We start from the raw sequence: 117,500 nt of genomic DNA, 5'->3' as shown, positions 1-117,500 counted from the left end.
ATTTTTTTCATTGTGTTCCTGAGCCTTCAGAGTATCAAGGTGAAAAAAATATGGTCCTATCTCATTATTATTAACAATTTTTTGCTACTGTTCTCAATCCGAAGCCACTTTGATTAAACACCAGCATGCAATTAAATAGGGTAACTATGTTACACGGATTATCTCAACTTTCTTATTTACATATGAACAGTATACGACATATTATTATGCTGTGTGTGTTTTTAATTTCTAAAATGTGTATATTTTCGCAAACTAATGTACATTCCTCTATTATGTAGGTTGTAACATTGTGGATTGAATTGTTCCATAGGGGAAAGTGTGCACGTATACGTAATTATTTCATACAGAATTCAACACAGAGGATTTTGGACTTAAAAAGATCAATGTGAAGTATGTAACTGTGCAGGTATTTAGCAGAAGAAAAATGACAGAAGAAGACACACATGGGATTGCGAATCATATTGCGGGAAAGAAGTAAGCAAGTAGGCTATTGATGATGAAAAACAAGTTTGGTATGCTTTGGTATGCAGAAGATTTTAATTTTTAAATTCCAATTCATTGTTTACCGTAATTAAAAACTTAAAAAAATTGCAGTTTATAACTTCCCTACCCTCGATATAAGTAAATATAAGGATTTTGTTTGATTTGGCTTGAAGGGGTAGACGCATTCAATAACTAAATTCAATGCTGATTTTTTTCTTACCTTGAGTTCTTTCTTCTGGTTTGAAAGCAACTGCCATGAAAAAAATATTAAAAGTCTGATAGTTGTACACTTACAAAGTAGTTAATATTAAGAAATTTAAACCTTTTTTTCTAGAATCGCTTTTACAATTACTATAATAGTAGCAAGAAGTGGATTTTTAAAAGAGTTTAATGTTTACGTTCTCGTATACCAAGTGTAGAGAAAGCATTGTAATCGTAGAAAAAAAATCGTAATTGAGATTTTGACAAAGCTGGAAAAAATTTAATCGGAAAAATGTAGTTTTGTAATTGTGTCCGTATGACTCTCTCTCTCTCTCTCTCTCTCTCTCTCGCTGGGCGTGTGTGTTTGTGTTTGTGTGTGTGTGTGTGTGTGTGTACGCATGTGAACACGATAACTTCAACACCATTACAGTTATGTTGAGGAAATTTTCAAGTATCATAATTATATTTCCTTTGTATTTATCAACTACTGGGGGATTTAGGGCAACCAAAAGCAGTGCTTTTTTACTTCCGATTTCTCATAAGCCATTACTTTGGTTACCAGTTAAGTTAAGTGGACGAAATTTTACATGTAAGTATTAGATTGTATGCGCATGTCTATAAACTTTTGAACGATTTTCGTTTACAAAAAGTGGTATTTTACTGTATTTTTTGTGGAACACGCTAACTTGAGTACTGTTTTAATTAAGATGACGAATTTTTATATATAAGTATAAGATCTTATTTCGTGAGTACTTTGAAATTGTGTATGAACTCTAATAACCGGAATGGGTACTTAACTTAATTTCCGGCATAAAAAATGCCAATAATTTTAGCACTGTTTCAGATAAGTAGATTAGATTCTATTTATTTGTATTAGAATCTAGATCTTATTCTCTTGATACTATTAAATTTCAAAAAATTTCCGGTGACCGAAGGTAGTACCTGAAGCCATTTCCAATTTATCAAAAAAAAAGGTAATGAATATTTCGTTTGTAATCCTCCGCTCTATTTTTATAAGCTTCTATTTAACTTTCTTCCTGTGTTGTCAGTCTGTCTATCGTCAGTCTGTCGTTATAATTCAAAACTGGAGAGAGAAATTTAGGCACTACTAACTGATAGATTCGTCTTAAAATTGGCACGCGGTCATTTATTAAATTTATTTAAAAATAGTATTTCCCAAATTGTATTGTGTAAGTGGATCCACTACAAAACATAATTTAAAAAAATCATATGTGATAGAAAGTATGAAAAACAAACAGACCTCGATTGAATAAAACAAATAAACTACATGATAATTAGTGAAATACATTGTAGGTACAAAAATGAAATGCTACATTTTTTCTATAACAAGGAAGATACATTTTACAAACATTAGTAGAAATATAGCTTAAATTCTAAAACAATATACATACTTGCAAATATGTGTAGTGAGCTGATTAAAACACATGAACTGAGTGTGTCCATGTAAGGAAATACCAAAACCATAAGAAGAACAATTGCAATAGGCTCAGACATTCCCATGAAAGCAAACTGTAAAAAATAGTTCCATTATGACAAATCTAAAAAACGTTAAAAATGTATACATTTTTAAAAATAAAATACAAACGCAACTAGATTTACAACACCGCTAGACAACGCCCTCACCTCGACAAATACAATCACAATATCAAATAACTTGCATATATATTTTATATCCGTAACAACGGAATGCCTTTCTTCAGTTTTGACAATTTAATCTTATGACATTTTTATTTACACTACGCCGACGAAGCTAGGGTCTGTTTTAATATTCTATAATTGATTAGGATTTATATAAAAACGGAATAATGAGCTACCAAATCCATAATATTATCTAAAAAAGGGGTCTACGAAAAATTCCCTAAAGACGCTTGCCCGAATGCCGTTTGCCCGAAGGCCGATTTCCCGAATGGACGCTTGCCCGAATGCGACAACTGCCCGAATGGGCAAGTGTCGCATTGGGACAATCAAATTTGTTTTTATGCTTAGAACTGTGTTGGTTATCAAACTTGAATTGATTAAGAATGTCTATTTGTATATATAGTTTTTTATTTAATATTTACATTTTCGGGAAAACGGTTTTCAGGAAAGTGGCTTTCTGTCATTTGTCGCATTTGTGCAAGTAAGTGTCCATTCGGGCATTTGTCGCATTCGGGCAAGTGTCTATTCGGGAAGCTACTTCGGAATCTTACTTAAATCAAACATGCAAAAGATCTAGTTGGAAAAAGTGACGTTTAAAGGACTCAAACCCTGGAGCTGAACTCGAGATTTTCGGGTAAATACATTCCCTATAATATTTATAGATATACAATTCGTGATAGTTATTTGCTTAAATTAATTTTTACTTACTATTAAATATCCTATTTTGCTAAACTTTGGCATGCAATGCTTTCTTTTAAAAAGTAAGGACCATAACGCTTGTATTGTGAAAGCCCAATATGGTGTGGAAATAACAATGTAAATCAAGAATGCTGCTGTTTCCCTTCGGTTCTGAAATACATTTATGTCAATTGAAGTCCAATTTTAGTTAATCATCTATTTATTTCTTATAATATTTAGAGCACATAACTACATTTTTAGCTAAGCCAATCCTCATAACTAGAATTCAAACAGCAAAATTAATATTTGAAGTACCTCATTTAATTGAGTCGATGTAGTAATGTTGGAAGAATTATTCTGCAAGTACTGAGATAGGAAAACCAGTGATATTTTGTTGTAAACAAATATTGGTAGCGCCGATGCAGTAAGAACTAATGTAACCAGGTACTTTATCACAGTAAGTACAACTTCTTTGGTAGTTGAAGAAGACTCTAGTGAAAAAAAAACAACAACCAATAACTTGAATTTTTGTTTTTGTGTGGTTCGATCAACTTCGTGCAAAATGTAAGAAATTACTGTTCAATAGCTCCAAATATGCTAATCGTTTTTATTCTTACCAGGCAGATTATTTTGTTTACAAAAACCAAATTTTTGGATTTGGTTAAGTTTTAACTTGTCAACATACATTGGACTTTTAAAATTATAATTTCTTATATATTATATTTTAAATTATAAACAGAACACACAATTCTTTATATAAAAATTCTTTATGTAAAAAATGAATAAAAAGCCTTACCTCTTGTCGGAGGCATTCCTGTTCCTACGAAAGTAAGATATAATGGTTTTTAAGAGTAATTATAAAATACTTTTTATTCGTAAACAAAAAAGAAAGCAAATTTTGTTTCACATACAGTATTAGGATGTTTAATTAAACAATATTTGTAATTTAATATACTACTAATTTGATACACATTATTATTTTATGTAATATTGATGAAGTATATGACTATTAAATGTTTACAGATTTACAGTAAAATTGTATGATAATAAAATGTGTTATATAAAGCTTAAAAAACATCACCTCCGGCCTGAGCCATTGCTGGTCATCCCTAGGAGAGAAATACATTCTTGTTTACATTTTCAATAACATAGTTGTTAATATTTAGAAATGAGAAGATGATTGTACTGACATAAGTGTAGTGCTTATGCTACTAATTACATTAAAGAAATCAATTAGGTAAAACTAAATGTTTATAACTGTTAGACTAAACTATGCGTTTATATCTAGATATTTTGCCGTGATATATTTTTACTGGTATTTTTTTACGTGTCACTATATATATATATATATATATATATATATATATATATATATATATATATATATATATATATATATATATATATATATATATATATATATATATATATATATATATATATATATATATATATACTAGGTGCATCCCGTGCTCCGCCACGGTAAATCTTTTTTAAATGTACCAACTTGGGAACAGAACAAAACTAAACACAACACAAACGAACGCAAAAAAAAAGAAAAAAACGAAAAACAAACACAACACAACATAAACACATCTTAATCACATATATATATATATATATATATATATATATATATATATATATATATATATATATATATATATATACAAATATAGATACATACTGCTACTCAATCAATCTCACACAAGTAATATGTAATGTATTTTGTATATTTTATTTCTAAATTAGTTTAATATAAAAGTAGTAGCATTTAGGTTTTCTTAACGATTCAAACCTTTATATTTACCAACATCAAGCTTGAATAAAACGATTAGAAAAAACAACAAGAAAAAACAATCGACCGCACAACATTTGAATCGTAATTGTCAAAATAAATTCTTACAATTGCTGCTTGCGATTTAAGCTTTGCAATACAGATTGAGTACGATGTTTAGTTTCAGCGCCATGTAATCCACCCTTTAATCTATTATACTTTATATTGACTCTAACGCTATCTCACTCGATTAGTTTTATCAATATAGATCAGTGATTCTCAACTTATTTCACCCTAGCTAATATCCAAGCTAAGATATTGTTTAATTATTATGCAGTTCCTCAACATATGTATAATATATTTGATACTAAATAATTAAACTTTTGACTAAATAAATCCGTGAATAATTAGGACATCGTTGAGCGAATATCATTAATATTTGTTATCAAAACTTACAATTGGAAAGTAAAGTTAAAATACAAAATAATTGAAATGAAATTAGTTCAACATTTATATTATTTTAATTATGAATGGCTATTGATTATTAAAATATATTGATAACTTCGCTTGTAAGTCTTGGTATCTCTCATTTAAAATTAGAAATCTTGTCAGCCAGAAAGAGATATACATTTTTCGAACTAAATAATTGTCAACATGATTTAACAATAATAATAATAAAAAAATAAAAAAATGTTTTTCTTGGCCTTGCTTCAAAATTAAAAATTATCAAGAGTAACGATAATGAAAAAAATTATAATAATTTTACTTATAATAGAATCAAATTATGCACCGGTAGGCATAGGCTATTAATATTATTATATTAATATATATATATATATATATATATATATATATATATATATATATATATATATATATCGGTTACGGGTTCAAAAATAGTGATAACAAACTGGACACTTCTTTAAAAAAATCAAAATTTAACGTAGTCTATATTTTTCTTTAAGCTAGCCTACACATTGTAGTCTATACTTGTTCATAATTTGTTCATAAATTTAAATGCACTAAATTTGACTTCAGCTGAATATGACAAAAGATAAGGATGGTTGTTTCACTCATTTAATTGCATTTTGCTATATGATTGAAGTAAAGTAGTACTATTGTTCATTTTATAAGCCCTCTATTTAAAAAAAAACCCAATTAACAGACTAAATTATATTGAGTTTTACTGCTGTTCAAAATATTTAGTTTTTCTTAAAGATATTGGTTAAAAAATCGAAATTGCCATACCCGTGTCCCCTGCCAGATTTATTTTCGTAGCTGAAAAAATCCAAGAAGACGCATTAACATAATTATAGAGCCTAGGCAGACATATATATATATATATATATATATATATATATATATATATATATATATATATATATATATATATATATATATATATATATATATATATATATATCTTCACACACAAATAATAAAAGTAAAAGTTCCCCTTTCAAACCTGACGGTCTATAGGGCTGGTAAGTAGGTCACCAACTAGTTCTACGGCTCAATAAAACCTGCATGAGCCATAGAACTGGTTGGTGACCTAATTACCAGCTCTACAGGGCAAGTGAAATAGCGTTCACTTGTTTCTGTGACCTTGGCACAGAGGCGTAGTGACCCTTGCCGGCGCCCGGGGACAAACTTTCGATTTGCACCCCCCTCAAACTTTCGATTACTTTTTCCAACCCAATTTGGCGCCCCCTAAGGTCGGCGCCCGTGGAAATATGTGCCTCCTCCCCCCCCCATCGCTACGCCTCTGCCTCGGCATATAAAAAGATAGTGTGGTCAGCTCTATGTCAACAAATAATAATATTCCTTAAATATAATAATGAAAATGTTAAGTAATGTAGAAAGTAGCGTAGTCAGTCCTCTGAATTTTTGCTATATTTTTTGCCTCATGCAGAGTTTCTTTCAGGCACCTCTTCGAAGACGGGTGGGGCCCTGAAAAGTCCACCGTCGTCCCCCTCTCCCCCAGAAATTTATCTCAGTGGTGTTGGGGGAGGAGGTATATAAAATAACAAGCAAAATTAAAACATTGAAAATAAACTTTTAAAAGCTACATTTTGAGGAAGCTGATTTTAAAACAAGACAGTAAAAATTACAATGACTAAAGACATAGTAAAGTACAGAGAAAGCTCAGATAACAAAACCTGGTTCTAACCGAGATTTCCCACTTCACAACGGTAATATATCGCCGAGATGCCAATGAAGACTTCACGTGACCAGCGTTTTTTAAAGTCAACCTCTAGCGGTTCAGTATATAACTAGGTTCTTTGATGATAAAATAGTCCATAGGTGTCGCACAATTTTAGTATAAAATGATATTAAAATTTGCGATATTTTTTTTTAAAGTCATAATTCATAATAAACCGGGAGTGATCTCCCTTAAACTTTCTCGAATATTCTTATATAAAATAACAGGGGATGGGAATTCGGGCTATAGACATGATTTTTACACAATTTTAAATACTTAAAGTTTTAAAAATAGAATAAGATCTCGTAGACAAGAGAATTGCACACCAAGTGAACGCCAAATAAGAAAGTGCATAATAGTGCGCAATATTATCTATAATCTATAATATATCTATAATATGAGCGGGCAAGTAGTGTGTCAGTCCTTCCTTCCTTCCTTCCTTCCTTCTGTCATCGCTATAGATTTTGGAACCATAAAAGTAAACATCGCACCATGCTGTGCTTTTTAGTACACCGCAGTGTCTTATTATAAGCATGAGAGTAAGGTTTGTTTATATAACCGCATAGAGCTATTTTATAATTGCCACTGTTTTTACTATTTTGCATAAGGTAAAGAAAAAAATAAAAAATTCATAAAAAACGTTTTAATAACAAGCTTTTATGTAATGATGCACTAAAAAGTAGAAAATAAATTATAGACTACTATTTAAATAACTATAAAGAAAAGCGTGGGTCACTTTAGTATCTATTGGATACCTTTACTAATGTTATGGAAGACACCCACGCTTTTCTTTATAGTTATTTAAATAGTAGTCTATAATTTATTTTCTACTTTTTAGTGCATCACTACATAAAAGCTTGTTATTAAAACGTTTTTTATGAATTTTTTTTTCAGTACTTTACATGTTTTATTTACAATAGAGTTACATGACTAAAAACCATTGCGCGCCTACTGAACATCACGTTCAGTAGGCGCGCAATGGTTTTTGAACGCAGCCATTACGTGGTCGTGATGGCGCAGCTATTGATGACGCGTGTGGTGTGGTTGGCTAGACATGCCTACTAATTCGGTCCAAATTTTAATTAATTCATAAAAAATCAATTAGGTATCCAATTAAGTCAAATTTAGTTTCAGATTGCATTGTCTTCATGTCTTGACCCACGTGCCAACTGTGAATCGTGTCGGTCAAGTAGAACTGTCCGAATTTTCACTCCTGCGTTTCCGTCTAGACTGACGACTGACGACTTACGACAGACAGAGGAAGTGAGTTAAATAAAAGCTTGTAAAAATACACGCACATTGCTAAAACATATTAAAGTGATCAATGTCAAATATCATTTTCGTTTATACTCCTAGAAAAATGGATACATTTTCATAAAAGTAGGTCGAAAAAACTAATTAATTCAACTTTTTTTTGGGTAATTTTTGCAAGGAAGGTAATTTGAAAATATATTTACTCATCAAAAATTTAAGTTAATCTTTTTTAGCGCAATGTCCATACGGACAATTGCGATTATTAACTCATTGGGTGCGCAATGTTTTTAGTTATGAAACTCTATTGTAAATTTTTAAAATTTAAAGTACTGGAAAAAAAAATATGCGTGAATTGATAAAGTAATATATGGTAGGTAAACACGGATATTTTAAATATTGCCTATTATTTATTGTATATTATTTATTATTATTCAATCTTTTGGTTTGCGGACAAGCTGGGGTTTTATAGGAGAGGCGTAGCGAGGGGGGGGGGGGGGGGGGGTGGGGCATATGTCCCCGGGTGCCGACCTTAGGGGGCGCCAAAGTGGGTTGGAAAAAATTTGCGTGGGGGGGGGGGGACGGAAATCGAAAGTTTTAGGGCGGGGGGGGGGGTGCAAATCGAAAGTTTGAGGGGGTGCAAATCAAAAGTTTGAGCGGGGAGGGGGGGGGGAATTTCAAATCAAAAGTGGTGCAAATCGAAAGTCTGAGGGGGATGCAAATCAAAAGTTTAAGGGGGTGGGGTGGAAATTGAAATTTTAAGGGGAGGGGGTGCAAATCGTAAGTTTGAGGGAGGGTCAAATCGAAAGTTTGTCCCTGGGCGCCGGAAAGGGTCGCTACGCCTCTGTTTTGTAGTCATTCACTGTGTCAGACGCGTCCGCCGGGACTCGGAAAGGGCGCGATTTGGCGCTACGGGCTAGACTGAGCAGTATGCCTTTATGATTGCATTTAAATTGTGTTTATGTTAAGAGTGTTGTGTTCGTTTTTTCGTTTTTTTTTTTTTGCGTTCGTTTGTGTTGTGTTTAGTTTTGTTCTGTTCCCAAGTTGGTATATTTAAAAAAGATTTACCGTGGCGTAGCACGGGATACAGCTAGTCTATAATATAAGCGAGCTGAGCGTGTGTCAGTCCTTCTGTCAGCGCTATAGATTTTGAAACCAATAAAATAAGCATCGCACCATACTGTGCTTTTCAGTGCACCGCAGTGTCTTATTATAAGTAATGGAGTAGGGTTTGTTTATATAACGGCATAGAGATATTTTATAATTGCCATCGTTTTTACTTTTTTGCATAACGTAAAGAAAATATTAAATACATATTAAAAAGGTCAATGTCAAATATCATTTTCGTTTATATTCCATAAAAAATGGATACATTTTCATAAAAGTAGGTCGAAAAAACTAATTAATTCAACTTTTTGTTGTTGAAATGTTTGCAAGGGAGGTAATTTGAAAATATATTTAACTCATCAATAATTTTTTTTTATTGCTATCGCATTGATTATTATATGTTAAGGTTCATAATTAAAAGAGAAAAATGTTAAGATTATTTATATTATTTATTATTATGTTCTAATTAGTCTATAATTTCTCAAAAAGCACTATCTGTTTGCTTTTGTTTTTCGGTGTTATGAAAACAGATGTTGGAATTAGACTTTTTGAGAATAATGGAAAGGCTCTCTCTGTGCGCAGACGCCGGGGAAAACGTGTTTTTAATATTCAACTCACTCTCAATAATTTAAGTTAATTTTTTTTATTACTACAACATTGATTATTATATGTTGACGTTCATAAGTAATATAGAAAAATGTTAAGATTATTGACATTATTTTCTAATTAGACTATGACCTCTTAAAATCACTATTTTTTGTTTTTGTTTTTCGGTGTTAACAGATGGTTAAATTTTAGAATTATAGTATAGAGAATGCTGGAAAGGCTCTCTCTGGGCGCGGACGCCTAGGAAAAGCGTGTTGTTCGGTGGTGATTCTATTGTGGTTGTGTTGTGGTTGTGTTGTGTTATGGTGTGGTTGTGTTGTGGTTGTATCGTGGTTGTGTTGTGGTTGTGTTGTGGTTGTTGTGGTTGTGTTGTGGTTGTGTTGTGGTTGTGTTGTGGTTGTGGTTGTGTTGTGGTTGTGTTGTGGTTGAGTTGTGGTTGTGGTTGTGTTGTTTTGTGGTTGTGTTTTGTTTCTGTTTCTGTTTGTGTTGTGTTTTTGTTTGTTTTGTTCTGTTCCAAAGTTGGTACATTTAAAAAAGATTTACCGTGGCGGAGCACGGGATGCAGCTAGTTAGTACTTTAAAAATTTACATTAGTTTTTTGAGAAATCGGAAGTAGCGTAAATTACTACTTCCGGTCAACGGAAATTACTCAAAATTTAACAGAAGGTAGAGAATTAGATCTTTTACTTACATGTGAAATTTCATTTATCTATCTGAAATAGTACTCAATTTGTAGGAAAAGTACCACTTCCGGTTATCGGAAATCGCTCAAAAGCTGATACGGATCTACCATTTTGATAAAATACTTATATATGAAATTTCATCAACCTAGCTGTAACGGTACTCAAGTTATCGTGTTTACACACACACAGACAGACAGACACACAGACATACGGACAAGATTGCAAAATTATGTTTTTCCGTATCAGTGAGATGTAAAACGGCGAGATTTGTAAAAATCTCGATTTTTTTTGCACGATTACAAGACTTTCTCTATACTCCGTATGTAAGAGAAAATAAAAATGACAATACAATAGTCTTTATATAAAGCGTAGCCTAAATGAAAAATCTTGTGTCTATTAAACGATTATGTCTAGATAAAGTTATAACTTAAAAAGAAAACCAGAGTAATATTTCTATAACTGATAGGAACATACTGCTACTTCAATAAAAAGAAACAATTTTTTAAGAAAATAAAAATAGATTATCAGCAGTTACTACACTACACCCAGGTATCAGCGATCACTATTTCAGAGAAAGTGGGCGGTGTCCTGAGATTAGATGGCCTGGTAGCTCCATCTGCCCGTTGATGATTTTTATTCTTTTATGAGCTGAAATGGTTTATAATCTGTACTGCTCGGAACCAGCTGCAACCATCACGAGATGAATAAAGGTATCTATTTAAAAAACTTTTGCCCAAATATATTAAATTCTAGGAAAATAGCTTTATCTCCAAAGTATAACTCTACCGCTTTCTTGAATTGCTAATTCCCTGCTAGTTAATTTTTTTAAATGAATCTAACTGCTGTTCATGCAACTGAACTACTGTTAATCTAACTTACTCAATTAGTCTTAATCAAGCTAACGGGACTTCTTAAAATCAAAGTAATAGAGTACTTGCAAACATGTGACCTAAATCATAATACGCACGTCCTCCGCCACGGTGGTGAACACCGCCAGTAAACAATCAGCTGTTGCCAAGTGTTGCGCAACGCTGGGCGTGTCGCAAAGTGTGTTCATCATAAATTATTAGCCTCGAACCCGCAGAACAGGAACAATACGTAAAAAAATTTTTTTAGGAATTGAAGATCCTTTTACTTGTGTTGACATAAAATGCAGTAATATAATATAGACAATTTACATCTATTTAGTATAGATTCTAGATTCTCTAGTTCAGTACCAGAACTAGAAGCAATATATCTACTAGATCTACGCTACAGTAACAAACGTGATACCACTTAACCCTTACAAAAAATCCAATAAGACTGCTAAACTTATTCTGAGGTAACAACCACTGCTGTTCTTAGATCTCAGCCAATCTGGGTAGCATGTTATGCACTTTATGACCCTCATGGTCCAGCAGGGAAGTGATCAGACACTTACCGATGCTTCCCTTTAAAATTTCTTTCCCAGTCCCCACCTGTTTCTAGCCCATCATAGAAGTTCATATCTTTGTAGGTAACATGGATTACTGTTCTCAGCCCAGCAGGGATGGTATGTTATGTCATTAATGGCCATCATGGTCGAGCAGGGTGGAGACCATAGAGGACTCAGTACAGTACCACTAACCTCCCCTCAAACTTATTACCTCCATGCTACTCCACACCCAGCCCCCACTTGTTTCTAACCCTTCATACTGCTCTTAGATCTCAGCCAACCAGAGATAGCACCACTTATGTAATTTATTACCCTCAGGGCCCAGCAGGGAAACAAAAGGGAAATCAGTAACATTGATCTGCTTCTAAATTTAACTAAACTCAGTCCAGTATCAGATACATAGTACTGTCATTAGAAAAATAGTAGGTAGGCCTAAGTAATTTATTAAAGCCTTCTACAACAAAAATATCAACTACTTTTAAAACTTAAGTGGAATATTCTATATGTAAGTCTAATTATACAATCTATCTCAATTATCTGATTTTTTTCGATTGCTAAATAAAATTATTAGAATCTAGAGCTAAATTCTAGATCTTAGAGTCAATTAAATTGTCTAGTTTTAGGCATATTTTTTATTTATTAATTATTGGTATATTATGAATCGAATATAGGTCTAAATTTTGTAATTAAATTTAAATTTATTTTGTAATTAAATTTAATTAATTTTGTAATTAAATTTAAATTTAATTTTAATAAGTAGATTTTATATTCTATTTTTACCTAGCGTAGCCAGTCACTCTAAATCTAGAATCGGTTTCTTTTACAACATGATTAGATTTAGAGCTAGATTCTAGATCTAAGTATTAAATAAATACTCCAATTAAATTGTACTTTTACTTTTGACTTTGGTCTATTGCTATTAATATTAATGAAGGCCGAGCTTATTTGTTTTATTAACAGTTGTCTTTTGTTAATTAAAATGAAGTTTACTGAACGATCCGTGACGTCATATGCAAGGACTCGATTGTTTATCCAGGCAACTGACCTAATATAAATCCAACTAATTGTGCGTCGATTAATCCAGCTCACAGGCCTAATGTTAAGGGGATATACGCATAAAAAATCACCAAAACCTTGATTTTTTAATCAAAATATTTTTGGATACTTTGAAATACCATTTTTCTGACCCCATTAAGTAATTTTTTTTTCAAATCTTACAAGCTCTCTGTGACAAGTTTTTTTATCCGTCATCATATTGTATTTGGCATATCCGGACAGCTGAATTTCTCTTGTATTTGATAATCTCATTTTCCATCATCTCTGAAACACCCCAAGCTTACAATCTGCTTTACAAATAAACACAGACATGGTATTTTCGAGACCTAATTTTGTTAAATTTTGCTGTTTTTCTCAGTTTGCAATTTTTAACACTAAAAAGCCTACTACATTTTTATGTATTAAACAATGCCCACCTTATTTTTAGTAAACGTTATTCATGCACAAATAACACCTTTGTCACGAGGGAATTGTTATGGCTTTCATAAAAAAAAGTTTATGGTAAATAATATGCAACTTTTGAAATTTTGGCGTACTAAAAAGGATGCGATTTTTCTGACCTTGTAGAACTATTAGTTCTACCAACAAGTTGTCGTGACAAAAGTTTTTATACTGAAATATAAGCCGTGTAAATTTGATTGATATAAGTACATAATAATATATTTATAAAATTTCGCCTACCAAACTTAAATTATAATGTTCACAATAAAATAGACTAAATTACCATTTTTGTTTTCCGAAATTAGAGAAAAATTTGACAGGAACATGCGCATACATGCGCATACAATGTAATACTTACATGTGAAATTTGAACGGTTCTCAAGTTTTTGCCTTTGAGATACTGAAAGTATAGAAAGTACCATGTCTTGTTACCGGAAGTCCGGTAGTTTTGTTCTGAAATTCGATACAGTACCTATTAATGAAATTTCGTCAACATAACTGAAACGTTGTTCCCATACACACAGAAGGACAAACATAATAAACTGCAAAACTAAATTTTCCCTACCAAGGGAGGTGTAAACGTCGAGATTTGTTAATTTATAGATTTCGATTTTTCACACCATTACAATACTTTCTCTATACGTCGTATATGAGAAAAGTAAAAATGGACATAATATGAAACCAATGAATGACAAAAAAAAGAAGAGATCGTTTTATACAAATGAACAAGCAACAACTTAACGAATATTCAAGACGAAATATGCAGTAGCAAAAGTTCACCAAACATTTGAAATCTATGTAGGCCAAAGTATTTTAAGCTAAGTTTTCTCGAAAAGTAAAACTGATAATTTGGCTGCATAGCGATATGCAATAAACTAGGTTGAGCATAATTATGGTACTGAGATAAGTTGTCTGCCCCAGATTGTAAGACATCTAGCAGATAAGCAAGTTTAGAGGTCCGAAATCCGACCAAAAAATATTATGTTTTTCAACCACCTAGATGGTGATTTTGTGAAAAAAAAACAAATCTTCCATAGCATTAAATGTTCTAAAGTATGTAATAAAGCGTGTTGCATAATACGATTTCATTACTTATTGGTCTTTTAAAATCAGTTTTATAGGTGTACCCCTAAATTTCATTTAAAACGTTTTATTTTTTTAAATAAGATAAACTAAAGAAATACATAGCTATATAAAGGAATTTATTCAAAATTAATAATGTAAATTATGTAATATGTAAAAAAAAATCTTATAAATAAAACGAACACGCGAAAACATAACACACATCATGCTTTAGTGTTTTTATATAGGCCTACTTTTGACCGATGATATATATATATATATATATATATATATATATATATATATATATATATATATATATATATATATATATATATATATATATATATATATATATATATATGAATATATATATATATATGAATATATATATATATATATATATATATATTTATATATATATATATATATATATATATATATATATATATATATATATATATATATATATATATATATATATGTATGTATGTATGTGTATGCGTATGCGTATGTGTATGTGGATGAATTGGTTCTATCAAAATATACTTAGTAATTCAATACCCTAATTGCGAGTTTAATTTGAATAGCTGGTGATAGGTGTGGTATTTACCACTGATCACAGAGCCGATAATTTGATTTGTTCTTTAATCGATGTTTGCAGACGAAGAGATGCCTAGAAGAAACTCTGGTTAAGATTATCTGACTAGAGTAGATAAGATAAACATTATCTGAATACGGGAACAAGGGAGGTAAGGTTACAATTATCTTAGGATAGACAAGGGAGGTAATGTTAAGATTATCTGAATAGACAGGGTAGGTAAGGTTAAAGGAAGCTGGGGAGGTTAGGTTATAGGGAAAGGGTTATGTTACATACGTTTTTATTTATTTTGTTACCTCCCTTTTATGCGTGTTACAAAACCAAGTCATTCCCAACTATAAATGTTTGTAATTTTTGTACATTTTTTGATACTATTTCTTTATATAATATTAACATTCCGAATCAACAAACGATAAAATGTTAAAGCTGGCTCGTTTACTCTTGAAGAAAGGAGATTCAGAATGGTAGAAAGAGATACCCACCTCAACCCCCCCCCCAACACACACACACACACACTCCCCCCCCCCCACTCAACCGGACTGGCGGATAGGTAGCGTGCCCTCATTGCCAAGTGTCAATTTTATGTCATGGAAAGTTTTGGAATGATAGATCAGTATGTGATTACAGAGACAATTCTCCCACGGTCGTTTCTATTTCTGTCCATGGATGGCTACAATGTGAACTTTTGACTCCGCAGCACACTAAACTAAGCAGTGAAGAGAAACCTAGTTTGCACACCTTATTTTAATCTAGTTCTTATGCCATTTTATTTTTTCCCTTTGATTTTTATATATGCAATTGATGTTCATTGTTCATGTCTTTGATGCTGTGTAAAATCTATCAAATATATTATTATTACTGATTTAAATGTTTAAAACAATTGAATTAATTAAAAAAAATCTACCCCTCCTCTCTCCCCCTCTATCCACTTTACCCTCAGACATGATAACCCCACAATCCCTTTAACTGTTCCAACGACCCCACCACCCACCGCAACATCAATATCCAGAACTTATTTAAAGTTCTAAATCTTGTCTCTTTCCTCTCATCTTTCACACAGCAACCTTTTGAAAACTCAATGCGACCACTACAACACCCTTTCAACTAGTCAACTTAAGTTGTTTCCCTACATATAAAATGCTTCACTGTCCCATTGACCCTCTGAAAAATTTCCTTTCCTCTCCCCACCCAGACTTCTGACACTTTCATTTGACCTTCACCCCTTTTACTGTCATCCTTTGCAATTTTTTTATAATCAAATACATGACATCATGTAAATATTCATTATGTACATTTGCAAAACCTTTCGTTTTCATTTGATGTTCAAAATTATGTTAAAAATTTGATGTTGATGTACTTGTTTAATTGCAAATAAAAGTATTAAAAAAAGAGAAAGAAAAAAAAAAAAAAAAAAAAAAAAACCAAAAACAAAACAAAACAGACTATTAGTGGTCACTTAAAAAAAAACAAACAAAAAAACAACAAACAAAACAACATTAGAACAATAACACACAGCATGATTGAAATACTTCGCGCTAATATGAAAACCTACACGAAAGTCTGTGACCTATTAGAAAATCTTTGCCTACCAGAATAACTGTGATATAAAGTCAGTGACCTACTAGAAAGTGTGACCTTTACTCTATGACCATCCAGAAAGTCTATGACCTACCAGAAAGTCTATGACCTACCAGAAAGTCTGTGACCTACCAGAAAGTCTATGACCTACCAGAAAGTCTATGACCGACCAGAAAGCCTATGACCTACCAGAAAGTCTATGACCGACCAGAAAGCCTATGACCTACCAGAAAGTCTATGACCGACCAGAAAGTCTATGACCTACCAGAAAGTCTATGACCGACCAGAAAGTCTATGACCTACCAGAAAGTGTGACCTAAAGTCTATGACCTACCAGAAAGTCTATGACCGACCAGAAAGTCTATGACCTACCAGAAAGTGTGACCTAAAGTCTATGACCTACCAGAAAGTCTATGACCTACCAGAAAGTGTGACCTAAAGTCTATGACCTACCAGAAAGTCGTTGTGTGGTCGTGTAGAATGACGTCGTCGACCCTAAAGTGCTATTTAAAACAAGTTCGTCAACGTCACCGTCTGGGATGTCACTGACGATTTCTCTGGCGGTGCCCACAATCACACAACACATCAACACATCAACACATCAACACATCAACACATCAACACATCAACACATCAACGCATCAACGCCCAGTAGAAAAACGTCAACAGTTGGCCGACCTGCAATGTGTTGGTCGACCTTAGTTGCTCACGAGAATAATTTAACAGTTCACCAACCAGCTAATTAACATAAACATGAGAACACTAGGCGTAACACACAGCAGGACTAGCCTTATGTGGCACCTTATGTGGTACCACACCTAATCCTTTAATCTACCCCACGCAGACAGCAGGACTAGCCTTATGTGGCACCTTATGTGGTACCACACCTAATCCTTTAATCTACCCCACGCAGACAGCAGGACTAGCCTTATGTGGCACCTTATGTGGTACCACACCTAATCCTTTAATCTACCCCACGCAGACAGCAGGACTAGCCTTATGTGGCACCACACCTAATCTTTTAATCTACCCCAAGCATAAAAAAGTACGACTCACCAGGATCTGCGACTTCTGTGACGTCAACAAACATACCAGCGTATAGAGCACACTGGGCACAAGCGGGATGGCCAAGGGCACTACGACGGACGTCTCTCAGGCGTACACAAGGCCACCTGGAATACATTGTTTACACTTACGGTACCAGCTACAAACACTGTAACTTTAAGTACCAGCTACATTTATTCAAGACCAATTAATATATAATCAGAGGTGAAACGATTAAATTTTATAGATTTTACGCCTGTAAAACTTGAAACAGGTTTGACTTAGGAAATTATTTTTTAATAATAAAAGGGCAAAGGTCAAGGCATTATAGTCAGTCAATCGTATGGTTCATCAGTCATCCAGTTAGTCATTAGACACTCAGTCATTTGGTAGTCAAGTCGGTTAATTGGAAATTCATTAAGGTCAGTTAAAAGGATCTGGTGGCTACAAAAGATGCGATTGGAGTTTTATGAATACTGCTTAAATAGTTTTTTATATAGTCTATTTGATATAAAGTTGGATAAGCCACGATATTTGTGTTCGTTTTTAATTAGTTGTAGCTCTTGTGAGCTGTGTGATTTTATATGTAAGAAGTACAAACAGCTGCCGGCTTTTTTGTGACAAATAAATGCCGGCAAATTGCCGTGAAAAAAAAAATTGCCTGTTGACGAAAACCAAGGTGCAGGTTGTTGTTCTGGCGATAACATGGTACTGTCCATGTAACCACGATAACATGGTACTGTCCATCTAACCAAGATAAGATGGTACTGTCCATCTAACCACGATAACATGGTACTGTCCATCTAACCACGATAACACGGTACTGTCCATGTAACCACGATAACAAGGTACTGTCCATCTAACCACGATAACATAGTACTGTCCTTCTAACCACGATAACAAGGTACTGTCCATCTAACCACGATAACATGGTACTGTCCTTCTAACCACGATAACAAAGTACTGTCCATCTAACCAAGATAACATGGTACTGTCCTTCTAACCACGTAACATGGTACTGTCCTTCTAACCACGATATTATGGTACTGTCCACCTAAACACGATAATAAGTTACTGTCGTTCTAACCACGATAACACGGTACTGTCCATCTAACCACGATAACATGGTACTGTCCATGTAACCACGATATCATGGTACTGTCCATATAACCACGATAACATGGTACTGTCCATCTAATCACGATAACATGGTACTGTCCTCTAACTAATAACATAGTACTGTCCTTCTAACCACGATAACATGGTACTGACCTTCTAACACAGATAACACAGTACTGTCCTTCTAACCACGATAACATAGTACTGTCCTTCTAACCACTTACCATAGTACTGTCCTTCTAACCACGATAACAAGGTACTGTCGTTCTAACCACGATATTATGGTACTGTCCATCTAACCAAGATAACATGGTACTGTCCATCTAACCACGATAACATGGTACTGTCCATCTAACCACGATAACATGGCACTGTCCATGTAACCACGATAACATGGTACTGTCCATCTAACCAAGATAACATGGTACTGTCCATCTAACTAATAAAATGGGACTGTCAATCTAACCACGATAACATGGTACTGTCCATCTAACGAAGATAATATGATATCGCCATCTAACTAATAACATGGTACTGTCCATCTAACCACGATAACATGGTACTGTCCATCTAACCACGATAACATGGTACTGTCCATCTAACTTATAACATGGTACTGTCCATCTAACCACGATAACACGGTACTGTCCATCTAACCACGATAACATGGTACTGTCCATCTAACCAAGATAACATAGTACTGTCCTTCTAACCACGATAACATGGTACTGTCAATCTAACCAAGATAACATGGTACTGTCCTTCTAACCACGATAACATGGTACTGTCCTTCTAACCACGATAACAAAGTACTGTCCATCTAACCAAGATAACATAGTACTGTCCTTCTAACCACGATAACAAGGTACTGTCCATCTAACTACGATAACATGGTACTGTCCTTCTAACCACGATAACATAGTACTGTCCATCTAACCACGATAACATGGTACTGTCCATCTAACCAAGATAACATAGTACTGTCCTTCTAACCACGATAACATGGTACTGTCCATCTAACATTGTACTGCCCATCTAACCAAGATAACATGGTACTGTCCTTCTAACCACGATAACAAAGTACTGTCCATCTAACCAAGATAACATAGTACTGTCCTTCTAACCACGATAACAAGGTACTGTCCATCTAACTACGATAACATGGTACTGTCCTTCTAACCACGATAACATAGTACTGTCCATCTAACCACGATAACATGGTACTGTCCATCTAACCAAGATAACATAGTACTGTCCTTCTAACCACGATAACATGGTACTGTCCATCTAACATTGTACTGCCCATCTAACCAAGATAACATGGTACTGTCCTTCTAACCACGATAACAAGGTACTGTCCATCTAACTACGATAACATGGTACTGTCCTTCTAACCACGATAACATAGTACTGTCCATCTAACCACGATAACATGGTACTGTCCATCTAACCAAGATAACATAGTACTGTCCTTCTAACCACGATAACATGGTACTGTCCATCTAACATTGTACTGCCCATCTAACCAAGATAACATGGTACTGTCCTTCTAACCACGATAACATGGTAATGTCCATCTAACTAATAACATGGTACTTTCCATCTAACCACGATAACACGGTAATGTCCATCTAACTAATAACAGGACTGTCAATCTAACCACGATAATACGGTACCATCCATGTAACCACGATATTATGGTACCGTCCATGTAACTACCATTACAGGACCAGAAGCAGTTAAACGTGAACCAGCAACAGCCATAGTTAAACTTGGACCAGCAACAGCCGTAGTTAAACGTGAACCAGCAACAGCCGTAGTTAAACGTGAACCAGCAACAGCCGTAGTTAAACGTGGAGCAGCAACAGCCGTAGTTAAACTTGAACCAGCAACAGCCGTAGTTAAACGTGGAGCAGCGATTGAACAATGGGAGCCGCCAAAAGTCGCATTTAAATCAGGGAGCCGGCAAAACCGTGACTGAACTATGAAGCCGGCAAACCCGTGACTTATTACGAAGCGGCAACGGCCGTGCTTGAAGTCCGCCCTTAGTGAACTTCGAACTTTAACCCGTTTAATCGATTTACTATCATTCATACTTGTGCTGTATATAGGTGTCGTGCTTCGTGCGGGCCCATACCACGTCAGAACATTTTACGCCTGAGTTCACAAGACCAAATTTTTACCGTAGTCCTACTAAAAAACTGGACAGTAGTATTATGGTATAACTTGAGACGTCAAAGCCATATTTATTTCTATGAAAATTTTCCACTGAGTATTCGAGTAAAATATACATTTATTATTTAGCAATATATCATTGCAGTATTATTTAACTTTAAGGTATAGTAAAATAAAATTAAAATGATGGAGCAATCTGGAACATCTTGGCATTTAACAGCGTTCAGACGACAACTTAAGAAATTATCTATTCTGCTGACATATTTTTCAAACCAAACATTCTGTAAACCTATTAGTTAAAAGCAGTTTAATTTTCAGTTTTTTATATTCATTCGCCAAATTTAGTTATTCGATTCGACTCTCTCTGTGCATAATTTCGGTTTTGAAATTTGTATCGATTTTTATTTCGTGTGTACCAAGCTTTTCACTCTTAGTTTTCTTGAAACATCTAAAAATAGCTTCTTCATGAAAGCAAATCAAAATGGCTGAGGAAGACACTTCGAAATATTTTAGAGGTAAATGGGTAAATCGTTTCTATTTTTTTTTATTTAAAAAAATAACAAAACAATATAATACAAAACTAACAGATCTGCTAGTGAAATTATTTGATTCTATTAGGCTCGCACTATGTATGTGTTATTCTAGTGCGAATAGAGCTAAATGAATCGTTGCAAGTGCTATGTCAAGTTGGCGCAGGTATTACATCAAAGTAACTGTTTCATATTGATTAAATATTTTAGGTTAACTATTTATGATGTCACCGGGTATTACTTCTAACATTACTATAAATTTGAAACGGTTTGATTTGATTACATTGAATTTTAGCTATAAAGTAATAGAATAAATTATTTATTATAGTATTCTTATTAAGATTAAGGGGAGTACCAAAAGTAATTAAATTTACATAGTATGAATTGTTTTGAATTTTTTATTAAATAAAAGAATATTTCAATCGTCCTAAATGTTTAAATAAAATAAAATAACATTTTTATCGACCTAAATGTTTGAATTAAAAAAAAGAGTATTTCTATATAAATTTCGCCCTAAATATTTGAGTTTAATCAAAATGCCATCACCTTATCCAGGTGTCCATGAGGTAGAAACTATAGAACCGGGAGACTTTGAAGCCAATACGACAGCCACGAACAGCAACTGCAGGAAAAATCCTGGACATACAAATTTTATTCCCGTCAAAGATTTTTCTATGGCTCATCTCCCGGCGGAGTGTAAAGACGATGACGTGTTTCAATTGATCAAAGTGTTGTCCGACATGACAGTCAGGATAAAGGTCAAATGTGTCAGTGCCGAACGACCAGATTTCATACCTGGAACCAGTGACCCGTATCCGTTATCAGAGCATAAAGGGTCAACCACTATGGGTACAGGAACAGGGAAGCTGGACGACCTGACGATGTACAGGGAACAAGCAAAAAGTACATTAGACATATACTGCCCGTGTTCAGGGTGTGTTGGGTCTAATAAAAAAACCAATCATTGGGGGAAATTTGAGGTGATCACGGCAAGACACGTCGTGTACGATGACGTAGAGGCTGCAAAAACGACGTGTACCTTTTGGCATGATGATAAGCAAAGCTCCACTGTAGAGCTCAAATTGTGGAAAATTGATCAGCCCAGTACGAACGAGGATTGGGTGCGTCTGTATATTCCAGTGTGTGACGTTAATCTCCTGGAGAAACTCAAATCTTTGCTGGCACGCCATTTGGATCTATGGCAGACCGTCAATGACAAATACGAGAAAAAGGAAAATAATATCACGTTTATCGTATCTCATCCACATGGTAATTTCAAGAAAATTTCGATCGGAAAATGGACCGTTAAAAAATATGTTGAATACGGAAACACAAAATATGCTTACACCACGCCCACATGTCCAGGCAGCAGCGGCGCTTACATTTACAGATTGGGCAGTTTGTTGACATTACACACTCACAGTGGGAGTAACAAATGGGGCAATTACTGCGGCGTTGATTGTAATTAGATGGACACTAATGACCTCACACACTCTGGGAGTAACGAATGGGGTAATTACTGCGGCGTTGATTGTAATTAGATGGACACTAGTTAGACCTTACACACATTTCCAGTTTGTCTACACAGACATCTATACATTTATGTAAACACACAAATACACATATTAAAACACACACACAATTCAAAAGGTGACAACTGCAAAAATTGTTTCTAAATATAACAACAGGTGACGTTCAAAATGTTAAAAACATCTGCACTTACCTGCACTATCTATCTATATCTATCTATCTATCTATCTATATATATATATATATATATATATATATATATATATATATATATATATATATATATATATATATATATATATATATATATATATATATATATAGTACTGTTTTAATTTATTAGTTGAGTGCAGTTTTTGTGCTTTGTAGTTATAGAAGTATTTATTAATACTTCGTCAACAATGTGTGTTGTTAGATCCTGCAAATTATTTTTTCAAACTTTTTTTAGATGATTTTATTAGCAGTTTAAATTAAAGTGTGATTTTAAGCTAAAAGAACAGGATTAAAAGTGTACATGACTTTTAGAAATGCCACTTAATTTACTTCATTTGATGTAAATTGATATTGTATAATTTATCATTTCCTGCACTCATTTTTCTTATGTTTCGTTTAACGTACTATTATATTTAATTCACGATTGTTAAATTAGTTTTAAGTGTCAATAAAGCAAGAGTTACCTCCATTTTCTCATCTTTTCTTATTTCACATACATGTCGAAATGTCACTTCCCGTGCATCGTGTTATACACATTTAGAAATTTACTACACTACCTGTCATCCTTTGGATAAGTGTTGGTTTCGGCGGTCATCCATAAATGACATCACGTCAGTCACTTATCGTCATAAAAAACCCAGACCCCCCCATTCAAAAAGATGTCACACTTCAAACGTTTTTCTCTTTTAAAAACACCGATTTCGGCTGAGCATGGGTCTGACCACACTATCCCTTCATATGCTGAGGTCTCAAAAACAGGTCAATTCTACTTCACCTGCCCAGTGTCCCCACAACTCAGACATGTTTTTGCTTCACCTGCCCTGTATCCCACCAAGTTCCGATAGGCAACTTTATCATTTACTTCTAAAAACTTTTTTTTTTAACTTTGCTCTGTTTTGTCTCGAACCCGTGCCACCCCCAAGCTATCTGGGCTCGTAAGATCAGTCATATATTTATTTCTATATTTTATTTTTAGTCTGCGTAAGAAACTTTATTTACGCGAATAGGCTATCGTATTATTTCAAATTAAATTTTTTTACCAAATTAGCCAATTAAAAAACCAAACAAACAAAGATTTATATAAAATAATTAAGGCCTTAAATAAATTAGTGTATAGATTCTAGATCAAGATCAAGCTAGATCTAGATTCTAGGTGTAGAATTTACGTTTTAAGTCTAGATTACGTTATTTCTAGTTTTTCCGTAACTCTAGATCTAGATATCTAGATTCAAGATCTAGGACCTAGATATGGATAAATCCCAAGTATTCTCGAATTAGATGATGCTTGAAGCTAAAAAGCAAAGATTCATATAAAATATTTAAGGACTAACATAGTTTAATAAAGAAACTCAATAATTTATTGTGATTTTATAATGGTTTAATTTTAAACTAATTAATTTCGGTTGGACATAGATTCTACATTTTAGATCTAGGATTGACTTTGTCTTAGTCCGACAGCTGTTCTCAAGATCTAGGGAAAATGTATACTCAAATTAGAAACTCTGTTGAAAATTGTTAATAGTGTTGATAAAAATAGCAAACGGACGTATCGTAAAAGCTTTTGAATGGGCAACAAAATCTTCGATGAAAGCCGCCATTATTGTTATAAAAAGTAAATAAATAATGTGACGTCACTATAAGTAAAGTCATTGTTCGGAACTTTAATAATTAATGTGGTTAATCTACCAATGAATATATCAATAACTTAATTAAAGTGTTTAAATTATTTTGTGATTAACGGTTTGGTCAAAAAGAACATTGTTCTCTACCTAATTGCGTATTTTACAGCTCTACACATAGTGCAGATTTTCTCCAATACCAAAAAAATAAAATAAAAAATAAATAACAAACAAAAAAAAAAAACAAATAAATATACAAACACGTAAACAAACTTGAGTTTTAGTAGTATACTAGACTACCCATTATCTAGTTAGATAACTGTTGGTTTCGGGGGGTCATCCATAAATGACATCACGTCTGTCAGCACTTATCATCCCAAAATAACCAGACCCCACATTCAAAAAGACGTTTTTTATATAAAAAAAAACTCTACTAAACTCTACTTCACCTGCCCAGTGCCCCGCTAAGTCTCAGACATGTTTGTATTTAAAAAAACAAACGATTCCGGCCGGGCATGGCTCTGACCACAATATCCCTTCATATGCTGAGAACATAGAAACAGGTGAACTCTACTTTACCTGCCCTGTGCCCCGCGAGGTCCTGATAGTCAACCTTATCATTCACATATAGGCCTTAAAAAAATAATTGAAAACATTGTTGTAAAAAGAAAATCAATCTTTTTACTATTACTAAATTCATTGTTCTAAACTTTTAGAATTAGTGTGGTTAATCTACCAATGAATATATCAATAAATTAATTAACGGCTTTAAATTAGTTTGTAATTAACAGTGTGTTTAAGAAAGAACAATATTTACCACCCAAAATCCTATTTTACAATTCTACACATAATGCAGATTCTCCCCAATAACAAATAAAAAAAAAAAAAAAAAAAAAAACAAAAAAAAAAATGAGTTATCAAACGTCACTATTCAGTCAAAGTTTAGCCATTGTTCTAAAACTTTAAAATTAAAGTGGTTAATCTACCTATGAATAAATCAATAAATTAATTAACGTCTTTAAATAAATGTGTGATTAACAGTTTGTCTGCAATCAAACATTATTCTCTACCTACACACTATTTTACAGCCCCCCCCCCCCCCCCATATAGAGCAGTTTCCTTACAGTACCAAATCAGACAAACAAACAAATATTCAAACATGTAAACAAAGTTGAGTTTTAGTAGTTGATGATAGATAGATAGTTAGATAAACAAAAACGCAATTTTTTGTGAAAACACAATTATCAAAGCCTGAAGGTTTTTAAGAAATAAGGAAAGGACGAAACGCGCTTTCCGGAGACTAGATATCGCTTAAACTTGATAGGAAATTATTTTACTTTTGACTTAGTTTTTAGACTCCCCATGACCTCTCCCAACTCTCCACAAAACATTGTACCACCATTTAATTAAATATTTAAATTTTCAGGTTTAGAAAAATTGAAATTATTCGTTTTGAATAAAGTCTATATAAGTAAGCCATTTTAAAAGCTTTTATTTAACTCACTGTCTCTGTCTAGATCGAAACGGCCAAGCGAAATTACAGACACTTCTAACTGACATATAGGGTTCGTAATTGGTACGTGGGTCAAGACATGAAGACAATGCATCATAACATTCAATTTGACTTATATGGTCGCCTGATTAATTTGTTATGAATTAATTAAAAATTTGACCAAATTAATAGGCAGTCCTATCCAACTACTCCACACGCGTCATCAAATTCAGTATGTGCGCAATGGTTTTTAGTCATGTAACTCTATTGTAAATAAAACATGTAAAGTACTAACAAAAATTTCATAAAAAACAATTAAATAACAAACTTTTATGTAGTAATGCACAAAATAGTAGAAAATAAATTACAGACTACTATTTAAATAACTATGAAGAAGAGCGTGTGTCTCTTCCTAAACATTAGTAAAGGTATCCAATTGATACTAAAGTGACCCACGCTTTTAGTTATTTAAATAGTAGTCTATCATTTATTTTCTACTTTTTAGTGTATTAGTATATAAAAGCTTGTTATTAAAACGTTTTTTATTAAAAAAATTTTAATAGTAAAAATACATCTCTGAAAGAAATATTTTTATTGTAATCTTTATCGGTCATAACAAGCCAATGTCGGAAACTGTAGTTACAATTCAAAATTGAACATGGTAAACGGACAATTTCAATTGCATGTCAGAAGGAGGGGGGGGGGGGGGGAAGTTCTTTAATAATGTTTCTTTATTACGTTTTAAAACAATATTTTTTTTATTACTCTCATTAATCAACACAATAGACGTGAAAAGTTCAATAGAAATCGGTCCGGTAAAGGTGGTAGAAATTTCGCTCACAATAAACACATACACACACAACGCACACACGCACTAACACATATTTAATTATGTGTGGGTGTGTGTGAAACAAATAATTAGTATTTTACATCCAAGACCTAAAGTCTCATATGTCTATCTGTTTTGACGATTCCCGTGGTTGGAACTTCCTGAGCCACTTCTGCTGGGCCACAAAGACCAGGAAGGTCTCGCGGTATCTGGAGCTCATCCTGTAGTAAACGATAACGTTGACGCTCGAGCTGATGCACTCGAGCATGTAGGCGAAGCTCAGACACAGGATGGTCAGGTCAAACTTGCTGCCTCTGATGCTCAGCTCCGGTTCCAGACTGACCACTGACAGCACCGCGGACTGAGGCAGCAGACAGACGATGAAGATAATGGAGACCACCATTAAGGATAGAACAGTTTTTTTCTCCCTGTTGGAAATGCCCTCGCATTTGACAGATCTGGTGTTAGTGACGGAGCTTCGCCACGCAGACCTGGCTTTAAGCTTCCATGTGATGACCACGTTACTGAGGATGATGATGAAGAACGTGAAATACGGTACGAACATATCCGTGATTAAATACGAAATACCAAAAACATTGTATGGGTTTTCCCGAAAAACCATCGCGAGTTTTGTAGAGTTTGAATCAGGGAAGAAAACCCAATCTAAGTAGGCCACATAGTAAACGGGCAGCATGTCCAGAAGGGTGACGACAAAAATGACGCACAGGAAATAAATGGTGAATTTCCTGGTTATGAGCTGCTTGACCTTGAGAGGGATGAGCACGCACAGGCATCTTTCAAAAGCTGCGAAAGCCGTGATGAACCCACACACCCGCACACAATAGTTGTGCGGGTAGAAGACGACCATGTGCACGACCTCCAGGTGGACGATGGGCAGATCTGACGTCAGGAACCAGGGATTTGCCACCACAGCTAACACCTGGCTGGCGAACAAAGCGCCGAGGTCACAGATAGCTAAAGCAATGAGAGTGATGTTGATGCTGTCGTCGAATCCTTGTTTAGAGAAGATGATGATGTTGATGACGTTTCCGATGATACCGAAGATGCTAATTAACATGACGAGGATTAAACAATTAATGGTAAGAAATATCTCGGTGATTAAGGACATGGGCGGGTGTACTTTTCGTCATAAATCCACTAAATCATCGATTTCCCACTTTTACTTCATCTATACAGAAAAACCATCGTTGAATCTAAAAATGACATTGTTATGACCCTAAAAACAGTATTTATTTATAAAAAACCGGGTTCAAAGTAGTGTGTACAGGGTCATTTGTTATTTTTTTGGTAAAAATAGCCATTTTTCGACCTAGAAAAGTACTATTAGGCTTCACGGAAACCTAATGTGTTTCATATCAATGGAAAGGCCGTGACCTCCTTTCTTTATTTGTTCTAAAATTAAAGGACCAATCAAAATACTTATTTTAATGTGATTATTTTTCTACGTCATAAAGTTGTTTATTTTATTCAGTCGGGTTTTTCCGGTATGCAAATTTTTGACCTCAATTTTTTCATTGGCGTTCGACGGCGGAAGCTAGTTAGCGATTGGTCGTTTTGCTTCGTAAGTAAACATTCCCTTAGTTTCAGCGCGTTGCTAAGTTTGATCTAGTTTTGTATCTCTAAGCTTCTGTGAAATACTTACATTATTTTAACTTATAATTATTTCAATTAAATATACTATTAACAGTTTAGATTAGTTTGTGTGAATTATCATAAGCAGTGAGACGATTTAATTTGTTTCTCTTTCGATAATGGGTAGAACAAAACACTCGCTAAAAATAGATACACACAAACATCTAACTAATTTACTAAAGCAAGGGCACGTCCGAATGCAACTGATTGCAGCTACCTCTACTCAATCTAGCACTATTCAGACAAGCACTGGTGCAGATGTAATATGCACATTTACTAAGAAACTGCGACAATGTAAGACACAGTTTTTACAGACAGAAGAAAGCACTGTTACATCTAGTACTGGTAGTGCTAATTGTAAACCACAGCCATGCAGAATTATTGTCGAATGTGATTTGCTTCTTGATGTTATCAATACATTTCCTCGCCCACTGTGATGTAGTGGCTGCTATTAATGAAAACAGTGTAAAGGGTTTGCTTCAAGCATGGTGTGGCAGTAATAAAAATGTTGTAAACCGTAAGTATACAACTGCAAAAGAATCCAGAACAAGGCCATTCACAATAAACAAAGACATCGTCTTATCATAATTGGCTTTAGCAGTGGCGTAGGCAGGGGGGGGGGGTAGGGGGGGTCATAACCCCCCCCCCCCCCATAGACCCCTCGGTATATATAATCGAAAGTTTGAGGGGGGGGGGGGGGGCAAATCGAAAGTTTGAGGGGGGGTGCAAATGGAAAGTTTGTCCCCGGGTAAAAATTGGAACCCCCCCCCCCTTGAGACGATCCTGGCTACGCCACTGGGCTTTACACATGAGACCATGCAAAATATACTGCTGTTTCTGCGATAGCATAATTCAATTTTGGGCCCAGGCATGTTATGGCATTGCTGTCAAAAGAAGGAAACCATAGTCGAAGACTCAATGAAGGACGCCAAAAAAGACGCGTTGACAACAGCTTTTCTACAGCTCTAGGTAAAACAAAGAGCGCCAGAAAAAAAGAAAACTAACAGCTGAACAAGCTCAGAAGGAATATATTCAGCAGCACCATACTTCAGGCTATGAATGTGGTCGATTTTAGTGACATACAGCTGTAAATTTTCATTTTTTGCAACTTTTTGTTGGTTTTTTGCGTTTTTCTCAATTTGATGTTTTTTTGTACAATTGTTGAAATAACTTTGTTAATAATTATCAGAACTGAACTAAATTTGCTCCAGTTACTCTGTATATATGTTCAAATAAAACGTATTGAACACTTTTGGAATTTTTGTAAAGATTTTTTTTTTATTGTTTAAATAGTGAAAAAATTGGACGAAATAATGACATTTTTACAGTGATGTATCGAAAAAAAAAGTAAAAAAAAACCTATCCTCTTTTTTTAAAATGTAATCAATAAGAAGTCTTAAACACATGTGTCTGCAGATTATATTAAGTTTTCATGAAATTTGTACAAACCATTTTTGAGTTATTTTCATTTAAAAATCGTCAATAAAATCCAATATGGCCGCCGTCACCATGGCAACGGAGGATTTAAAAAATTAAAAAAAATATTTTTATGCTTAACTCTTTGAGTTATAACTATTAGCCAAGTATTACATCTTTAGACTTGGAAATAAAGAAGTTGGTACTCATCACCCGCCCATGCCCTTAAGGGGCTAACTCCAGTATACCACAACATCGTGACCCCACACCTATTGTTTGTATTTCAGATGCTGTTGATGATGGGGATGGTGATGGTTGAATTCTGAAGAAAACAGTATAAGATCCAACGAAAGTAAAAAATCTAACAGACACCTAGAGTATAGTTTTAGAAAAATTAGTTATGACCAATCATATTTATTAAAAACTAATAGTTTAACATGTTTGGACTTTACTGTATAAGTTCAAGAGAAGGATCATGGTGGATGGACAACACAAAGTCTCTTTATCTAATGGTCTGATGGGTGCCCATTCTAGATGCATTTATTCTCTCTTGTGATGAATTAATTAAAATTGTGAGCCAAACAACTTTTAGTAAATCTAACATTTTGTTGACAATAAATTAAAATTATAAACCGTAAGAAAACATTAAAGCAGCATTAGTGACTAATTTCTGAGTTCAATGACTGTCACTGCATTCGAGCAAGGAGGCCTGTTTATAAATTTTGTTTTTCTAACCTTCTCTGTGTTGGGTGTGTGGGTATATATTTATTAAGCTTTACTTATCTGTCTCACATTTAAAAGTTAGACGTACTATAAATCGATTTTAGCTGTTTAAACAATCTGTGAATTTTTCAGTGTACGAAAAAGTTGTAGAGCCGAATTTATGTTCACATGAGCATTGCATACATTCAAGTATCCAACTTGCTCAGAACGTTAGCTCTTTTATTTAATCACAATACTCACGGTCAATGGGGCAAGTGAAGTAGAGTTATTATGTTGCAGTGACCACGGAATATGAAGAGTTTGTATCGTCATTCTTACACTAGCTCAGATTGACTTAGTGTATCTCGAACCCGTACCACCTGCATGTAACTATTACACTATCAACTCAGCTAATTAGGCACGTTAGCTAAGCAAACAAAGATTTATATAAAATAATCAAGTTCTGAAATAGTTTGGTATAGAAACTCATTATTGTCGTACGTCTTGATAAGTAGATCTAAATCAAATTTGAATGAAGTAGTTCATTTCTTTATATTTAAAATTGGAAGATGTTCTTTTCTTCATGTGACGTCATTGTTTCTTACGTTCTTGTCACGACAATAAACGGGTTAGTTAGAAATCGGATTTATATTCGAATATGCCTTTATTTTTATTTTCTTTCTTTGAATAAAATTTAGATTAGACATTTATACCGTCCACCATATTATTTTCAACAAAAGTCCGTATCTTTAAGTTCTCCATATATCGCTGAAAAGGCTGACAACGTTGCCAAAATATTGCAGACAGAGAGAGAGAAGTGCGAACATGGGCTTTTTATTACAAGCTTTTATTTAACTTACTTCCTCGTCAGTCTGTCGTCAGTCTTTATCGACACGGCCGTGAGAAATTGCAGGCACTTCTAACTGACGGTTACGGTTCATAATTGGAACGTGGTTCAAGACATAAAGACAATGCATCGTGACATTAAATTTGACTTAATTGGATGCCTAATACATTTTTTATGAATTAATTAAAATTTTGAACGAATTAGTAGGCAGTTCTTTTCACACGCGTCATCACTGCAAAAGCGCATCATCACTTTCATTATGCGCGCAATGGTTTTTAGTCATGTAACTCTATTGTAAATAAAAACATGTAAAGTACTAAAACAAATTTTACAAAAAACGTTTTAACAACAAGCTTTTATGTACTAATCTACTAAAAAGTAGAAAATAAATTATATACAAGTATTTAAATAGCTACAAAGAAAAGGGTGGGTCTCTTCCTAAACATTAGTCAAGGTATCCAATAGATACTAAAGTAACCCACGCTTTTCTTTATAGTTACTTAAATAGTAGTCTATAATTTATTTTCTACTTTTTAGTGCATAATTACATAAAACCTTGTCATTAAAACGTTTTTTATGAAAACATTTTAAAAGCTTTTATTTAACGTAGTTCCTCCGTCGTCAGTCGTCAGTCTGTCTAGATCGAAACGGCCGAGCGAAATTGCAGACACTTCTGACAGATACGGTTCGTAATTGGTACGTGGTTCAAGACATGAAGACACTGCATCATGACATTCAATTTGACTTCATTGGCCGCCTGATTAATATTTTATGAATTAATTAAGAATTTGACCAAATTAGTAGGCAGCCCTATCCAACTACTCCACAAGCGTCATCACGTTCAGTAGCGCGTTATCACGTTCAATGGGTGCGCAATGGTGTTTAGTCATGTAACGCTAGTGTAAATAAAACATGTAAAGTACTAAAAAAATTTCATAAAAAACGTTTTAATAACAAGCTTTTATGTAATACTAGACTTACCCGTCATCCAATGGATGACTGTGGGTTTCGGGGGTCATCCATAAATGACATCACGTCTGTCACTTATCATCACAAAATAACCAGACCCCACATTCAAAAAAGACGTTTTTTATCTTTTAAAAACACCGATTTCGGCTGAGCATGGGTCTGACCACACTATCCCTTCATATACTGACGTCACAGGTAACCTACTCAACTCTACTTCACTTGCCCAGTGTTCCGCCAAGTCTTAGACAACATGTTTTTTTCGTTTAAAAAAACGATTCCGGCCGAGCATGTCTCTGACCCCACTATCCCTTCATATGCTTAGGACAAAGATACAGATGAACTCTACTTCACCTGCCCTGTATCCCGCCAAGTCCAGATAGGCAACTTTATCATTCACATCTAAAAAATTCAATTTTTTTAAATATTGACGTGATTTGTCTAGAACCCTTCCAACCCTTATGAAAGCCTATTACACTAACAACTTATCTATCTAGACTCGTGACGTCACTGATGTTTTTTTTGTGCTATATTATAATACGTCGAGTCTCCTTATGCAACTTGATTTACGCGCATAGGCCCTATCTCTAGATCTAGATCTAAGTCTAGTAACTTTCAAATTAAATTTTATCTTAAATTAGCCAATTCCATAGCTAAACAAACAAAGATTATATAAAATAATAAAGGTCTGAAATAGTTTAGTATGTAGAAACTCATTATTATCTAAATCTAGATAGAATTATCTAGATTCTACAACTGAATTGCTTAAGTCTAGTTTTTGCGTAGCTCTTGCTAGATCTAGATTAGGCCTATTCTAGATCTAGATAGATAAATCACAGATTTATATCAAGTATTTAAGGACTAAAGTTGTTTAATAAAGAAACTCAAAAATGTATTATGATTTTAAAATGGATTGTATCTTTAACTAATTTATCTTTGGTTTGACATAGATTCTAGATCTAGATCTATAAACAACTTTCTTGGCCACCTGATATTTAGATCTATAAATAATTTAGATCTGTTAATAACATTCTTAGATAGATTGTAGAGCTTGAGAAATTTATTGTAAAACTAAATGAAAAAGACAGTTGAAAATTGATATAAGTTTTGGAACGTAATAAATACAGCAAACGGACGTATTGTTAAAGTTATACGCCGACAGAAAATTAGCTTTGGAACGCGTTAAACATTGGAATGGGAACACAATCTTCTTCGATTGTTGATGTAAAAAGTAAAAAAATCATTTGACGTCACTATTCAGTCAAAGTAAAGCCACTGTTTGAAACTTTTAAAATTACTGTGGTTATTTTACCAATGAATAAATCAATAAAATAATTAACGTCTTGAATAAATTTGTGATTAACAGTCTGTCTGAAAACAAAAATTGTTTTCTACACAATTACTATTTTACAGCACTACACATAGCGCAGATTCTCTACAGTAGTCATTCGGACAAACAAACAAATAAATATTCAAACATGTAAACAAGTTGAGTTTTAGTAGTATATAGATAAGTGGTTCCCAACCTTTTTTCGAGTGGCGACCCCCTTTTATAAAAAGTAAGTGACCCGCGACCCCAATAGAATTAAAAAGCCGAAATTAGTATGGAAATTAATAAGCACTAAAATAAGATTTTCTAGTAGACTTTCAATATGAACTACTCTTGATAATTGTTTTAATAGCATGAGTAAAATTACATACTATTTACTAAACCTTCGTGGTTAAGTTTTTAATTTAATTTTGTTTTGTTAACGTCAACCTATGTCATTATAATTATCTTAATTTTGTTATTAATCGAAGTAGTGTTGAAAATATATTCTCGAAAAGTCAATCAATTTTACGTTTAGGTATGAATGGTGAATACTACACCAAAATTGTGTCTGCAGTTTTTCAGCTTACTCGGAATCATTCTGCAGATCAAAGAATTCATCTTGTAATTCATCGGGAATGCTGGCAACATCAAGGGAAGAAGAGCATGGTTAATGCGTAAATGAAGATTCTTCTTTTTTTTTCAGCTCAGTGAAATAGCGATGCAGTTCGTTTTCAAAAGATTCAAGATGCCCAGAAATCGCTTCTTTCACAATTTTAATTATCTCACAATCAGATTCATCTACCACAAAGCAGAGTTTCTCATATTTACAATATTTCCAAGATTTATTTTCTTTACCGATTTTGCAGCTTTGATAAAAATGCCCCGAGATTATCATGGAAAGTTATAATATTCGTTAATTTTCCCTGAAGCTGCAGGTTAAGCTTATCTTGATGTTCGAACACATCTTCTAGGTAAGATACTCTCTCCAACTACTCTATGTCGTTTTAAGTTTACCAAACAGTCTTGTTTCCTTTGCACTTCCAAGAACAATTTGATTTCAGATTTCAATTCAAAAACACAATTTACATTTCGTTTGGCAGCACCCGTACTGTAGTGTAGTAGAGCAGAACCTCGTGTTCTATATAATTGTTTTTGCTCAGTTCTTTGAAGGCTCCAAATTGTATATAATTTACGACTTATACTAGCAATGGACTCTTGATGTCAATTGGTTAGGGCAGTGGTTAGGGAGCTAAATCTTTTCTGTTTTCTGAAAGCCCAATTTTGAGCTAAACATAGATGGCGCACCATCCGTACAAACCCCACAGCCGTTCTAACCCATTTTAATCATCCAGTTTCAAAAAGGTATTTATTTTCTCCGTGCTATCTTCACAAAAGAGCAACTCTTCTTTGCTATCATCCGCATGAATATAGACACAGACCAGCAACTGCGAACACGAACTCACGTCTGTTGATTTATCAACTTGAAAAGCAAACAATGGTGAAAGCTTAATTTCAATAAAAATGTGTTATTTAACATTTACGTACATGCAGCGTTTGATTAGATTTTCTCCTATTGTTTTTAGCGCAATTTCCTTACAGGAATTGCGATTATTAACTCGTCATTTCATGATGGATGGATGGATGGATGGATGGATGTGTGTCCGCAATGGATGGATGTGTGTCCGCAGCTTTAAGTCGTATCTCCTCCTCAACGAAGCAATATCGAGGACTAGTTCCAAAAGCAAATATGTTAAGCAAGTTCCGAGGATGATTGTGGGCCTAAAAAATTCCCGGAATTCCTTCCTGGATTTCCCGGAAAAGCCAAAAAAAAAACCCTCGAAAAAATGCAGTTTTTTTGCTCATATCGCGGAAACCAGACCACTTAGCGACTTGAAACATGTACCAATTGATTTCTGCCATAATTTAGAACAATATTGCCGAAGAAAGTTTTCAAAAATATCCTTTCGTTCGGTCACAAAAAAATATTTACTACTTTTTTAAACTGAGCATCGTGTAGGCCTAGGATGATATTTACTACTTTTTTTTTTAAAACTGAGCATCGTGTAGGCCTACACGTTAAAATAAAACTATTTCCGTTGATTTAGGTTAACATAGTTGTCTTTTTTTAGCGCAAAAAAATTTCTTTCGTTCGGTCACAAAAATTAAAAATTGTTATGGATAACATAAGGAAATTGCGCTTAAATTGTCACTAGACTTTTTATTAACTTGTTTTTTTTTTGCTTGGCATTTTCTATCGCGACTTCATTTGATGCTTGCACTAATGCTGGTGAAAACTTCCTGTTCGATCAAGTCTCTGGCGTTTGCAACTAGCTTCTTACCGACGAAAGAACTCTATATATTTTTTGGTGTGTTCCGAATGACTCGTCTCAAATGACGTTTTAGTTTTGAAGATTTCATAGATTCGTGACTGAGAACAACTTTGTACAGTGCGCTTTGTTTCTTCTCTATTACATTTCCAGTGATGTTAATGAAGCAGAATTTCAAAAATTCTTCTAAATATTTATGTTTTGTTTCAAATTACTGAGGATTAGTATACCAGTTGGCGACCCCCTAGAAAGACTTTCGCGACCCCCAGGTTGGGAACCCGTGATATAGATAGATAGATAGCACTAAAAAGGAGAAAATAAATTAAAGACTACTATTTAAATAACTATAAAGAAAAGCGTGGGTCTCTTCCTAAATATTAGTAAAGGTATCCAATAGATACTAAAGTGACCCACGCTTTTCTTTATAGTTACTTTTCTTTATAGTTATTTAAATAGTCTATAATTTATTTTCTCCTTTTTAGTGCATTATTACATAAAATCTTGTTAATTAAAAAGTTTTATATGAATATTTTTATATATTAGGATTCATCTTACTAAAATGTTGTCACAAAATGTAATTTAAAAACTCCAAAACTCTGACGTCATAACATCAAAATTGTCCGACTTATCCCCACCTACAAGCACACACACACAGAGCTAACACTAGTAAATATTATAAAACAGATAAACTTGATCGATTAGAATACACGAATTTTAAACCGAGTTCAATTCAATGGAACGTCTTAGAGTCCACCCAGCTCTGATAGGTACCAACCCCACGTTAGGGAAAGTAGTGGCCGCTGGACATAGCGCTGACCACAAGACACCTTTATATACCGAGATAAAAAAAAACACTTGAGCTCTGCTTCATATATCAAATGAATGGCTAAATCTAATGAGGGATCTTAACCTAATTAGACGACACCTGCAAAGGTTTGTACTAAAATTGATATTTGTAAAATTTTGTGCAAAGTGCACAAGAGAATACACTGGGATCAAATGTCGTAATACATAAGGTAAACAGTCAACGAAACCTCAATTACTTTTTAGCGCAATTTCCATTCTGGAGAATTGCGTTTATTAACTCGTCTTTTCTGGGAATGGATGAATGGATGAATGGATGGATGGATGTGTGTCCGCAGCTTTAAGTCGTATCTCCTCCTCATCGAAGCAATATCGAGGACTAGTTCCAAAAGCAAATATGTTAAGCAAGTTACCAGGATGAACATAGGCCAAAAAAATTCCGGGTTTCTTTCATGGATTTCCCGGAAAAGCCAAAAAACCTCGAACAAATGCAGTTTTTGCTCCATATCTCAGCAACCAGACCACTTAGCGACTTGAAACATGTACCAATCGATTCCTGCCATAATTTAAACCAATATTGCCGAAGAAAGTTTTCAAAAATATCCTTTCGTTCGGTCACAAAATTTTTTTTAATATATTTTAAACTGAGCGTCTTGTAGGCCTAGTTTTAATTTAAACTGAGCGTCTTGTAGGCCTAGTTTTAATTTAAACTGAGCATCGTGTCGGTTTTTAGCGCAAAGCGCTGAGGTTCGAAAGGATTTTTTTTTATTACTTGTTTACTTATTAATTCAAACGTTATTTTTGTACCCTATTAATTTATTTATAATTTATATGAGAGTGATTGGGAGTTACAATTACAAGGTTTTGTTTCACGAGGCCTAATCATTTTTTTCACATTTTTTATCCAACAACACCACACGCGTCATCACGTTCAATAGCTGCACCATCACGTTCAATGGCTGCGTCATAACGTTCAGTAGGTAGGCGCGCAATGGTTTTTATTCATGTAACTCTATTGTAAATAAAACATGTAAAATACTGAAAAAAAAATTAATAAAAAACGTTTTAATAACTAACCAATGGTTTTACTAACCCTGCTCTTGATTTACGCTACGACAGAGCTATTTTTAGATAACATAAGGAAATTGCGCTTAAATGTCACTAGACTTTTTAATTAACTTGTTTCTATATCTTTTTAAAACATCCCCAAGACTAGAGCTTAACTATGAGTTTAATTAACAAAAGATCAGCTAAGAAAATAAATATCAGGATGAAGTAAACACATAAAGGGAATAGGTATAAGTGAAGCACCTTATAAACAGTGCTTATGGAAAGACACTGTGTTTTCTGGACATACATCATATACAAAGCCATGCTGGGCTAAGTATTAAGACTGTTGCTAAAAATAGTATCAATATGGCCAGCAACAATTCATCTTAATAATAAAACAGTCTAGTAATTTCAATAAACTATTATATAGAGGCTATAGTATGAATATGAATAAATAATTAAATACATGGGTGTAAATGTGTGTGTATATATATATATATATATATATATATATATATATATATATATATATATATATATATATATATATATATATATATATATATATATATATATATATATATATATATATATATATATATATATATATATATATATATATATATATATATATATATAGTAAACATATTTATATATTTATGTGTGTTTGAATTAGTAAAATGCAGAAGTAGATTAAACAAAGAGACCTATATTTTGTAGACCGTAGCTGTTCCTGCTTTGATCAAATTCCCCTTCATTAAGCTTGAGCGGAGATCCAACACTTTAAAACAAGAAAACATCGTACATCAATAGTCACTCTCTAAAAGATGTGGCTTTATTTTTAAATGTAGCAAGTTTTTTAATGTTACGACGATGTGTAGAACGAAACAATAAATAAAATCGGAATTCGTTTTGAAAGAAAAACCTTACAACAATTTATCTGAAATATACGTATTGAATATACATTTTAACCAATCCTGTATATTATTCATGTTACCTATATTCATACCTTTTATAACTTTTCTTTATCTAAACATATAATAATTGCGCTTCGGGGATGTTTTTAAATTGAGAAATCAGTCTTCAGTAAATACACACGGCTTAAAAAAATTCAATTAATTTTATAAAGAAAATTTAATTTATCAATTTTCCCCCATGAAAATAACTATTCGTTGTTTTACAATAATTCAAATTAAAACCTCTGAACCAACCGTTGTAATGTCATGCCTGCACGTGCGGCTAGCCCGCGGTGGTGGCAGCCATCTCATGAGGTAGTCGTGTCAGGGTTAAATTAGCTTGATCACTTCAACGATTGATCTTTAGGTCGATCACCAGTCACTAGATTGTTAAGATGATCGCTGCAATGATTGGATTGGTTGAAAAGTTTTTCCCCAGGCGGGCGGTAACCAATCTAATTCCTAATTTCACCTCAAACCACTCCGGTTGAATTGTTGATTTTAAGGGTTAAGCCATTTTTACAACTTGCCCTCATCAACCAGGAAGTTTGTTGATCGTTGGAAGACAATTTATTTACCATCCATAGCTAGGGGCAAAACTTCTAGTTGATCAGTCTCTAAGTAGTATGAAATAAAAAAAAATATGGCCATTCTATAATGAAAAGAAATTCGATATAAAAAAATTCAGAAAAATATGTTATATTCCTTTGCAATGCAGTCTTCATTTTTTGGTCAATTGTGATATATAAACATTTCTTCAGAAATGTTTAAATACTTGTATTTATTTTAAAATAGAGATGTTCTTCCTGAAAGTGTATTATATAGGCCTGTAATTTATATTCGAATGAACCAAGTGCACAAAGTAAACTAGCCATTTAAACACAGTTAACATATTCCAACAAAAGTCAGTTGTAATATAACTGACCTCACAACTACATGAACTTAATGTAAATATTAACATCAAACTGACAGAGGACCTTGCTATACTAATACAACAAAGCTCTACCACTAAACGAATAGAGAGTAACCCTGAGTCTATTGGTACATCTACTGTTTGCGCGTGTTTACAAACGCCCTTTAGTTCAATCCAAATATTGATATACTGCTTGTCTCGGTCGGGAGTTTATTTATTTATGTATAGCAGCACCGATCTAGAAAATATCGAATACTTTAGAAGGGTCATGTAATCGGTATCGATGTTATGTTTTCTAAAAAATATGATAATCGTAAAGTGATAGAAAGAAGCATTGAACGATTTTTTTTTGTTCATGAGTGGAATTATTTTTTTGAAAATAATTATATAATAAAATTCAATACATTATTTATTGTATAATGTATTACTTTCCCGGCCCGTCTTCAGCATGAATTTGTGATGTTATTCAAATCTGCCATGGAAGTAACATAGTGAAGGTCTTGTCTACGGTAGGATTTAGTATCGTGTGGAGTTGCGGGTTCGAGTCCCTCTTCGCTAATGCTGCTCTGTCTTTACAAGGCCTATATTATCTACCTGCTTGTAACGTTGAAATAACATCTTTACTTTATCGTATATACGAAGTATAGAGAAAGTAAAAGTATTGTAATCGAGCACAAAAATAACATGAAATTTTGACAGTTTTCACCGTTTTACTCCTCAGTCCTTCATCACATCCGGAGTATAGAGGACTTATTTTAATCAGGCAAAAAATTATAAATACAAATATATAAACATTTTGGCGTTTTATGCGTTATCGAGTCGTAAAAACAGGACTTTGCAATTCTGTCCGTATGTCTGTGAGTCTGTGTGTCTGTCTGTGTGTAAACACGATAACTTGAGTACCGTTACAGCTAAGTTGATGAAATTTCATATATAAGTATTTTATCAAAATCGCAGTTCCTGATCAACTTTTGAGCGATTTCCGATAACCGGAAGTGGTACTTTTTCTACTTTGAATTTTTCAAAAGCCTATAAGTTGCGTATTTTAGATAGATGCATGAAACTTCACACTTATGTAAACATCTAATTCTCTACCTTCTGTCAAATTTTGAGTGATTTTCGTTGACCGGAAGTACTAATGTACGCTATTTCCGATTTCTCAAAAAAACGTATGTAAATTTATAAAGTACTAATAATATCCCGCACTTTTATACACATTTTATTAGGCGTTCATTTTATGTGGGACGGAGTGGTTTAGCGGTAGAGAGCTGGACTGCTAACCCGTTAGTCTCGAGTTCGAATCCGAGTTCAAGTCAGTAGTCCGTCCCTGAGTCCACCCAACTCTGATGGGCACCTAACTCACGTTAGGGAAAGTAAAGGCGGCTGGGCATAGTGCTGACCACACTATCTCTTCATATGCCGAGGTCACAGAAACAAGTGAACTCTACTTCACTTGCCCCATAGACCGTCAGGTTTGAAAAGGAAACTTTTCACTTGGTGTGTAATTCTTTTTTTTACGAGATTCGTTTTTATTATAAAAAGTTTAAGTAATTAAAAATGGATAACAAATATTGTCTATGTCCTGAGTTGTCATCCCTCGTAATTTTATATTAGAATATTCGAGAAAGTTTAGGGGAGGTCACTCACGGTTTATTTTTGTGTACGACGCTGCTATGAAATCTGCGATCAAAAGATGATGAAAAGACATAGATTGTTTTTGTTTGTTTGTTGACTTTTAGTAATGAATTTTAAAACATCAAGGTTTTAAGTTTCTATTGATGTAACATAGCTCAGGTTTGATGCAAACTCTGCTGCACCAACGTAGTATCTCTCGCTACAAATGTAACAACTATATTCTGCAACAGCAGCAAGTACTACATAGCCCGTTCTACTGTGTAGAAGAAACATCGGAGCCTTTCGTGAAACAAAAAAAAAATTGGGATGATGTTTTTAAGAAATTTATTTCGTTCACGATTAAAAGGAGACTTAATTTTCACAACAACGCAGACTCTAGTAGTAAACAAAGATAGATATCCAAACAGCTGGTTTTCTAAAGTATGTAAAACATGTAAGTTTGACAGCTGTTGCCATTTAGGTTTTAGAAAAACATTTGAGTGAACATTTTGTTTTCTTGAGAGTTTTAAACTCATAAAAAAATTAAATCTCGCATCTTATTCCTTTGGGACCAATGAAGAGCAAAAAGCTACAGCCACACATCTCCACCGGAATTTGTTTGGGCAGCTCTTTATTTGCGCCCAGGTAAACCCAGCAGCCCTTGCCTCTCTTTCCAATGTCCTTCTCCAGGTTTGGCTTGGCCGCCTACTTTACTCTTCCCCTGGATACTCACTGTAGAAAATAAACCCGATGACGTATATCTCAACGCTAGCAGTCACTGCCACACTGGCAGTACAGACCAGAGTCTTATTTGTTTAAATATTAGTTCGTGTAAAGTAAAACTAGTACGACTTAAATACTTCCAGAGTCGGTACAGTTTTCAGGGCGAGTGTTGTATTAAATTGAGAAGGTTTTGAGTTAACACTCTACAATATGATAATCATCCTATTCTACCTTCAGTACCACAGTGATGGTGTCAACATAACGGTCATCTCTTTAACAATTGTACTGATTCTAAAACTCGGGGTCAACTCAGGGATTCGCCAGACTGGCGATGAATTCACCCTCAGAGTGTCGGCTGGTCGTGTGCTAAAGCACTCACACAAGTATATCGCTAGAGGGGTTCATGTCGTCACATGCTTCATGGCGTTCATAATGTTGAGCGTGACCTGTTCAATGAGGTGGAACGAAGAGATTTATCGGAGCTGAACTCTGGAAACCTACGATTTGTGTGATACTTATTCTATGATAATCGTTGATTTAAAGTGTTTCATCATCAGCTTCATAGGCCATACGAAATGTGTGGCCCATGATAACACACACAAATGATAAAACACAAGGAAAATAAAATCTTTCACAGTCAAACAATAAACTAAATTTTCCATGATCCTGAGGTATTACGGAACAAGTAGGAAATTTTCAAAACGAAATGCCACAAAAAAAAAAATGACCTTATAAGTATATGTTTTTCTTTATCAATATATTTCTAAAATCTATATACTACTAAAAGCGATAAGTTAGTATATTTATTTGTTTATTCCGTTAGATAAGAGCATCTGCAATATGTGTTGAACTATCAATTACGTATTTATGTGTAGAATAATGTTTTTTTTTACAAACTGTTTTTTTTTTAATTTTTTTATAATTTATGATTTGAAGCCCTTTAAATACATTTATCATTTTTGACACATGAAAGTAAGTACTGAACAACTAAGAACATAGTGCAAAAACACTAGACACTTGATTGGTCTTAATTCGTTAGTGTTAGTTTGACTTTTGCTTTAATACTTAATTCATTTATCATTTACATGAGGTTCGAGCTCAGAAAATATAAGGAACTAATGTGTTTTTTTTATTTAAAAAAGACAAAAACATGTAAGCTGAGGTGTGACTTATTTTTAGTTTTGTACGATAAATTTACATATCGGGAATTGCCGGGACATGGAGCACGTGCACTGAGTTTGGCAGGTGAAATAGAGTTCCCCTGTTTCTTTGAGTTCAGCATAAGTAGGGAAAGTGAGGCTAGAACCATGATCAGCCGAAATCGGTATTTCTAAAAGACAAAAAACATGTCTGAGATGCAACGTCTTTTTGAATGTGGGGTTTGGCTTTTTGTGAAGATGTGCGCCAGTAGTTAGGGGAGAGGAAAGATAAAAATCGTCAAATAAACGTGACGTTATATATGGATGATCCCGAAACCTACAGTTATCAAGGGATAACGGGTAGTCTAGTATAATAAAAATTACAAAACGCTGAAGTTGTTTGAGATAAAGGTAAGGAAAAAACTCGCTTTGCGGATTCCAGAAATTTCTTTTGGTAAACGATTTACAATTAACAAACAAATATAGGAAACGACTATGTAAAAGGACTACTGTTTGAAAAGGAATACTGTTTAAGCTGAGTATTTATTATTTTACTCTACATGTTATTATGCATGCTATTTATAATTTTATTATTTTATAATTTATGAAAACTATTTTCATTTAACCACAAATTCAGCTTTAGTTATAAGCACATATTCACCCTCACCTACCAAACCTAATAAAAAAACCTTTCTAAAATTTCAGTTCCTTTTTTTTAATTTTTTTTAGACTCTACAAAAAAAGTTCTAAAGTGAATATGGTAAACAGACACTGTTAATAACGTTTCACAAGGAAAAAAATCTTTAATATTATTTCTTTATTTTTTTAAAAACATTTTCTATTAATTTTTACTTTCTCGTATATACGAAGTATAGAGAAAGTATTGTAATCGTGCACAAAAATCACTTGAAATTTTAACAATTTTCACCGTATTACACCTCAGTCCTTCATCACATCCGAAGTATAGAGGACTTATTTTAATCGGGCAAAAATTATCAATCCAGATTTATCAAAATTAAGAGGTTTTATGCGTAATCCAGTCTAAAAAACTGGGCTTTGCAATTCTGTCCGTATGTCTGTGTGTCTGTCTGTCTGTCCGTGTGTAAACACGATAACTTGAGTACCGTTACAGCTAGGTTGATGAAATTTCATATATAAGTATTTTATCAAAATCGTAGATCCGTATCAACTTTTGAGCGATTTCCGATAACCGGAAGTGGTACTTTTTCTACTTTGAATTTTTCAAAAGCCTATAACTTGAGTACTATTTCAGATAGATAAATGAAATTTTACGTGTAAGTAAAAGATCTAATTCTCTACCTTCTGTTAAATTTTGAGTAATTTCCATTGACCGGAAGTAGTAATTTACGCTACTTCCGATTTCTCAAAAAACTAATGTAAATTTTTAAAGTACTAATAATATTGCGCACTATTATGCACTTTTTTATTTGGCGTTCACTCGGTGTGCAATTCTTTTGTCTACGAGATTTTATTCTATTTTTAAAACTTTAAGTATTTAAAATGGATTAAAAATCATGTCTATAGTCCGAGTTCCCATCCCCTGTTGTTTTATATAAGAATATTCGAGAAAGTTTAAGGGAGAACACTCCCGGTTTATTTAAAATATTACTAGACTACTCGTTATCTAGTTAGATAACTGTGGGTTTCGGGGGTCATCTATAAATGATTCACGTCTGTCACTTATCATCACAAAGTAACCAGACCCCACATTAAAAAAGACGTAAATTGAAAAAAGAAATAAAACATTGACATGATGTGTCTCGAAACCGTGCTACCCGCATGGAAGTCAACTACACCATCACTTTAGCTATATAGGCTTATGTGGTCATGCCACTGTTTATGCTTCATATAAATAGTTTGACTCTATTTAAGAAAATTGATTTACGCGAATAGGCCCTAGGTCTAGTATCTTTTAAATTAATTTTTTTCTTAAATTAACCAATTCCATACCTAAACAAACAAAGATTTATATAAATTAATGAAGGTCTCAAATAGGAACTCATTATTATCTAGATCTAGATCTAGATAGAGTTATCAAGATTCTACGACTGGTTTGGTTTAGCCGAGTTTTTGCCGTAACTCTAGATTTAGAACCTAGATCTAGATAGATAAATCACTTGTATTCTTGAATTAGATGATCAGTGAAGCTAAAAAGCAAAGATTTATATCAAATATTTAAGGACTAAAATAGTTTAATAGAGGAACTCAATAATGTATTCTGATTTTAAAAGTCTTTTAAATAATTATAATTTTTGTTTGACCTAGAATATTTAGATTCTAGATCTAGATGTCTAGTGAAATTTATTGTATACTAAAATAAAAAGAACTGTTGAAAAATGATATTAATGTTGGGACGTAATAAAAATAGCAAACGGACAGGACATATCGCTAAATCTGTAGCCGACATAAAATTAGCTCTATAGTGCTTTATACGTCTGAATAGAGGAAACAAAATCTTCGATGGAAGCAGCCATTGTTGATGTGAAAAGTAAATAAATCATGTGACGTCACTATTCACATTAAGTAAAGTCATTGTTCTGAACTTTTATAATTAATGTGGTTAATCTACCAATGGATAAATCAATTAATTAATTAACGTCTTTAAATAAATTTGTGATTAACAGTCTGTCTAAAAACAAAAATTGTTCTCTACCTAATTACTACTTTACAGCTCTACACATAGTGAAGATTCTCTCCTGTAACACTACGGACAACAAAAAAAAAATCTAACATGCAATCAAATTTGAGCTTTAATAGTATACTAGACTACCCGTCATCCCTTGGTTAACTTTGGGTTTCGGGGGTCATCCATAAAAAAAACATCACGTCTGTCACTTATCGTCACAAAAAACCACACCCCACATTCAAAAAGATGTTTTTCATCTTTTAAAAACACCGATTACGGACTATCCCTTCATACAATGACGTCACAGGTGACCTACTCAACTCTACTTCACCTGCCCAGTTTCCCGCCAAGTCTCAGACAACATGTTTTTATCGTTAAAAAAAACGATTCCGGCCGGGCATGTCTCTGACCACACTATCCCATCATATGCTTAGGACAAAGAAACAGATGCCCTTTACTTCACCTTCCCTGTATCCCGCCAAGTTCAGATAGGCAACTTTATCATTCACAACTACAACCCGTGCCACCCGCATGAAAGCCTATTACAATAACAACTTAGATATTTAGACTCGTGACGTTACTGATGTTTTTTTTTATTGGTAAAGTTTAATACTTTGAGTCTCTTTATGCAACTTGATTTACGGGTATAGGCCCTATCTAGTACTAGATCTAAATCTAGTAGTAGTAACTTTCAAATTAAATTTTATCTTAAATTAGCCAATTACATAGCTAAACAAACAAAGATTTATACAATATAATGAAGGTCTGAAATTATCTAGATCTAGATTCTACGACTCGTTTGCTTAAGTCTTACGTCTAGTTTTTGCGTAACACTTGCTAGATCTAGATTACACCTATTCTAGATAGATCTAGATCTAGATAGATAAATCACAAAGATTTATATTAAGTATTTAAGGACTAAAAAATGTATTATGCTTTAGAGATAGATTGTATTTTTTTCTAATTAATCTTTGGTTTGTATATAATTAATCTTTGCTTTGACTCGGATTCTAGATATAGAATGATCTATAAATAACTTTCTTGGCCACCTGATATTTAGATCTATAAACAAATAGATAACTTTCTTGGACATATTGAAGAGCTAGAGAAATTTATTGTAAAACTAAATGAAAAAGACAGTTGAAAATTTTTATAAGGGGTGGAACGTAATAAAAAGAGCAAACGGACGTATTGTTAAAGTCATAGCCGAAAGAAAATTAGCTTTAGAACGCGTTAAACTTTTGAATGGGCCACAAAGTCTATGATGAAAGCCGCCATTTTACTGTACTAAAAACTAAACAAATCAGGTGACGTCACTATTCAGTCAAAGTAAAGCCATTGTTCTACACTTTTATTATTAATGTGGTTAATCTACCTATGAATAAATCAGTAAATTGATTAACGTCTTTAAATAAACTTGTGATTAACAGTCTGTCTGAAAACAAACATTGTTTTCTACCTACATACAATTTAGAGCTCTCCACATAGAGCAGATTCTTTCCATTACCCAATCAGACAAACAAAAAACAAACAAACAATAAAAACCAAAAAAATAGAAATTCAAACATGTAAACAAACTTGAGTTTTAGTTGTAGTCTATGTATAGATATATAGATATATAGATAGATAGAATAGTTTCTTGACCGATAAAAAAAATGGGTCTAGTATAGGTCGTCGAAATTTTTCTCACAATAAACACGCATACACACATATATAGAAACAAGCACACACAGATTTTTTTTATATATTTGAAGGTTTGTGTATACAGAAAAGATAAAATCTGAAATAAATGTTTTGTAATTTACTTCCAAGATCCAATCTCTCATATGTCCACCTGTTTTGTCGATTCCCGTGGCTGGAACTTCCTGAGCCACTTCTGCTGGGCCACAAAGACCAGGAAGGTCTCGCGGTATCTGGAGCTCATCCTGTAGTAAACGATGACGTTGACGCTCGAGCTGATGCACTCGAGCATGTAGGCGAAGCTCAGGCACAGGATGGTCAGGTCAAACTTGCTGCCCCTGATGCTTAGCTCCGGTTCCAGACTGACCGCTGACAGTATTGCAGACTGAGGCAGCAGACAGACGATGAAGATAATGGAAACCACCATCAAGGATAGAACAGTTTTTTTTTCTCTGTTGGAAATGCCCTCGCCTTTGACAGATCTGGTGTTAGTGACGGAGCTTCGCCACGCAGACCTGGCTTTAAGCTTCCATGTGATGACTACGTTACTGAGGATGATGATGAAGAACGTGAAATACGGTACGAACATGTCCGTGATTAAATACGAAATACCAAAAACATTGTACGGGTTTTCCCGAAAAACCATCGCGAGTTTTGTAGAGTTTGAATCAGGGAAGAAAACCCAATCTAAGTAGGTCACATAGTAAATTGGCAGCATGTCTAGAAGGGTGACGACAAAAATGACGCACAGGAAATAAATGGTAAATTTCCTGGTTATGACCTGCTTGACTTTGAGAGGGATGAGCACGCACAGACATCTTTCAAAAGCCGCGAAAGCCGTGATGAACCCGCACACCCGCACACAATAGTTGTGCGGGTAGAAGACTACCATGTTCACGACCTCCATGTGGACGATGGGCAGATCTGACGTCAGAAACCAGGGATTAACGACCACCGCTAGCACCTGGCTGGCGAACAGAGCGCCGAGGTCACAGATAGCTAAAGCAGTGAGAGTAATGTTGATGCTGTCGTCGAATCCTTGTTTGGAGAAGATGATTATGTTGATGACGTTTCCGATGATACCAAAGATGCTAATTAGGATGACGAGGATCAAACAATTAATGGTCAGGAATATCTCGGTGATTAATGGTCCTAATCCTGTATACCACAACATCGTGACCGCAGAGATATTTCTGGTATTTCAGATGGGTTGTAAGGATGGATGGTGTCGTGCTGGTGATGATGGGGATATGGTGATTGTTGAATTCTGATGAAGAGAAGTCTACTACTCAACGAATCCAAAGTATTAAAAAGAAAAGACACCTAGAAATAAGTTATATATATATATATATATATATATATATATATATATATATATATATATATATATATATATATATATATATATATATATATATATATTCTTTTGGCCGCTCAACGACGCCGCATGCGCTAAAAGTTTGACTGGCGATCGCATCCGGCAAAATGCTCTAGGGAAAATTTCGGCCAGGCTGTAGGCCCTCTCTGAGGGCTGCAAAGTGATCGCGACAGACCGACAGCTTATGATATAAAAAAAACATGTGCTAGCCGACTCCACCACACCACCCTTTGATATGTTTTGAGTTTGTAGACCAATGCCCATAAATAAAGGAAAAAAAACGGTGCGCTTTTCGGGAAAACTTCTGAAAACCATTATAAACCAGAAACGAGATTTTACTATGTTGCCATTGTAATTTACATGAAAAAAAGAGGGTAATTTAGTTTTTGAGTACATTTGGCTAACTTTTTGCATGAAGCTCGAAAATTGAGTCGGACATTTGGATAAACTGTCAGACTAAATGCCGTCGCAGAATGCTAAAACGTGAACGGGGGTAACATTCTCCATATATTAGCTATATATCGAATATTTTTTTGTTCTGACGATTTCACTACTCTCTGAGTGACTATATTGTCTCTCTTAAGAAATTGAGTAAAATATTGTGGCAAACAAATTTTAGGGGGTAAGCGGCCTGTAAAAAAAAAACCTTTTTAATACTCCTTAGAAAGCAACTATTTGAATGGGCCACAAAATATTGTATTGAAGCCGCCATTTTCTTGCACTAAAAAGTAAACAAATCATGTGACGTAACTATTCAGTGAAATTAAAGCCATTCTTTTAAACTTTTATAATTAATAAAGTTAATGTACCAATGAATAAATCAATAAATTAATTAACATCTTTAAATAAATTTGTGATTAACAGTCTGTCTGAAAACAAAAATTGTTCTCTATCTACATACTATTTTACAGCTCTAAACATAGTGCAGATTCTCTCCAGTAGCCAATCAGACAAGCAAACAAATAAATATTCAAACATGTAAACAAACTTGAGTTTTAGTAGTATAAAGATGTGTAATTTTAGTTTACGGCCGATTTTGTGTTTACTGGAGCATTGAATACATTCAAGTATCCAACAGGTTCAGAACGTTGGCTCTTTCGATTCTAGCTAATTTCTTTAACAATACTCACGGTCTATGGGGCAAGTGAAGTAGAGTTATCCTGTTTCCGTGATCTTGGAATCTGAAGAAAAAGTACGATCAGAACTTTATTATTATTCAAACACTCACCTGACTAAATATTGTCACAAAATGCGGGACATCTACTCCAAAACTATGACGTCATGATGTAAAATCATCACAGCCATTCCCCGACACAAACACAATCTTAGGAAATATTCTAAGAAAATTTAACTTGATTTATTAGATTACATTTGTTCAAATCCATGTTCAGGTCAGCAGAACGTCCCTGAGTACACTCAGTTCTGTTAGGTACCTAACTCACGTTAGGGAAAGTAAAGGCATCTGCAGCTGGGCATACCCCTTTATAGGTCGAGATCAAGAAACACATGAGCTCTACTTCATCTGCCCAATGGATAGCTAGGTCTTAAGGGGACATTAGCCTTATTAGAATACATAGGAAACATTTGTACTAAAATTGATATCTGTGAAATTTCCTAAGAGAAAAAAATGAAATCAAAGGTCGTAATACAGAAAGTAAACATGCATTTAGAACTCACTTTTTTTATAACAATTTAAAAATCTCCCCAAGTCTAAAGCTCAGCTATGAGATTAATTTACAAAAGATCAGATAAGAAAATTTCAGGATGCATTAAACACATAGGGGAGAATCAGAAGAAATGAAGCACCATATAAACAGTGCATATGGAAAGACATGGTATGTGTTTTCTAGACTTGCTATACATATTACCTCGACACACATCATATACAAAGCCATGCTAGGCTAAGTAATTGGACTGTTGGTAAAAATTTAATGAATATGGCCACCAACAATTTAGCCTAGTAATAAAACACCGTCCACTGAAATGTAAAGTACCCAATATACACATTCATTATATATATATATATATATATATATATATATATATATATATATATATATATATATATATATATATATATATATATATATATATATATATATATATATATATATATATACGAGAAAAAATGGCCCGTTGAGGAAGTATAACGGGCGCTAGGTTGATAGTGCTGTCTATTTTCTCTAAACTAAAACCAAAACCAAAATCACCACCTTAATTCAATTTAACCGGAAACGAAAAATGACTTTGAAAACGGATTATTATCCAGAATCGGTACTTTAATTTATACAAAATATAGTCATAGGCATATTCCTAAACCATGTACATAATCTCATTCATGACAAAAGTTGCATTTAGAGTTTCTTTCAGGCAACTCTACTTGGGAGGAGGGGGCTCAGCCCCCCCCCCCGCCCCCCCCCCCCCCCACACACACCCCAAAACATGTCTACCGTCCCATTCAACGAAATATAATTATATACTTTTTTCCAGTGTCCGTCCCTCCCAGAACATTCTATCCCCGCCCCCCAAAAAATTCAAGTACCCCCCACCCCTCGCAGGGGAGGAAAAAGTCTGAAAGAAACACTGGTCGCATTTGTAGATCATACAAACTAAATGAAGAACCTGGGCGGGGAAGAGAAAAAATCTGTGCACGCTAAACACTTTTTAGATTAGAAAAAGTTCCCCCCTCCGGGGAGGAAAAAGTCTGAAAGAAACACTGGTGTCGCGCTTAGCCACTACCCGAAGAATTGCATGAAAGAAACTGCAAGCAAACCACTTTTAAGATTAGACACATTAATTAGGCGGTAATTTTTATTATAGAGTATCGATGAAGAAATTTCTTTTGAGTTGGGGGGGGGGGGGCGGCTTAGACGTTCTTTCGCGAGGGTGGGGCTTCGCCTCTACCCGAAGAATTGTATGAAAGAAACTCTTCACGCAAATCACTTAGATTAGACAAAATTGCCTGTTTATTCAATTTTTACGGGAGAATCAATGACGTCATATTACTGTGTGCACTCTCCGGCTTGATATTATTTTCTACTATGTGCTGAATATGACGTCATATTTCGCTTCCGCTTTACTGTGCATGTTTTTAAGTTGCTTGTGTTTTCTCTATAGCGTTCTTGTCAGATAGATACATAGATAGATACACAGATAGATACACAGACAGCCAAACTATTATATACGAGAAAAATGGCCCGTTGAGGAAGGATACAACGGGCGCTAGGTTGATAGTGCTGTCTATTTTCTCGGTACTTTAATTTATACAAAATATAGTCATAGGCATATCCCTAAACCATGCGACAAAAGTCACATTTAGAGTTTCTTTCAGGCAACTCTACTTGGGAGGAGGGGGCTTAGCCCCCTTTCCCCCCACACACACCCCAAAACATGTCTACCGTCCCATTCAACGAAATATAATTATTTACTTTTTCCAGTGTCCGCCCCCTCCCAGAAAATTCTACCCCCGCCCCCGAAAATTTCAAGTACCCCCACCCCTCTCTGGGGAGGAATAAGTCTGAAAGAAACACTGGTCGCATTTGTAGATCATACAAACTAAAGGAAGAATCTGGGCGGGGCTTCGCCCCTACCGGAAGAGATGCTTGAAAAAAAAAACTTCACGTTTAACACTTTTTAGATTAGAATAAGTTCCCACCTCCGGGGAGGAAAAAGTCTGAAAGAAACACCGGTGTCGCTCTTAGCCACTACCCGAAGAGTTGCATTAAAGAAATTGCAAGAAAACCACTTTTTAGATTAGACACATTAATTAGGCGGTAATTTTTATTATAGAGTATCGATTAAGAAATTTCTTTTGAGTTGGGGAGGGGGGGGGGGCTCAGACGTTCTTACGCGGGGGTGGGGCTTCGCCCCTACCCGAAGAAATGTATGAAAGAAACTCTTCACGCAAACCACTTAGATTAGACAAAATTGCCTTTTTATTCAATGTTTACTCGAGAATCAATGACTTCGTATTACTGTGTGCACTCTCCGGCTTGATATTATTTTGTACTCTATGCTAAATGTGACGTCATATTCCGTTTTCGTTTCACTGTGAAAGTTTTTAAATTGCTTGTGTTTTTTCTAGAGCGTTTTTGTCAGACAGTTAGATAGATACATAGATAGATACATAGATAGATACATAGATAGAGAGACAGCGAAACTAATATTATATATATATATATATATATATATATATATATATATATATATATATATATATATATATATAGGAACTCTATTTGCTTTTATATTTAAAATATTTACCTGTATTACTAACCTATGAAAATAGAAGGAAGACAGATTAAACAAAGAGACCTATATTTTGTAGACCACACCTGTCCCTGCCTTGATTAAACTCTCCTTTAGTGCGCTAGAGCGTAGGTTTAACACTGAATTCATGTAACGCTAGAGCGTAGATTTAACACTGAATTCATGCAACGCTATAGCGTAGGTTTAACACTGAATTCATGTAACGCTAGAGCGTAGATTTAACACTGAATTCATGTAACGCTAGAGCGTTGATTTAACACTGAATTCATGTAACGCTAGAGCGTAGATTTAACACTGAAATCATGTAACGCTATAGCGTAGATTTAACACTAAATTCATGTAGTCAAAAAATGTACAATGTGCGTTAGTCAAGAGAGTGTGACGTTATAAATTTCAACTTGACAACGTGACCATTGATACCGATAGACCGTCCGGATGTGCCAAATACCCAACGACCAGTAGCAGTAGGATAAATGTAACTATGCGCATATGCTAAGCGCAAAAATAGTATGTCGCGTTTAAGCGACTGTGGGCGTTAAAGGTTTAATATTTACACTAAGGTCATGTAGTTGTGAGGTCAGTTGCATTAGGTCTGATTCTCTTTAAGTTTGATGTTTTTATATACACATTAATGTCATTTAGCGGTGAGGTTGAATACCACTGATCTTTGTCAGAATATGTTTACTGTGTTAGACTATACTTGATTTAACTACTAGTTACTTAGTGCAGTTTTAAACCTATACAATGCACTTTCAGCAAGAAAGTTTCTATGTCAAATGAGATACAAGCATCGTAACATTTTATAAATCACATTTGACAAAAAATATGACGGCCTAACTAAAGAATATAAAATATTTTTCTAAATTTTTTTTATATCGAATTTGTTTTACTACAATTTTCATCTCTTTAAATAAAAAAAAAAGGTATACACTAAATTAAAACCGATCAACTAGAAGTTTTGCTCCCAGGTATGGGTGGTACATAAATTACTTTTAACGATCAACAAACTTCCTGGCTGATGAGGGCAAGTTGTTAAAATAGCTGAAACCTTAACATCAACAATTTAGCTGGAGTGGTTTGAGATGAAATTAGGAATTGGGTTACCGCCCGCCGGGGGAGAAACTTTGCAACCAATCCAATCATTGCAGCGATCATCTTAACAACCTAGGGATTGGAGTGATCGAACTAACGATCAAGTCGTTGAAGTGATCAAGCTAATTTAGCCCGGTTACCGTCCATGACATTACCTATGACATGATTACGTCACGAGACGGCTGCCATCCCCGCGGGCTAGCCACACGTGCAGGCTTGACATTACAACGTCTGGTTCAGAGGTTTTAATTTGAATTATTGTAAATCAACGAAACAAATATTTATTTTCAGGGGATAACATCGGTAAATTAATTAACGTCTGTAAGTCGTGTTGTATTTTACTGAAGACTTTGATTTATCGATTAGAAAAAACGTATCCAGTAACCGGTATAATTTTATGTTTAGATTTTTTTTAAAGAAATAGAATTTATTGATATGATTAAAATAAATAATATACAAAACTGGTGAAATGTATATAAAAGAAGTATGGTTTCATATATATAGTAATGTTTTTCTTTCAAAACTAACTCCGGTTTATTCATTGTTTCGTTCAACAAATACATTCGTCTAATATAAGCTCGTTGTATTTAAAAACAGTGTTTAGACATTGACTATTGATGCAAGTAAAATGGATGTTTATTTGTTTTTAACATCAATCTGACAGTGGGCCCCACCTAAAAAAACTGACCTCACAACTACGTGACCTTAATAATACAACAGAACTCAACGCAAACGAAAACATACATAAATCGAGCGTCAATATTAACCACGAGTCTGTTGGTAGGCTAACATCCGTACGATGATTGCACGTGTTTACAAAAAACATATCGGTTGCAACACAAATATCGACAGACCGCTTGTCTCAATTTGGAGTTCATTCTACTTAGAGGCATAGCAGTACAAATCTAAAATATCGCGAACACATTAATCGGTATCGACGTTATGTTTTCTTAGATAATTTATAATCGTCAACGATGAAACAAAGAAGTGAACGATATATTTTTCTTCGTGACTAAATTTTTTCTTTTTCTATATATCCATTATAGACAATTCTTTTAATCCATAGTATAATGTATTACTTTCCCAGACGTTTCAATATGTATTTGTGATGTCATTTAAATCTGTCATGGAAGTAACGTAGTGATGGTCTGTTGTACGATTTAGTACCGAGTAGAGTCGTGGGTTCGAATCCCGTTGTAGAGGCGATTTAGTACCGTGTAGATTGGCCAGTTCAAATCCCTGTTTTTTTAAAGCTGCTATGTCTTTCCAACGACTTTACCTATATTCCCTAACTGCTTCTGACGTTGAAATAATATTTTCTCTGTGCTATGCTGCTATAAAAATCTGAAATCAACTTATGATGAAAAGATAAAGAAAAATATTTTTGTTTGTTGATTTGTAGTAGTGGAGCAGTATTTATGACTTCGAGGTACTATGTTTCTATTAATGTAAACTAATCTAATGGTTGATGTACACTAAGGTAACTCTACTGCTTCTACACAGTATCTCGTACATCCAATATAACAGCTACACCCTGCACAAGTTTTACACTGTACATTCTATTGTGTTAAATGCAAAAAGAAACACCAGCGCGTTCAGTGAAAGTAAAACGTTTAAAAATGTTTTTATGAAACGTATTTCGTTCACGATTAAGAGTTAAAACAAGGAGAATTTTAACTTTAAATCGAAGCAGATTTTAAATTGTAAACCAGTACAAACACATGGTGTTGTCAAGTATGTAAAACATGTCAAGTTTAACAGCTGTCGCCATTCAAGTTTTAGAAAAATATTAAGGTGAACATTTTGTTTCCTGAGAGTTTAAACTTTTGAAAAAATTAAATTTCATCTTATTTATTTGGGACCCCTGATAACCTAAGTGCTTTAGCCACACCCCTCCACCGGACTTTGTTTGGGCAGCTCTTTATATGTGCCCAGGTAAACCGGGCAGCCCTTGGCTCTCCTTCAAATGTCCTTTTCCAGGATTGGCTTGGCCGCCTACTTTACTCTTCCTCTGGGGACTAGCTGTAGGAAAACAAACCAGTATGACTGATTTATTTAAATATCAGTTCGTGTAAAGTAAAACTAGTACGACTAAAATACTATGAGAGTATGGTTACAGTTTTCAGGGCGAGTGTTATTTTAAATTGAATAGGTCATTGAGTTTACACACTTCATTATGATAATCATCCTATTCTACCTTCAGTACCACAGTGATGGTGTCAACATAACGGTCACCTCTTTAAGAATTGTACAGGCTGGTCATGTGTTAGGGCACTCACACGAGTACTGGGCTAGAGGGGTTCGTGTCGTCACATGCTTCATGGCGTTCAGAACGTGCGTGACGTCTTCAAGGAGAGGGAACGACGAGGTTTGTCCGAGCAGAACACTGGACACACGCGTCTCGGGTGCTACGTATTCTATGATCGTCGTTTGTTTAAGATGTTTCATCATTAGCTTCACGGGCCACACAAAATGTAAACAATGACTTCATTTACAATTAACCAGAAATAGAAAATGACTTCATTTACAATAAAACAGAGTAAAAAATGTCATTGTTTACACTTAGTAAGAGGTAAAAAATGTCACTGTTTACACTTAGTAAGAGGTAAACAATGTCATCATTTACACTTAGCAAGAGGTAAACAAAGTCATCATTAACACTTAGCAAGAGGTAAACAAAGTCATCATTAACACTTAGCAAGAGGTAAACTATGTCATCATTAACACTTAGCAAGAGGTAAAATATGTCATCATTAACACTTAGCAAGAGGTAAAATATGTCATCATTAACACTTAGCAAGAGGTAAACAAAGTCATCATTAACACTTAGCAAGAGGTAAACTATGTCATCATTAACACTTGGCAAGAGGTAAACTATGTCATCATTAACACTTAGCAAGAGGTAAAATATGTCATAATTGACACTAAGCTAGTGGTAAACCAAGTCATCATTTACATTAAATCAGAAGTAAACAAAGTTTCATCTCCAAGAGAAAGTGCTGTACCGCTTCTAACTTTTTTGGAGTTAGAAATGCTCTCCAATTAGACACCCTCCCCCTCATCCCCAAATAAATGCGCCTAATCTTAATTTTTAACAATTTAGAAACAATTTAGTCCGCTTATTCCTTTATATTTCATCATGCTACAGAGCCCCCCCCCCCCCTCCAAGGTCAAATATTTTAAAGTCCACCAAATTCTAACGTAATTTGATAATTTGGCTACCTTTACCCATCCTCCTGCTTATATAACAATCATGCAGACTCTTGGATGTTTGCTTAAACTAATGCATTTCTATTTACATACTGTGTCAAAACTTTCTGTTAGATTTCCAAATTAAAAACAACACAAGATTGATTGAAGATATTTCAATTTTATTTACAAAACAATTTACATTTTTAACGACGCATGATATTATATATATGCATATGTTTGTGTATTTAAATGCATGTGAGTGTGTGGGATTGTCTTTGTGTGTGTGTTTATGTGAAGGTACACGTATGTGGTTGACTGCGTGTCTAAATGTTTATGTGTATGTGTGTGTGTTTATGTGAAGGTAGACGTGTATGGAAAACTGCGTGTCTAAATGTTTATGTGTATGTGTGTGTATACTATGTGTGTGTTTATGTGAAGATACACGTGTATGGGTGACTGTATGTCTAAATGTTTATGTGTATATGTGTGTGTGTTTATGTTAGGTACACTGTATGGGTGACTGCATGTCTAAATGTTTATATGTATGTGTGTGTTTATGTGAAGGTACACGTGTATTGATGACTGCGTGGTTATGTGTATGTGTGTGTATAAATAAGAATGTGCGTGTGTGCGTGTGCGTGTATGCGCGCGTGTGTGAGCAGGTAAAACACGGCGTGGTGCAGCTCACTTCCGACACAGCTGAACACACTTCCTCTTGACGTACACCAACAGCACGGCCACGACGAGTACCAACACCACGATCACAGTGGTCAACAGAATGTACCACATGTCGCCCTTCTGGGCGATCGGGAGCTCCGTGCGGGCGGTTCCAATCTCAACACCGTGCACTTTTTTGACAGAAACTGGAATAGAGGGGGGGGGCGTGAAAATTTCTAGGTTTTTAAAAATATTAGGATGGGAGTCAAATGTAAAGTCACTGCTAAATACTGATGGAGAAAAGAAATGTTACATGGTCGTAAGCCGAGGTCACTTAAACAGGTGAACTCTACTTCACCTGCCCAAGTTCGGAAAGGGAACTTGACTGTACTTTAACATGGCAATTATCATCCACTATTTGAGGTTTGTTATACACGTAGCAATAAACCGGAAGCTGTCATTAGAGCCTTAGTGTTTATTGTGTCCGCAACAGATGACGTCATGTACAGTTTGAAACCCATTTTACGTCCTCCATAAACCATCGTTACACTCCCTCACTCCAATCTCCCTCACTCCAATCTCCCTCACTACCATCTCCCTCACTCCCAACTCCCTCACTCCAATCTCCCTCACTCCCATCTCCCTCACTCCCATCTCCCTCACTCCCAACTCCCTCACTCTCAACAACTCCCTCACTCCCAACTCCCTCACTCCCATCTCCCTCACTCTCAACAACTCCCTCACTCCCAACTCCCTCACTCCCAACTCCCTCACTCCCAACTCCCTCACTCCCAACTCCCTCACTCCCAACTCCCTCACTCCCAACTCCCTCACTCCCAACTCCCTCACTCCCAACTCCCTCATTCCCATCTCCCTCACTCCCAACTCCTTCCTCCCTCACTCCCAACTCCCTCACTCCCAACTCCCTCACTCCCAACTCCCTCACTCCCATCTCCATCACTCCCATCTCCCTCACTCTCAACAACTCCCTTACTCCCAACTCCCTCACTCCCTCACTCCCAACTCCCTCACTCCCATCTCCCTCACTCCCATCTCCCTCACTCTCAACAACTCCCTCACTCCCAACTCCCTCACTCCCAACTCCTACAGTCAAACCTCATTATAATGTATACATATAACAAAAAAATAACTATACATACTCTCTGTAGATTTATTTTCGTGCTTGCCATATCTACAATTGCCATCGAGAAAACACTTGAGTCCGATGCAGAGATCGCTACAAGGTTTGTCACACTTGGTTCCCGTGGTGCCAGCGTCGCAGTCTGTGGGGGTACAGAGAGGGGGGGGGAAACACCAGGTCAAATATTAGATAGCCAGAGGGCAGTCTGTATAGGTACAGAGAGGGGGGGCAGCCCCAGGTCAAATATTAGATAGCCAGGGAGCAGTCTGTATAGGTACAGAGAGGGGGGGGGGGCAGCCCCAGGTCAAATATTAGATAGCCAGGGGGCAGTCTGTATAGGTACAGAGAGGGGGGGGCAGCCCCAGGTCAAATATTAGATAGCCAGGGGGCAGTCTGTATAGGTACAGAGGGGGGGGGGGCAGCCCCAGGTCAAATATTAGATAGCCAGATGTAAACACATTGTGGCAGATAAAGTAGAGTTCTTTGTTTTGATGACCTTGACATAGAAGGGGATAGTGTGCTGAGCATATTTGCTTAGCTGCCTCGGTTCTCGGAATGTATGGGCATCCAAAAGCGTAGAGTCCGAGTTCCGAACTCGAGACCTTCGAGTTAGCAGCAGTAAGCTTTACAGTTTGGCCACGCCGTCCCAATGATAATTTTAGTGACGTGTATAATCTTTTTTAAAATCTTCGCAGCTGTTACAGGTTGCAGAAAGAAGCAATTCTTAAGAACGTTTAAATTAGAATGGCTTGCTAGTTTAAAAAGTTTTAGTTTGTTGTGTTGAGATTCTATTTGTTTAGCTGTTAGAATTAAACATGTTTAGAATTGAAAATTGAATATTGTTCATTATGTTCAAATTGGTATAGTTCATTCTCATAAAATTGATATTGTTTATTCCTATAAACCAGGGGTCTCCAAACTTTTCAGTCCTAGGGCCGCATTAACTATCAAATTTCAGCTCGGGGGCCAGTTTCTTCCACGCATGTCTTTGATTTTTCTGGGCAAAGTTCCTCAGCCATCACCAACAAACGATTTTTTCATGAACAAAATAATCTCCGCGGGCCGGATGAGAAGACTTCGCGGGCCGCATCCGGCCCGCGGGCCGTAGTTTGGAAACCCCTGCTATAAACAGTAATATTTTTAATTTTTATAAAATTTGACATTGTTCATTATTATAATATGATATTGTTTATTCCTATAAAAATTAATATTTTAAATTCTTATACAATTGTAGCTATGACGCTCACCCCCATAAAACTCGACCTCGCATAAAGAAAAGGAGTTACTGGTGGAGGTAATGTGGACCTGATGGGTGGCTTTGTCCCAGGGCACGTGGATATGATGAATCGTGTTGGATTCGGAGATAGTGATATTCTCTTGATTGTTGACCTTTAGCATGTAGTCCATTGCGCTATTACCTATTGTGCCTGAGACACACATTGATATATATATATGTTTTTGTTTGTTTTGTTCTGTTCCAAAGTTGGTATATTTTAAAAAGATTTACCGTGGCGGAGCACGGGATGCAGCTAGTATATATATATATATATATATATATATATATATATATATATATATATATATATATATATTAGTAAATATATAAATAAATAAATAAATAAATAGATAAATAAATAAATAAATAAAATAAAATTTATATATATATATATATATATATATATATATATATATATATATATATATATATATATATATATATACATATATATATTAGTAAATAAATAAATAAGTAAATAAATAAATATATAAATATATATATATATATATATATATATATATATATATATATATATATATATATATATATTAGTAAATAAATAAATATATATATATATATATATATATATATATATATATATATATATATATATATATACATAAATTTTATATATGATGCTTACCATCAAAATACAAAAAGATAAGTTGTATAGCTACGGGAGGGTCGAACTGAATGTGCCAGGTTAAGCCTTGACTGGACTTTTCATGAACACAGCTTTGAGAACTGCCATCCACTAGTAGACCAGGATCTGGATGGGATTTCCTCGCTAACTTCTCCATAAATACTGGCTTTTGCCCGAAGTACATATTTCTCCCTGTTGTGTAACAAGTTTGACAAGTTTGACAAGTTTGCTGTACGGAACTACTTTAATGCGCATGATGTAATCCGATAGATCACGTGTTTTAGATCCCTTATTTACCCCCTGTCATTGATCTTAAGTCAAGCCAGCTTTGGTGAGTACTTCTGATCATAGAGCCTCATATACGGTGAAGAAACAGGCACCAAGAATTACCAGACACGACATCACAATAATAACATGGAATCCAAAAGGATTTTTTTTTAAAGTCGGAAGTCTAAAACCATGTGTCATAAAGAAATTAAAAAAGACAAGAATATTTTTTTAAAGAGTTTGAAAGAAACGAGGAAATTTTATCAAACAACAGAAAAACATAGTTGTCTCTTGGGTATAGTTGTATTGTCATAGATTTTGGTAATCCGGTAAGAGAGGTAATTAATATCCTTTCATTCACTCTTTCTTTGTTTCTTTCTTTGTTTGTTTCTTATTTTTCTTTCTTTCACAATTCTAACCTTGACTTACATCAACCGGCATATCTCTTACCTTGACTGATAGAAGCCCAACATATCTTACCTTGACTGATACAAGCCCAACATATCTTACCTTGACTGATAGAAGCCCAACATATCTCAAGTACCCCCGACAACCTGACTGTGATAACTTGGACAAAAAGGGCCGATGGTGATTCGAATAGCAGCGTTTTGTTATTGTGATTTCTGATGTCGATTGAATTGGCGCTAGCTCTGTCAAACATCACGGACAACACGGCATTGGGGGATACTAAAATATAGACAAATGATTGAATAAACGAATTGACGTATAAACGAACGAACCAAGGAACGAACGAACCAACCAACGAATTTATGTACACATGAGGTCAAAGAAACAAGTGAACTCTATTTCACTTGCCCTATAGACCGCCAGGTTTTGAAATGGGAACTTTACTTTCTTAAATATGAATATATATCTAGATATGTATATAGGTATATATATATATATATATATATATATATATATATATATATAATCTATGTATAATCTATATATGTTTAAAGATGGGGGTAAGATATACATACCAATGCTATTAAAACCGATTTGCATAAACACGAAGTAGATACTTGATTCCAGATAAATTGTGATTTGGTCCTCTAAAACACAACTCAAATATTCCGATATTTTGGGGGTTATTTTAGTCTTTTTGGTGATGAGGTTTTCTGTTGGGTCGAATAGGACATGGATTTACTAGTGTGGTCTTAGTGATCAGGTACACTGTTGGTGGGATGAAGGCATTGATTCACTCATGAAATCATAGCGAGACAATATACAGGCTACTGGTGATATTCTTATTTAGCATCTAACACATCCGTAATGTGTAATGAGAGTATGTTCTGTTACTTGCCAGCCTAGATATGTTATTGCAATGTTGTATCTCAACAAATAATGTACTGGCAATCCATAACAAGGTGATCTCCAATACAACAAATGCACTATGATATCCCTATAAACTCAACACAGTCGTCTCCCTCACAACCCATTGATCTCCCATAAAATAATAAGCCAGTGATCTCCCCTACAACATAGAGGTCTCCCCTTTACCATAGTGGTCTCTACAGCAACAATTAATTGATCTCCTTATAAAAAACATAGTGATCCCCTTTTAACATACTGATCTCCCCTCCAACATAGTAACCCCCCTTTAACTTAGTGATCTACCATTTAACATACTGATCTCCACTACAACATAGTAATCTCCAACATAGTGATCTCCCCTGGAACAAAGTGATCCCCTTTTAACATAATGATCTCCCCTACAACAGTGATTTCCCCTACAACCCAATGATCTCCCCTACAACCCAGTGATCTCCCCTACAACACAGTGATATCCCCTACAATCCAATGATCTCCCCTACAACACAGTGATCTCCCCTACAACCCAGTGACCTCCCCTACAACCCAATGATCTCCCCTACAACCCAGTGATCTCCCCTACAACACAGTGATCTCCCCTACAACATAGTGATCTCCCCTACAACACAGTGATCTCCCCTACAACCCAGTGACCTCCCCTACAACCCAGTGACCTCCCCTACAACACAGTGATCTCCCCTACAACACAGTGACCTCCCCTACAACCCAGTGACCTCCCCTACAACACAGTGATCTCCCCTTACTGTAGAGGCACTTCTCCCCGAACCATCCCGGATAACAGTCCTCATGCAGACAGCCGTCACTGCTGTCACACTTGTGACAGTTGCACGTGAGCTCACAGCTGTTTCCGTACTGGTGAGCCGGACAGGTAGCTGGGATAGGTGATACAATTAGCTGGGATAGGTGATACAATTAGGTAGCTGGGATAGGTGATACAATTAGCTGGGATAGGTGATACAATTAGCTGGGATAGGTGATACAATTAAGTAGCTGGGATAGGTGATACAATTAAGTAGCTGGGATAGGTGATACAATTAAGTAGCTGGGATAGGTGATACAATTAGCTGGGATAGGTGATACAATTAAGTAGCTGGGATAGGTGATACAATTAGGTAGCTGGGATAGGTGATACAATTAGGTAGCTGGGATAGGTGATACAATTAGGTAGCTGGGATAGGTGATACAATTAGGTAGCTGGGATAGGTGATACAATTAGCTGGGATAGGTGATACAATTAAGTAGCTGGGATAGGTGATACAATTAGGTAGCTGGGATAGGTGATACAATTAGGTAGCTGGGATAGGTGATACAATTAGGTAGCTGGTATTGGTGATACAATTAGGTAGCTGGGATAGGTGATACAAATAGGTAGCTGGGATAGGTGATACAATTAGGTAGCTGGGATAGGTGATACAATTAGGTAGCTGGGATAGGTGATACAATTAGGTAGCTGGGATAGGTGATACAATTAGCTGGGATAGGTGATACAATTAGCTGGGATAGGTGATACAATTAGGTAGCTGGGATAGGTGATACAATTAGCTCGGATAGGTGATACAATTAGCTGGGATAGGATGTTAGAGGTAGCTGGGATAGGTGATGCAGTTAGCTGGGATAGGTGATACAATTAGGTAGCTGGGATAGGTGATACAATTAGCTGGGATATGTGATAAAATTAGCTGGGATAGGTGATACAATTAGGTAGCTGGGATAGGTGATACAATTAGCTGGGATAGGTGATACAATTAGCTGGGATAGGTGAGACAATTAGGTAGCTGGTATTGGTGATACAATTAGGTAGCTGGTATTGGTGATACAATTAGGTAGCTGGGATAGGTGAGACAATTAGGTAGCTGGGATATGTGATACAATTAGCTGGGATAGGTGATACAATTAGCTGGGATAGGTGAGACAATTAGGTAGCTGGTATTGGTGATACAATAAGGTAGCTGGTATTGGTGATACAATTAGGTAGCTGGGATAGGTGAGACAATTAGGTAGCTGGGATAGGTGATACAATTAGCTGGGATAGGTGATACAATTAGGTAGCTGGGATAGGTGTTACAATTAGCTGGGATAGGTGAGACAATTAGGTAGCTGGGATAGGTGATACAATTAGGTAGCTGGGATAGGTGATACAAATAGGTAGCTGGGATAGGTGATACAATTAGGTAGCTGGGATAGGTGAGACAATTAGGTAGCTGGGATAGGTGATACAATTAGGTAGCTGGGATAGGTGAGACAATTAGGTAGCTGGGATAGGTGATACAATTAGGTAGCTGGGATAGGTGATACAATTAGCCGGGATAGGTGAGACAATTAGGTAGCTGGGATAGGTGATACAATTAGGTAGCTGATATAGGTGATACAATTAGGTAGCTGGGATAGGTGATACAATTAGCTGGGATAGGTGAGACAATTAGGTAGCTGGGATAGGTGATACAAATAGGTAGCTGGGATAGGTGATACAATTAGGTAGCTGGGATAGGTGAGACAATTAGGTAGCTGGGATAGGTGATACAATTAGGTAGCTGGGATATGTGATACAATTAGGTATGTGAGAAAGGTGATACAATAAGGTAGCTGGGATCGGTGATACAATAAAATGTTAGGTAGTTGGGATAGGTGATACATTCATATGTTTGGTAGCTGAGATAGGTGATACATTCAGATATTAGATAGCTGGGATAGGTGGGATATGTGAAAAAGATTTTAGCAAGATGTTATAGGTGATACATTCAGATGTTAGAGAGCTATAGTCCCGGCCAAGCTTCCCTTCCCTGAGCTTATGGTAACCATGAGCTAAAGCCTACCTTGTGTGAACTGCGGGTAGAGCCCTAGCGTCAGTGTTGTAAACGCTATAAAACAGATGGTCAGAGTGTAATCTCGTCTAGAGCTCGTTGTGTTTTTAACTCTACACCGTTGCATCGTTCTGCAAAGTACTGTAGGACAGAGTAGGACAATGGAGGGCGGTGTAGGACTCTGTAGGACGTGGAAGGACTCTGTAGGACGTAGTAGGACTCGATGTCGATGCAGGATCCTGTAGGACACGTAGAGCAGTGTAAGACAGTGTAGGATAGTGTAGGACAGTGTAGGACAGTGTAGGACAGTGTAGGATAGTGTAGGACAGTGTAGGACAGTGTAGGACAGTGTAGGACATTGTAGGACAGTGTAGGACAGTGTAGGACATTGTAGGACAGTGTAAGACAGTGTAGGACAGTGTAGGACAGTGTAGGACACGTAGAGCAGTGTAAGACAGTGTAGGACAGTGTAGGACAGTGTAGGACAGTGTAGGACAGTGTAAGACAGTGTAGGACAGTGTAGGACAGTGTATGACAGTGTAGGACAGTGTAGGACAGTGTAGGACAGTGTAGGACACGTAGAGCAGTGTAAGACAGTGTAGGACAGTGTAGGACAGTGTAGGACAGTGTAGGACAGTGTAGGACAGTGTAAGACAGTGTAGGACAGTGTAGGACAGTGTAGGGTAGCGTAGGACAGCGTAGGGCACTTTTAAACGAAATATGAAATAATAAGACATTTTAGGACAATTTAACTGTTTGTGCCGGACAGTATAGAGCAATGTAAGTAGGCGCTCTGATTGGTTCTACAAAACTGCGTGTTCGATCTTCTGTAAACACCATTTGTTGTCATTTCTACTCAAAGTTTTGCCGATTAAATTTTTAAATAAAATAAAAAAAAATTCGCCACAAGACCTATTAATGCCATGTATATTTACATTTTCTGAGACACAATGAGAACAACTAAAGTGTTTTTGTTGAGTTTAAAAATAGCTACGTTAAATACAACAAAAAAAAACAAAACATCAAATAAATATAATCTTTAGGAAAGTCGGAAAAAATGTTCAGGTTTTTATAGCTACAATTATTTTACATGTTTTTAAATTTTAAAGATATGCAGCGTTACGAAGATAATCTCATCTGTGTTAATCTATATATATAAAGCAAAGTGGTCGGGTGCCCGATAGGGCACTTCCCGGCGCCGCAGGCGCGTCAAATTTGGCACGAAGGTGCCTTATGGCGATAGAACACGAGGGCCGGTGACGGTTCGGCAAAAAGTCTACGGAGCGGGGGTCAAAACTGACCTCGACTGACCGGCGCCTTATATGGGCTATATTACGAAAAAAAAATTCCTCCGACGACCCCCCTTGATATTTTGTGAGGTGGTAGAAGAACACCTTGGGGTGTCACAAAAAACTCGCCATGTCCGGGAAAAATCGGGAAATGGGTCAAAACTGACCAGTTGTATTTCCCTATATAATCTTTGTATTTTATGGCGAAAACAGAGGGTCATTTCAAAACGGATTTTATGGCACTTACGCTCTTTACATCTGGCTCAGTTTTGGCATGCTTATAGGTAAATGGCTTGACCTTTAGGGAAATCTGTCGGTTACACTCAAAGCCCTCGACGAGGGCTAATAAGTGACCGCGAGTGAAATTCTCTTTATATGAGCTCTATTACGAAAAAAAAATTCCTCCGACGACCCCCCTTGATATTTTGTGAGGTGGTAGGAGAACGCCTTGGGGTGTCACAAAAAACTCGCCATGTCCGGGAAAAATCGGGAAAGGGGTCAAAACTGACCAGTCGTATTTCCCTATATAATCTTTGTATTTTATGGGGAAAACAGAGGGTCATTTCAAAACGGATTTTATGGCACTTACTCTCTTTACATGTGGCTCAGTTTTGGCATGCTTATAGGTAAATGGCTTGACCTTTAGGGAAAACTGTCGGTTACACTCAAAGCACTCGACGAGGGCTAAAAAGTGACCGCGAGTGAAATTCTCTTTATATGAGCTCTATTACGAAAAATAAATTCCTCCGACGACCCCCCTTGAAATTTTCTGAGGTGGTAGGAGAACACCTTGGGGTGTCATAAAAAACTCGGCATATCTGGGAAAACTTCGTAAAGGGGTCAAAACTGACCAGTTGTATTTCCCTATATAATCTTTGTATTTTATGGGAAAAACAGAGGGTCATTTCAACAAAGACTTTAGGGTACTTAAGCTCAGTATATCTGGCTAATTTTTTGCATGCTCCTAGGTCAATGGCTTGACCTTTAGGGAAAACTGTCGGTTACACTCAAAGCCCTCGACGAGGGCTAAAAAGCGACCGCGAGTGAAATTCTCTTTATATGAGCTCTATTACGAAAAAAAAATTCCTCCGACGACCCCCCTTGATATTTTGTGAGGTGGTAGAAGAACACCTAGGGGTGTCACAAAAAACTCGGCATATCTGGGAAAACTTCGTAAAGCGGTCAAAACTGACCAGTTGTATTTCCCTATATAATCTTTGTATTTTATGGGAAAAACAGAGGGTCATTTCAACGCAGACTTTAGGGTACTTAAGCTCAGTATATCTGGCTAATTTTTTGCATGCTCCTAGGTCAATGGCTTGACCTTTAGGGAAAACTGTCGGTTACACTCAAAGCCCTCGACGAGGGCTAAAATGTGACCGCGAGTGAAATTCTCTTTATATGAGCTCTATTACGAAAAAAAATTTCCTCCGACGACCCCCCATGATATTTTGCTATTCGATCATTATAAGCATAATTATTTTAGCTTTGTTTTAGATGTTAAGCTCTATGTTGTACAATTTTAATTCTGGTAAGATAAAGTGCTTCTACTTATTGGATATCATTCTGTAACTTTTTTTGGAAATGTTAATTTTTGTTTTGTAGAATTCTTTGTTTAGCTTTAAGTTCACGACATTAGTAAGACATCGGTCACATTTCACACACTAAGCCCACATTTTTAGGACGTCGGTCACATTTCTCAGGTAGATTCTCTAACGGACATGGGTCACATTTCTCAGGTAGATTCTCTAACGGACATGGGTCACATTTCTCAGGTAGATTCTCTAACGGACATGGGTCACATTTCTCAGGTAGATTCTCTAACGGACATGGGTCACATTTCTCAGGTAGATTCTCTAACGGACATGGGTCACATTTCTCAGGTAGATTCTCTAACGGACATGGGTCACATTTCTCAGGTAGATTCTCTTACGGACATCGGTCACATTTCTCAGGTAGATTCTCTAACGGACATGGGTCACATTTCTCAGGTAGATTCTCTAACGGACATGGGTCACATTTCTCAGGTAGATTCTCTAACGGACATGGGTCACATTTCTCAGGTAGATTCTCTAACGGACATTGGTCACATTTCTCAGGCCGATTCTCTAACGGACATGGGTCACATTTCTCAGGCCGATTCTTTAGGACACCGGTCAGATTTCTCAGGTAGATTCTCTAACGGACATGGGTCACATTTCTCAGGTAGATTCTCTAACGGACATGGGTCACATTTCTCAGGCCGATTCTCTAACGGACATGGGTCACATTTCTCAGGCCGATTCTTTAGGACACCGGTCAGATTTCTCAGGTAGATTCTCTAACGGACATGGGTCACATTTCTCAGGTAGATTCTCTAACGGACATGGGTCACATTTCTCAGGTAGATTCTCTAACGGACATGGGTCACATTTATCAGGTAGATTCTCTTACGGACATGGGTCACATTTCTCAGGCAGATTCTTTAGGACCCTGGTCACATTCTTCATTCTTTTGTTTTGTAGAATTCTTTGTTTAGCTTTAAGTTCACGACATTAGTAAGACATCGGTCACATTTCACACACTAAGCCCACATTTTTAGGACGTCGGTCACATTTCTCAGGTAGATTCTCTAACGGACATGGGTCACATTTCTCAGGTAGATTCTCTAACGGACATGGGTCACATTTCTCAGGTAGATTCTCTTACGGACATGGGTCACGTTTCTCAGGCCGATTCTTTAGGACACCGGTCAGATTTCTCAGGTAGATTCTCTAACGGACATGGGTCACATTTCTCAGGTAGATTCTCTAACGGACATGGGTCACATTTCTCAGGTAGATTCTCTTACGGACATGGGTCACATTTCTCAGGTAGATTCTCTTACGGACATGGGTCACATTTCTCAGGCAGATTCTTTAGGACCCTGGTCACATTCTTCATTCTTTTGTTTTGTAGAATTCTTTGTTTAGCTTTAAGTTCACGACATTAGTAAGACATCGGTCACATTTCACACACTAAGCCCACATTTTTAGGACGTCGGTCACATTTCTCAGGTAGATTCTCTAACGGACATGGGTCACATTTCTCAGGTAGATTCTCTAACGGACATGGGTCACATTTCTCAGGTAGATTCTCTAACGGACATGAGTCACATTTCTCAGGTAGATTCTCTAACGGACATGGGTCACATTTCTCAGGTAGATTCTCTAACGGACATGGGTCACATTTCTCAGGCCGATTCTTTAGGACCCTGGTCACATTTCTCAGGTAGATTCTCTAACGGACATGGGTCACATTTCTCAGGCCGATTCTCTAACGGACATGGGTCACATTTCTCAGGTAGATTCTCTAACGGACATGGGTCACATTTCTCAGGCCGATTCTCTAACGGACATGGGTCACATTTCTCAGGTAGATTCTCTAACGGACATGGGTCACATTTCTCAGGTAGATTCTCTAACGGACATGGGTCACATTTCTCAGGTAGATTCTCTAACGGACATGGGTCACATTTCTCAGGTAGATTCTCTAACGGACATGAGTCACATTTCTCAGGTAGATTCTCTAACGGACATGGGTCACATTTCTCAGGTAGATTCTCTAACGGACATGGGTCACATTTCTCAGGCCGATTCTCTAACGGACATGGGTCACATTTCTCAGGTAGATTCTCTAACGGACATGGGTCACATTTCTCAGGTAGATTCTCTAACGGACATGGGTCACATTTCTCAGGCCGATTCTCTAACGGACATGGGTCACATTTCTCAGGCCGATTCTTTAGGACACCGGTCACATTCCTTAAGTCGATTCTCTAACGGACATGGGTCACTTCTCAAGGCTAACGTCAGTAAAACGCGAGCCACCTGTAACGGACACCTATCTACCAGCCAGATAGATGGTGAACGCCCCCGGATTCTTTCTTGGGGTTATATGCAAATGACCTAAAGCCTAAATGAATGAACACTAACTCAACAACACACTAGGGCTCGATTTCGATGTCTAGGGAAAACTAGTGAAACTATTGAAGTTAACAACTCATTCAATCTGCATACAACCTTTAATAAGTGAACACAGTTGTGGCAGAACACAAGGTTAAACAAGATAAAATATTTAGTTTAGAAAATAACAAAACCCAACTTACAAAGCGTAAGAAAAAAATACTATCACAGATTCTAACACTGTATAAAAATAGCCACAGGTCACACAACACTGCTATAGCATCAAGAATTACTTGGCCACAAGTAATATAATACTAGAATATTTAAACAACTTAAGAATGCATAGCACACTCAGGACTTAAGCTCTCTCACGTTCAAATGGTCAGAATGGAGTGCCGGTCAAAATGGACGGCCTGGTCAAGATGGACTGCCTCGTGTCGCCTGTGGGCGATCTAGTTATAGACTTAGGCAACAGGGGAGGTTACCCTCAACTCATGTGGCCATTGGTTGGGGTGGTCATCTGGTCTGAATCAATCAATCAGATCTTGATGGAAAATTTCTGCGTCTTAGACTCTCTTAGTAAGACAGTGGAAAAAACCCGGTTGTTGCACCATCGACCATATATGGTATTATAACAATGTCAAACTAAAAATAAAACATTACTAGACCTAAGTAGGTCACACACCTCAAATCCCTCAGCTCAGGTATGTTAGCATCCATTAAACTGTTTGTGTCTGCTTTGGTTTATTCATTACTGGATAGAGCATATAACTATATAAATAGTCAGCACATAATTTAAATGGCAATCACGAATAACAGGTTTAGAAAGAGGATCTAGAACAGCTGACATTGAATTTGACCTGTTTACTTCCTGTCAAAAATGTCAGTTCTATGAAACACACTGACAAACAGTTGAGTTACGTCATATGTTGACACTGATATTAATAACACAGTGGCTGTAGAAAATACTCAATGGTCGGAATGTTAGTGTAAAATTAACTGAGAAAATCGATGTCAAATTAGTAAATAATAAGCGAAATTTGTTATTTTTGGGAGCTTATGTTATAAATTAGACAGCATTGATTACTAAAATCACTGAGGTCGCTGTATTAATCAGGAATTTCTAATGGCAGTGATTAGAATTTTTGTTGAAAACATGTGGGGAGGGGAATAACATCTAGTAGATTCCGTCTATACAATTAAACCAAATGTTCACTTCAATAAAATACTCTAGAAAGTATCTGAATTACTAAATAGTGATGAAAAATCCCTATACAATAAAATGTACAAATCACCGTTCGTCAAACTACTAATAACTAAACGAATCACCTTTAAGGAAACAGAACTTGGTAGCAAAATATATAATACGAGCCGGCCCGCGGCATAACATACGCCGCTATTTAGTTGTTTCTAATTTTCAATAATTCATAATTTGTGAATTCGACAGTACCAACGCTGACACTGAAAATATTTCTTTAAAACACTATAAGTAGCTCGTTAAGGACCATAACCCCCCCTTCCCTTCCTTCCCCCCCCCCCCCCCCTACGTTTAAAATCGTTGGCTCTGCTTGTAAACATTTAGAGTGAACACAGCTCACTAAAACCATGTAGGGGTGGGGAGGTAGGGAGAGCGTTTGCAGCTTGTTTTCTAACGGCTCGAAGAGGAGAATTATATATATAGATAGATAGATTTTTTTCAATCGTCTCCCTTTTACCTGGGTGTGGCTTTCGTTCAAGAGAAGTTTTTCGATGTCATATAAATTCACCATGTAATTGTAACCCATGTCGTGTTTAGTTATTGTTACGTCCCTTGTAATATTTAAATCGTGGTTATGTCCCTTTGAATGTTCATTCTGTTTACCGTGCTGGTGTGTAGCTGTGTTGTGTGTTAACTATGATGGAGCTGGAGACAAAACGTGTCGTCTGCGCTCAGTGCTTCTTCCAGACTTTTTTCTCCGGAGGGGGGGGGGGGGCTTTTGAAATTTTCTGGTGGGGGGGGGGGGGGGCGGTCAACATTTTTTCTTCGAAGAGATGCTCGAAGAAACTCTGTCTGTGCTGTCTGATTAATAAAATACTGAAGTTAACTTGAAGGTGTCTCCTTTTTGTTCTGAGTGTTAGACACCAAGTAATTTTAAATGGTGACCGCAGATATTTTACTTACTATTAGGTCTATGGTAGTCGTGACATCTATAGTAACCTTGACATTAAAAGTAAGTGAGCTTCATATCTGACTTTCTAATATCACTGTGCCGATTGTTTAATAAAAAAACGAGCATTTAAAGCACAGCAATATAAATGTAAAACAATGATTTGCAGAAAAAAAATATATTTTGTCACTTTAATTAATGTGGAACATAAAATAATTAGAAAAATGCAACTAAAAATTAAAAACATTTTGTAATAAATCTCTCTAAATTTCCCATCAGGGGTACTAATCACACTATCTGGAATTAGGGGAATTAACCGCACTGTTTCAAATCAAGGGAAGCTACTCTGGATTGCAGTCCTCGTCCTTGCTCTGGGTCTCTATGTTGATGGTGCTGCCCCCTATGGCCAAGTTTCCCACAGACTCCACCACCAGATGTCTGCAACAACAACATTGTTAGACGGTCAGTCATGCACATCAGAGGTGTCACCAGTCAGTCATGCACATTGAAGGTGTCACCAGTCAGTCATGCACATCGGAGGTGTCACCAGTCAGTCATGCACATCAGAGGTGTCACCAGTCAGTCATGCACATCGGAGGTGTCACCAGTCAGTCATGCACATCGGAGGTGTTACCAGTCAGTCATGCACGTCAGAGGTGTCACCAGTCAGTCATGCACATCAGAGGTGTCACCAGTCAGTCATGCACGTCAGAGGTGTCACCAGTCAGTCATGCACATCAGAGGTGTCACCAGTCAGTCATGCACATCGTAGGGGTCACCATCGGACGCGTCCCCACAGGAAATTTAACCGGTTTCGTGATTGTTAGCACTGCAGCACATCGGTGTAATAAAATGTTAGGATTTTTATTTTCTCGTATTTTTTTGGTTCCTCTTCTTCACAGCTTCACACATACACACACAAGCACGCAAACACATACACACAAACAACATACTACACACACATCTGTCCAAAACACTCACTCACACAACGCACACACAAATTCTCACTCACACACTTACACTGACTCACTTACACACACACAAATACATACACACACACACTTACACACAGTACCGTTCTCAAGCCCCATATAGACATTATTCAGTTTCCTGCTCCTATTTTTACCCTAACGCAGGCCCTGTCCTAAACAACCGTCTAAAGAACGTCGAATGGAGGCCACCGAGTTGACGAGAATCCTTCTATCATATTGTTGACACGGAAAAAATGGTTTTTTTTTAAATATTTTGACTTAAAAAAATAAAAGATAAAAACTTAGGAGTAAAAATAATTTTGAAATGTACAATTGATAGAATAAATCTTATAAAAGTTGCGAATCCAGAAAACTTGAAAATAAATTTTTGAGTTTACGTCTACATTTCTATTTATTTTCATCAAGCCCAAGTTATAAACGGATGTTTCACTTTTGTAAGACCAACATTGATTGGCTGAACAGGTAAATTAAAACTTACATGTGGTAGTTTACCGGAGACCGAGGTGATTGTAGAAAGTCTTCCATGTTCATGCTTTCAAACCTAGAAAATTTAAAACAGTTGACAATTAAAAATATTTGACTAATTAATAACTTAGAAAAAAATGAAACACCGTGTTAAAAACGGTTCTAATTTAGACCAGGTTGACCTACATTAATTAGGTGTCCTTGAACTTAAAGGTGCCAGCTGGTACAAAATTTTGTCTTTATGCGAGATATAGACAGCTAAAATTCTTAACACAATCAGTTCATACCTTTCTCTAAATGAAATATCTATCGAGCTATTTATAATTGATACTATTATCCCCACGTAAACATATCGTTTTCCATTTGAGATAAATTAAAATAATTTGGTTACAAAGTATAGGAAAGTGAATCGTTTAAAAAAAAATTGACATTATCAAAAATATTTTTGTTGCTCTTATATTGCCATATTTTTAAAGCGGTTATAGATAAATACATTTCTGCTGATCACTTAAGACAAACTTAATGGCTTGAGCAGTGTTTAGTTATGGAGGCTTTATATATATATATATATATATATATATATATATATTACAAAGTCATTCCATAATAAGTTAATACTCGAACCTATGATTGAGAGTTTATGACATTCGAAAGTTAGAAATTTAAAGCCAGTGAATGCGTAAGTTAGTTTGGGAGTCTCTTGGGGGTGAGTGTGTATTGACGCTATTATTCTCTGCCTACGCCCTGTACCAAACTAGAAGTAAGTTTAGTGTTGCTTACTTGGACCTGTACCGACTAGAAGTAAGTTTAGTGTTGCTTACTTGGACCTGTACCGACTAGAAGTAAGTTTAGTGTTGCTTACTTGGACCTGTACCGACTAGAAGTAAGTTTAGTGTTGCTTACTTGGACCTGTACCGACTAGAAGCAAGTATAGCTTACTTGGGCTTGGGTGAAGTCGGGTTGTTGCTGTGTCTGGTGTCTGGTTGTTTTGGTATCGTCTGCTGGTGGTCAGCTCTTCCATTAGATGCACCTGCAGGCAGATCGTCTAGCACTTTAGGGAGCGTCGTGCTGCTATCTGCCTTCTGTTCATCTGTATGAAGATATTTCTGGTGACTGGTTGTATAATTATCTAGTTGATGATGCCTAGTGTGTGGTCAATGTAGTTGTATATTTTATGTTGTTGTTGATGTTAGGTTGTGTGTGGTCAGTGTAGTTGTATATTTTATGTTGTTGTTGATGTTGGGTTTTGTGAGGTCAGTGTAGTTGTATATTTGAGAGAGTTCGTACCGTGACAGGAGAAATGATCTCAGACAAAATGTCTTTTGTCCATGAGATGATAATAATATGTCCTTGAGATCATTTTTTCTCGAGATCATATGCCGTAGATATCATAATTATGTACTTGATCATTTCCTGAGATAATTTGTCTGGGATATTTTGTCTGGGATATTTTGTCTGGGATATTTTGTCTGGATATTTTGTCTGGGATATTTTGTCTGGATATTTTGTCTGGATATTTTGTCTGGATATTTTGTCTGAGATATTTTGTCTGGGATATTTTGTCTGGGATATTTTGTCTGGGATATTTTGTCTGGGATATTTTGTCTGGGATATTTTGTCTGGGATATTTTGTCTGGGATATTTTGTCTGGGATATTTTGTCCTGAGATCATTTGTCATGGAACCGTTCGTCCAGTTGTGGATTGTGTTGGTTAAGATGAAGGTCCTAGGTGTTGGTGAAGTTGTATGTAAATGTGGTTGTGGTTATTTATACTGATAAAAAAGTTGTTTTATTCCAGATCTATATGCTAACGAAAGTATTGTTGCGTATAATTATGATTTAATGTTGCTGTTACCTGTGAGTTTGGGAACTGTTTCGTGGCTGGTAGGTGTTGACGCAGTAGCATACCCTGATGATGCTGGCGTCCTACCACCACTTGATGATGCTGGCGTCCTACCACCACTTGATGATGTTGTCTTTCTACTACCATAAGTGGTGGACGGCGATTTGATGAGCGTCTGATGCTCGATGGCTATTTCTTTCTGCTGGGTTGCGTCACTCCACGTAGTAGCGTCAGTGTCAATATCTGCGTCAGTGTACGCCCTCTCAACAGTTTTCATGTTGTACAGAGGATCACATGACCGTCCCACCCCGCCCCCACCCCGCTTAGCCCCATGCTGATGTAGTTTAGCCACCACAACTGTGTTGGTCAGATGTTGAGCGAGGGCGACCGGTGTCGTGCCGTAACTGTTGGCTTTGTTGACATCACATTTTAAACTTATCAACGTGTCAACACAGCGCAAGTTCCCGAATAAAATACAACACAACAGCGGGGTTAGAGAAACGGAGGCTGCTCCGGATGGAGTTGTAGTTACATTGAAAGCTTTGACGAAAAGTTTAGCAGAGGGAGAAATGTCGTAAGCTTTGTTCACATCGGCACCATTTGCTGCTAGTTTGCAGACGACCATGTCGTGACCTTTCACGCATGCCAGCATCATGGCGTCACATCCGTCCCGCTCCTTGTAGTTGACGTCAGTGCCTTTTTGACACAAATAATCAACGAGAGTATCGTGGCCGTTGTAAGCGGCCTGGAGTAGGGCGGGTCTCTTTCCCCGGCAGGCAGGGTTCAAGTTTTCTAGAACGTATCTGGCAGCCTCCAAAGAGCCATTTTGAGCGGCACTGACTAGCGCGTCTTTTTCATTCTCGGCCCGTTTGCTGACGTCATTCGTGATCAGGAAGTTGAGGATATCTGTGTGTCCCTTCCGTGCCGCTATCATTACGGCTGTTTCCCTTTTGCGACTTCTAAGCGCTGGGTCCGCTTTACACTGGATCAATTTTTTGACGGTCTCCAAATGTCCGTTTTGTGTTGCTAACATTAACGGAGTCCAGTCGTTTTTGTTGCGCACGTTGACATCCGGGCATTTCTTGATAAATTTATCAACCAGTTCCTGGTTTCCGTTTTTAGCAGCAAGGTGAAGGTTGGTCCAGCCATCGGACGACACGTCGTTTATTTGACAACCCGCTTGCAGCATTAAATTCACCAAAAACGGATCGTTGCTAAGGGTTGCTAAAAGCATGGCGTTCCAACCACGCTCACTTCTGCAATCAATCCTGGCGCCATGCTTCAGTAACAGTTCGACCGTTCTAGAACTTCTGTTCTTGGACGCCAGCATCAGCGGCGTGTAGCCTTGTTTACTCGCCCTGTTGATGTCAGCCTTGTGGTCGATGAGAATCATCACCACAGCAAAATGACCTTTTTCAGCCGCGCACATGACAGCAGTCTGACCCGCGGGGTCGGCGTGCTCCACCTGTGCCCCCAGCCTCAGTAGCAGCTCGACAACATGCACGTGATTCTCCATGCACGCGACCATCAGAGGCGTGGCCCCCTTCTTGTCAACGACGTCAACACCCACGCCATACCTAACCAGAACCTCAACAGCTTCAGCTACGTTGGCTTTAGCCGCGTAGTGCAGGGCTGTCCACCCCTGCTCGTCAGTGTGACGTAGATCAACGCCCTGAGTTAGCAGACTCTTCAACTCCTGTACACATTGTTTGTTAGAGACAAACAGCATAAGTTTCTTGCATTTATCGGTGCATATGTGGAGCCCGTTCTGATAATGTGCTTTTCTGGCTGACGACATGGTGTGGGAATCTGTGAAATGTGGGAATCTGTGAAATATGGGAATCTGTGGAATGTGGTAATCTATGAAATGGGGGAATCTGTAAAATGTGGAAATCTGTGAAATGTGGGAATCTGTGAAATGTGGAAATCTGGGAAATGTGGGAATCTGTGAAATGTGGGAATATTTGAAATGTGGGAATCTGTGAAATGGGGAATCTGTGAAATGTGGGAATCTGTTTAATGTGGGAATGTAATGGTAGCAAGGAGAACAAGCAGTTAAACATGTGTGCAGAAACCAATAGTTTTGTTAAACACACACGAACATTTGCTAAGTTATTAGAGATATTTATGAACATTTTGTTATGTTTGGAAATCTCAACATTATGCATGTTTTACAGTATACTATTTGATACCTTATAAATATATACATATATAAATATAGGCCTATATATATATATATATATATATATATATATATATATATATATATATATATATATATATATATATATATATATATATATATATATAATGTTAAAATTGAGCTTACCTTTAAGAAAAAACCTGGCCTAATCACTTGTTGGAAGCTGAGTCTTGAATGACCACGGCGTGTTTAAGTATCGTGTACAGAACCCACCTTTCAGCAGCCTAATATAAAATCGTGTACGGGATTCCCCTTGCCAGATTCTAGTTACCGGGCGAAAAGAAAACCAACAGAACATGAAAACCCACATCCTGTCTGTCTGTAGCATCCTTGTGTGTGTGTGTGTGTGTGTGTGTGTGTGTGTGTGTGTTGGACTGTGTGTTTGTAATACGACACTGGGGGGACCTTCTAAACGGGTTTGGGAATACAAGATCATACTTTGGATTTGTAGACACGAAGGCCCGCTAGGATTTGTAGACATGGTATCTGAGTCAATAACATTACGTGAGAAGACGGGCTTCAAACCCGACATTTTCCTGGGTATTTCCCACCAAACGTTGGTCGCTGGTTGTATTTTAGATTGATGTTCTTAATTTAATCGATAGTTTAATGTATGTGTTGTTGGCGGTTTAAAAAAAGTGTTTACAATTATAGCGAAGACAGCTTTTAAAAATGTTTAAGTAAAAAAAATTACAAACTGTGTGAACATGAATAACAGAAAGAGCTAAGTCTAGACCGAGTATCGTTTTTTTGCCTATCCGTAGCTAAGCTGGTGCTTTAGTTAAACCTAACCTTTATATACCATATCCTATATATCTCCCCCCCCCCCCTTTTAAGAAAAAGCCGAGGAAATGACAAAAAAATATAGAATTAATAAAATAATTACCAGATGTGGAACAAAATCATGGGACAGGATTTAAATTCTATTCTCACGTTATCTTTGATTTCATCCGTTTATCTGAATCTGTTGTATATATTTTTATACTGAGGGCAAAACTTGATAAATCCACATTTTGTACAATCCCAAAACTTTAACACCTTCTATAAAAGTAAGTCACTAAAGTTACCTTTTCGAACTTGGCGGTCGCCGGTGCAGATAAAGTAGAGCTATACTGGGTGAACAGGAAGTCTTACGAACTCGATTATTTCAGGTTACCAAAAATAATTTTAAAGAATGAAAAGAGGGGGTAGGTGACTGATAGATCTATTAATACATGATACTTAACTGTTTTCGCATGTGAAGTTGTTTCAAATTCCCCCTTCTCTTCCTTTTAAAATCGAAACAATTTTTTTTCTACCAGTTGAATCAGCGACCCTTCTCACAAGACCTCGCCCGTAGTGCAAATATTTACATTGAACCTAATTATACAGCACATGAGATTTTTTTAGCAAAGGTATGACAGGTGTAAAGCATAGACCCCATCTTCTCGCTCCAGTACCCAGGGCTCCTAGGGCCGCCACACATTTTTTATTTATTTTCTCTACTTTTGCGGGTCTACGACAACTTTCTTTACAATTCTTAGAGATAGTCCGGGTACTGTCAGTTTTTTATGTTTTTTACTGTCTTTGACTACGTTTCCATGGGTACTTTCTGTCTTATTTACCTTTACGACATCCATTCCTTTGATCTGGTCTAACCCTTAAATCATGGCCTACCCAGCGCCATTCTAATTTAAGCTTTTATTTATTTCAGTCAGTCTGATTGCTTGTTTTTTCTTTGTTTATTAGATTTGGAAAATTGTATATGTTAGTTTTGACCCACTTTTAAACGCAGCTGTCTTTCAGGGTTATGGATCGCAAATATTTTAAATCTTAGCCTGTTTAGTGTCAATTTAATTTAAAACGAATGACTACAACGTGGGGAAAAAAACGTCTTTAATAAAAGCTTTGGTCTCTAAAATATGTAAGACCAAAACTTTGATTAAAGGAAGCAAGTGTATTTTATTTTCTTATTTTTAGAGCATTATATAGCTTGTTATTATAAAGGATTTTTTTTTATTTTTGTAGGCCTATATCTTAAAATTACTATTGTTATAACATTTTAAAATGTAACAGTTTTAAACAATCTTTTAGTCACGGTGTTATTTTAGTGCAAATATTTTAAATAAAAAAGTTAAATACAGCTTGCCATAGTTACTTAATTTCTTTTAGGAAAATGTCTATTAATTTTTATATGCCTAAACTGTATTTTAGCAATTAATAATTTTGAAAAACCATAATGCTATTTAAATAACAGATAATTAGAAAATAATGATTATGGCAATTTTTAGATGTTAGGCTTGCGAATTTAGATATTTGTTTAAAAAATGTAAATATCTTCCAACGTTCGATAATAAACATTATATTAACAGAGACATTAGGAAATTAGTGGATTTCAACTTAATAAATGACAGAAACTGCTGCGGTTTGGTTAAATTTTATTAAAATAAAAAATAAAACTTATAAAACAGCAACAATGGTAGTTTGAGGAGAGAAAGCAAGCAGTTTTCAATTTATTTTACATCACCGAGAGATCTAAATATAAACACAAAAAAGATCAGAAGAAGATTATATTTTACTGCGATTTGTTCAACTGTTGTTTAAACATACAATTTGATTAGCAAAACGATAAAACTGAGATCAAAGAAAAGTAAATAGGTCAACATATTTGTCAAAAAAATGTTAAACATTTCAATAAAAACGGAACTATTTATCAATCAATTGATTATAAAAATTAAGAAATATTTTTATTTCTAATCTGAAGAAGATTCATTGAAGAACTCAATAGATAGTGACCGACAATAACCTTCTTTACTCGAATTTCAAAGCAATTTTCTCCATTAAAATCAATTGAAATGCCATTAATCCATTCTAGTACCCAAAAATCAACCCAATTGTTCTTTGTAGGGCCCGGGTGTTTTATTTTAATTAAAAATATGTTTATACATAACAAATTTTGTTTAATAACATAATAAAGAAAATACAAAGAAATAAACTGGTTTTATGTAGTGTATTTACTTTTGACAATGGGTCAACTCAGAGGCGTAGCGAGGGGGGGGGGGGGGGGGGGGGCATATGTCGCCGGGTGCCGACCTTAGGGGGGGGGGGGCGCCAAATTGAAAGTTTGAGGGGGGGGGGGGGTGCAAATGAAAATTTTGAGGGGGGGGGTGCAAATCGAAAGTTTGTCCCCGGGTGCCGGGAAGGGTCGCTACGCCTCTCGGTCAACTTGAGCTTATGGGAAATGCTGGTGGAGTTGTAGGCCAAGTGTAGGGTGGAGTAGGTAGGTGAAGTAGCTTCACAATGTTCCGTAAATTTGTTAGGTGTCATTATAAATATAGTCTCCTTGCACAATAATTTCGGGGTGTTCTATGTTCCACAAACTGTTAAACCCGCTAATCTGGTATCTCAAATTTCGCTCGATTTTCAAATGAAATTTTCGACAGCTCGTATATCTATGGGTGAACTGAATTATGTTGAGCAGAATGATGGATTCCATTGTACCATAATCATGTTGATACGTTTGAGTTGGTGAGTGTTTGTGCATGTATTAGCATAATTATACCATAATGTATTCAGTAAAACTTTGCGACTGTAAGTCGATGTCCGATTCGTAATCGCTGCTGTAGGATGTGTCCGGGTTGATGTGTGCTTTCAACCACTTGTCAACCTTCTGGCTGGACTCGATGGGGTTGTGCAAGATGAGGGATCCCTTCTTTGAAATGTCAACAGTCCTTTCCGTGTGCCTGGGGGGATGGAAGTTTGGTACAGTGTGGTTGTATGACTGGCTAGAACTGGGTTCAAGCACGCTTATAGAGGTGTGTGTGTGTTTGTATGACTGGCTAGAACTGGGTTCAAGCACGCTTATAGAGGTGTGTGTGTGTTTGTATGACTGGCTAGAACTGGGTTCAAGCACGCTAACAGAAGTGTGTGTGTTTGTATGACTGGCTAGAACTGGGTTCAAGCACGCTTACAGAAGTGTGTGTGTGTGTGTTTGTATGACTGGCTAGAACTGGGTTCAAGCAGCTTACAGAAGTGTGTGTGGTTGTATGACTGACTAGAAGTGTGTGTGTTTGTATGACTGGCTAGAAGTGTGTGTGTGTGTGTTTGTATGACTGGCTAGAACTGGGTTCAAGCACGCTTACAGAAGTGTGTGTGTTTGTATGACTGGCTAGAACTGGGTTCAAGCACGCTAACAGAAGTGTGTGTGTTTGTATGACTGGCTAGAACTGGGTTCAAGCACGCTAACAGAAGTGTGTGTGTGGTTGTATGACTGGCTAGAAGTGTGTGTGTGTGTGTTTGTATGACTGGCTAGAACTGGGTTCAAGCACGCTTACAGAAGTGTGTGTGTTTGTATGACTGGCTAGAACTGGGTTCAAGCACGCTAACAGAAGTGTGTGTGTTTGTATGACTGGCTAGAACTGGGTTCAAGCACGCTAACAGAAGTGTGTGTGGTTGTATGACTGGCTAGAAGTGTGTGTGTGTGTGTTTGTATGACTGGCTAGAACTGGGTTCAAGCACGCTAACAGAAGTGTGTGTGTGTGGTTGTATGACTGGCTAGAAGTGTGTGTGTGTGTTTGTATGACTGGCTAGAACTGGGTTCAAGCACGCTTACAGAAGTGTGTGTGTGTGTTTGTATGACTGGCTAGAACTGGGTTCAAGCAGCTTACAGAAGTGTGTGTGTGTGTTTGTATGACTGGCTAGAACTGGCTTCAAGCACGCTAACAAAAGTGTGTGTGTGTGTTTGTATGGCTGGCTAGAACTGGGTACAATCTGCTTACAAAAGTGTGTGTGTGTTTGTATGACTGGCTAGAACTGGGTTCAAGCAGCTTACAGAAGTGTGTGTGTGTGTTTGTATGGCTGGCTAGAACTGGGTACAAGCAGCTTACAAAAGTGTGTGTGTGTTTGTATGGCTGGCTAGAACTGGGTTCAAGCAGCTTACAGAAGTGTGTGTGTGTGTTTGTATGGCTGGCTAGAACTGGGTTCAAGCAGCTTACAGAAGTGTGTGTGTTTGTATGGTTGGATAGAACTGGGTTCAAGCAGCTTACAGAAGTGTGTGTGTGTGTTTGTATGACTGGCTAGAACTGGGTTCAAGCACGCTTATAGAGGTGTGTGTGTGTGTGTGTGTTTGTATGACTGGCTAGATCTGGGTTCAAGCACGCTTATAGAGGTGCCTAACACTCACTCGCGTTTTTCTTTAAGTGTGTTATTATCAGTTCTTGTATAACAAGGCTAGTATATTACCTGGTTTTATGAAAACAACATTTTCCTGGGTAAAATGAATAAACTGTTTCTTACCCACTTTCTTGATGCACTGCACGATTGAAAATATTTTCTTTCAAACCTCCTGTAATTTTATTGAAAATGAAATCAGTAATTATTTTTAGACGTATAAAACTATTTTAGTTTCGCTTTTATGGTATCATAATTAATAAAGCTAATTAATTCAAAATAATTTGTTTAAATCAGTTGTAATATAAACAATATCATATGCATATAAATGAAACAATACATGCAATATATAATTTGGTTATGTCAGAAAATCGACTTATACATTTTTTAATTCACTATTCTTAAGATTTTCGACATTTAACTATTTCATAATTTATAAAAATATATAACTTTTAAAACAAAAATTATTATACTACTTTAATTGCCAGTATATTATGAAGGCTATAAGAGTAACTTATGTTTTTTCAAAATATGGACTTAGTAAGTTTAGCAAATGGTCTCCTCATATTCGATGTACGACATTAATTTCACTCTACAACCACAAGCAAGTTGTAATTAGCGTAACGAAATAACACACTGTGTGCTAACTATAACTGTTTGAAGCCCGGCTTTTTAGACAATTTAAGAACTTAGTGATTTTATTTTAAAATATGGCTTCACAAATGTCAACGGCGTAAATGATGCATAACCTGTTGATAATTAATACTTAATTGTGCTGAAGGGAATCCCTTCCATCACTAAAATTAAGAACGAAGATGACGAAGTTACTCTTTCTAATCTAACAATCCCGCCGTTTTGAATTTCCTCTAACGTGTGTCAGGTACCCATCAGAGCTGCGTGGACTCAATTTGTCAGGCTTTCGCGATTCCGGACCGAGATTCGAACTCAAGACTTTAATGCTAGAAGTCAATCGTTGAATCACTCGATCATGTGCATACATTTCAGCCCTTAAAATACAACTTATTTTTTAAAATACGTTAGTATAAGTATGTACTTACCAGGACTGGCGGATATTGCTTGAGAAATCAACCGGCCAGTGGTTGGTATAACGCCATCGTCAGCTTGTCGGGAAGTTGAAGGCAACGTGCTGGCCCGTTCTGTCGCTGTTTTCTCTACCAGAGCGTTTGTATGCGTCACACTAACCTGGGATACGAGAAATGGATCTTTGCAGTCAGTCGGGGGGTCCACATCTGAGGCTTGGTGGTCAAGTAGAAGTTTGGCAAGGTCGCTCTGACCTTTTTTATGTGCAATCATGAGAGCAGTGACGTCATAATCGTTCTTTCTGTTGACATCGGCGCCTGCATTTAATAGTGCCATTAGACATTCAACGTGGTTAAAGTATACACAAACATGGATTGGAACTGCCGAGACTAAAGTTCCATTTTCTATTGCAGCATCTTTAGCTTTCTGAAACTCTGGAGACATTTCGGGAAAACTGGGATTGGATACGAGTAAATTGACGTCACATCCGTGGTCGATTAGTTTCGATACGATGTTCAAGTGTCCTTTAGCGCAGGCGATGATGAGGGCGTTCCTTCCCTGGTCTTGGATTAAGTTTAAGTCGATGTCGGTGTTTCGACACAAGGCGTCAATGACGTCAGCATGATCATTGCAGGCGGCGTAGAACAGCGACCTCTTGAGACCGGTACATTGGATCTGTTTTTTGGTACAGTGGTCCATGATCAGCTTGACGATGCCGGCGTGTCCAGCAATGGCTGCTGACGTCAGCGCCGTCTGGAGATTTTTGTTGGTGTAGTGGATATCAGCGTCATGCTTGAGTAAAACCTCCACCGTGTCAACGTGACCTTTGTACGCGGCCAGCATGAGCGCTGTCAGGCCGTTATGGCTGACTTTATTCACCTCGGCGTAGTCTTCGAGTAAAAGGTTGACGGTGGTGGTGTGGCCGTTCTGGGCAGCCAGCAGCAGGGCCGTCCAGCCTTTCTTGTTCTCGTACTTGACGTTGGCGTGGTGCTTGAGCAGGATCTTCACGATCTCGTCCAGGCCTTTCTCGGCGGCCACACACAGCGCCGTCCAGCCGGTGACGTTACTGTGGTGGACGTTTGACCCGTGCTCAATCAGAGCCTGCACTGAGCGCGGCTCATCCTCCTGCGACGCCACCATCAGAGCCGTGGAGTCATTTTTGTTCACCATGAACACGTCTGCCCTGTGTTGGAGCAACAGGGATACAATCTTGTGGTGCCGCCTCTTCGCGGCGAACATCAAAGCATTCCATTTGACGTCCGTGTGTTTGTTGACATCCGCTCCGTTTTGCAACAGAACTTTCACGGTTTTCAGATGACCTTGACCTGACGCTATAATTAGAGCTGTTCGACCGGACGCATCTTCGTGATTAATGACAGCTTTATGCTGTATCAAAATCCTGACAATTTTCTCATTGCCGTAGTACGACGCGACGAGCAAGGGGGATAACTCTTTATCATTTGCCTGGTTGGCGTCTGCTTTGTGTTTTAAAAAAAAATCCGTCATCTCCTCGTCGTTGTTATCGACAGCCAACAACAGGGCTGTCCAACCGTCCCGGTTGCGGCTGTTCACATTCGCTTTGTGCTTCAACAAAAGCTCAACAATATTTTGGTGGCGATTTCTAGTCGCAAGGTAGAGCGGAGACAATGCAACATCCCCACTTATGTTGATTTCAGCCTCTTTTCTGATCAGAATGTCGACAATTTTACAATGTCCGTTATACGCGGCAAACATGACCGCAGTCCAACCGTTGTGTTCGCTGTGGTTGACGCTGGCTTTTTTCTCCAGCAATATCTTGACCACGTCGTAGTATCCATGGAACGACGCTGCTATCAACGACGTCCATCCGTGCTTGTTCTCTTTATCCACGCTATACCCCAGCTTCAACAAATGCTTGACCACCTTGTAATGCCCGAACGCCGAGGCCACGGTTAGAGCAGTATCCCCTTCACTGTTTTCTACCAGACTCTCATTATTGTTCTGAGTCAGCAGCTTAACAATGTCATACAACCCGAATCTAGCGGCTATCATGAGCGCTGTGCATCCTTGGACGTTCGCTTTAGCTTTCTCTATCCCCGGCTGTTTTAGCAACAGTTTGACGATGTGGGTGTAGCCTATCTCCGCGGCAATCATGAGCCCAGTCCAGCCTCTGCCGTCGGCGTGTGAGTAGATGCCTTTAATGTGAAGCATGTGCTTGACGTGACGGATGTCTCCTTTAGCGACGTACTCGAGGAACGTCGTGCAGTTGTCGCTGCACTGGTGCTGCTCGTGGGACACCTGGCGGTTCATTGTTCAATCATGCAGAACAACGATCAGATTGTTAAGGTCTTGATTTGTGATTTTTTTCCTATTTTCCTATCAAGAAGAAAAATAATAGCAGTAGATTAAAAGGTATAAAAAACAAGTATTATTTTATGGGGTAGGTGAGGTAGGGATCGCCTGTTTGAGTGACCTAACACGTATAGGGATAGTATGGTCAGCACTGTGCTCTGGTGTTTTTAGTTTTCCTAACGTAAGTTAGGTACCCATCAGAACTGGGTCGACCCAGGGACGTTGTCCGGGCTCTAGGCAGGGATCCGAACTCGAGACTTTCGTGTTAGCAGTCGAATGTTCTATCATTAGATCACACCGCCCCTTGAAATAAAAGGTCTATTTTCGTGCGATCACATAGGTTATTCATTGACTGTCGACTAGGGATGAAAAATTACTAAACGAAATGTAGACAAGGTTGGATAATGCTGAGGTCATTCTCTAGCCTATCACTAGTTGTTTCTTATTTTAATGCGTGAAACTGTGATCGGAGACTTGTTACATATAAAACAAATAATTAAACGTTGGAAGCGGTTTACGTGAATGATTGTGTCGTCAGCACCATCGAGACTCCATAAGATAATATGCCGATTAGCGAAATACAAATCTATAAAACATGGTTCAATAAAATGAATTCATGCTCAAAATATAACTACAATGAAGTGTTTTAAACAACACACGACACTACACTAGTGCTCTAAGTAAACCACGTTTGATATCGAGATCCTGAAAAACGAAACTAAAATCCCGAAAGCAAACGGAAGTATGTTGGATGACTCTCACGAACTGCAGTGATATTTTAAAAGCTATTTTGTTGGCCCACACAAGAATGTCAAACATTGATTATGATACAGCCACGCTTCAGTACTAAACGTTCTCAGGAAAACTAAGTCAGCAGACTTACATTTTGTGGTGTCACCAGATTCACTGGTGTCACCAGATTCACTGGTGTCACCAGATTCAGTTGTGTCACCAGATTCAGTTGTGTCACCAGATTCAGTGGTGTCACCACATTCACTGGTGTCACCAGATTCACTGGTGTCACCAGATTCAGTTGTGTCACCAGATTCAGTGGTGTCACCACATTCACTGGTGTCACCAGATTCACTGGTGTCACCAGATTCAGTGGTGTCACCAGATTTAGTGGTGTCACCAGATTTAGTGGTGGCACCAGATTCAGTGGTGTCACCAACTAGGGTGGCAGGGTGTCACTCACCATCTCCGCCAACGACATATATGATAGAGTAACAATATAGTAGAGGCAGTTTGTGTCAACCTATTCTGTATAATTTTGCCAAGTGTTTATGTATCTAATTTTAATACGTTTTAAACTGAAAAGTCAGATTTTCTTGTTAAAATTATTTATGGTGTCACCCCCCCCCCCCCTCGTTGAATGGTGTCCCCCCCGGTGCGATCCACCCACCCCGGCCCCGTCTCGTGACGCCCCTGGTTACATCAACTAACGCACATCTAAAACAAACACTTAGCCTCTTAGAGTGAGGTTAAAACTCAAAAAATAAATTAAGATGTAGCAAGTTTTGTCTAGTCGCCGTATAGCCGTAGCAAACTTTGTATGGGTGAAGTTCACATATAGGACATCTTGTCTCAGTCTGTCAGACGTGTAGTGTATTCTGTTTGAGTTCAGTTTACATAGAGGACATTTTGTATAGGCCAGGCATATATCTAGGTCATTTTATCTAGGCCCAGTATATACGCCTACCTTGGACATTAAGTCTAGTCCAAGTGTATATTTACGACATTTAGTCTAAGCCCAGCTTATATCTAAGACAATTTTTTAGGCTCAGTGTATATCCAGGACATTTTGTCTTGGCCTAATATATATCTAGAACATTAAGTCTAAGTCCAGCATATACGACATTCTGTCTACGTAATTAGAAACTTCGCAGTAGATCAAAGACATTTGTAAAAGTCTGCAGTAATTCTCTCAGTAGAATGAAATGTAAGGTGCTTTTATCCTATCATTACACCAGATCGGGCTACACATCAAAACATCAACAGTTTAAAAGATACAACAACCCAGTTTACTTAAACACTACCCAATGTAACCTATAGAACCCGGTCCTGACTCAGGTAACACACGTTGCTAGGCAACACGTCACATGGTTCCAGCACCGGTGCCTGCTCCAGGCTATAACAGACACGACAGACAGGTACGACGGCCACCAACTTTAAAACCGGCGCGGCGTTAAAATACTTGTCTCCACTTTGGCTTATTCAGAGCTAGCTGGATATTTGTTATGGAAATTTCGTTCACGATTTATTCGTTGAGAAGGATTTTTTTTGGATTAACGGCAAAATGCAATGGGGTAACTTGTTAAAATAAATGATTAATGTTCTTATAGTTCTTTTTTTTCGTTTTCGTAAATTTCACGGTTTTGATTGTAGTTGATTTAAAATACAAACAGTTGAAATAAAATGTGTTCATAGTTTAGTTGTCTCAGATGTGTATTAACAAATTAACAAAACTAAGCCTAGTTCTTATAGATGTGTCTATAATCTGATATATAAATATACTTGCAGCAGTTAAGCTTTCACATATCATAACCATAGATCTTACCTTTAAGTTGGTTTTAATTGTCTTTTACATTAGTAAAAAGTGACATTTAGCTGATCTGTAAACGTAAATTAGACATGCATTTCCCCGCTTTCGCCTCAGTCGGGAATTTTCACCAGACACACAATAGGAATACTTTCACTATGTTCTACATCGTCCGATTACTTCTACTCTCAGCAGTATAAGTATGAGTTAACATTTTAGAAAGTCCTAAACCACGAGTATACCACTGAACTTCTAAACCAAGCCTGAAACTATAGCTCAGATAGTCTCAGAGCTTTAGCATCGTTGTGAAATTTCCAACGTTCTACTTTCCTTTTTAAACGGAATACCATCCGCCATGAAACCGGGTCGGTTGTTCAAATAAAACTCGGTTAGGTTACTCAATTCCACCTACGTCATCACATCATGCCTGGTCGCATCACGACTAACTTTAAGTCAGCTGGTGTAGAGATCTCAGGTCCTGGTTGGAAGTCGAAAACCGGTTTTTAGTTTGATTTCCGCAACACAGCTTTTAACGGCGTTAAGACGAATGTATTTGCTGATCCAGTAAAGGACACACAGGTTTGTTTGATGTAGTCTACCCTCCAAATATGATCTCGTTCCTAGACTGTGCTGGTAAATTTGGGATCAGAATGCACACTTTTGTTTAAATATTTTTAAACATCATGTTCAGTTAATAGAGAAAATATGTATTCGATAGAACAACATTGTAGCACTAAACGGTCCTTACACTAAATTCTCTAATTTAAAAAGCCAGATGCATTATTTAACCACGTTTTCTTAATTGCTCCACTTAATTGCTCCGGTAGTTTGAAGGGATGGGGGATGGGGAGGGGGGGGGGGTTGGGGAGGAAGGTAAGACCGGGGTTCTGAACTCGAGTCTTTTAGGTTAGAAGGCGCTCGTTCTACTGGCTCAACTTTCTGTATTTAAAATTATAAAAAAAAAACCATTTACCGTTTAAACATTGATTAACTCATTTTTTATTTTTTATTTGAGACAGTTAATGAAAAATAAATTTGGTGAAAAACAATACCATTTTTATCATTAGGTTGATTTAAGATGGAATTAACTTTCGCAAATTTATTAAAATGTAGTAGTCAGATATTTTAAATATTTAATAATCAATGCATTTTAAAACTCTATAGCCTACATCTAATCATTAATGTGTACTATTTTTAAGAAAACATTTTAAAGTCAAGTTTTTTTAAACTAAAATTAGTTTTAAGCAAACATTTGTAAGTTTACTTTCTAATGTAAACATTTTAGGTATATTTTTATCTCGGGGTCTATGACATCAGTTTTAAAATAGCATGAGTACATGACATCCTTGTTAAAATGCCATTATTACACGACATCCGTTTTAAAATGTCAAGATTACATGACATTCGTCATTTCATAGCGTCAGGAATCTATATTACTCTTATGATGGTGTCGTGATTATATGACAATATTTTTATGACGATGTCATGTGCATATGACATCGTTTCTCAACCTCTGTCAACTAGGTGCGCCTAGGTGCGTCCAGAGGCGTAGCGAGGGGGGGGGGGGGTGCGGGGGGGACATATGTCCCCGGGCGCCGACCTTAGGGGGGGCGCCTAAATGGGTTGGAAAAACAAACAAATTGAAAGTTTGATGGGGGGGGGGTGCAAACGAAAAGTTCGAGGGGCGGGGGTGCAAATTGAAAGTTTGGGGGGGGGGGGGGGTTGCAAATCGAAAGTTTGAAGGGGATGTGGGGTGCAAATGAAAAGGGTCGCTACGCCTCTACCTCAGTCGCACAAGTCAGCTCTATATGGAGCTGCTTCGTAGACTCTACGTCATTGTGGGACTAAATGCCGACTAATATTGTGTTAAGCTGGGTTTCTTTCATACATTTTAGCTCCATGGGAAAAAGGGGGTTAATAAAACTCACCAGGATACTTGAAAAGTTCAATCGAGTATGCGTGTGGAAAGGATGGAGGGGGATGGGGTGGGCGAGGTAGCTGGTTATGTTAGAGTATGCATTTTCTATTAAAATAAAAATAAAAACCCATTCCCTTTCTCCGACAGCCGCCTGAAAGAAAAATGGCTTCATAAAACGGATGTGAAAAAGTAAACATTTCTCGTAAGAAAACATCTCGGTTTATTCTCACTAGCTCCAGTTGTCCAGGAACAATGCTCAGTGATTTCTGCTGACGTCAGCCTTACAATTGTTCCACGAATTCTAGCGCCGTGTCGCAAAAGGCCATTTTGTCCAATCCCATTGTACATCCGGGTCAAATGATGGAGCAATACACATCACACCCTGGCTGATGGTTAACAATAAACATTCCATATATGGACACGTCACGTGCTCAGCTTCCTGCTATGTGACCTACATTTTGGGGAAAAACCCAACGGTTTTGAAAGGATCTGTAACAAACTATATATATATATACATATACATATACATATATATATACATATATATATATATATATATATATATATATATATATATATATATATATATATATATATATATATATATATATATATATATATATATACATATATATATATATATATATATATATATATATATATATATATATATATATATATATATATATATATATATATATATATATATATATATTATACACATACATATTTATATCTTTGGTTAAATATTTATTGAAAACGACACAATGCCTATGTTTAAATTTATACATTTTTAAAAATTTCGCTTCATACATGTCCGTGGTTTATTTAAAAATAATAAAGGGGGATATATAACATCTTAAAATAATAATAATATTGATACAGGTGTTCGAATTATTTAGCTGAATACTCGCTTGTATAAGGTTTTCTTCGTCACATTACTATGGAGAACATATGTGGTTCATCTGTCGTATACCGTTATATATGAGATGGGATGTTTTAAAAATGTTATACTTTTCTTTTATTTATAAATATTAATTAAAATAAAATGCAATCAATTTAGAGCGGTTTGAAAAAGTCTAAAGATTCGAAGTTTGTATTAAAAAATATATATGGGGAGGGCGATATAATATGCAATTAGAACTTATGTTTGCATTTCTCAAGGAGAAATATTATAGAAATCATTTTATTTGAAGCCGCTTTAGAATGATGGTAAAGACAAGAGTTGTAATTCAAATTGAAACAATTAACGCATACAAAAATAATAAAATAGGTTATTCTGGTTAAAAAATAACAACATATTTTCTTAGCAGTCTAAAATTTACAACGCGATGATACAAATACTATGATAAAATGTACAAGCTGTTAATGCACAAAAATAACATTAGCCCGTATTTTCTACGAATTAACAGGCATGAAAAAACATCTTTTCTAATTCAATTTTCCTCCCCCTCTCCCCCTCTCTTTATTATCCCTATATGAAGGCACGCTATAAACTCACCCGGAACTTTAACATACCATCCCTCCCCACTTTTTCGCCATTCCGATGTAATGACATGCTAACACTATTTGCCATACAAAAATTTTCTTATTCTTATAAATAAAAAAACTCAAACTTACACCTATTCACTCAAATACAACTACACCATAAACTTAAATAATTTCCAGTAAGTAAAACCTGAGCTTCAGTCTAAATTTATTCCAATGCTTACTCCGACATTTAAACATGCTAAGCTGCCATGTTAATCTAAGACCACACCAAAACATGACATAATTTAAAACCCTAACCTATAGCTTGGACTCCGAACGGAAGGTAAACCTTACTTTCCTAAAATATATACATTTTCTACGGGTTTGCCAAAAATTGGACCTTTACAAACAAAAGAAAAAGACGACACTAGTTTTAAATCCAAAACTTAACACGAGAATGCATCGAGACTCACCAAAACAAAATTGTTTTAGAAAAGTTTTTTTTTCTCTCTGTTGTTTAAAACACATGAATATTGCAAAACATTATTTATAGTCTGAATACATTACACTATTCTTTTATTATATATTTATATTTACCAAAAAATTCTTTTACGAAGGGGTCTGCAGTTATTTTTTGTTTATCAACTCTGCTCACGTTAGGAGAAGTAGAGGCGGGTGTTGACAGTGCTGGCCACACTATCCCTTTGTAAGCTGCGGTCACTGAAACAGGTGAACTATTTCACCGGTCCCAGAGAAGGCATTCTATTCGAAAGCTGACTTTAATTTTAGATGAACTTTAATTAAATGAATGTATAGAAAACAATGGGTTAAGTCTCTTGTTCACCTTACAAAATATAAATAAGAAATGAATCTGTTGGCTTACATATGTTGAGAAGATCGCAGAAAAGGATCTTTGGACTCCGATGTAGCATCAATCTCAGCATCAATCTCAGCCACCTTTGTAAAAAGAATATCGCAAATTTCCTGGTAGTTTCTGGATTTTGCAATCATGTGTGCTGTTGTTCCGTAATCGTTTTTCTGATTAATGTCAGCCCCGGCGCTAATTAAGATCTTAAGACATTCCGGTTGATTACAGTAGGCACAGACGTGGATCGGGCCGGCAGAGATTAAACTGCCGGCTTCAAGAAGAACCGGTTTGGCATCCGGCGACTGGGCGTTGGTTACCGTCCTGTTGATGTCGCAGCCGTGTTCCACCAACTTGGTGACGACATCGACGTGTCCTTTAGCGCAGGCCACGATGCTGGGACTGCGGCAGTTGTCTTGTATTAGGTTCAGCTCGGTTGTCTTCTCACACAGGGCGTCTATGACGAGCGGGTGGTTTTTGAGGGCGGCGGCGAACAGGCTCCTACGTAGACCCGGGCACGTGACCCCTTGCTGGTCGCAGTGCTTGATGATGGATCTGATAATGTCATCGTGACCTGACGCTGCCGCCAAGGTCATGGCCGTCTGACAGAATCTGTTCGAGTGCTCGACCGTTGCTCCACTTCTCAGCAACAAGTTTACCGTGTCACCGTGACCTTTGAACGTCGCCAGCATCAACGGCGTGACCCCGACTGACGTCACGCTATTGACGTCGGCGTGGTTGTCTAACAGAATGTTTACAGTACTAGTATGCCCATACCACGCGGCTAAAATAAGTGGTGTAAAACCCCTGATTTTGTGATTTACATCTGCATGTATTTTTAGAAGATATTTAACATTGTCGTTAAAACCTTTAGCGGCGGCTATGGCTAGAGCCGACCACCCGACACTGTTGATGTGAGAAATATTTGGGTTAACCGAAATGATCAGTTTGAGAGTTTTTAGATGATTTACTTGCGCGGCTATCATCAAAACACTGGACTGCAATTTGGTCAATTGTGAAACATTCGCACCGCTCTTTACCAGAAGTTTCACAGTTTTGTACCGAGCATTCTGCACCGCAAACATTAAAGCTGTCCATCCCAAACACGTGCCCAGGTTTACATCGGCTCTGTTGTTTACAAGTAGCCGGACAATGTCTGTGTGTCCGTTCTCTGAAGCTTCCATTAAAGCCGTTTTACCTTTGACGTCTTGACAATTGACGTCAGCGTTTTTTAACAGTAAGAGTTTGACGATACCAACGTGCCCACTGCGTGAAGCTAGCATCAACGCGGATGTTTTCTTGTACGTCCGCCTGTTGACCTGTGTGCCGTTGTTCAACAGGAAATCCACCATTTTGATGTCGTTGTTTTTGATGGCGTATAATAGCGATGTCCATCTTTGTGAGTTTCTGTAGTTTATATCTGCGTTATGCTTGATCAACAATTTAACAATGTTCAGATGGCGATTTTGTGCAGCGAGAAGTAGTGGGTTAAACATACCTTCTTGTGTTTCGACATTTGCTTTGTTTAAAAGTAAAGTATTCGCCACGGTGTAATGTCCTTGGCACGCTGCGAGACTCAAAGCGCTCCAGCCGCAGTTGTCTAAATGATCCACGTCAGCTTTAAGATTTAACAGTTTTTTTACCGCTCGACTGGCCCCGCGGTATGCCGACACCATCAAGGGGGTCCGTCCCAGATTATTCTTGACATCAACGCCTGTGTCACTGTGACCTAGCAGCTTCACAATGTCAACCCGACCTAAGGACAATGCGATAAAACAAGCCGTTTCTCCTTCGTTATTTTTCAGGTCTGTTCTCGCACCTTTCTGCACCAGAAGTCGCACGACATCAGCACGGCCAAAGCAAGCCGCAACCATCAATGCCGTGCAACCACTAGCGTTCACTTTGTCTATGTCAATATCCGGCATCGTCAGCAGAATCTTGACAATATTTATGGACCCCGTCGTAGCGGCCACCATTAGACCAGTCCAACCTTTGCCGTTGCTGAGCAAATGAACCCCGTCTCCTTTGTTAAGGAGATTTTTGACTTGGTTTTTGTTACCTTTGGATATGCACTCAAAGAAAGTTTTAATTGTGGATGTGGGCGTGTCAGAAGACACGTGACGCCCGGCGGCAGTTCTGACAGGCCCTGGACTGGCTTGTGCCATTCTTGTACTGTAAGCACTTCTATCTATAACTGGCAAAAAATTTTAACGGTATTATTTAAATGCTTTTAAAAAAATATTCTTCTTCTTCTTCTTCGTTCTTAATTGAGAATATGGTGGAGGATTTAGACAAGTCCAACTTCGTGAATAAACCGGACAGTGGTCTCCAGATCAGCAGATGCCCCATATAATTTTTAAAAATATATTAATTTTTTGACAGATCCTGTATCTACAACAGATAGATTAGATAAAATATTACAATGTAAAAAATTTTTTTTTAAAAATACTTACATTATGTCGTCAAATTTGTAAAGAAAAAATAATACAAAGAACTTAACTAACACGCCTTCTCTGCAGTACAGTTTTTCTTTTTTACTACATTCGCTGACTATAAAATATACATTTAAAAATTAATAGCTGCAAAACAAACGGGCGTACAAATCAACACATCGCGATTATTACACTGAAAAATAAAATTGTTTTTTAAAATAAATGAAGTTAATTTTATACTTCACGTTAAAAAAACAAAAAATTAATATCGGTTTCTGCAAGCATTTTCTTCAGGAGTAGCCTATAACCTTCATGACCCATCGACTTGCCAATGGACCTCTTTGAAATACTTTTTCCCTTTTATATCATTAATCGGGATTTCAGTATCCTTATTTATATATCTGAGTTCTAAAGCCTTGCTTGCCTTTATTGTGAGGATGCTGACGCAAAATAAATAGCTGACGTAATAAAAAATCAAATGAATTTTTTTCTTAGAAGACGAAAGGGAAGTAAATGAAAATTTAAAATAAAGTTTGACTCAGGTATTAAAACGTAATTCCCTTTTCTTAAAATCTTGTGTTAAAGTTTCTCGACTCACTTTTAAATATCACTGACGTGTCTATCTGGCAAGATGTCATCACTAATTATATACACCCAGTGGCGTAAGCAGGAGAGGGAGCGGGGGGGGGGGGGGGGGTTATTTGGGACAACCGTTTAACTTTAAGGTACAGCTGTTGGCGACGCTGGTCTTGTGTCGCTAATATTTAGTGCTAAAACAACATTCAGGATGCAGCCTGAAGATCTTAGATAACATGAATAAAAACCATTATATTATCGTCTTTTTCTTGACTGTCTATCGCATGTCCCTGCCTCTCTACTTAACCTACCCAGGCTCCATCCCCCCCCCCCCCCAGTGTCAAACATCGTGGGTCGCGCTCACACCTCCCTGTCAAATGCACATCCGGACCCACTCATAACAGACAACTACTCACGTTCATCCCGCTACCCCCACCCCCTTCGACCTCCTTAACTGATCTAACCTCGGTCAGTTTTCCCTTGTCTCACAGAGTTCCAGATGAATATAAATTAATTTCTCTCAATATTTATTACAATGATGGCGAATCTTAAAACGAAATCGAATACAACTTCACTCACTGGTTTCTTTAATGCGATAATTGAAACTGAAAATGGCAGAAATAGTAATATTGCTCTCAAAGTAAAATACACCCAGAAATCTCCATAAATTCAGCATCTTCACCTGTTTCTAACGCAAATTTTATAAAAGAAGTTCTAAGAGATAATTAAATAAAAATGTATTTGTTAGAAAATATCTGGAGACCTGAAGAACTTTTCAAACTTCCAGCAAGCGGACAAAGACATTAACATATTTAGTGTTGGTCCAAAATTTTAGATAGCGCATTTTGTAATATTATTTATACGTGTTTCTATTGACACTATCCGCAATTATATATATATATATATATATATATATATATATATATATATATATAGATAGATAGATAGATATATACACACAAACACAAATACACGCACATAGACACAGTGGCGGAACTAGAAAAAAAAGGCTCCCCCGCAAAGAAAAAATTAGGGCCCCCTATCTATATATATATATATATATATATATATATATATATATATATATATATATATATATATATATATATATATATATATATATATATATATATATATATATATATATATATATATATATATATATTTATTTATTTATTTAATTATTTATTTAATTATTTATTTATATACATATAACCTTTATCCTAACTTTAGTCTACTTCATTGCAATATATAACCATTCTGAAAGAACAAACCAGACAAATTTAGTCCCAACTCATTTTGGGCTAGAAATTATAACTGACACTACTAATCATGCTGGTCAAAAATGTATAAAGACGTAAGCTTAATTCGTGAATGGTTTCTGGCGTTATGTTTTTTTTTTCATTTTTGGCTTTTCTAATATCAATTTTGAAAACATCGATTTTTATAGCTATACCATTGTTTAGTACGTCTTATTTAAATAATAATTCAGAGAATCAATTGCTTTTTAATATACATAGTACGAAACTATTTAAATAAGCTTTGTGGGCATCCCTATTTCAAAGAAGGGCAGTAAGTCATGGAAGTAGTGTGAATGTTTGTCTACCTTTCAGACTATAGCTCTTGCAGATTTTAAAATATTTTTCTACGCAACAATCTCTGGTAGACCTGGTTTTTTTTTTTTTACAAAACCACTTTCAAGATGCATGAAAAACATAATTTTTGAAAAAAAATTCATTGTTTTTTGGTCGGAACTGGGCCCCTAAACGTCCTGGGCCCCTCCGCATTGCGGGGTCTGGCGGTATGGTAGTTCCGCCCCTGCATAGACATACAAACACACACGCAAATATAAAATATCCTGAGATATTTCCTTCAGTCCTTGAGAAATTAAAATTGTGTCAGGGATATTTTATTTGAGATCATTTGTCATGGAACCGTTGACTTTTACTTGACAAAAGTGAATCGCTCGATCAGCATCGGTTCAGCCATTCGCCCCCCCCCCCCCACCTGCAGATGCCCTCAGCAAGCCTCGCCTTGCCCGGGGGTTCCTTCTTGCATGGCAAGCTGCAGAAGTAAAGCTGGTGCTTCGTCCAGTCTCATGCACGTTTTAAAAATTTTCCATTCTCCACTCAATCGATGTTAAACTCAATTCGCTTTACTCAACCGGGCATCGTATGACACATATTTTAACTTTTAAAATCGGGATTTGAAAGATTAGTTTGACATCTGCAATGGTTTTCCTGTTGAGTCTATAATAATCAACAGACTGATTTGTTTTAAAGTTAACTTGTGTTGTGTTGGTTTAGTCTAGTAGTTAATTTAGATATATAACATTTCAAAAAAAAATTAACCAATGAAATGTAAGCCTTACTTTTGTTTTTAATTTGATGCATCCTTGTAGCAATTTGTAGTGATTTATATGCAAACTGTCATTAATTAAACTAGTTTAATACAATAGAACTTGAAATTGAAAAGAAAATACTTTTAAATCTTTCCAAAAAAAAAATAAATAAAAAAAAAAAAAACATACAAAAATATGTTTAATGTAATTTTAAGCCTGAAATAATAGTGTCGTCCTCCCCCCCCCCCCGCCTCAGACATGTAATTTACAGCGTCAGTTGCGTGTTCGCTGTAGTATTACAGTTTTCATCATCGGCTTGTGAGGACTGATACAGATTTACAATAGTAATATCTCTTTCTTACTTGTAACCTACTTTCATTCATTTAAGATGGTTTACTTATATATAGATTAAATACAAAACGTCTAAAAAAAAACAAAAAAAAAAACAAACAGCAACTTGAAAATGCAAATGTGTAATTAAATAAGTATTTTTTTTTTCCTCGGCGTGGTGGGCTGGAAGGGGGGGGGGGCGGATAGGAATTTGGGTTTTTAAGTAGAGCTGAAATAAATTTGGGATTACAGAGAATTAAAATGATACAAATTTTAAGCAATTGGAAAAGTTTTGTTATTACAATGAGACACATCAAAGCAAACATTCTTCCCTTTCAAACATCTATATCTATAAAGTCCTCAAACAGTGGTTTTTTTTTTTTGGTTTTTTTTAATTAATTCAATTTTTTAAACATTTAAATTAGTAATAATAATTTATTTGATAGTTTAACACAGCATCAAAGACATGAACATCAATTGCATATATAATAATCAAAGGGAGAAAATAAAATGGCATAAGATTATATATAAGAACTAGACTAAAATAAGGTGTGCAAACTCGGTTTCTTTTGACTGCTTAGTTTACTGTGCTCCGTCCTTAGTTGCGGAGTCAAAAGTTCACATTGTAGCCACCCATGAACAAAAATAGGAACGACCGTGGGAGAAGTGTAATACACATACTGATCTATCATTCCAAAACTTTCCATGACATAAAATTGACCCTTGGCAATGAGGGCACTCTACCTTGAAATATCCGCCTGTCCGGTTGAGTGGGGGGGGGGGGGGGGGGGAAGTGTGTGTGTGTGTGTGGGGTGGGGGGTAATGTACCTCTTTCTACCATTCAGGTTGTGCACTTTTAAAAACCTGGGAAACAGAAGACTGTTCTAATGTTAATTTACTTGAGGGCTGATCGAGTGATGTTTGGCTTGAGACTGTCTAAATTAAAATGAATACTTTATTCATTGCTTTCCTGTACATTTTTTTTCTGAATTTATTCCTAATTTGCCATATAGTCGATCTATAAATAGCCGTTGCTACTAGTCTGTTTTCATCTTCTGTTATTTTTCTAGTCGTGTTAATTAAGTTAGGCGTGATTGCTTTATTTGTTGTGGCTGTTTGATTGGTGGAGTTTAATATTTTTGCAAGTGTTTGCTTTGCTTTCTGTACTAATATACAATCTAAATAAATGTGTTTCTCAGTTTCATTTTTTCCCCATAGATTCCACGTTCATTTTTTTGGCTAAATGAAGTTTTAGTAGATTTATGATATACTTTTTACTAACAGCATTTTGTAGTTTTCTTTGGTAAGTCAACGTTTAGTCATATTGAAGATTCCCTTTGTTTACATTTTAACCTAATTCAACATTTACTAAATCCACATTTCAACTTCAATTTTTCCATATTTAAACATTCACGTTGCCAACATTTCAGCATGCCACATTACAATATCTCAAGCATTCACTATACCAATATTCTCGGTCATATTCCACATTCACTTTGTCAACGTTTCAATCCTATTCAATATTCACAAGATTGCAACCATTCAATCCTATTCAATATTCACAAGATTGCAACCATTCAATACTATTCAATATTCACAAGATTGCAACCATTCAATCCTATTCAATATTCACAAGATTGCAACCATTCAATCCTATTCAATATTCACAAGATTGCAACGATTCAATCCTATTCAATATTCACAAGATTGCAACCATTCAATCCTATTCAATATTCACAAGATTGCAACGATTCAATCCCATTCAATATTCACAAGATTGCAACGATTCAATCCTATTCAATATTCACAAGATTGCAACCATTCAATCCTATTCAATATTCACAAGATTGCAACGATTCAATCCTATTCAATATTCACAAGATTGCAACATTTCAATCCTATTCAACATTCACAAGATTGCAACCAATACATTCAAATGAAATTTTTTAATGGTAACAGTAAAATAGTATTGTTTTTGTTAAAAGTGACTTTGAATTGTTAAAATAAATCAATCTAATTTTTTTTTTTTTTTTTTTTTAAATTAAAAAAAAAATGTTTTTATTTTCCATTTTAAAATAATCACAGCAACATTGTTTAAATATTCACAAACAAGAAAAAGAAACCAGTTTAACAATGGCATACCAAAAAGTGTAGGGCTAATAGAGCGGTATAAATATGGAAACAAGAATAAAAATCAAAATCATGATATGAGTTAAGAGGTGAAAACAAGTATAGTTATTAAGTTTGTAGCCTGTAAGACTACACATTACAAAGTGGCTTATTTTTCACTTGGTTTGCTCAAAAATGGTTGCAGTAATGAAAGTTTAAATATCTTTTCTTTTTTTGTTGAAGTAAGTTTGTTCATACCATAAGTTAAATTAGAAATCAAACTGAATTTTTTTTTTTTTTTTTATTATTATTATTAGAAATCAAACTAAATTTTTTTTTTTTTTTTTTTTTTTTTTTTTTTTTTTTTTTTTTTTTATAAATAAATCAATCTAGTCGTAGTTCTGTGTAACAGTAACCTGGTCATATTCATCGTCTATTTTTATAATGACATCTTTTTGATATGTGTCCGATCATATACGGGAACATGCGAGCAAAATGGCATGCACCTCTACTGAACTGATTTAAAAAAAAATTATAATGCCAAATGAGAGTTAGTTTAAATTGAATAATTATTTTATGACTTTTGAAAAAAAAAGGTAATATTATTATAAACAGTTCGAGGCTTCATGTGAGACAACAATACCTTATCAGTGCATTTAAATATTTGCATTGTTATGTCCCTTTGTTTGATTTTTTAAATTTTTACAAACAGCATAAACTTAACTAAATAAATGCTAACGGATCTGGCTATACTTTTTTTTTTTTACATTGTAAATTCTAGCTTTTAATTTTACAAGTAACATAACAAGTTTGTTAAAATACCCGCTAGGTAAAAAGATTATGAAATAATATTTATATTTAAAAATAAACCGGTAGTGATCTCCCCTAAACTTTCTCGAATATTCTTATATAAAACAACAGGGGATGGTAACTGGGGATATAGTTATGATTTTTAATCCATTTTAAATACTTAAACTTTTAAAAATAGAATAGAATCTCATAAAAAAAACATTGCGCACCAAGCAAACGCCGAATAAAAACGCGTATAATAGTGCGCAATATTATTAGTACTTTAAAAATTTACATTAGTTTTTTGAGAAATCGGAAGTAGCGTAAATTACTACTTCCAGTCAACGGAAATTACTCAAAATTTAACAGAAGGTAGAGAATTAGATCTTTTACTTACATGTGAAATTTCATTTATCTATCTGAAATAGTACTCAAGTTATAGGCTTTTGAAAAATTCAAAGTAGGAAAAGTACCACTTCCGGTTATCGGAAATCGCTCAAAAGTTGATACGGATCTACGATTTTGATAAAATACTTATATATGAAATTTTATCAACCTAGCTGTAACGGTACTCAAGTTATCGTGTTTACACACGGACAGACACACAGACACACACACACACAGACATACGGACAAGATTGCAAAATTATGTTTTTCCGTATCAGTGAGGTGTAAAACGTCGAGATTTGTAAAAATCTCGATTTTTTTTTTTTTGCACGATTACAATACTTTCTCTATACTACGTATAAGTAGTATAGTAGGTCCCCTTTGGGTATCATTGAGGTGGAGGTGGTGGAGGTGGTGGAGGTGGAGGTGGAGGTGGAGGTGGGACAACTGTTGCATATTGAGGTGGAGGTGGAGTGGACAACTGTTGCATTTTTTGACCGTTATTGATTGATTTTTGCCCATCTGTTGCATATTTTGACCGTTATTGATTTATTTTCGACCACCTGTTGATTTTTCTTCCTGTTTTTTGCCCACCTGTTGATTATTTTTAACCCGTTGTTGATTGTTCATTAACCAACTGTTGATTGTTTTGATTAGTAGGGTATTGTATTGATCGGTATGTTGACCACTTGACCAACTGACCACGTGTTGGTCAGAGGTGGAGGTGGAGGTGGAGGTGGATTCCCCTATTGATTTGTTTGTATTGAGGGTTAGGGTACCTAGTAGTTGACCAATTGACCAGTTCTTTTATTAACGGTTAAAATAAAGTTATACATTTGTTTACCAGTTGACCAACTGACCAGTTGTTGACCAGTTGACCAATTGACCAATTGTCCACTTGTTGACCAGTTATTGGTTGTTTTTATTGACCTGGACGACAGTCCGGCTTTAACAGTATATAGTAAAATAGTATTTCCCCACCTCCAATGGGGGTGTGGGTGGGGGTGACGCGGGTGGGGGGGGAGGTGGTAGCAGGTGGTACCCCTTCCCTTTGTGTGTTGCAATCTCATTCTCCCTTTGTCTGACGTCTGTGTGAGCATGTCCTTTTGTGTGCCGCGACTCGCGTCATACTCAAAGGCAGGTGCCCTACCCCATTGTCTAATCCAACTCACGCGCCTTTACTATCGATTTTTTTTTTTTTTTAAAAGTCATGTTTAAACATATTGACCGTATAAAAGCTTTGTTGAATAGGCCTGGTGGATGTCGAATTCTACTCGTCTTAATATAAAGAGATACAACACGTGTCAACAGCCGGGGCGGTTATTACCCCCTTCATGGTTTCTACTTGTTTGTTGTGTTTATGGCTGGCGTTTATTTACACACACACACACACACACAACTTACACACAACTTATATCACAACAAAAGACTTCTTATGTTTTATGAATTTATTTCAACTTTCTCCAAGTCATCAAACGCTCTTAAGATATCATATCTCAGGGCGAGTAAACGTTCACCTAACCCTAACCCTAACCCTAACCCTAAATACCCTTGATTATGTTTTTGCTTTAGTTTCAAAAGTCGAGTATGTTTCAAAGCTCAAGTTTTGTAAATTTCTTTTGAGACTATGTAGGTAATCACTTCGTTTTCATTGTTTTATTTATTTATTTATTATTATTTTTTTTTTCACCACCTTTTAATTTTAAGGTTCTATAATTCTACCATATTGACTGCCACTGAAAATATATGTTTAAATACATTTTGTTTATATTTTTATAATTTTCTAAAAAATATTAATGTAGAAGCTAAACAAATAAAATTTTTGTTTCTGTGACCTCGGCATATGAAGAGATAGTGTGTTCATCACTATACCCACACAAGTTTACTTTCCCTAACGTGAGTTAGGAACCCATCCGTACTCAGAGAACTTATATTGATTTGGATCCGAATTCTACTCTTCCCTGTCTATAGAATTGGACTTCTGTGAGAGTGGGGAGGGAGTGGGGTGGTTCACCCCTAAACTAATCCATGACCACAACGATGCATCTTTCATCTTTTTATAGTTTTTAATTGTCCCCCTTTAAGCATTCTCAAGGACGAGAACGCACTGACATACATTATCATAGCGACAATGGAACGATGTAGCCCCGCGCGTTTATTGTTTACATTTAAAAACGAGTGACGCGTGCGCTGCTCGCGTTTTCCCTAATAGAGCAACGAAGGTAGAATCCGATGTTCTATAATTAGAACAGTCTTGTTTACTTTCAAAAATAGCTTCACATAAATTTAGGATCCCAAGGGTTTAACTGAGGACTGATACGGATTTACAATAGTGATCTTTTTGACTTGAACTTTTTTAATTTAAGAAGGTTTACTTATACATAATTCAATACGTCTAATTACAATTTTATTTTTTGCAACTTATTTTATTTTGTTTTTCTATATCTTGCATTGTCATCTTAATTTTTTGACCAGCTTAGTAAATTTTTTTGCTTTAGATTATAAATTTAAAGTTTAAAAAAACGTTATATTAGTTCGTGTCAAATGAGACACCGTTTAACATGTCTACATTTAAATTTCACCAAAATAACGACGTAAAAACTAAATACGGTATGCCTTTTTATAAATTAAAAGTTTAAAAACGTTATAGTAGTTCGTGTCAAATGAGACAGCGTTTAAAATGCGTACATTTAAATTTTCACCAAAATAACGACGTAAAACCTAAATACGGTATGCCTTTAGCATACATATCCTTCAATCAAATCACTTTTTTTAAGTACAAATCAGTAATTTTGATTGATTAATGATCTTGGCGAGTTATTTTTTATCCGTCATTTACAAACATCAAATAGGGTATTCTCACACAAGACGAGTACTTTGTTGAAATTAATTCAAGGGAGAAAACCCTAAAAATATTTACTAATGTACCGCGGGTGTAATCTTTACAAGCTTGCAAAACATACACGCGTCATTCACTCTAGCATTTTTAAGTCTCACAATCGCGCGCGCCCAAATTCCATTGAATACCGCGAGGACAATACCCATTGTATGGGTAGCTGAGCGCTGGACAATAGGCTTTGAAAAGCCGACCGCGTCTTGGTCCAAAGGGACGACTCGTTTCACTGCGCAAGCGTGAAACAGGTGAAATATAGAAAGTCGCTTTTTGTTTTTTAAGTCTCAATCAGGGTGGTGCGATATTTTTTTCTTTCTCTTTGTATCCGTGTTGTAAACAAAATGAGGAGGAGAAAGGGTAGTGACCTACCCTCCCACCCGTGTGTTCCATGATGGCAAACACAATTTTAAATGTGTATTTGTTAGGTTTTAGTAGCGATACATCTTCTACTTGTTTCTTCCTTGTGACATCATTAGCAGGGGAGACGATTCGTTTCCGCGGAGCGAGTCGTGCGTCATTTAAAGACATCAAATAGGGTAATGTTACTCAAGACAAGCTTTTAGTACTCTGTTGAAATTAATTAAAGGGAGAAATCCCTAAAAATATTTACTAATGTCCCTCTGGTGTAATCTTTACAAGCTTACAAAACATACGCCGTCATTCACTCTACGCCTTTTTTTAAAGTGCTACGAAAGCACGCGGCTACCTTCCATTGTGTACCGTGACCACAATGCCCATTGTATGGGTATCTGCGCATAGGACAATGAATCAAACAGACTGTGTCGGAAAAATACTTCCACACAACACCCTTCTCTCGAAGAAGACAATTTATTTTTAACTTCACGTTGAGTAATTTTTTATTTTTTTTTTTATTTTTTTAAAAGTGTTTTTGGTACATTTTAGTAGCGAGATATCGTCTACTCGTTTCTTCCTTGCGATCTCATTAGCAGGGGAGATGATTCGTCTTTTACAGTGAGCTAGACCATCTCTTTTCCAAGTGCAACGTACGCGAAATAAAGACACTAGCTTTTGTATTTTATATCGCAAGCAGGTGACGGGATATTTATACATCTGCTTGAGCGTTATCGGCGAAACTTGTTTTAAACATTATTAATACGCTAACATTTTTAAATATTATTGTTTCATACACCGATCTCAAGATAGAGTTTTTAATCAGATCTATTGTTAACAAATATTATCATTTTAACACACTTCGTAACCATCAAGTTGAATCAACCACACCTGATGTTACCACTCGTAAAGTCAAGTCTTCAAGACAAAACACTGATACTAAACAAGACATTAAACGGAATTATATGCCACTATGTGATATAACTAATATTGTCTTTGCAATGTTAAAAGAGGGGGTATAACTTGTATTGAGTATAGATGTATACGTGTTTAATATTTAATGCATAGAACACAGGACAAAAAACAGATTTACATCCCCGCATCATCCGACATAAGGGTTGAGATGGGTACGGGGAGGGCGGAGGAGAAGAAAAAAAAAACACCATAAAATGTTTAACGCTACAAATGTTTGGCTTTATTCAACGACTTAAGAGTAGAAATGTGCTATAATTTTATGTATGTCTTCATTGTAACAGTCACAATATCAAATGATTAAACTTTATGATTTTTTGTGTGTGCGAGAAATGCTACCAGGGTGATTGCACCAAGTCCTGCCACAGACCATTTAATTAATGTTTTAAAAGATGGCCAATCTCTCTGACTTTCAGTGCGGCGTGAATAAAACTCAACCAGACCTTGCTGTAGAAGATAAAAAAGAGAGACTCAATTTCTTAATTTCCCTATCTTGAAGATAGGTAATCAGTACACTTTATAGTCATGTGGAGAGGGGTTAAAACAAGTCAATATACTGATTTAGAATCTTCTTAACAGGTGATATAAATTTGATATTATGATGTATGCATATAGAAACTATTCTTACCCATTTATCATTAGACGTCAACCATTCTTGTAAGTTAGTGTCGATATAGGAGGTAACCCATTCAACAACATTATCCGCCAAATGGCTTTTATTATGTACGAAACAATATACCACAAAGCATCCAGCGAAGCCTAAAAGCGCCACAATCCGGCCCCAGTTAACACCATCAGAGAAGGTTTCATCAACTATTATTTTAAATGTATCATAAGCGTTGTTATCAGTGATATTAAGCTGTTCAATCAAATCATTGAATCTATTTCTAAATCGTTCCTCAAATTCATCACCAAGACTACGCATTGCCGCTTGGACAACATTTGGAGTAACACTACTTTGTCGCCCATCATTTTCCCACTGATAACCTTCCTTCGCTACTCGATGTTTGATATAATCCACTACTATTGAACGAGTATTAGAAGATTCCATGTTTTCAGACAATTCACTCGAACTTAACACATCTGTTTTAAAAAACCATCTCAAACTTTAAATGAGATTCATTTATATTACACAAAAACAAAAATGCCTAATTCAGCAAACAAAAAAAAATGAAGACCTTTTGTTATTCGTACCAACTAAAGCGCCAACCAATCTTACGGCCACCTGCATAATCGATCAAATTATAGAAAGAACGTGGTTTGCATCGCAAATTTAAAAACATGGCGATGTTTACCTATGCTTACAGACCTCAACCAAAAAAAGGCAATGAAACTATAAGAAGGAGGAATATATATCTTAGTCATGCAGCAGATTACCTGCCCATGTTTGCTTTAGTATTACAGTTTTCATTTAATTTCTTTTTGACTTGAACTTCTTTAATTTAAGAAGGATTACTTATACATAATACATTACGTCTAATTACAATTTTTTATTTTTACCACTCAATGTATTTTGTTTTTTCTATATCTTGCATTGTCATCTTAATTTTTGATCACCTTAGTAAAAATTTGCTTAAGATTATAAACTTCAAGTTTTAAAAAACATCAACGTTATAGTACGTCTTGTCAAATGACACACCGTTTAAAATATCTACATTTAAAGTTCACCAACATAATGGCGTAAAAACTAAATATGATATGACGTTAGCATACATATCATACAATCTAATCACTCGAAAGTACAAATCAATAATTTTTATTGATTAAGGGGCTGGGTGAGTTATTTTTATCACTATTCGCCCTATCCCTTGGAAAACTTTTGTCCGCAACCCCTTTCCCCTTCTCCCATTCCTAACCTCAATACCAACCGTTAGATACACAGACCGTACCACTACCCATTCTATTCCATTTAAGAGACAAAGGATGTATAACAATCTTACAGACAAATATTTAGTTAACTAATATCACAACTCCTACACACCACTCCAACAGACTGGGATATTTAACTTATAGACACCACTCCTCGTTGAATATCTCTTGCAGCCTAGCCACCTATGTCCGCTGCCCTCGCCCGATCCCTAAACACCCGCTAGATAAACAGACCGTACCTCTACCCACACTATTACTTGGACAGACAAAGGACAAAGTAACAGACAAACTTGTATCTGTATTCAACTAATGTTACAAGTGACATCGTTTCCATCCAACTCCGAAACATTCATGGCCCAATTTCGAAACCAGCCTCGTTTAAAACTCCCCTGACCCTAGTTTAACTTTGCCTCACCGTTTCCAAAACAGTCCTGTACCAAACATCCTTGTACCAACTTTGAAACCTGTCTTGTTGAAAACAAAGACCGTCCCACTCTAGTGTAAACTCTAACCCAACCTATTCCGAAACATGGATGGTCCCAGTTTAAAACCTGTCTAGGTGAAAACAAAAATCCATCCCACGGTAGTATAAGCTCTTCCCCGATCACTTCCAAAACATCCATGTACCAAGTTTGAAACACGCCTCTGTGAAACCCAAACTCCCCCGACGCTAGTTTAAACTCTACTTCCATCAATTCCAAATCATACCTGTAACAACTTTGAAACCTACCTAGGTGTTAACAAAACACCTCCGACCTTTGTATAAACTCTGCCCCTCATCTATTCCTAAACATACATGAAACAACTTTGAAACCTACCTCGGTGAAAACTTCACCGACCCTAGTATGAACTCGACTGACAACAATTCCTAAACATCCATGTCCCAACTTTGTAACCTGCCTCGGTGAAAACTTCACCGACCCTAGTACGGACTCTACACCTACCGATTCCAAAACATGAATGTTCCGAGTTCAAAACCAACCTTCACCGACACTAGTATGAACTCGGCTACCAACAATTCCTAAACATGCATGTACCAACTTTGCAACCTGCCTCGGTGTTAACAAAACTCCCCCGACCCTAGTATGAACTCGACTGACAACAATTCCTAAACATCCATGTCCCAACTTTTGTAACCTGCCTCGGTGAAAACTTCACCGACCCTAGTATGGACTCTACACCTACCGATTCCAAAACATGCTTGTTCCGAGTTCAAAAAACAACCTTCACCGACACTAGTATGAACTCGGCTACCAACAATTCCTAAACATGCCTGTACCAACTTCGAAACCACCCTCGGTGTAACCAAAACACCTCCGTCCGTAGTATAAACTCTACCTCATCCAATTCCAAAACATGGATGTCCCAACATTGAAACACGCTTCAGTGAAACACAAACTCCCACGACTCTCGTATAAACTCTCTACCTATCAATTCTAAAACATGGATGTACCAATCTGCCTAGGTGAAAACTCCCCCGACCCTACTATAAACTCGAACCCTAACAATTCCAAAACATGCATGGTCTAGCTTCGAACCCTGCCTCGGTGAAAACGTCACCGCCTCGTGTATAAAATCTGTCCCAACCAACCCCAAACCTTCCCTGGGCACCCGAATAAAAATAACTCACCCAGCCCCTTAATCAATAAAAATTATTGATTTGTACTTTAGAGTGATTAGATTGTATGATATGTATGCTAACGTCATATCATATTTAGTTTTTACGCCATTATGTTGGTGAACTTTAAATGTAGATATTTTAAACGGTGTGTCATTTGACAAGACGTACTATAACGTTGATGTTTTTTAAAACTTGAAGTTTATAATCTTAAGCAAATTTTTACTAAGGTGATCAAAAATTAAGATGACAATGCAAGATATAGAAAAAACAAAATACATTGAGTGGTAAAAATAAAAAATTGTAATTAGACGTAATGTATTATGTATAAGTAATCCTTCTTAAATTAAAGAAGTTCAAGTCAAAAAGAAATTAAATGAAAACTGTAATACTAAAGCAAACATGGGCAGGTAATCTGCTGCATGACTAAGATATATATTCCTCCTTCTTATAGTTTCATTGCCTTTTTTTGGTTGAGGTCTGTAAGCATAGGTAAACATCGCCATGTTTTTAAATTTGCGATGCAAACCACGTTCTTTCTATAATTTGATCGATTATGCAGGTGGCCGTAAGATTGGTTGGCGCTTTAGTTGGTACGAATAACAAAAGGTCTTCATTTTTTTTTGTTTGCTGAATTAGGCATTTTTGTTTTTGTGTAATATAAATGAATCTCATTTAAAGTTTGAGATGGTTTTTTAAAACAGATGTGTTAAGTTCGAGTGAATTGTCTGAAAACATGGAATCTTCTAATACTCGTTCAATAGTAGTGGATTATATCAAACATCGAGTAGCGAAGGAAGGTTATCAGTGGGAAAATGATGGGCGACAAAGTAGTGTTACTCCAAATGTTGTCCAAGCGGCAATGCGTAGTCTTGGTGATGAATTTGAGGAACGATTTAGAAATAGATTCAATGATTTGATTGAACAGCTTAATATCACTGATAACAACGCTTATGATACATTTAAAATAATAGTTGATGAAACCTTCTCTGATGGTGTTAACTGGGGCCGGATTGTGGCGCTTTTAGGCTTCGCTGGATGCTTTGTGGTATATTGTTTCGTACATAATAAAAGCCATTTGGCGGATAATGTTGTTGAATGGGTTACCTCCTATATCGACACTAACTTACAAGAATGGTTGACGTCTAATGATAAATGGGTAAGAATAGTTTCTATATGCATACATCATAATATCAAATTTATATCACCTGTTAAGAAGATTCTAAATCAGTATATTGACTTGTTTTAACCCCTCTCCACATGACTATAAAGTGTACTGATTACCTATCTTCAAGATAGGGAAATTAAGAAATTGAGTCTCTCTTTTTTATCTTCTACAGCAAGGTCTGGTTGAGTTTTATTCACGCCGCACTGAAAGTCAGAGAGATTGGCCATCTTTTAAAACATTAATTAAATGGTCTGTGGCAGGACTTGGTGCAATCACCCTGGTAGCATTTCTCGCACACACAAAAAATCATAAAGTTTAATCATTTGATATTGTGACTGTTACAATGAAGACATACATAAAATTATAGCACATTTCTACTCTTAAGTCGTTGAATAAAGTCAAACATTTGTAGCGTTAAACATTTTATGGTGTTTTTTTTTTCTTCTCCTCCGCCCTCCCCGTACCCATCTCAACCCTTATGTCAGATGATGCGGGGATGTAAATCTGTTTTTTGTCCTGTGTTCTATGCATTAAATATTAAACACGTATACATCTATACTCAATACAAGTTATACCCCCTCTTTTAACATTGCAAAGACAATATTAGTTATATCACATAGTGGCATATAATTCCGTTTAATGTCTTGTTTAGTATCAGTGTTTTGTCTTGAAGACTTGACTTTACGAGTGGTAACATCAGGTGTGGTTGATTCAACTTGATGGTTACGAAGTGTGTTAAAATGATAATATTTGTTAACAATAGATCTGATTAAAAACTCTATCTTGAGATCGGTGTATGAAACAATAATATTTAAAAATGTTAGCGTATTAATAATGTTTAAAACAAGTTTCGCCGATAACGCTCAAGCAGATGTATAAATATCCCGTCACCTGCTTGCGATATAAAATACAAAAGCTAGTGTCTTTATTTCGCGTACGTTGCACTTGGAAAAGAGATGGTCTAGCTCACTGTAAAAGACGAATCATCTCCCCTGCTAATGAGATCGCAAGGAAGAAACGAGTAGACGATATCTCGCTACTAAAATGTACCAAAAACACTTTTAAAAAAATAAAAAAAAAATAAAAAATTACTCAACGTGAAGTTAAAAATAAATTGTCTTCTTCGAGAGAAGGGTGTTGTGTGGAAGTATTTTTCCGACACAGTCTGTTTGATTCATTGTCCTATGCGCAGATACCCATACAATGGGCATTGTGGTCACGGTACACAATGGAAGGTAGCCGCGTGCTTTCGTAGCACTTTAAAAAAAGGCGTAGAGTGAATGACGGCGTATGTTTTGTAAGCTTGTAAAGATTACACCAGAGGGACATTAGTAAATATTTTTAGGGATTTCTCCCTTTAATTAATTTCAACAGAGTACTAAAAGCTTGTCTTGAGTAACATTACCCTATTTGATGTCTTTAAATGACGCACGACTCGCTCCGCGGAAACGAATCGTCTCCCCTGCTAATGATGTCACAAGGAAGAAACAAGTAGAAGATGTATCGCTACTAAAACCTAACAAATACACATTTAAAATTGTGTTTGCCATCATGGAACACACGGGTGGGAGGGTAGGTCACTACCCTTTCTCCTCCTCATTTTGTTTACAACACGGATACAAAGAGAAAGAAAAAAATATCGCACCACCCTGATTGAGACTTAAAAAACAAAAAGCGACTTTCTATATTTCACCTGTTTCACGCTTGCGCAGTGAAACGAGTCGTCCCTTTGGACCAAGACGCGGTCGGCTTTTCAAAGCCTATTGTCCAGCGCTCAGCTACCCATACAATGGGTATTGTCCTCGCGGTATTCAATGGAATTTGGGCGCGCGCGATTGTGAGACTTAAAAATGCTAGAGTGAATGACGCGTGTATGTTTTGCAAGCTTGTAAAGATTACACCCGCGGTACATTAGTAAATATTTTTAGGGTTTTCTCCCTTGAATTAATTTCAACAAAGTACTCGTCTTGTGTGAGAATACCCTATTTGATGTTTGTAAATGACGGATAAAAAATAACTCGCCAAGATCATTAATCAATCAAAATTACTGATTTGTACTTAAAAAAAGTGATTTGATTGAAGGATATGTATGCTAAAGGCATACCGTATTTAGGTTTTACGTCGTTATTTTGGTGAAAATTTAAATGTACGCATTTTAAACGCTGTCTCATTTGACACGAACTACTATAACGTTTTTAAACTTTTAATTTATAAAAAGGCATACCGTATTTAGTTTTTACGTCGTTATTTTGGTGAAATTTAAATGTAGACATGTTAAACGGTGTCTCATTTGACACGAACTAATATAACGTTTTTTTAAACTTTAAATTTATAATCTAAAGCAAAAAAATTTACTAAGCTGGTCAAAAAATTAAGATGACAATGCAAGATATAGAAAAACAAAATAAAATAAGTTGCAAAAAATAAAATTGTAATTAGACGTATTGAATTATGTATAAGTAAACCTTCTTAAATTAAAAAAGTTCAAGTCAAAAAGATCACTATTGTAAATCCGTATCAGTCCTCAGTTAAACCCTTGGGATCCTAAATTTATGTGAAGCTATTTTTGAAAGTAAACAAGACTGTTCTAATTATAGAACATCGGATTCTACCTTCGTTGCTCTATTAGGGAAAACGCGAGCAGCGCACGCGTCACTCGTTTTTAAATGTAAACAATAAACGCGCGGGGCTACATCGTTCCATTGTCGCTATGATAATGTATGTCAGTGCGTTCTCGTCCTTGAGAATGCTTAAAGGGGGACAATTAAAAACTATAAAAAGATGAAAGATGCATCGTTGTGGTCATGGATTAGTTTAGGGGTGAACCACCCCACTCCCTCCCCACTCTCACAGAAGTCCAATTCTATAGACAGGGAAGAGTAGAATTCGGATCCAAATCAATATAAGTTCTCTGAGTACGGATGGGTTCCTAACTCACGTTAGGGAAAGTAAACTTGTGTGGGTATAGTGATGAACACACTATCTCTTCATATGCCGAGGTCACAGAAACAAAAATTTTATTTGTTTAGCTTCTACATTAATATTTTTTAGAAAATTATAAAAATATAAACAAAATGTATTTAAACATATATTTTCAGTGGCAGTCAATATGGTAGAATTAAAGAACCTTAAAATTAAAAGGTGGTGAAAAAAAAAATAATAATAAATAAATAAATAAAACAATGAAAACGAAGTGATTACCTACATAGTCTCAAAAGAAATTTACAAAACTTGAGCTTTGAAACATACTCGACTTTTGAAACTAAAGCAAAAACATAATCAAGGGTATTTAGGGTTAGGGTTAGGGTTAGGGTTAGGTGAACGTTTACTCGCCCTGAGATATGATATCTTAAGAGCGTTTGATGACTTGGAGAAAGTTGAAATAAATTCATAAAATATAAGAAGTCTTTTGTTGTGATATAAGTTGTGTGTAAGTTGTGTGTGTGTGTGTGTGTGTAAATAAACGCCAGCCATAAACACAACAAACAAGTAGAAACCATGAAGGGGGTAATAACCGCCCCGGCTGTTGACACGTGTTGTATCTCTTTATATTAAGACGAGTAGAATTCGACATCCACCAGGCCTATTCAACAAAGCTTTTATACGGTCAATATGTTTAAACATGACTTTTAAAAAAAAAAAAATCGATAGTAAAGGCGCGTGAGTTGGATTAGACAATGGGGTAGGGCACCTGCCTTTGAGTATGACGCGAGTCGCGGCACACAAAAGGACATGCTCACACAGACGTCAGACAAAGGGAGAATGAGATTGCAACACACAAAGGGAAGGGGTACCACCTGCTACCACCTCCCCCCCCACCCGCGTCACCCCCACCCACACCCCCATTGGAGGTGGGGAAATACTATTTTACTATATACTGTTAAAGCCGGACTGTCGTCCAGGTCAATAAAAACAACCAATAACTGGTCAACAAGTGGACAATTGGTCAATTGGTCAACTGGTCAACAACTGGTCAGTTGGTCAACTGGTAAACAAATGTATAACTTTATTTTAACCGTTAATAAAAGAACTGGTCAATTGGTCAACTACTAGGTACCCTAACCCTCAATACAAACAAATCAATAGGGGAATCCACCTCCACCTCCACCTCTGACCAACACGTGGTCAGTTGGTCAAGTGGTCAACATACCGATCAATACAATACCCTACTAATCAAAACAATCAACAGTTGGTTAATGAACAATCAACAACGGGTTAAAAATAATCAACAGGTGGGCAAAAAACAGGAAGAAAAATCAACAGGTGGTCGAAAATAAATCAATAACGGTCAAAATATGCAACAGATGGGCAAAAATCAATCAATAACGGTCAAAAAATGCAACAGTTGTCCACTCCACCTCCACCTCAATATGCAACAGTTGTCCCACCTCCACCTCCACCTCCACCTCCACCACCTCCACCACCTCCACCTCAATGATACCCAAAGGGGACCTACTATACTACTCGTATATACGAGAAAGTAAAAACATAGATTACACGCTGATGTTAATTTGATTTCTCCGTGCTACTAAGGTTACTAGTGTTCAGTGATATGCTAATCAATCGATCACTTCGATACGATCAGCGATCGATCATCTCCTGATACGATCATCAAAAGATCACCTCTTGAAAAGATAATTAATCGATCATCGTCTTGCTATTATCATCAATTGATCAGCGCTTTGTTCGATTATACCTCTACCATCCCGTTAAGCGGTCTTCATGTGTTGGTTGTGTTAAAGCTGCTTTGTTTAGCCTTCAAGCCTCTCTAGATCACAAGGGTACCAAAAGCTATTTTATCGTTGCTTTGTTTCAGAGGCGGAGCAAGGGGGGGGGGGCGGGGGGGGGGGGGGATATATGTCCCCGGGCGCCAACCTTGGGGGGGGGGGGGCGCCAAATTGAAATTTTACAGGGGGGGAGGGTGTAACTGAGTGGTGGGAGTGGTGGAGAAATGTATTTCCTCAAAATGGAAGAAAAAAAAAGGGGGGGGGGGGGGAAGTGGTGAAGAAATGTATTTCCTCAAAATGGAAGAAAAAAAAGGGGGGGGGGGGAAGTGGTGAAGAAATGTATTTCCTCAAAATGGAAGAAAAAAAAGGGGGGGGGGAAGTGGTGAAGAAATGTATTTCCTCAAAATGGAAGAAAAAAAAGGGGGGGGGGAAGTGGTGAAGAAATGTATTTCCTCAAAATGGAAGAAAAAAAAGGGGGGGGGGGAAGTGGTGAAGAAATGTATTTCCTCAAAATGGAAGAAAAAAAAAGGGGGGGGGGGAAGTGGTGAAGAAATGTATTTCCTCAAAATGGAAGAAAAAAAAAGGGGGGGGGGAAGTGGTGAAGAAATGT

At 36.4% G+C, this 117,500-nt stretch overlaps 7 protein-coding genes and 2 long non-coding RNA genes across 9 annotated transcripts in view; 1 reads left to right on the top strand and 8 right to left on the bottom strand.

The window, feature by feature from the left end:
• The window catches only part of LOC131948417 (uncharacterized), a 5,120-nt gene extending 1,957 nt beyond the window's left edge, over window positions 1–3,163 (bottom strand). Inside the window, exons 1-3 of the long non-coding RNA XR_009388010.1 lie at window positions 3,052–3,163; window positions 2,097–2,214; window positions 704–733 (exon numbers count right to left, since the gene is read on the bottom strand). This is a non-coding gene — a long non-coding RNA (uncharacterized LOC131948417). The remainder of the gene's footprint in view (window positions 1–703; window positions 734–2,096; window positions 2,215–3,051) is intronic.
• An 18,456-nt stretch (window positions 3,164–21,619) lies between these two features.
• LOC131948425 (uncharacterized) lies at window positions 21,620–23,386 on the top strand. The gene is made up of 2 exons (XM_059310030.1): window positions 21,620–21,653; window positions 22,224–23,386. Exons 1-2 carry the CDS (start codon window positions 21,620–21,622, stop codon window positions 23,135–23,137), a joined length of 948 nt encoding a protein of 315 aa, XP_059166013.1. The 3' UTR covers window positions 23,138–23,386.
• Window positions 23,387–27,469: 4,083 nt separating this feature from the next.
• Window positions 27,470–28,429, bottom strand: LOC131948424 (neuropeptides capa receptor-like). Its single transcript, XM_059310029.1, has one exon. It carries the CDS (start codon window positions 28,427–28,429, stop codon window positions 27,470–27,472), a length of 960 nt encoding a protein of 319 aa, XP_059166012.1.
• A 19,813-nt stretch (window positions 28,430–48,242) lies between these two features.
• Window positions 48,243–49,274, bottom strand: LOC131948422 (neuropeptides capa receptor-like). Its single transcript, XM_059310028.1, has one exon. The coding sequence runs from the start codon at window positions 49,272–49,274 to the stop codon at window positions 48,243–48,245; it is 1,032 nt and encodes a 343-aa protein (XP_059166011.1).
• Window positions 49,275–62,550: 13,276 nt separating this feature from the next.
• On the bottom strand, window positions 62,551–64,211 carry LOC131948416 (uncharacterized). The gene is made up of 3 exons (XR_009388009.1): window positions 64,097–64,211; window positions 63,002–63,139; window positions 62,551–62,705 (listed from the first exon to the last, which is right to left on the bottom strand). It is a non-coding gene; the product is annotated as an uncharacterized LOC131948416 (long non-coding RNA).
• Window positions 64,212–70,654: 6,443 nt separating this feature from the next.
• On the bottom strand, window positions 70,655–73,150 carry LOC131948421 (cornifin-A-like). Its single transcript, XM_059310027.1, has 2 exons — window positions 73,082–73,150; window positions 70,655–71,239 (listed from the first exon to the last, which is right to left on the bottom strand). Exons 1-2 carry the CDS (start codon window positions 73,148–73,150, stop codon window positions 70,655–70,657), a joined length of 654 nt encoding a protein of 217 aa, XP_059166010.1.
• A 640-nt stretch (window positions 73,151–73,790) lies between these two features.
• LOC131948420 (ankyrin-3) lies at window positions 73,791–78,613 on the bottom strand. Its single transcript, XM_059310026.1, has 4 exons — window positions 76,826–78,613; window positions 75,910–76,060; window positions 74,984–75,046; window positions 73,791–73,951 (listed from the first exon to the last, which is right to left on the bottom strand). The coding sequence occupies exons 1-4, from the start codon at window positions 78,609–78,611 to the stop codon at window positions 73,855–73,857; spliced, it is 2,097 nt and encodes a 698-aa protein (XP_059166009.1). The 5' UTR covers window positions 78,612–78,613; the 3' UTR covers window positions 73,791–73,854.
• Window positions 78,614–78,673: 60 nt separating this feature from the next.
• LOC131948419 (ankyrin repeat domain-containing protein 50-like) lies at window positions 78,674–92,341 on the bottom strand. Its single transcript, XM_059310024.1, has 5 exons — window positions 92,224–92,341; window positions 88,420–88,707; window positions 88,055–88,122; window positions 85,223–87,482; window positions 78,674–78,825 (listed from the first exon to the last, which is right to left on the bottom strand). The coding sequence occupies exons 1-5, from the start codon at window positions 92,339–92,341 to the stop codon at window positions 78,674–78,676; spliced, it is 2,886 nt and encodes a 961-aa protein (XP_059166007.1).
• Window positions 92,342–94,342: 2,001 nt separating this feature from the next.
• Window positions 94,343–96,493, bottom strand: LOC131948418 (ankyrin repeat domain-containing protein 50-like). Its single transcript, XM_059310023.1, has one exon. The coding sequence runs from the start codon at window positions 96,491–96,493 to the stop codon at window positions 94,343–94,345; it is 2,151 nt and encodes a 716-aa protein (XP_059166006.1).
• Window positions 96,494–117,500: the final 21,007 nt, after the last annotated feature.

Source organism: Physella acuta, unplaced genomic scaffold, assembly GCF_028476545.2.
Source record: "Physella acuta isolate Inbredline_101_S28 unplaced genomic scaffold, ASM2847654v3 ptg000644l, whole genome shotgun sequence".
NCBI classification, from domain to species: Eukaryota; Metazoa; Mollusca; class Gastropoda; family Physidae; genus Physella; species Physella acuta.
The sequence above is the reverse complement of the archived record's forward strand: the minus strand, read 5'-3'. Positions and strand labels throughout refer to the sequence as shown.

What these genes read in the sequence shown, in the direction of transcription:
- LOC131948425 (XM_059310030.1), top strand. Translation starts at nt 21,620, where the DNA reads ATGGCTGAGGAAGACACTTCGAAATATTTTAGAG. An exon ending in CACTTCGAAATATTTTAGAG is followed by an intron (nt 21,654 to 22,223) that starts GTAAATGGGTAA and finishes CACCTTATCCAG; the next exon opens with GTGTCCATGAGGTAGAAACT.
- LOC131948424 (XM_059310029.1), bottom strand. Translation starts at nt 28,429, where the DNA reads ATGTTAATTAGCATCTTCGGTATCATCGGAAACGTCATCAACATCATC.
- LOC131948422 (XM_059310028.1), bottom strand. Translation starts at nt 49,274, where the DNA reads ATGTTGTGGTATACAGGATTAGGACCATTAATCACCGAGATATTCCTG.
- LOC131948421 (XM_059310027.1), bottom strand. Translation starts at nt 73,150, where the DNA reads ATGGGTTACAATTACATGGTGAATTTATATGACATCGAAAAACTTCTC. An exon ending in TGAACGAAAGCCACACCCAG is followed by an intron (nt 71,240 to 73,081) that starts GTAAAAGGGAGA and finishes CATGTCCGTTAG; the next exon opens with AGAATCGACTTAAGGAATGT.
- LOC131948420 (XM_059310026.1), bottom strand. Translation starts at nt 78,611, where the DNA reads ATGTCGTCAGCCAGAAAAGCACATTATCAGAACGGGCTCCACATATGC. An exon ending in AACAGTTCCCAAACTCACAG is followed by an intron (nt 76,061 to 76,825) that starts GTAACAGCAACA and finishes ATCTTCATACAG; the next exon opens with ATGAACAGAAGGCAGATAGC. An exon ending in TCTCCGGTAAACTACCACAT is followed by an intron (nt 73,952 to 74,983) that starts GTAAGTTTTAAT and finishes TTGTTGTTGCAG; the next exon opens with ACATCTGGTGGTGGAGTCTG.
- LOC131948419 (XM_059310024.1), bottom strand. Translation starts at nt 92,341, where the DNA reads ATGTACAATGGGATTGGACAAAATGGCCTTTTGCGACACGGCGCTAGA. An exon ending in ATCTGGTGACACCACAAAAT is followed by an intron (nt 88,123 to 88,419) that starts GTAAGTCTGCTG and finishes CATGTTTTATAG; the next exon opens with ATTTGTATTTCGCTAATCGG. An exon ending in CTGACGACACAATCATTCAC is followed by an intron (nt 87,483 to 88,054) that starts GTAAACCGCTTC and finishes ATGAACCGCCAG; the next exon opens with GTGTCCCACGAGCAGCACCA.
- LOC131948418 (XM_059310023.1), bottom strand. Translation starts at nt 96,493, where the DNA reads ATGGCACAAGCCAGTCCAGGGCCTGTCAGAACTGCCGCCGGGCGTCAC.